This window comes from Ophidiomyces ophidiicola (genome assembly GCF_022830035.1).
Source record: "Ophidiomyces ophidiicola strain CBS 122913 chromosome Unknown scaffold_8, whole genome shotgun sequence".
Taxonomy (NCBI): Eukaryota; Fungi; Ascomycota; class Eurotiomycetes; order Onygenales; family Onygenaceae; genus Ophidiomyces; species Ophidiomyces ophidiicola.
Genome location: NW_026054648.1, coordinates 234 through 134,512, shown reverse-complemented (window position 1 = coordinate 134,512; position 134,279 = coordinate 234). Strand labels below are relative to the sequence as shown.

The 134,279-nt window shown below is 49.1% G+C and overlaps 43 protein-coding genes across 43 annotated transcripts; 20 read left to right on the top strand and 23 right to left on the bottom strand.

Moving 5' to 3' along the window:
- Positions 1-21: 21 nt before the first annotated feature.
- On the bottom strand, positions 22-369 carry LOZ57_002722 (uncharacterized protein; the record flags this gene model as incomplete). The annotated part of the gene is made up of 1 exon (XM_049251785.1): positions 22-369. The coding sequence occupies one exon, from the start codon at positions 367-369 to the stop codon at positions 22-24; it is 348 nt and encodes a 115-aa protein (XP_049109103.1).
- Positions 370-692: 323 nt separating this feature from the next.
- LOZ57_002721 (uncharacterized protein) lies at positions 693-3,194 on the top strand (the record flags this gene model as incomplete). The annotated part of the gene is made up of 1 exon (XM_049251784.1): positions 693-3,194. The coding sequence occupies one exon, from the start codon at positions 693-695 to the stop codon at positions 3,192-3,194; it is 2,502 nt and encodes an 833-aa protein (XP_049109102.1).
- A 461-nt stretch (positions 3,195-3,655) lies between these two features.
- LOZ57_002720 (uncharacterized protein) lies at positions 3,656-4,486 on the bottom strand (the record flags this gene model as incomplete). Its single annotated transcript, XM_049251783.1, has 1 exon — positions 3,656-4,486. The coding sequence occupies one exon, from the start codon at positions 4,484-4,486 to the stop codon at positions 3,656-3,658; it is 831 nt and encodes a 276-aa protein (XP_049109101.1).
- Positions 4,487-6,601: 2,115 nt separating this feature from the next.
- LOZ57_002719 (uncharacterized protein) lies at positions 6,602-7,397 on the bottom strand (the record flags this gene model as incomplete). Its single annotated transcript, XM_049251782.1, has 3 exons — positions 6,602-6,772; positions 6,833-7,189; positions 7,257-7,397. 3 exons carry the CDS (start codon positions 7,395-7,397, stop codon positions 6,602-6,604), a joined length of 669 nt encoding a protein of 222 aa, XP_049109100.1.
- A 1,022-nt stretch (positions 7,398-8,419) lies between these two features.
- SEC7 (guanine nucleotide exchange protein for ADP-robosylation factor) lies at positions 8,420-19,402 on the bottom strand (the record flags this gene model as incomplete). Its single annotated transcript, XM_049251781.1, has 9 exons — positions 8,420-8,578; positions 8,656-10,556; positions 10,625-11,651; positions 13,377-13,605; positions 13,671-14,684; positions 14,736-15,102; positions 15,152-17,442; positions 17,495-17,679; positions 17,735-19,402. 9 exons carry the CDS (start codon positions 19,400-19,402, stop codon positions 8,420-8,422), a joined length of 8,841 nt encoding a protein of 2,946 aa, XP_049109099.1.
- Positions 19,403-19,837: 435 nt separating this feature from the next.
- On the top strand, positions 19,838-21,503 carry LAT1 (pyruvate dehydrogenase complex dihydrolipoamide acetyltransferase component (E2); the record flags this gene model as incomplete). The annotated part of the gene is made up of 4 exons (XM_049251780.1): positions 19,838-19,947; positions 20,009-20,058; positions 20,127-20,350; positions 20,409-21,503. The coding sequence occupies 4 exons, from the start codon at positions 19,838-19,840 to the stop codon at positions 21,501-21,503; spliced, it is 1,479 nt and encodes a 492-aa protein (XP_049109098.1).
- Positions 21,504-22,140: 637 nt separating this feature from the next.
- LOZ57_002716 (uncharacterized protein) lies at positions 22,141-22,744 on the top strand (the record flags this gene model as incomplete). Its single annotated transcript, XM_049251779.1, has 2 exons — positions 22,141-22,191; positions 22,268-22,744. The coding sequence occupies 2 exons, from the start codon at positions 22,141-22,143 to the stop codon at positions 22,742-22,744; spliced, it is 528 nt and encodes a 175-aa protein (XP_049109097.1).
- A 376-nt stretch (positions 22,745-23,120) lies between these two features.
- LOZ57_002715 (uncharacterized protein) lies at positions 23,121-25,042 on the bottom strand (the record flags this gene model as incomplete). Its single annotated transcript, XM_049251778.1, has 6 exons — positions 23,121-23,798; positions 23,858-23,948; positions 24,002-24,277; positions 24,341-24,439; positions 24,817-24,864; positions 24,963-25,042. 6 exons carry the CDS (start codon positions 25,040-25,042, stop codon positions 23,121-23,123), a joined length of 1,272 nt encoding a protein of 423 aa, XP_049109096.1.
- A 2,981-nt stretch (positions 25,043-28,023) lies between these two features.
- LOZ57_002714 (uncharacterized protein) lies at positions 28,024-28,674 on the bottom strand (the record flags this gene model as incomplete). The annotated part of the gene is made up of 1 exon (XM_049251777.1): positions 28,024-28,674. The coding sequence occupies one exon, from the start codon at positions 28,672-28,674 to the stop codon at positions 28,024-28,026; it is 651 nt and encodes a 216-aa protein (XP_049109095.1).
- A 543-nt stretch (positions 28,675-29,217) lies between these two features.
- Positions 29,218-31,785, bottom strand: LOZ57_002713 (uncharacterized protein; the record flags this gene model as incomplete). The annotated part of the gene is made up of 1 exon (XM_049251776.1): positions 29,218-31,785. The coding sequence occupies one exon, from the start codon at positions 31,783-31,785 to the stop codon at positions 29,218-29,220; it is 2,568 nt and encodes an 855-aa protein (XP_049109094.1).
- Positions 31,786-32,825: 1,040 nt separating this feature from the next.
- PRS1_2 (ribose-phosphate pyrophosphokinase 1) lies at positions 32,826-34,545 on the bottom strand (the record flags this gene model as incomplete). The annotated part of the gene is made up of 4 exons (XM_049251775.1): positions 32,826-33,983; positions 34,037-34,163; positions 34,218-34,227; positions 34,287-34,545. The coding sequence occupies 4 exons, from the start codon at positions 34,543-34,545 to the stop codon at positions 32,826-32,828; spliced, it is 1,554 nt and encodes a 517-aa protein (XP_049109093.1).
- Positions 34,546-34,772: 227 nt separating this feature from the next.
- On the top strand, positions 34,773-35,657 carry MET8 (Bifunctional dehydrogenase and ferrochelatase; the record flags this gene model as incomplete). Its single annotated transcript, XM_049251774.1, has 3 exons — positions 34,773-34,868; positions 34,936-35,420; positions 35,483-35,657. 3 exons carry the CDS (start codon positions 34,773-34,775, stop codon positions 35,655-35,657), a joined length of 756 nt encoding a protein of 251 aa, XP_049109092.1.
- Positions 35,658-36,003: 346 nt separating this feature from the next.
- Positions 36,004-37,291, bottom strand: MDH1 (Malate dehydrogenase, cytoplasmic; the record flags this gene model as incomplete). The annotated part of the gene is made up of 6 exons (XM_049251773.1): positions 36,004-36,032; positions 36,094-36,655; positions 36,716-36,810; positions 36,864-37,013; positions 37,070-37,187; positions 37,253-37,291. 6 exons carry the CDS (start codon positions 37,289-37,291, stop codon positions 36,004-36,006), a joined length of 993 nt encoding a protein of 330 aa, XP_049109091.1.
- A 341-nt stretch (positions 37,292-37,632) lies between these two features.
- LOZ57_002709 (uncharacterized protein) lies at positions 37,633-39,039 on the bottom strand (the record flags this gene model as incomplete). Its single annotated transcript, XM_049251772.1, has 1 exon — positions 37,633-39,039. One exon carries the CDS (start codon positions 39,037-39,039, stop codon positions 37,633-37,635), a length of 1,407 nt encoding a protein of 468 aa, XP_049109090.1.
- Positions 39,040-39,613: 574 nt separating this feature from the next.
- On the bottom strand, positions 39,614-40,518 carry BOS1 (protein transport protein bos1; the record flags this gene model as incomplete). Its single annotated transcript, XM_049251771.1, has 4 exons — positions 39,614-40,063; positions 40,125-40,306; positions 40,365-40,464; positions 40,516-40,518. 4 exons carry the CDS (start codon positions 40,516-40,518, stop codon positions 39,614-39,616), a joined length of 735 nt encoding a protein of 244 aa, XP_049109089.1.
- A 351-nt stretch (positions 40,519-40,869) lies between these two features.
- On the bottom strand, positions 40,870-41,841 carry LOZ57_002707 (uncharacterized protein; the record flags this gene model as incomplete). The annotated part of the gene is made up of 1 exon (XM_049251770.1): positions 40,870-41,841. One exon carries the CDS (start codon positions 41,839-41,841, stop codon positions 40,870-40,872), a length of 972 nt encoding a protein of 323 aa, XP_049109088.1.
- A 599-nt stretch (positions 41,842-42,440) lies between these two features.
- Positions 42,441-45,160, top strand: SWI6 (transcriptional regulator swi6; the record flags this gene model as incomplete). The annotated part of the gene is made up of 3 exons (XM_049251769.1): positions 42,441-42,698; positions 42,773-44,429; positions 44,481-45,160. The coding sequence occupies 3 exons, from the start codon at positions 42,441-42,443 to the stop codon at positions 45,158-45,160; spliced, it is 2,595 nt and encodes an 864-aa protein (XP_049109087.1).
- Positions 45,161-45,962: 802 nt separating this feature from the next.
- LOZ57_002705 (uncharacterized protein) lies at positions 45,963-46,769 on the top strand (the record flags this gene model as incomplete). The annotated part of the gene is made up of 3 exons (XM_049251768.1): positions 45,963-46,154; positions 46,219-46,553; positions 46,622-46,769. 3 exons carry the CDS (start codon positions 45,963-45,965, stop codon positions 46,767-46,769), a joined length of 675 nt encoding a protein of 224 aa, XP_049109086.1.
- A 939-nt stretch (positions 46,770-47,708) lies between these two features.
- On the top strand, positions 47,709-48,473 carry LOZ57_002704 (uncharacterized protein; the record flags this gene model as incomplete). Its single annotated transcript, XM_049251767.1, has 2 exons — positions 47,709-48,033; positions 48,133-48,473. 2 exons carry the CDS (start codon positions 47,709-47,711, stop codon positions 48,471-48,473), a joined length of 666 nt encoding a protein of 221 aa, XP_049109085.1.
- A 373-nt stretch (positions 48,474-48,846) lies between these two features.
- On the bottom strand, positions 48,847-49,632 carry LOZ57_002703 (uncharacterized protein; the record flags this gene model as incomplete). The annotated part of the gene is made up of 1 exon (XM_049251766.1): positions 48,847-49,632. One exon carries the CDS (start codon positions 49,630-49,632, stop codon positions 48,847-48,849), a length of 786 nt encoding a protein of 261 aa, XP_049109084.1.
- Positions 49,633-50,798: 1,166 nt separating this feature from the next.
- On the top strand, positions 50,799-51,761 carry LOZ57_002702 (uncharacterized protein; the record flags this gene model as incomplete). The annotated part of the gene is made up of 1 exon (XM_049251765.1): positions 50,799-51,761. The coding sequence occupies one exon, from the start codon at positions 50,799-50,801 to the stop codon at positions 51,759-51,761; it is 963 nt and encodes a 320-aa protein (XP_049109083.1).
- A 2,384-nt stretch (positions 51,762-54,145) lies between these two features.
- On the top strand, positions 54,146-57,452 carry TEF3 (translational elongation factor EF-1 alpha; the record flags this gene model as incomplete). Its single annotated transcript, XM_049251764.1, has 3 exons — positions 54,146-54,309; positions 54,374-57,340; positions 57,410-57,452. 3 exons carry the CDS (start codon positions 54,146-54,148, stop codon positions 57,450-57,452), a joined length of 3,174 nt encoding a protein of 1,057 aa, XP_049109082.1.
- A 674-nt stretch (positions 57,453-58,126) lies between these two features.
- LOZ57_002700 (uncharacterized protein) lies at positions 58,127-61,006 on the top strand (the record flags this gene model as incomplete). Its single annotated transcript, XM_049251763.1, has 1 exon — positions 58,127-61,006. The coding sequence occupies one exon, from the start codon at positions 58,127-58,129 to the stop codon at positions 61,004-61,006; it is 2,880 nt and encodes a 959-aa protein (XP_049109081.1).
- A 124-nt stretch (positions 61,007-61,130) lies between these two features.
- On the bottom strand, positions 61,131-62,054 carry LOZ57_002699 (uncharacterized protein; the record flags this gene model as incomplete). Its single annotated transcript, XM_049251762.1, has 1 exon — positions 61,131-62,054. The coding sequence occupies one exon, from the start codon at positions 62,052-62,054 to the stop codon at positions 61,131-61,133; it is 924 nt and encodes a 307-aa protein (XP_049109080.1).
- A 1,393-nt stretch (positions 62,055-63,447) lies between these two features.
- LOZ57_002698 (uncharacterized protein) lies at positions 63,448-65,174 on the bottom strand (the record flags this gene model as incomplete). The annotated part of the gene is made up of 3 exons (XM_049251761.1): positions 63,448-64,102; positions 64,159-64,896; positions 64,963-65,174. The coding sequence occupies 3 exons, from the start codon at positions 65,172-65,174 to the stop codon at positions 63,448-63,450; spliced, it is 1,605 nt and encodes a 534-aa protein (XP_049109079.1).
- Positions 65,175-66,263: 1,089 nt separating this feature from the next.
- On the top strand, positions 66,264-66,956 carry LOZ57_002697 (uncharacterized protein; the record flags this gene model as incomplete). The annotated part of the gene is made up of 3 exons (XM_049251760.1): positions 66,264-66,608; positions 66,668-66,849; positions 66,911-66,956. The coding sequence occupies 3 exons, from the start codon at positions 66,264-66,266 to the stop codon at positions 66,954-66,956; spliced, it is 573 nt and encodes a 190-aa protein (XP_049109078.1).
- Positions 66,957-67,604: 648 nt separating this feature from the next.
- On the bottom strand, positions 67,605-74,807 carry LOZ57_002696 (uncharacterized protein; the record flags this gene model as incomplete). Its single annotated transcript, XM_049251759.1, has 8 exons — positions 67,605-68,347; positions 68,399-72,330; positions 72,638-72,729; positions 72,791-72,904; positions 72,973-74,001; positions 74,057-74,323; positions 74,388-74,662; positions 74,723-74,807. The coding sequence occupies 8 exons, from the start codon at positions 74,805-74,807 to the stop codon at positions 67,605-67,607; spliced, it is 6,537 nt and encodes a 2,178-aa protein (XP_049109077.1).
- Positions 74,808-75,296: 489 nt separating this feature from the next.
- Positions 75,297-75,896, bottom strand: LOZ57_002695 (uncharacterized protein; the record flags this gene model as incomplete). The annotated part of the gene is made up of 1 exon (XM_049251758.1): positions 75,297-75,896. The coding sequence occupies one exon, from the start codon at positions 75,894-75,896 to the stop codon at positions 75,297-75,299; it is 600 nt and encodes a 199-aa protein (XP_049109076.1).
- A 1,090-nt stretch (positions 75,897-76,986) lies between these two features.
- LOZ57_002694 (uncharacterized protein) lies at positions 76,987-82,457 on the bottom strand (the record flags this gene model as incomplete). Its single annotated transcript, XM_049251757.1, has 10 exons — positions 76,987-77,826; positions 77,878-78,512; positions 78,566-78,706; positions 78,763-79,310; positions 79,362-79,672; positions 79,725-79,953; positions 80,001-80,234; positions 80,296-81,250; positions 81,299-82,260; positions 82,318-82,457. 10 exons carry the CDS (start codon positions 82,455-82,457, stop codon positions 76,987-76,989), a joined length of 4,995 nt encoding a protein of 1,664 aa, XP_049109075.1.
- A 379-nt stretch (positions 82,458-82,836) lies between these two features.
- Positions 82,837-83,519, top strand: TIM23 (Mitochondrial import inner membrane translocase subunit tim23; the record flags this gene model as incomplete). The annotated part of the gene is made up of 2 exons (XM_049251756.1): positions 82,837-83,433; positions 83,493-83,519. 2 exons carry the CDS (start codon positions 82,837-82,839, stop codon positions 83,517-83,519), a joined length of 624 nt encoding a protein of 207 aa, XP_049109074.1.
- A 755-nt stretch (positions 83,520-84,274) lies between these two features.
- On the top strand, positions 84,275-86,383 carry LOZ57_002692 (uncharacterized protein; the record flags this gene model as incomplete). Its single annotated transcript, XM_049251755.1, has 2 exons — positions 84,275-85,781; positions 85,836-86,383. 2 exons carry the CDS (start codon positions 84,275-84,277, stop codon positions 86,381-86,383), a joined length of 2,055 nt encoding a protein of 684 aa, XP_049109073.1.
- A 2,661-nt stretch (positions 86,384-89,044) lies between these two features.
- Positions 89,045-90,568, top strand: LOZ57_002691 (uncharacterized protein; the record flags this gene model as incomplete). Its single annotated transcript, XM_049251754.1, has 4 exons — positions 89,045-89,324; positions 89,377-89,594; positions 89,656-89,890; positions 89,946-90,568. 4 exons carry the CDS (start codon positions 89,045-89,047, stop codon positions 90,566-90,568), a joined length of 1,356 nt encoding a protein of 451 aa, XP_049109072.1.
- A 663-nt stretch (positions 90,569-91,231) lies between these two features.
- Positions 91,232-93,254, top strand: ILV3 (dihydroxy-acid dehydratase ilv3; the record flags this gene model as incomplete). Its single annotated transcript, XM_049251753.1, has 4 exons — positions 91,232-91,293; positions 91,362-92,773; positions 92,833-93,151; positions 93,209-93,254. 4 exons carry the CDS (start codon positions 91,232-91,234, stop codon positions 93,252-93,254), a joined length of 1,839 nt encoding a protein of 612 aa, XP_049109071.1.
- Positions 93,255-93,615: 361 nt separating this feature from the next.
- LOZ57_002689 (uncharacterized protein) lies at positions 93,616-95,569 on the bottom strand (the record flags this gene model as incomplete). Its single annotated transcript, XM_049251752.1, has 3 exons — positions 93,616-94,612; positions 94,671-94,845; positions 94,915-95,569. The coding sequence occupies 3 exons, from the start codon at positions 95,567-95,569 to the stop codon at positions 93,616-93,618; spliced, it is 1,827 nt and encodes a 608-aa protein (XP_049109070.1).
- Positions 95,570-96,761: 1,192 nt separating this feature from the next.
- LOZ57_002688 (uncharacterized protein) lies at positions 96,762-99,555 on the bottom strand (the record flags this gene model as incomplete). Its single annotated transcript, XM_049251751.1, has 4 exons — positions 96,762-98,247; positions 98,305-98,523; positions 98,588-99,264; positions 99,322-99,555. The coding sequence occupies 4 exons, from the start codon at positions 99,553-99,555 to the stop codon at positions 96,762-96,764; spliced, it is 2,616 nt and encodes an 871-aa protein (XP_049109069.1).
- Positions 99,556-99,866: 311 nt separating this feature from the next.
- LOZ57_002687 (uncharacterized protein) lies at positions 99,867-100,767 on the bottom strand (the record flags this gene model as incomplete). Its single annotated transcript, XM_049251750.1, has 2 exons — positions 99,867-100,126; positions 100,185-100,767. The coding sequence occupies 2 exons, from the start codon at positions 100,765-100,767 to the stop codon at positions 99,867-99,869; spliced, it is 843 nt and encodes a 280-aa protein (XP_049109068.1).
- Positions 100,768-101,802: 1,035 nt separating this feature from the next.
- On the top strand, positions 101,803-104,729 carry LOZ57_002686 (uncharacterized protein; the record flags this gene model as incomplete). The annotated part of the gene is made up of 4 exons (XM_049251749.1): positions 101,803-102,201; positions 102,258-102,567; positions 102,658-103,684; positions 103,736-104,729. 4 exons carry the CDS (start codon positions 101,803-101,805, stop codon positions 104,727-104,729), a joined length of 2,730 nt encoding a protein of 909 aa, XP_049109067.1.
- Positions 104,730-117,205: 12,476 nt separating this feature from the next.
- On the top strand, positions 117,206-119,271 carry URA7 (CTP synthase ura7; the record flags this gene model as incomplete). The annotated part of the gene is made up of 6 exons (XM_049251748.1): positions 117,206-117,230; positions 117,290-117,322; positions 117,404-117,471; positions 117,522-117,568; positions 117,619-118,090; positions 118,141-119,271. The coding sequence occupies 6 exons, from the start codon at positions 117,206-117,208 to the stop codon at positions 119,269-119,271; spliced, it is 1,776 nt and encodes a 591-aa protein (XP_049109066.1).
- Positions 119,272-119,673: 402 nt separating this feature from the next.
- Positions 119,674-121,984, bottom strand: CRN1 (Coronin-like protein crn1; the record flags this gene model as incomplete). Its single annotated transcript, XM_049251747.1, has 9 exons — positions 119,674-119,889; positions 119,942-120,665; positions 120,723-121,184; positions 121,249-121,346; positions 121,404-121,452; positions 121,527-121,578; positions 121,650-121,779; positions 121,846-121,874; positions 121,951-121,984. 9 exons carry the CDS (start codon positions 121,982-121,984, stop codon positions 119,674-119,676), a joined length of 1,794 nt encoding a protein of 597 aa, XP_049109065.1.
- A 625-nt stretch (positions 121,985-122,609) lies between these two features.
- Positions 122,610-125,618, top strand: KAR3 (kinesin-like nuclear fusion protein; the record flags this gene model as incomplete). Its single annotated transcript, XM_049251746.1, has 5 exons — positions 122,610-122,636; positions 122,696-122,828; positions 122,893-123,765; positions 123,819-125,383; positions 125,439-125,618. 5 exons carry the CDS (start codon positions 122,610-122,612, stop codon positions 125,616-125,618), a joined length of 2,778 nt encoding a protein of 925 aa, XP_049109064.1.
- A 1,044-nt stretch (positions 125,619-126,662) lies between these two features.
- On the top strand, positions 126,663-127,564 carry LOZ57_002682 (uncharacterized protein; the record flags this gene model as incomplete). Its single annotated transcript, XM_049251745.1, has 4 exons — positions 126,663-126,754; positions 126,808-127,123; positions 127,177-127,467; positions 127,532-127,564. The coding sequence occupies 4 exons, from the start codon at positions 126,663-126,665 to the stop codon at positions 127,562-127,564; spliced, it is 732 nt and encodes a 243-aa protein (XP_049109063.1).
- An 821-nt stretch (positions 127,565-128,385) lies between these two features.
- On the bottom strand, positions 128,386-129,441 carry vps66 (Lysophosphatidic acid:oleoyl-CoA acyltransferase 1; the record flags this gene model as incomplete). The annotated part of the gene is made up of 3 exons (XM_049251744.1): positions 128,386-129,043; positions 129,119-129,356; positions 129,411-129,441. The coding sequence occupies 3 exons, from the start codon at positions 129,439-129,441 to the stop codon at positions 128,386-128,388; spliced, it is 927 nt and encodes a 308-aa protein (XP_049109062.1).
- A 525-nt stretch (positions 129,442-129,966) lies between these two features.
- On the top strand, positions 129,967-131,245 carry LOZ57_002680 (uncharacterized protein; the record flags this gene model as incomplete). Its single annotated transcript, XM_049251743.1, has 3 exons — positions 129,967-130,213; positions 130,280-130,440; positions 130,505-131,245. 3 exons carry the CDS (start codon positions 129,967-129,969, stop codon positions 131,243-131,245), a joined length of 1,149 nt encoding a protein of 382 aa, XP_049109061.1.
- Between the last annotated feature and the right edge of the window lie 3,034 nt (positions 131,246-134,279).

The following is a 134,279-nucleotide window of genomic DNA, read 5'->3' as shown; positions in this document are numbered from 1 at the left end:
ATATAGCCTGAAAAGCACGGTTCAATCTTCCTCATCTTCATCATCAACCACCTCTTCCCCATAATTTTCTTCGTCTTTGCTTTCGTCTTTTCCCCCCACCTTCAGCTGCTGGGCTTTATCCTCCTCCATTCGCGCCGTAAGGTACAAGTTTATTTCGGCCTGTATAGAGACGACGGAATTCCTAAGCTCGGATAGATATGTGGTCTTATTGGTAGTATTGTCTGCGGTGTGTGAGGAGAGTGATGTTGTAAGTCTGTGTTGGGTGGTATGTTGGAGTGGGGTTTCGGGGTGGGATAGCGATGCAGGAGCCCGGTAGACGGCGCTAATAGCAGATGGTTTGTTCGCTGGTGTGTTCAGTGGAGGAGCCATAGTTAATGATAATGACATGCAGTTATGAATGGATTGCTCTACCGTCAGCAATTGGATTCACAGTAACAAGTGCCCCGGAAGAATGAAACACCGACAAGGGGCAGCGGGCGGTGACAGCCGGCACTTCGCGTTAACTGACATCACCTCTTCACTCACGCTCAGTCTTCTCTACAGCTCTTTTCTCACTTCACAATGACAGCATAGCTGCAGCTTGCTGCTCCATGTTATTACTTTGATTCTCTTTCCATTCTACCCTGTGAATTCAGCCTGATTTTCTCCAATAGCCCTACATGAGGAGCAATCGTCTGGGCAAACGCGGAGAAATGGGCTCTGGAGGGCCAGCTTCTCCGGAACACACCAGGCCGGTAGACCAACCTCAGCGCCCTGATTCTTCTGACAGCACTGCCTCTGAATCTTCACTGCTTCCTCCTCTTACTATCCCAAAACGTCCTCTGTACAATGTCAGCCCGCTCCCTAGCCCCGGGGGTCCTCGAACTCCTTCGGCCAGTGTCGCCAGCCCGAATGGAAGCAACGCATCCCTCCCCGGCTTTTTGCGCCCGTCTTCCTCTTTAATGCCTCAGAATGAGCCATCACAGAGAAGGCCCTCCCCATTGACCCTGAACGATTCGCAGAGACACCGTCGTCAGCACTCCCAGGGCTTTTTTGAGCCTAGCCTGCCCACTGCGTCTATGTCCGAGCTCACACCCACGAATACATCGCCAATGTCTGCATCAAGGATTGCCGCTCAAGCCGCTATGCAACATCAGTCTACCTCGCAACAACCCCGTAGCCGGTCTTCAACGATCCCTCCCCACCAAGATGTTAGCCAAACTGCTCAAAAAACATCGCCTGGAGCACCGGCGCCAATACAATACCAGAGTGGAGGTCGTGCTTTTGCAGCTACAACTGCAGCAAATCTTGTTTTCCCTAGAACTCAGGCCATTCTACCAGCCACACCTCCAAACCACGAGACCGCACCTACGAAACCGAAGGCAGAGAAGTCGAAAATGAAATCGTTTCTGAAGCCAAAACATATTGGAATCTCGCGGGATAAGGACAAAGATAAGGATAAAGACAAAGAAAAGGATCACGACCGTCGTGAAAAGCCCACTCCCTCGCCGAGCAAGCTAGTTCCAAGTGGCCTCTCACGTATTGTCAATGTCTCCACTGCTAGCCTGAATGAATCTGTTCTGTCAGGCGGCTCGTCCATGTACACTTTCACAAACTCCTCTGTAGCAACTGTTGTTCCTCCTGACAAGCAAGCGACTAACGAGAAAGAAAAAGAGAAAGACAAAGAGAAGGAAAAGCATCGACACCATTTTCTGTCGCGTCCAAAGTTGAAGCTGAAAGACAAAGACGACCACTTCCATCTCCCTCTCTCATCTGCAAGCAGTAACTCGAGACCTCTTGACCCAAACGCCCCGCAATCCTTATATTCCTTTACCCCATCCTCTCCTTCTTCAACCACTTTCAGCAAATCTGTTAGCGGCCTTGACCTCCGCCACGGCGGTCGAGCCTTGCGTGAAAAGAGAAAAATGGAAGAGAAGTCATCGGCTTCCCATGATGCTACAGTCGCTGATCAGCCTGATTTTTCCGGTAGCCTAGGCACTGGGGTCGCAGCTTGGTCAACATTTATTGGAACCGGTGTTCCTGGAGCGTCGATGCAAAGCAAAGAGGCAGCAATGCGAGAAGCACTCGGAAGTTTTGGTATCGCAAATCTAGCCTTCGAAGACGCGTGGGATTTTTTAAAAGCAAAACTTCTTGTCCTTTTCGAAGGCGAAGAGGTTCGAATCGCAATCGAAGATCTTAACAAGCTTGTGTCCGTTCACATACTCCGAGCATTTCAGCGTCGGGTTCCCAATGTACTTGTAGAGGACCTAAGAGATCTGCTTCAGACCGGCTTCGCTTCTCTTAACCATACCTTAAGCTCGGTCCCAGACGAGAATTTCATGACCCATCTTGTGCAAGTATGGACGTATACCTATGGAACTATTGTTCCTTTTATTCAGGCTGTTTTTTTTCCGTTGGACCTTGAATTCAAAGGCCGTGGTAAAATTATGGAACCTCAAGAAGCCAGAGAATTCTGGGGCACCCTTCCTGACGGCGGCGGTCCTGCTGGTGAGAAATTGAATGTGAACGATATTATTTTACTATCATTCCGTGATAATATCATTCTTAGCCGCTTTGAGACCTTGAAAGCTATGTTCTCCCGGTTTATCATTGATCGAGTCAACACCAATATTGGTGCCTTGGGCACATCCTCAAATAGTGGCGCGAGTCGACCAGGAACGGCCTCAGCCCTTGATGTTGGGAGTTACAACTCTCAGTCTTCCATGATCTTTAATGCTGCTGGTAGCCATCCTTCCGAGTCTCACTTGACCATGTCCCGTGCTCGTGCTGAATCGAACACCTCATCAAACCCTGACCACCCGGTTTTTCAATCTTCTATCGTATCAAAGCCAACAGACGGATCCAATGTCTTTGCAGAAACTGTGGCTCGAGTCCAGCAATGTATTTGTGTTATTGCGGGTGTTTACACTGGAGACAGCGCCCAGGCGCAAATCGACGAGCTTCGCCAATCCCTTAACCTTAATTGGCTGGGCAGGGGCCGTACTGGCCGTGATCGCCGTGGATTTGTGGGAACGCGAGTTCGGCCACCCATGCCAAGTGCGCAAGCAGGTGAGACCCCAACCCGGGGAGAGTTTATGGTGGGCCGTGAGAGGGCTGTGAGGCGCCCAAGCAAGGACTCCACCAGCCTCGTCGAAGAGGAAGAAGGCCCAAAGAACAAAAATGAGGGCCCTCCACCCCTCACTCTCCCAGCTTGACCCTAGGGCCCCTTGAGAAGCGTTTTCTTACGATGCGATGACCTGTCTTGCCTTTGCTATATGTTATGTACGATTATGCTTGGTTTTTCCCCTTTGCTTCCTTTTTCCCTACCCTTTTGTGTTTACATTTTCTTCTAATGCATGCCATGTAGAGCAGGGAGTACGGGATCATTTCACGGAGGCATAGTTGGGAGCCTTATTGCACTTTTTTCTTCCCGCACCACTTTTTCTATATAGAGTATGTCATCAAACGCTATTTCCCGAAATAAATTTCTATTATGCGACACAATTCTTCTTTCCTGGCCGATAAAGTCTGAATTAAAAAGACATGAAAACGCGAGCGTTCAAAAAAAAATAGCAGAATAATGGGATGGCCCGCCCAAAAGCAAAAAGGAAAAAGAGCGCAGCCACCGTGTCTCCAGAATATGTAACTAAAGGCGGAAGACGGTTCAAACGGCTAACTATCTCAATGTTGCTTGGGGCCGGAGGTCCCACGTAAAACCTTCCCAGCCATGTCTATGCCTCCTCCTTCCTCCTCCCCTCCTCCACCCATGAACGAATCCATCATCTGAGTCGAACGGATCGTGGCGATGCCACATTTGACCCAAATCAAAAGAACCGAAGTCCTCTTCCGTGTCCGGCGATTGTTCAATAACGAATTGCATGATTCGACTTGATGGCTGTCTTGACAAAGCAAGATCAATTTGTCCGTCAGAAAGAATAAGTTCTGACAGTTTCCTCGAAGGTAACGAGCTCCAGAGGACGCTCATTCCTTCGTTGAATCTTCTTTTTTCCAACAATTTCACGAAATTCAGCGATACCGCAAGGGGCGCATTTCTGGCTATTCTGGGAAGAACGTCAAGGATGTAGTCTGATAGGTCATCACGGAGCTCTCGAGGCATATTAAGACAGTCTCTGCCCAGTATATTTTGGTAGCATGCGAAGTACTTGAGACTACGTCCCCATGTTTCCTCGACTATCTCCCCCATCAGTCGTGTCATGATATGCGAGGTCACGAAGGGACTCCAGTACAGTTCGCTTAGGCTCTTGAGAAGTCGATCCAAACAGCAACAATAGAGTCTCCACGGAATGACACTGGGTAAATCCGTCTGGCGAATAATTGTTGTCAAGTCAATTGTCGGTGAGCGGCGAGAAGAGATGCGCGGGTCGATCAGATGAAGAATGCTGGGAAGATATCGGACGACCACCTCGTAAGGGAGTTTTGCGCTGAGAGGCACCCCAAAAACAACAAATTTGACGAAATTGTGAGTTTCCCCCAGAGTAAAAGCCATGATTGCAAGAAAATGAAACCAAAATTTGCGTTGTGGTCCCCTGCTTAGGTTTCCTTCATCTGCGTACTCTCCCCGATATATATTTACTCGACCGAGATCAGAAAATGCATAACAACAGTGGCAGCAAGAGAGAGATAGGGCCCCTCGGAGACTCAAATGAATTTATATAGTGCGAGCCATGCATCATTGAAAGCAAACATTCCTCTCTCGGTCATCTGAGGAGAGCTGAGCAAAATTGACACTGTTACTCAATAGGGTATCTTTCTGAGACAACCCCGGAGCAAACAGTATGTTATACCCGGCACCTCACCGTTTAGGAGTAACTCGAATAGCGAAAAAGCGGAGTGATCTAGTTTTGATAGACGTTGCCTCCCCCCAAAATTTTATCGATAAAGACGGCATGATTTTGGCCCAGGAGCAATTACGCTGGCCCCTACAAATAGAAAAACAGGAAGTTTCCTTGAGAATTGCCTGATTAATCTACAACTTCGCCGAACCCGTGATATACTAAGCTTCAGTCTGAGAACGTGTGGATAAGTTTCATTCGGGTCAGATGTGAGTGGTGGAATTAGCGGTACGTGAACCAAAGTCCATTATCCCCAAGTAGGATCCGCATGATTATCCAGGGATTCCAGGCAGAGCAAACATCTCTCAGCTGATGTATGTGTGCAGTGTTACCCGGCTTGTGTGTTTAACAGCCTGACATGCATCTTGTTTGTTAGTTATGTGAGACTCTAAGTGTCAGCCAGTGAATGGACATACCGGTCATAAGTGTCTTTGGCCCAATTTCCTGATGGTGATTATCATTTTGGCAGAGTGGCTAGTACTCGCAGACCTGAGGGCTATAATTTAGGGGCTTATTGATTATAGCAACTCCTCGAGCTCCATGAATGTTCTAGTATTATCCGTATTTAGTCAACTATGAGTAGATCAGGACAACTTTACAATACTCACTTGTTGTAGAGGGGCGCATCTGTTTGAGTCGGCGGAGAACTTACCCTTATTAGCACTGTATAGAAAGCAATGTAAGGGCTGTCAGGAGCTTATCATTTTAACTTAAAAATAATAATGTTCATGCAAGATACAAACATATAACATATATATTGTGGGTATAGCCAGAGAAATTGAACATTTGAATGTAAACACTCATCCATTAGGTCTCGATCGAGTCTAATGTCAACTTAGGCGAGACTTCTGTGTTTCTCGCCCAATATTCAAAGAAGTTCCATTAACAAACGTACTAGGAAATATAATGCTATGGATACTGTGGTATAAGAGCAATTCGTGCGGTTCCATAACTCAGCTATGACCTTTTGTTGGCATTGAAGCTGTAAGATTGGAGCTTTTTATGCAGGCTATGAAACAGGAAGACTGCCGGTATACTTAGGCCTAAGCTGTAGTTGCTTGGTTTAGTATGTCACCCAACAGGTAATGAGCTATGTAAAGGAAAGGGAGTCAAGATAGGGATAAGAAAAAGAATATCTGGGAATCGAAGAACATGTCCTCGCTGTGGAGGAAGAATTACTCAGGCTCAACCCTGTTGCTGACCTTGCCTCCTCAACCATTCTTGTCAGCCAAAAATAGGATGTCACTTATTCATTGAATTCTTTTTCAAGCCCATCGCAACTCAAACTAGAGGCAGCAGCCGAGCGTGCCGAGTCTTGAAACTTCGCTGCGAGGTTCAAAGCTGGCATATCTAAGATACATTTGACCGCGAATCACGAACCACGCTATAGGGGCGCTGCATAGTATGACGGATGAGATTATAAGAAATAACTAAGAAGGGCTTGAATAAATGTTTTCCTGAGAGAAAGGACATCTCGAATCTCAAATGAATGTGGAAAATCTATCGGCCCGAAAGCTATGTTAACTAACTGAACATGATCATCGAAGAAAGGAAACTCGACGAGCCCAATACCATGGTCTTTTGGATTGCTACTACAGAGGACTTGCTATGCTATGTCGTTGAAACTACCTCTTAGCCAAATGACCACAACTCATATGTCCATCCTGGTCCCTCCAATTAACCAGCTAGCCAACCAGAGAACCAATTCCCTCAAAATCACTATGCGACCAAGCTGAAGAAGACCAATCTGTCCAGGACATCCTAAACGCTTAGCCCATTGTTGGCATTGCTTTTTTTTCCATCTCCTTGAACTTCTTTTGAAGAGTGAGCGGCGGGAACTTCTCACCGCTAGCTTGCTCCATGCTGTCGGCGATACGATGCCACTTTTCCGCCTCGAATTTTTCCTCTGCCTCGCGTTTAAACTTGAGCATGAGAGCTTCCTAAACAAGGCTTCATGTTAGCTAAAGATATCCTCTGCTGGTAGTTTATGAAACACGTACGTGATCCTTGGAAAGAACCGCCAAGTTTGCCTTGATGCGCATGTATCGAGTCGAGAGCGTGGTGCCCTTGGTTTCCTCTCCTGTCAATTCATTCCAAGCGTGAGCAATCTCAGTCCATGGCTTGCTTTGCTCATCCCTAAGACGGAGAAGCATTTTGTCCTCCATGCTCGCGGCGTCGAGGGAGGTCGGAATCGGCCGCGGGGTCCTCTTAGCGGGAGACTGCTTCGGCTTTTTGGACGGAGTGACATCCTCTTCGGACTTGATGTTTTCTTCACCACCTGCAGCCTCCTTACTTGCTGCAGGCTTGCGGCCACGCTTGCGCGGGGTAGTCGGCGCTTTGTCTTCGTTGCCCGGCTTCTTGTATTGTTAGCTCAGAGTTGTGCTCAGTACAATGAGTTGAATGGTGACAAAATAAAGCACTTACTTTCTTGCCCTTGGCACCAGTTTTGTTAGTCACTTCAGTGATGGCTTCTGGCTTGACAGAAACACTGGTTTTAGCATCACCACCAGCATTCTCCTTGGCAGTGTCAACTGCAGACTTGTTGATTGGAGTAAAATCTGTCATTTTGTTTGATACAAAAACAACAGTGGATTTTTGAAACAATTTGGAAAATATATTGTTAGAAATGGGCTATGTGAATACACACAGTGCTGAACAGAAGAGGAGGGAAGTAAGATTGAAAGACCTGCTGACGAGCTTGGAACAGGAGTAGAGAGCTGAAATTGCACAGAATTCTGAGAAAGAAAAACTGTTTGTTTAGGAACACGCTCACTATATTGCACGGGCGGACTCGGCAAGAATGCCACGGAATCAAAACAACCCAAGTGATGCCAGTGATTAGTCGTGACTATGCCCGTATGTACATACATACATACTAATAACCTCACAGTGGATGTTGGCTGTTTCCTTCTGGTAATTGGAGAGGTATGCCTTTTGATATTCTGCAAGTTAAAAGTCTAGGGGTCTTTACATGAAATATGCCCTATACCGGCAAATGATATCTCGTTTTCACGTTTACAGGCACATGTATGCAGGTACGGGTAATATTACTACTCGATGTTATGCTTCGAGACAGACTCCCAGTGAAAAAGACTACGAAGTGAATGTGGTTTCTTTAGCCACCCTATCAACTCTCAGCATAAGAAGATCCAGTTGAAGATAAAAGTAGCATAGAAGAATTAAAGAAGAAAAAATCGTTCGCCGTACAATTCCCACCCAGGTTCCCCGTTTCTCCGTTCCATTTCCGATTCTGATCCCAGACAATACAAAGAGCATGGCAAGGAAGAAATCAAGCAAGTAAGGTCAGTAAGTCAGACATGTGTTACGAAATAGAACATCATAGAACGAGAACTGTTTTGCAAAGCAAAGGAGTTAAGAACAGGGCGTATCATTAAGTGAGGAGAGAGCAAATTGGTCATAAAACAATGCAGACAAAATCAAATATTTGGTTGGTGTAGCAAAGAGTAGAAAATGTCCCAAGACTTTCGGTCAATATTTGGACGGTTGAGAGGAGATGTGAGAGGTTAAACCCGTATTATGGTGAGAGAACTTATGGCCCTGAACATCGCACCTCGAGGGAAGGAGACTTAGGTATAACTTCGCATCGCGTCCATATAGCCAGTTCCGCCCTTCAGGTCTTGTTCAAAGGTCTCGGCAACATCGAGAACACGATTGATATGTTCCATCGAAAGGGGAGTATTTTCGTTAATGGCAAGAGCTTGGGCTGTGCGCACGGAGTTTTTAATCTGAAAGTCAATAACCATTAGTTACTGGGTCATTTTCTATGCTTCATTAACCAACGTATAGGGCCGAGATATCTTACCTGTCGACCATTCAAATTATGCCTTGCAAGAACATCATAATCCTTCTCCGTAAATCCTGTAACTTCAAGTCCCTCCTTGTTGCGCACCCTATCAAGGAACATCTTCCAGACAGTACGCTTAGCTTTAGTCGTCAAGTCACCATAGCGTAGGGCAACATGGATACGAGACTGGAAAGCATCGTCAAAAGTCTCTACACGGTTGGTGGTAAGGAAGAGAATTCCCTGGAAATACTCCAGCAATCGAAGGAAGATGCTGACCAGGGCATTTCGGTGAATGTCTTGGATTGTCCGCTTCTCCAAAAATACATCTGCTTCGTCAAGGAGTAGGACAGCACCCCATGAGTGTGCAATATCGAGGATTTTGTTAAGTTCACCCTCGAGTGTGCGAGAGTCAGTTCCAAGTTCCCCAGCACTTACCATGTACAGAGGACGCTTCAGCAGCTCAGCAATACCTTCTGCAGTAAGAGTTTTACCAGTTCCAGGAGGACCATGCAGAACAGCAACAAGACCCTTCCCTTTACCTTGAATTACATCATCGATATTTTCTGCAGCATGGAAGGTGTGGGACTCAACCAAGGCCTTGACAATGGACTTTTGATTGCCGGGAAGAACAAGAGATTCGAAGGCACCGGTGTTCCATTCGATATCCTTGATACCAGAAACAGTGAATTCCAGCCAGAGCTTTTCGCTGAAGGCGAACCCTAAAACCACTGGGCTGGCAATTAGAAGTTCCTCCTCCGTGAAGTCGACGTCATCATTGCTGCTTGCACCGTCTTTAAGTTTGTCAATATCCTCCTTCACAATCTCGTTCCCATTCTCATCGACATCAACTTCGACAATGTGAGGTTTTCCTGCCTTGTCGTGTACGAGCTTTAGCTTTGTTTTTGGGGTATCATACCGATTGGGACGTTCGGATTCAGACGAGGACCCACCACAGCAGCAACCTTCGTCATCGCTGTCGTCGTTAGAGCCGTCAAGATTATCCGCATCCTTCGGTTTAACGGTGCTTATGGGATAGTTTGGATTGATTCGGCGGTGCAAGGCAGGGTCAACCATCACACGACCATTAATATTAACTTTGATGATCGAGCGTCGCTTTTTGAAAAAGGCCATGCCTTGATGGAAACGATAGTTCATGCCTTGGAGAGAGACGAATTTCTTGCCACGTTCCACGAGCTTAAGCTTCAATGCCTCTGCATCACGGTGGTACCGGATGGGGTAGCAAGCAAGGCTGGTGATCTTGCGAGGACCCTTGAAAGCGTCGACTTCACTTGTCATGTTGCCCATTCCAAACGATTTGCCATCGTATTCCAGGTAACGTCCTTCGATAGAGTACCACTGGCCCTTCATGAACGAGCTTTCTTTAGTCGCATATTCGAGTTTGAAAGCACGAGGTTCATCAACAGCCCCATAAGTAGGAGTATAAACAATTGTATTAGGCTTGAACAATGCCCAGAGTAGGTCAAAAGTAATGGTGTTGTTTTCTAGCAATGGATATAGGGTCTTTTTGATATCTGCATAGTCTTTGTCGAGGTATTTTACCAGCATTTTAAGATGTGTTGCTTTTATTTCTACCAGCTTCCTAGCCTTTTTCTTTTCGGTGGCTTTCGCAGCAGCTTTTAGCTCCTTGACATATGCACGGCACTCCTCCAGATAAAGGAAGAGCATATTAGGATCCACGGCTGGGGTATCTGAGACAAGGCTGACGCTCTTGACGCCGTCCATAATGTGAGTGAGGGCTTCTTTGAGGGCCTTGCTTTTGATATCAACCAGGGTCTCGATGTACTTGTTGTCCCAGTCAAATCGACGGCGAACAGTAAAAATATACTGATCCCATTCGTTTGCATCGGGGTCCTTGACAGTTTCCGTCAATTTGTAATTGTGTAGGGTATTGTCCCATACTGGAAATGCCAGTTAAGTTCCTATCGATATATATATATATAGGGAAGATGAAGGTAATAGGACTCACGTTGGTCAATGCGCTTGTATGCTACCTTTGAAGCTCTTTTCTGCTTTTTAGCTTTGGCAGCCGCCTTTTGGAGGGCACGCTGCTGCTGCTGCAACAGAGCTGCCTGCTGTGCTGTCTGTTCTGCAAGAAGGGTTTTGTCGATATAGCCAGACTGCTTGAGCTTCGCCCGGCGCATGCTAGATCGAAGCTGGAGGGCTGCCTTGGCACGATTGGCCCGGGTTTGTGTCTCGCCATCATCGGCTTCGCCGTCATCTTCCGTCTCTGCTTCTTGCAGTTTCTTAGCCTTTCGAGCCTTCTTCTTTGCCCTTAGCCTAGCCTTTTTAGCCTTCTCATCGTCAGAAGAAGCATCGTTGTCGTCGCTGTCGGAGTCAGTTTCCGTTGTGGACGACTCTTCCTTCTTGGCCTTCTTCTTTTGCTTGAGCTTTCTAGCCCGCTCCTTGGCCCTCTTCTTTTTCTTCTTCTTTTTGGATTTCTTATGGGCATCGTAGTCCGAAGAGTCTTCTGAATCGGAATCCGAGCTATCTGACGATGAGGAAGAGCTCGAAGGTGAGGATGAGGAATCGGCGCCACTATCACTGTCTGAAGAGGAAGATTCAGCGGCCTTCTTTTTCTTTTTCTTGCTTGATTTGTCTGCTTTCTGGCCGTGCACTACATTATGCTTCTTGCACAGAGCTTTCTTGGGGGCATTTTCTGTGCCTGACAGTGTGCATGGAGTGGGCTCTGTTTTGGGGGTCAGTGTTTCAGCACCAGCTTCTTGCTTCTTCTCCAGACCATCGGCATTGCCGGTCGATGATGCTGTAGTTTCATCTGGCATGGTGGATGGATGTAGATGCTCGGCGGTATCACTGTTGGGGTGATGGGATGGGGGTGGGGATGCAGTGAACGGCGTTAGAAGAGGGCCAGCTGTGGAATCACGGCTGTCACTGGCTGGTTCAGAGGAAGAGGAAGAGGAGGAGGAGGAGGAGGCGGCAGTGGACAGGGCGGGAGGCAGAGGAGCAGCCGCAGCATCAATGGCAGGGTCTGGCATCTGGTAGCAGTCAGTTAGACAGCTGTTCCGGAACAAACAAGGTGACGCGAGCAGCTTGATCAGACCGAACCATGCGGCAAACAAGCGATGCTAGAGCTTCACGGAGCTGCAGAGAGAAAGGGATGACACACCGCAGCAGGATGGAGAGTGGCAGCGATGCAGACAGTGGGTGAAAAAGTGGGAAAAAAGAGAGAGAGAGAGAGAGAGAGAGAGAGAGAAGAGAAGAGAAGAGAGAGCCAGGTGAGTCACGGGGGGTTTATGTAGGGACGCGAGGAAAAGTGAAGCTGAGGCGGCAGAGGTCCAGAAGCCAATAGCTGTTGCCTGCCGTGCAGCGGCTGCAGGGTTGGCCGCCGGCAGCTAGTTAGTTAACGAGTCGCCGCAAGCTTCGTAACCCCCAACGAACCAGTCAACTGGAAGGCTATGATAGCTAACTAGCTACCTCCAGGCCTGGCGGATCGCCGCCGGGCGCTAAACGAGCCGGCAGCCAGTCTGATTTCGGGCGGACGGGCTGTAACTCCTCCGGCGCACCAGGCGTGACCGCCTGGCAAAGTCGCTGGTACCTAGCGCTCAGCCCGGCCAGCCAATCCCAGCCCCGGCTGCAGGCGCGCTGGCAGGCCCCACGGCCAAAAGTGGGTCGGGGCTGGGTACCCGGTACTTGGCGGCCAGGTAGCGCGTGGTCCCAGCGCCGCCCGCCAGTCACCGCCAGACTCGCCGGCCTGCAGCGCCGCTTGCGAGGCATCGCAGAGGACAGAGTAGGTAACGGAGTACTCTTTACTAGTTACTACGAAGTACGGCCGAGCGATCCTTTTCCATGCCGTTCCTCAAGTCGCGCCAAATCAGAGTGCGACAGCTGCGTGTCTTGCTTGCCGCTGGCTGCGCTGGGAGCCCTTGTTGATAACGCTGTGCACCCCCCTCCCTCCCTTTGCTGCGAGAGAGACCCGGCGGTGCTGTGCGACGCCGCCCGACTCCCATGGCGACACCAACTTCGTTGTCCGCGTCTGATTCGAGCTGCAAGCCGCCGCTGCACCTTGCCTGCCCCCCCCCCCCCCCCCCCCCCCCCCCCCCCCCCCCCCCAAAGCTGCCGGCCGGCCTGAAGCTTGCGACGCCGGACCACCCGTCCTACCTGCTGCCCTCCACACGGGCGTTTATGCGAGCTACGGTGCCATGTCGTGCAGCGTCCCAATGCCGAGCTGCACCAGATGGTCACAATGGTCACAATAAGAGGCCACAAGAAAGAAACACCAGGTTGCTTTTATTAAACTGCATGCCGAATTCAAAGCAGGGAGAGCTGCACAGCCGGCTGCCCCAACAAAAAGCGCCCAGGCAGTCGACACTGCAGCATGCAGATGCAGATGCAGATGCATTTTATATAAAAGGGACCAAGAGCGAAACATATATCCCCCTCCTAATATACACGCTGAAGTCACATGTCCAGAAATGAAAACAGGGCTCCTGACGGAGCATGGAGAATCTCGGTAAAATGCCTGAAGTGTAGACCGAAGCCTACCGTAGAAATCCGAAAGGGGGAAAAAGAAGAGAAACGAAAGGGAAAAAAAGAGGTAGGAGAAGAAAAGAAAACGTACACTGAACTGGCTAGCTTTTTATCGATTTGCCTCTGCCGCGCCGGTAGTGCCCGTTTCCAACTGGGCCCACGGAGACCGACCCCCGCGGGCTGGGTGCGTCGGCTGGTGTGACGGGCCTCATGCCCAGCCGGCATTCACCCACCCGTCGTAGCAGGACTTGCAGTGCTAACCGAATCTCTGTGTTGACGTCGCGGGAAAGGAGCTCGACACAGAGCGGATAGAACGTCTCGATGTGTTTATCGAACGTGTCCCGTGCAAAGCCCGTGTAGCCCTCGACCACGTCCACCACAACCGGGCGCCACGCCGAAATGTTGCGCTGCTGCGTCTCCTCGTCTAGGGTGTTGTACCCTTGGATGATGTCCGCACAAAGTCTGCCGCAGACAGTTAGCGTACGCTACTTCTCCCTCATAACGCGTTAGCTGTTTGTAGAACTTACGGTATAAGCGCTTCCTCCGTCTCCTTGCGGCTGCTTTTCCTCTCATCGCCTTCATCATGGTACATCCGGAACAGAATGCTCACGTATGTTGCCGCGCTTCCGCTTTCTTGCTTTAAAAGATTCGGAGGCTGTTTCATGAATCCTTGTTTCCAGAGTGCAACCCGGAGTTCCTTGGCTTCGTTGAACTTCTTTGCAAACTGGTAGCTTTTCTTTAACAGCAGCATTAGCCGCAGCAACTCGTGGCTTGGGATTTGGTCATATACGGCCTCAAGCGAGAACAGCTCGTTGACCGTCTCAATCATCAGAAGCTGAAGTACGCAGTTCGTTATGATGCGGTTGAAAAACCGCCGACGGCTGGCGCTGATAGCTGGAGGAGCTTGTAGCGGGTTAGAGTGCGAGTCATTGTCCTCCAGCTGAGCGGAGTCTTGATGATCTTTAGCCTTTTCATCATCAGCTGCCGATTCGGGTTTCTGTTCCCCATTGAGAGTCGATTCATCTTCGCCGGTAATGTGCTGATTGATCGATGCAGAGTCGTCTGTTGTGTGATCCTCTGTACTCTTCATAGGTCCTGGCATGGCAGCTGTAAAGAGCTCATAAGCAGTCGTCTTTTCAAAAAGCTCCTCAAACGCTCCCACAATTTTGTCCCAATGGCCCACCTGGAATTTCTGAACGTTTTGGATTATCAACTGTTGTAGACAATTACTACCAATCCGCGCAATAGTGTCATTTTCCTGGCATATGCACAAAGTTAAAAGTCCGAGGAAACGGTCCAGCATGTACTCCAAAGAGTCAAAGTAGTGAGTAAACAAGCCGATCATCTGTCTTAAGGCCTGAATCATGGTTGTCGAGAGCCAGACAGAGAGTTCTTCGTGATTTGGAACTTTCGACATCTCTGACTTGGAGTGTAATACAACGAAAATAGGGTATAACAGTTGCCGCCAAAGCACATCCCAAAAATCGGCTGGGAAGTCACCGCCATAGTTAGTGAGGATCTCGAAGAGATATATAAGTGCCCTATAAACTATTAGTTTCAAGTTTCCATTGCAAACTACTTTCATTGCGTACTTAGACCGAACTTCGAGGTCATCCCCAGTCATTAGAACATCTTGGAATGCAATCAGAATGGGATACCAAAATTGCTCCTCTGCTGTCTGTCTACTCTTTTTTGGTGTCATCGGAGCACCATCGCCCGAGGCGCTTGATGTTGAAGATCGACGTCGGGAAAGAGGGCACTCTGAGGTTCTGAGCATTTTAGGAACCGTTGACTTCAGAGTCTCGATCGCCTGTAAGGATTTTTTCTGGAATTTCAGATTCTTCGAGAACTGAGTTAGGCAAACCATCATGTCAGGGAAAGCGCCCTGTGTGATGACAACTCCGAAGCGAGTATTATATATCTGAGTTACATGCTCAAATGACATATTTACAATGCCCTCTATAGGAGGTGATTAGATTTTGCCTGGTAGGGAGCTTAGACGACTTACCATAGGGTTCCCTTGCAGCCACGGAAAAAACACCAAACATCGTTTTCCAGCCAGATCGAATGTTGTCGCCTCTAGCTTGTATCATCTGGATTAGACATCGCAACACCATGTCTTTAACAGTAACAACGGTGCTATTTGCCATGACATGCTCAAAGGGTTTCAAGAAATCCTTCTGAAATTTGAACCCTGGTAGCTCCTCAATCTCTAAAAATCGCATTGAGAGTTGTCTCAGAGAATCCAGGGCGAAGAAAACGACCGCAGTGTTCGTATGGCAGCCGACTTGGTTGAAATGCTCTCCAAGGACCTCCCAAATCCTACTCCACTCAATCCTAACACGGGTCATGTTGTAATAACTTATTTCCACAAGCTTCTGCAAGCTGTAGGTACGTGGGGACTCGCTTTGGCCAGAGGACTGTATTTCTTGCCAGCTTACATTGCTCAGGGCCCAGACGAAATCCACAATGGCGTCCTGCGACAAATTGGCCGTATTTGTGAAAATTCGGTCTACTCCTCGAACCATCTCCGCAGATCGACTCTCCATCGCAACCTCCGATCCGAACCGCGACAGTCCGTTGATAGACCGAGGTCGCGACTTTCGTGGAACTTGCAGCGATTTGCGTGAGCGGGGGTCAGATGGCGGCACCGCGCGAGAAACGGACATGTCCGGGAGGGCACCTTCATCGACACCATCAGTGAGCAATTGTAAACGGTCTAACTGGCTAATGCATGTAAGGACTTCTCTCCAGGAACTCTTCAAATTGTTTCCTTCGCTAACAGCAACATCAAGAAGTATTTTTAATGCTTCTAGATTTTTCGCCATCATTTCTCGAAGATTTCCAAGGTTGGTAAATTTAGCAAGGCCCGTTACAAACGCAACCCTTGGAGTTTCTAAATCGAATGCGCATGATATCCGAATTGCAAGCCTTATCCCCTCCATACACTGCCGAACGGTATCCAAGTTGTGAGTCTCTTGGACTTGCGCTGACAAACCGGATAGGAATGACATCCAAGTTACATTAAACATGGAGCCGACATGTCGCACAGACGTAGCCGGGATGAATCTAGAGAGAGCTTCCCTGATAGCAGACTTCTTCTGAGCACGGATTAAACTTCGATAGAGCTGCTCTGTTTTGTTGGCGATCTCTTCTGATGCTTGGGCATATCGTTCGCCCTGTATATCTCTCCCAACTGTGGCTAAAACTTGTCCTGCCCTCGAGGCAAGTCCAGGGGCCGGGGCTTGTTGGCCTAAATTCGCAGCATGGGCTCTCTCACTGAACAAAACAATCTCATTATTCGCAATTTCGTCGTATATCCCCCCGAGGTACTCATGCGATACATCCTGGAGATCTCTATTATTCCGAATAAAATCATCCTTGGACATCTTCCGCTTCAGTTTTGAACTGTGCAAATCAGTGTTCAGCATGATAACGGAGTAGGCCAGAACATAGGGATCATCGGCTGTGGCAAAAGCTTTTGGGTTTCCGGTAAGATACCGCTCAGCAAATTTGAGCATAAAACGATCGATCTTTTGAGACTCTCCCGGCAATCTGAAGCTCTGCAGAAACTCGCGAAGAGCATCCACAAAGCCGCGATTGCCAAAGTCCATCAAATCGACAAAAGCATGCATAATGGCAATGTTTTCAGCATCCCCCTCACCAAGAAATTCGCCAAGCGCGGCTTTATCAAGCCGATCATTTCGAAGCAGAAAATTTGCAATATCTGCAGGAGAATCCGAGCGAGTAAACCCTTCAGAAAGGAGCAATTTCATTCCTCTCTTAGGTTTAAAGTTAAATTGTCGGATTGCATTTGTCAATGCGATTTTTCGCTGTTTGACCTTCTCGATTTCTTTAGGATCGTCTTCAACGACAGGTGTTGATTGACCAGTGAGGATTTCTCCGCTATCTAACCGGGGAGAAGACATAGTTAACGTCGGGGCAGTAGTGTCAAGGGATTCTCGAGACATTTCGAGAGAAGCCCGGGAGAATGTTTCGCGAAGCACAGGCTTTGAAACATCTTTATCCTGAGAGGACCAGGTATCAAGAGACCGAAGAATTTCCACGAGACAATCTAGAGCTTTTTGCTTAATTGCGTATTCAGGAGGTATGCTTTGCGTGTTCACTGGTGCTAAGTTGTCGATCCTTGCCGTCGAAAGTGATGGGGGTAATGTCCCCGGCTGGTGCCAATCGTGAGCAGAAGTTGGAGTCTTTGCATGATGTTCCTGATACTGTTGCTGTTGTTGAGCGGTGACGGCCACAGGGACGCTGGACATGCGAGACAACTGCTCTATTATTCTAGAAGATTGTCAGGGCTTTTGAACTAAAGAAAGAAGATGAACTTCCGTACCCCTGAAACATATTTTCTAAAGCGGTACGATCGCAATCATAATTCAGATATAATTCGACCAACGCACGAGGATCGGAGGATAACCTCCCAAGAATATCCATAAAATATTGCTTCTGAAATATCGGCGAATTGCGTTTTTCAAGAATAGCGAGATAAATTTCTTTAAAGAACACCTCTAGTTCTTTCTATTTTATGTTAGATAAGAAAGTGGGTAAGAAAGACAGCAAAACTTTCGCTTACCTTCAGCATGACCCGCATATGTTTTAACATAAGCCAAAATATCTCGCAGCAAACTTCGAACACGCGGGGTACGGCACTGGCTCCGTTCCTACTCAGACTCAGACAAAGATGGGGCCGTATAGCTGGTAGGAGGGTCATAACTTCATTGGTTGTCGAACTGCTTTTGATTGTGGCGAGAGGGGAAATGAATATGGCGACATGGTTGTTAAGAAGGTGTTGCATCAAATGCAAGGAAAGCAATTTAGATCTCATATTTTGAGATTTAAGATCTTGCTGCTGGTCGTGAGATAGAATTTTGTGACTCAGTTTGCATAAAGCCCGGAAAACAAGGAACGCATCTTTCACGTAAATCTCGTCTTCTTCGTCTAATGTGGGATCCAGATCGTCTCCAGGGGTCGCGCGGGAAGTTTTCCGGGCTACCTTTGCCCGAGTCACCATCGTCGGTGCGTTGTCATTAACCATAGCCTCGTCTTTATTTGTCTCAAAACTTTGGAGTGTCATCTTTTCTCTTGGCTCCTTTGCAACAGGGTGGTCCGAGACAGGAGATATCCCGTCTTCAGCGGATTCATCTTGATCATTTGGAGTGCCGTTATCGGGCTGAAATGATGCATCCGAAGCAGCACGTTTGCGATGGATCTCTGCTTCCCGAAGCCTGGATTCCTTGAGGTCTAGACGGATGCGAACTCGGTCGAAAACAGTACCGACCATTTGGGTCAGAGACCCTTGCGCAATATGCTGATTTTCGCTTGACTTTGAGTAAATAAATATATTGTATATTTGCCTCACTGCCTTGAGTAGACCAGCTCCGTGGACAACGATTTTATCATTGAGCACTGCAGCAAGCAGAGACTTGACAATCTGCTGCTGTATCTCTGGAGGAGTGGCTTCATTTTCAAAACAGTCGCATATTGTCTCAATAGCCCGTTCTATCAAAGGTGGCCGATCTGTGGACTCGGACGTAGATTCTTCTGGGGAGGAAGGGAACGCGAAATAGGAGTATGTAATCAGTTTTCCAATGCAATCCAGTGCGGTAATTTGTAAAGGGATGCTGAGCGTCTTGCTAGCAAGCTCCAGGGGTTTGAATATAATTTCGGGGTCGATGGGATGTTGGTCCGACTGCTTGATGTTCGCGAGGGCAGACTTCACAGATTCCTCTAGCTCTTTGCTTCGTCGCGCTTCCTTCGATGCTGCAATTGTATCCAGAGCGGAAGTCACAAAGACCATGGAACTAATCGGCGCAGATCGAGGTGTTCCTTGTGTAGCGACTGTGGATAGGGTGTCGGACCGGGGTCTCCCATTCATTGGTATATCTGGCATGTGATTGGGATGCGGCGATTGGAGTGTTTCTATAGACGGATTGGAGTTGACGATAACCGGGATAGCCTCCCTCTCGGTCCCGAGTTCCTCTTTTTTGTCCGCGGCATCTTCGGATTCCTTTGCAGTCTCTGGGGTAGCAGACTCTGGAGATTCTGTGGTGTCGGGAGTCTCGTCTGGAGGACGCGTATCTGAGGGAGGTTCTGTAGATGTATCGACATTCTCGGTCGCATCCTTCACTGGCGCTGTGTCTACCACTGCATCCTTGCTATGCGCGGTAGACGTGGCGGGCTCCGCGGCGCGGGACATGTCGGCGTGTGTTTCGGTCACGGTATGCTCATCGTGCTGAGCCATTGGCGATGGAGCCGCAACTTCGGAGTAGACGCCACCAGGAAAGCAGCGTGCATTGAAGAATAGACGGGATCGTCAAGACAGCGCAGGAGATGGCGCCGGCAGATGAGCGTTGGACGTCACGTCGAGCCTGCGCCTGAACAGCCGCTTTGCTGCTCCACGAGTCTCCAAAGAGGTGGTACGGCGACGCGCACGACTCGGCAGCGCAGCAAGGCTGCTAGCCCGAATGTGGACTAGCATTCTTGGCGTGACTAAGCTTTGCTCGTTGGGTGGGAGCCCGCGCTGGCGATTTAGCTCAACAAAACGCTCAGTTGAGCAGAGCAAAACTTCGAGATCCCAGGGCGCCGCTCCAGAGCCTTCAATCCCAGCCCGTTGCAATTCCTGTGCCCTCCCCCAGCAGACTACTCATCTTGGTCTCTGGCCTCCGCTTCCTTCACAATGGCTTCTGCTGCCGCCATATCGCGATCCTCAGGGCGCCTGCTTCTCTCAAGGTCGGCCTCTGCTTTACGGGAATCGCGAAATCTATGCAGGCTACGAGATGCCTCGCGGTGAGCCACTGTCACATCCTGCTTATATCAGAACTCGTTGCTTATGTTGTATTTCCATTAGGTCACAAGCACCTATCTTTGCCTCTCTCGCCCGATACTATGCCTCCAAATGTATGTTGTACATGTAGAGCATGATGAGATGAACTTGCCTAGGCAGCTAATGCATCTAATATTTTAAGCATATCCTCCTCATACCGTTATCAGCATGCCGGCGCTCTCACCCACAATGACGGCAGGTAACATCGGAGCGTGGCAGAAGAAGGCCGGGGACACGCTGGCGCCGGGTGACGTTTTGGTGGAGATTGAAACAGACAAAGCGCAAATGGATTTTGAGTTTCAAGAGGAGGGCGTTCTTGCAAAAATTCTTAAGGATGCAGGTGAAAAGGACGTTGCCGTTGGGAATGTGAGTATTTCTGGAAGAGAGAACTCGCCCTGCCTCTGCTTTCTGACGGTTTTCCTAGCCCATTGCTGTGATGGTTGAAGAGGGTACAGATGTCAGCCAATTTGAATCATTCTCCCTCGAAGATGCGGGTGGTGATAAGAAACCTTCGGAGGGTGCGCAGAAAGCCCCGGAGTCATCAAAGGCGCCTGAGCCTGAGACCGAAGCCCAATCTTCTGCGCAAGACGAAGCTGCCCCCGCGGCGCAAGAGCCAGATGTGACTGGCGAACGTTTGCAGCCTGCCATTGATAGGGAGCCCTTCATCAGCCCTGCCGCCAAGGCTCTTGCTCTCGAGCGCGGAGTCTCGATTAAGGGTCTTAAGGGCACAGGCCCCGGAGGGCGAATTACACAGGCGGATATCGAAAAGCAGCAGCCTGCAGCCACGGCCGGCGCTGCTGCTGGCCCTACGTATGAAGATGTTCCCGCCTCTTCGATGCGAAAGGTCATTGCCAATCGCCTCACGCAATCCATGAGAGAGAACCCTCATTACTTTGTCTCCTCGACCTTGTCGGTCACCAAACTTCTCAAGCTTCGACAGGCCATGAACTCCGCCGCCAACGGCAAATACAAACTCTCCGTCAACGATTTCCTAATCAAGGCATGCGCCATCGCCCTGCAGCGAGTCCCCACTGTCAACTCGGCCTGGATTGAGCAGAACGGCCAGGTCGTGATCCGTCAGTACAACACTGTTGATATCAGCGTCGCCGTTGCCACTCCAGTTGGGCTCATCACCCCCATCGTCAAGGGTGTACAGGGCATTGGCTTGGAGAGCATTTCACGCCAAGTGAAAGACCTTGGCAAGCGCGCGCGCGACAACAAATTGAAGCCCGAAGAATTCAACGGAGGCACGTTTACCATCAGCAACATGGGCATGAATCCCGCCATTGAGCGATTCACGGCCGTGATTAATCCTCCCCAGGCCGCTATTCTCGCCGTCGGTACCACGCGAAAGGTCGCCGTGCCTTTGGAGACCGAAGACGGGACTGAAGTGCAATGGGATGACCAGATCGTTGTGACAGGAAGCTTTGATCACAAGGTCGTCGACGGTGCAGTGGGAGCCGAGTTCATGCAGGAGCTGAAGCAAGTGGTTGAGAACCCCCTCGAACTAATGCTATGAACAGCTGTTGCAGTTTCTCTTCCTACTTGTATTTCATCTAGACTTGGCTAGCGATATTGGGCCTGCTGCTACAGACCTTTTCTTTTCCCTCCGATTTCTGCAGCACAGATTCTGTGGCTCAAAATGTATTACTCTATGCATGACTATCCCTTTTTTTTCTCCTATGTGTTACCTATATACAAATGCCAATTAGCCCCGTACACTGTCGGTGTTGCGTTCGTCGGCGAACACCGCCTCGGATCAACTTTATTCCGGTTGGTCTCATGAGCGGCCTTCAAGTCATTATGTAATGCCCGCGATGTGCGTCTTGGCGCAGGGCCTGGAGGTGGCGATGACGTCGATGGGGCGGTAGCTTTCCCTGGCAAGCGACTGCTATATAAGACACATCACGCCCGCGGCTGGTTTCAGAGTCGCTTTGGTCGATTTCCGCTCCGTCTCTCTCTCCCTTCTATTGCTGACTTCAGGGCTCGCCAGTCGTTCTCTCAGGTATGCATGTGTTCGCTCCAGTATCGCTGCGCGGCGATGACCTCATTTGCTCATCGGAATCAGGCCACAGTCTTAGCATCAGGAACCCTTGGCACATTTCGTGGCCAGTTTTGCCCTTTTTCGCACCATTGACGAGTAATTCATGCCCATCATGTCGTATGCGGAAGCAGCTGCGAAAGGCGCAAGCCAGAGCCCCAAAGAAGTAAGAAGCACTCCTCCTGGTCAAGATTCCCTATAGCTAACTTCCCAACGCACAGGCGTGAGTGACTCTCTGCGAGGCTGTCGCAAGTGAACCATCCATCCTGACCATTCCTGACAGTGCTGCCCCCCAACCGCCCCAGGTTGAATTGACCGACACCGAGACGACCACCTCCTCCCTTGTGGACGTGGATTCCCCGCACGTCAACACCGTCCCATCGGGCTACGAATCGCAGTCCGTCAAGACTAACACCCAAGCCGAACGGCTGAAGCGTGAAGAAGGCGAGAAGCGGCGCGCCCACGAGGCCAAAGAAAAAGCGAAAGCCGCCGCGCTGCGCGGCAAGGACAAGGCCAAAGGCACATGTTCGAAACTGAGCCAGAACAAATCCAACCCCGTCCTGGTAACCAATGCGATTCTGTTGACGGTTGCAAGCGCTGCATTGGGGTATGGTGCGTACCAGAAGTATCTCAAGGGCATCTTGACGTGGGAAACCGTGGCGTGGTGGTCTGGCGGCATCGGTGCAGTCGGGCTGATGGATTACTACGTCAGCAAGTGAGTAACCCGTCATCCATTCCACACCCATTTTTCGCTTGGCTCAGACCTGACGAATTGTCCGTGGTGTAGATGGTTCTTCCAAAACAAATACCCGCCAAAATAAATGAAACTCTTTTAGATGAGGAGACAATGCTATGCGAAGTCTTGTCGAGCTACTTTTGGACGCCATCTCTCGCCCCTCGTTATCATCCTGCCTTTTAGTTGTCATTAAGCCGAAACATGAGAGCCTATCTACCTTGTTGTATGTACATACTGTATGTATACTGTTTTGGTAATGAAAATGGAAATTTTACTTATGTTAGAATTGCCACACCTGTTCTTATTTGGAGAATGAATGCACTGTACTGCATTTTCAGTGTTTTGCGGACTATTTTTTACTACCCGCCAATTTTTCTTTTAAACATCCCGCAAAAGCTTTCGAATAAAACTGCATCGAACCCTTTGATCCACCTGATAGTGATACCTACGTTCTCAATGCCAGTTTGCCTGACGTATACCGCGAGCCCCAGGGCGGCCTTGGTTTCGTCAACAGAAACGCTCTCGCTGCCCTGTTCCTGAGACGCCAGGTTGTGCATCTTCCTCCGTGCCTGTCTCGACCATACATTCTCCATCGCGAAGCCAAGGCCTTTGCAAGCATGCTGGTCCCAGCGCCACGATATCCGAAGGGATCCCATTTCATCATTAATCTTGCGGATGAGGAGCGAGATTGGCTCGAACTCCGGCTGCAGGATAAACTCAGCAGGAAACGGGAGCAAGTGCTTGGGGATGCTAGGGATGTTTCTTGCCACTTCCATTGTCGGCCTCAAGTCCTTCCAGGACCACGCGATGGCCCACCTCTTGGTCTTCGATCCCTGAACAAATTGGGTCACGGCCCAGTTCTTATTACCAGCCGCCACGAGCTGTTCAACCAGCGTCGTGACACTGCTCAGCTTACCCAGCATCGAAGTATACCATTGAACCTTGTCGTAGAGTTTGAGGCTTTCTTCAATCATTCTTGATACGAAAGCCGTCTCTCCGCCCGCCGTTACCATTTCGATATCCGCTCCGGTACACGCCTTATTCACCAGGGTATTTTAGCGATTGGTGAGATGACCCGTTCTCTGTTTTAACATACCGAATTTGGAGGCCGTTGCTTTGCTTTTGCTGAAGCCAGGAGCTCCTCGCGTGATTCATAGAACGGGGGGTTGCACATAGTAAAGTCCAGCCTAGACACTGAGTACAGGGGTGATATTGGTTGACAGTCGAAGTACGGACTTACATTTTGGAAGGAGGGATGGCATCCAATTGAATTAAAGGGTCCTCAGGTCGGGTCCTGGTTAGACGTATGCGGGCCTGAAGGCCGTTACGGTCGATATTCCGACGTGCATGGTGGATATTGCTCTCGTCAATGTCTGATTGGAGTATAAGTTGCCGATTGGATTCAACCAAGCAGAGAAAAGCAGGGGGGGGTGGGGGGGTACCGGTAGCTAGGAATGTCCAGGCCGGGCGTTGTGCACAGCCCAGCAGCGGGTAGATGCAGCTGGCGCCAGTGCCTCTGGTGATGGGGCCAGATTAGCACCGCCTCGGGAATGAAGACAGCCGAGAGAGCCACGCATACATATCCAAACCAGCAACTGCCCGTTCGGGATCATAGGAGTCCGTGTAGCGGTTCGCTGTCGAATCGACTAAGTCTTGGAGCCAGAGAATATAGTTGAAGCTAGGGGGGTAAGTCTAATCAGCCCTAGTCCCAACGGTTTACCGTCCAGGATGACATGGCCACACACCGATTTGGGACCTGCATCGAAGGGATTGGAGGGTGAGGGGGCGTTATCAGCTACACCATCCGGTTGCGGACATCGAGGCTAGAAGGACAGGTACGGACCGGGGGGCACAGGCGATCGGCAGGGAGCTCGACGTGCAGGGCAAAATCCCGCTTCAGCAGCGTTTTCGTGAGCTGCCTGAGGGTGGCCGGTCAGCCGGGCTATTTGACGGGTCAGGGAGGGGGGGGGGGCCCTGGCGGGCCCACGGGTCAAGGCTGAAGGGGGCGGCTCTCGTATTGGCGAGCTGGGTAACGAAGGAAGGGCTTCGACATACCGTACGACATCCGGGTTATTGAAATCCAATTGGCCGTTGGGCTTCAGACTAGAGGGCAAGAATTGAGATCAGCCAGGCTGGACGGGAGCGCGGTGGGCGCGCGCGTCGCGTGGTTGGCAGGCCACGGCGGGGGCGGGACGACTTACCATCTGGCAAAATCGGCGTCCTCGAGGGCAAGGGCGCGGAAGTCGAGGTCGTGTCGGTAGAGGTTGCGGGCTGAGTTCATGCTGGCTGGTCGCATTGGAGAGCTGGGGGTTGATGCGCGTGGTGGAGGGCATGTCGTTATGTACTCGTAGCTCGTTAGTTCATGAACTACTCCGTAGTTAGCGGGCTGGCTCCTAAGGACCAACGCCCACAACACGTCACCCGTCGTCTTGCCAGTTCCGCCCGCGGTCCGTCGCGATGCGATTGGAAGGCGGCGAGCGGCGCGAGTTCGTACCCAGCACGATGTATCCCGTATCAGCAGCACGGGCGTTGGATGAGTGTCTACGTACGCAGGTCTCTGAGTCCACCAGGGAACAAGCATGCCGCCAGTGGGGTAGTTAAGCAGTTATGGTACAGGCAGATTAGTTAGTTAGACTAGGTACAGAGACAGAGCAGAAAGCGCGGCAGCGATCGAGCTCCCGGTCGACTAGATACTCCGTACACCACAGAAGAGCAACAGACAACAAGGATCAGAAGAGGCCCGAGCAGCATGGCAATCTAAGAAAAGAGGAGCAGCGGCAAAGACAAAGGAGAGAAGCGGGAGAAGAATGGCGAGGTCGCAATTTTAGTCAATTAGTTATGTATTCCTGACGGGGTACAGGCGGTGCAGGCGGTGCAGGGCCGGGGGGGTTCCCGGGGCCGTGGGCGGGCGCGGCGGCTGCAGGGATGCGGCGCGGGCGGGCTGGGCGGCAGTCAGCGGCGAACGAGCAGCGATGGGAGAGGGAGCAAAGTCACTCACAGCGAACGAACGAGCAGCGCGCGGCGGCAGTTACTTGATATAGCAGGGGTTGCACTTCATGAAGCCGCAGACCTTGCAGCGCCAGATGGCGACGTGCGGGCCGCTGTTGCACTGCGAGCAGCGCCACTGCAGGATGTTGCCGTTGGGGATCTGGGTCTGCACAATCCCCCACTGGTGCGGGCACGACGGGTTGGCCATGGCAGCGGCGGGGAGGGAGGCCGTGGGCGAGGGAGGCGAGGAGGTACGGAGTAGTTCACGAACGGAGGGATGGATGTTAGTTGTGTAGCTCGCTTGACCACACGCCAGCGCGGGCAGGCCCGGGGCTTTAATAGCAGGCGGCGGGCGTGGGAGCTCAGTCGGGGCTCGCACGGCGCACGGAGCGTCAGCAGAGGAACTAACTAACTAACTAACTCATAAGCTCCCTCTGCACGCCCGCCCGCCGGTCTGGAAGGCGGCCTGGGCGTCCCGGGGGCGGTCGTGGCGCGCTGCCGCCGTTGGCAACACGATCATATGTACATAGATAAGTGACATCGATCGGCCCTGCAGCACGCCCGTACCAGGCTTGCCTCTTCGTCACACAGCCTGTCTAACTACGTGAGCGAGTTAACCGGAGCGATCGACACAGCAATCCTGCCGGCCTTTGTTGCGCAACATCGCCTGCAACGGAGTCGTTACCAACGAGTTCTGTTAGTTAGTAGTAACTCCGTAGCTTTATGCTTTCCTGCTGCCCGTTTTCCCAACAACACGGTACCTCAGCCCAGCCGCCCAGCGCCTCAGGACAGCCAGGAACCGCACCCACCGCGGGTCGGCGAGTCGACAACCTGCCTAGCTGGCTGCACATACATAGGACCCTTCCTACACTCTCCCACCGGCGCTGCCGATCTGGGTGTCGTCCGTCTGTCTGCTTGTCGGTGAGACGGCGCCTGGACGCCACCGATTGTTGTTGGGACCGCCGTGCTAACCAACTAGCCCGCAACAGGCAAAAGGCAGCCCATCGCCGCAACAGCCTCAGCAAGCTCCCTCCCAAAACGTCGCCTTGATCGCGCGTCCTGGCGCGGCATCTGGACCGAATCCACCGCCGCGCCAACCCGGCTCCCGCCCACACACGTCGTCCCAGGCCTGCAGTCTCTCGAGGTCCGCCCACTACTCCCTATAATTAGGACTGGCCGGCGGCTGCGTCGGGTTGAGACCTTTCCCTGCTTGGCCCTGCTAAGCACCCGCGCCGCCCACCCACCGGCCAAGACGGTTGACAATCCTCTTGCTCCCACTATATTATTATTATTATTATTCTTATTGCTGTTCATCCTCAACCCATCCAGCCAGAGCTGCTCCACCCCAAGCACCCAAAAAACAAAAATAGATCCGGTGCGGTGGATCGCACGCCTCACCTCTCTCTCTCTCACTTTCCGATACTTTGGATTTCCCGGCCCGCTGAGGACACGTCTCATCACATTATTATTGGAATTCGACCTTATGTGTGACCGTTCAAATAAACCCCATTGGCAATACTCGACATGGTTATCTGTCTATCTGCACTTCGATACATCCAGTAGGTATGTCTGAGCGATTAAAAAAGAGGACACACATTTCTTCCACATCGCCCAGGCCCGTCCCAAATCACAAAACATGAACCGGAGCCAGGCCAGGAAACAAAAAAAGAAAGAAGGAAATGCGACAGAGAAGCGCTGTTCAAGAGAAACAGCGCTCTCTCCTTCCTTGGGCCTCATTTTGATCTTCCAACGCTCCGTTAAGGACGAATCTGTGATGAACAGCCACCAAGAAAACTCAATGCATGTTCGAAGAGTGTCCCTGCGGAACCAAGTGTCCCGCAACGCTGGTTTGGTCATGTTTCTGGGAGATCGTTTCTGTATTGCTTCTTTTATTCATGATTATTGCTATCGGGGGCGGAAGTTGGACGCCTCCCTTCGGCGACAAAAAAGAAAAACACAAAAAAGAAAAGAAAGACAAAGAGACAAAGGGAGGGCAGAGAAGCACATTATTGATCGTTGGTTGTCATCCCAACGCTGCTGGCATCAGCGCACACCAATCGCGAACTCGTGGACAAACAGGACGCGCCAGAGCAGCCGATGCAGCTTCCAGTGCGCGGATGCGAGAGCGGGACAACAGATAACTAACCATGCATCATGCAGGCGGAATCCAGAGAAGGGCGATTCGCCAGATCGAAATGTCGGCCATCGGAGGCCTGCGACTGCCGGCGTTGCGGATGAAGTTGGCCCGCTTGTTTGTGCTTGCTTGTCGACATTTCAATTTTTGCCTGCAGAATTTTCGCGCCGAGCTGTGCTGACTCTGCCACCCCGTGACCCGCTTGGTAAGCGCTGACTCGTCGGAAAGCTCTTCCGCAGCATCTCGAATCGCTCCGCCTGCTGCGCCAGCAAACCGCCATTGCCGTCCAGCACTGGCTCTCCATTGGCAATGGCTGCTATCGCGCCACGGACCACATCGATCCCCAGTCCGATGATCGCCGTGCACTGCTCTCTCCGAAGCGGCTCGTGCTCCTGGCGGTCCTCGATGTCCTTGAAGTACGCCAGGTCGTTGCAGATGCTCACCACGCGTTTGGGAAACTTCGGCACAATCTCCATCGCTTCCTCGTACGACATTTGATACGCCTGGCAAAAGTCCGCCTGGTAGTCTTCCACGTACGGGCACTTGTTCTGGATGCCATACTGGATTGCCCGGGCCTCCGACGCCACGTTCCCGTGCCATTCGATCCCGCACTCGTTCACGTTCATGCCTTTTCGTCGCCGCCGTCGTTGTTCGCATATCGCCAAGTAGAACCGGTTCGATTCTTGCTTGATCTGCTCCACCAGCCCTGCGCACATCGTCTGGCCTACTTTGACCTGCTCCAGAACCTCGCGCGCTCTCTCCTCGTCTGTTGCAGTGTCGTACTGCTCCATCTTCCCGGCTTGCATACTAGTCTTGGCTTTCTCGGCTAGATCTTACCTCTGCCGCCCCAGTCAGTTATTATTGGTATGGAGCAATTGAGGAAAAAAAGGTGGGTGTGTGATTGACAAGAGTTATGATTCCATGCATGCCATTCCCAGCCCCTTCAAATAGTCACTTGCTCCCAGGTTTGCTTCCTGTCTGCACAATGAATTGAGACATCCATTTTCACATTGCTCTACACAATTAAACTATGCGAACAAGCTCGCATGCCCCATCAAAGCCGGAAAAGGAAACTCACATTTTCAAATCAAACACACTATGATAACAGCCCAATCAATGTGGCTGCATTTGCCTATATCGTAACTGCCAACATGAGATCTTGATTTGTTTAATCTCTTTCAACAATACTATATATTATATTCACTGCTACTCTCTCTTATTTTAGCTTTTCTGTTTTTGGCCCTGAACATGACGAACCGAGATACGCCCTTCCTCCAAACTCTCCTGTCACTGATGACAGCCGCCATTCCACCATACATCAACTGTGTGTGTGTTTACCCGGCCATGTGGTCCAGCGAAATCTCCGTGAGACGGTAGTTCTGGCGGACATCACGACGGGAGAGCCTAATGTTCTGCATATTGTTCTGAATAAGCAGGCGGGAGGGTGCTTCTTCATGGCGGATGTGGATCACTTCGCCTCCTTCGCCAGACATCCTGAACGTCCATTTTTGTTCTTTCTGGTTCTCAACGCCCTTAATGTCTAAGTTGAGTTGCTCTCGGCCATTGGCATCCACGTATCGGAACGACGCATATGTGTCGGAGAAGTAGTGGTGCGCAACGCCGGCGGCCAGACTCACGCTCATCTTCCTGGTCACAATATCCATTTCGACTGTCAGGAAACGATGATCGCTGATGCCGTTAAACCCAAAGGTAAATGAATTTCCCAATCCCTCGCCAGGCGAATCCCTGTTGGCCGGGAGGCAATCCGCATACTTCTTCCTGAGGTCTTCACGCTGAGGGCTGGGGAATAGATCGATGGCAAGACAGATATCCACTTTCGCCATGCTCTCTGCCTGCATCATAGCGTAGTAACCACGGAGCGTGGTTGCTGCGGTATCGATCCGCGCCAATAATCCCAAAAACGGGTCATTTTTCAATGACTTGTTCTTCAAGCCGCTCGCGGTTATGTCGAAGTTATTGGACGTTGCCTTTGAATCGATGACACCATCAAAAGATGGCGAAAGACGCACGCGGCTTGGTTCTTTGTGGAATATATGTAGCTGGTAGCCGGGCTCAAACTTCAACTCTCTCTGGCTTATGGTCGCATGTGTTCCTGGAATAGTAACCTTATAAAGCTCCTTGCCGCCTGTATCTTTAATCACCACTTCAGCATAAGTCTGGTCAGGGAAATAAGCGTGTGGGCTCGTTGTAGTGACTTCCACCTTTATGACCCTGTCAGCTTGGTCAATTATCACACTACAGAATTCACTGTCTCCTAGGCCGAGCAAGTTTATTTCTTGTGAGACTATCGATGAAGTTGTCTTGCGAGCATATTTTATGGGTATGGTGTTTGACCCGGGCTTAACAATCATATATTCGAACTTCCTTTCGTACTTGATGTCTCGGCCCGTGGGAAGATGCACTTTGTATACGCCGATGGGGGCGCCACCAGGAATGTTCATTTTCGGGGTAAGAAGGGTCATTTTATGGTTGCGAGCGCCCTCTAAGAAACAGATATCCCCACCGTAAATCTGGCTGAAGTGGTCGATTTCGAACTCAAACGTAACGTCTCCTCTTTGGCCCGTCATCAGCATTTGCTCAACTGTCACCAGGCATATAGGGCTATCCAATTTCAGCTGCTGTTGGGATTTCGCTAAAGTCTCACCCTCCAGAAAACGGTTGAGGGGATACACAGCTTTGGCAGGCCCGTATAGGTTCCGCTGAGCCTGTGTCGGGCTGATATAGCCACCGACGAGCCGCACAAATGCTGTCACATCAATCTGGCGGCCCGAGCTGGCAAAGCTGTCCGATAGCATATCCAACAAGCCAAGCTTACGTCCGACGAAGCCATCTGTATTGCTCATCAAACGATATTGCTGGTTGAAATGGGTGAATGTGTTGTGGCCAGCTTGTTCTATCATCAAAATAAGGAAATATAGTTTTTCACGAAGGCCCCAGGAGTTTACCGCTTTGCCCTGATCAATATATTCATTGATAGTTTTTTCCACGCGGGCTTGGTGGCCGTAGTCGTAGAGCCAGCCTTCTTTAAACTTACGATCGCCTAACATGACGTTCTGATAACAGGCGCCATAAATGTTGTTCCACACCTCTCCCACGGAGAAGTGCTTGTCCTCCATAAAATGTCCTTCATAGCCATGGGCAATTTCATGCAAACAGCCCCAGCTGGTAGCTTCTGGCCTAAGCCAAAAGCTGCTGACAGAGGAAGTCGATTCGGCGGACCAGTTATCACCGTAGTACGCAGCTCCTGCACCGTGCTTGTCGGCCTTGAGAAAATAACGATTGCGCGAATTGAGATCCGTGGGGCGCTGTGGGTTGAACGAGACGCCGGCCATTTCATTATAAAAGGTGAACAATGATCGATAGAAGGTAGCCAAACCTTCGATGCTTTTCGAGCCTGGCATCTTCTTCAGATCGGCCTTGTTCCGGGCAGGGACCAGTATGTTCACATAATAGGTTTGGATCAGCGCAAATTCAGCATTCTGGCTGTCCCAGACGGCGAAAAAGCTTTCTTCATCATTGTCTCCTTCGTGGTAGACCGGTAGGATCTTCGACCCCTTTGGGAACTCGTACTCGATCACAGGCCTTACGCTGCCATATGGCGTGTTGATAAAAGGAACAGACACCGCTGTCGCCTTGACATCGGTCCAGCTACTCCCCACGACGGCAGATACTTCTGTATTTTTATCGTCGTTGAGTAGACGCAAGGAGATTGTGTCTGTAAAAGCAGCGTTGGTTTGGCGTATTCTGAGGATCTTATCCGACGCTAGGATGATCCCCAAGTGCTGGCGATCGTGATTGATTCCTTTGCTCAATCCCGCCTTGTCTAACCAGACTGGCCGCGGCAGGGTGGTGATCCGCTGGCTCTGGATGAAGGTCGACATGTTGGGCCCCAGCCTGAATAGCTAAACGCCGGACTGGACGTATATAGATCAATAGGCAGCGTATGCTTGAGGGTTTGTATGTCTCTAGTTTGAGGAATAGGCTAAAGGCAGATGAAAAGCTGGGAACGACACCTCCTAAGTCAGGCATTGCTGCGTCTTTATATCTTCCACGGCTCTTCCCCTCACCACACGCATGGAGCGAGGACAGATGTTCGATGTTGCCTGCAAGCCGTTGTGGTGGGCTCCCTTGCGTTCCGCCAGTGCTTAGGCAGGTTTAGAACCGGTCGACGATAGACTGTATGGTGAGCAGGCGGGACGAACGCAATGACTAGCATCCAGACGAATGTGTGTTGCCTCGCCCTGGACTGGTGCTCACCGGAACGAGCTGGAAATACAGTCCTCGCGAGTCGAGGGGCGACAACGTAGCTAGAGAGCACAGCAGTCCTTGTTTGGCGTGGATCGTGCTGAGTAGTATGTCGAACAAGAACAACTAGCTGTTGTCAACATTGCTTTCTGGGCTGGAAAGGGAGGCGCTGCCGGCCGCTGGCTACGCGTCGGTTTGTTTGCGAGCTGGGCAGGGCTGGGGGCCGGCCTGGATGTAGACAACGGTCAGGGTTCCGGATGCTGAAGATGGCTCTAGTGCCGATGATCTGGTCATTTGGGGCTGCTGGGATGGTCCAGGGACCAAGGAGCATGCCCAAGGATCAGGCAGAGTGGTGCACTGGATATACGTGTCAAAGCATGAGAGTCACGGCGGAGAGACGAGGAACTGAGCTGGTACCACCCTGCACCAACACGATGCTGATTATTTTTCTAAACATTTGAGGTATATGGCAACGATAAGAAAAAAGCATCAAGACGGCCCACGGCATTGGCCCTGTACATATGTTTGTATATGATGGATAAGAAAGAGAGACCCCCGAACATATAGACCCAGCTAGAAAAGACCCTAGTCCCGTATTTCGAAGAGCGCAGTAATGCTAGGCAGTGTCACTAGTTAGATCTCATCCCCGCATAACTAAGACTGAAGCAGGAAAATCCTACCTTTCTCCATAGTGATGGCGTCGAATACTCTCTGATAAGAGGGCTGCCACATCCAATACCACTAGTTTCCTCATATTCCGGGCCCTCTGGGGGTCGATCGGGAAAGTATTCGTGATCACGATATAGTCAATGCAATCACATTCCTCAAGTTGCTCTAGCGAATTGTCTCCGAACAAGCCATGGGTAGCGATGCAGTAAACCTTTTTGGCGCCGCCCTTTTTGACCACAGTTTCCGCAGCTGCGATCCATGAACCTGCGCGATCGATCATATCGTCAACAATGAAAACCGTCTTATCCCGCACATCGCCAACCAGAGTGATTGTCCGTTCGTGGTTGGAATGTTGCGCCTTCTCATCCTCTTCGTCAGACGATGCTTCGGCGTCAAACGAACCGCCAAGGGCGTGCTCAGGCTGAAACGAAGATATTGTCGAAATAACCGATTCTGCCATAGGGTCGAGTGGAGCCCCATCGTACGCATCTATACGCTCCAGGGAAGCATTCAGGCCGGATACCGAGGCCGAAGTAGAAGACAGATGTGGTGAGGGATAGTCATCATCAACCAAATGGCCTTGCACCAGTCGTCCAGTAATAACTTCCCGAGCACGTTCGTCGGTGTATTCGTTGGCGGGATCGTCCAGCTGCCCATCACCCCCCTGCAAAAGCCGGTTCTCCGATTCACTCTCGCTGCGATCCGGTTCAGCGCACTGGTCCTGGGGCGTCTTGGCTTCCTCTACCAATGGCGTTAGGGGATTCGTGCGGCCTTCGGAGAAAGCGTCAACCAGGGAGGTCGGTTGCTGGCCTACATCGCGAGAGCGGGCACGGCTGGGTAAACTGGCACGATGGGGGGCATTCCGCGGAGGGAACTCAGCGTTTCGGACATTGGCAAGCGTGTGTTCAACCGAGTCGAAAAAGATAGCGCTATCCGTCATGGAATGATGGTTGTACTTCTGTCGCCGCCTGTCAGTCGTCACGATACCAAAATTCAGTTTCAGGGCATCTGCCAGCGAGGTGACCCGCTTGCTGCCACCGGCATTTTTGGTGACAACCACAGCTTCGTGCCAGCGCGGGACGTTTATCCGAATCCACCGTGCAATCAAGGGCTCGGCAAAGAGGTTGTCGACGGGCTTTCCGAAGAAGCCTTGCATTTGCGACGCCTGGAAGAACCGTCGTCAGCATCTAGCTAGTACCGATAACCTGCAGCTATTACCCGTACATGCAGATCCACGGTGATCACATGGTCGACGCCGGCGATGGAGAGCAGATTGGCGAGCATGCGAGCGGTGATGGCTCCCCGGTGGCTCTTCTTCTTCGATTGGCGGGAGTAGGGGAAGTATCTTTAGGGTGTCAGTCCGACCTTATCGAGTATGCACGACATCGACAGAACCTACGGGAGTACGGCTGCAGGAGATCGAGTTAGCACGGCCGGGGTGTCTGGCAGCAGGGACAGGGCGGCTTACCGGTAATGGACTTTGCAGAGCCGCCTTTGCAGGCGGAGATCATGATCAACAGCTCCATGACACTGTCGTTGATCTTGCTGCTGCCGCTCTGCACAATGAAAACATCCTGGTTGCGCACCGAGACGCCGATGTTGACGCAGGTCTCGCCGTTGCTGAACTTGCGCAGCTCGCACTTTGCGGGGAGGGTGCCGAGCCGCTCACAGATGGCCTCTGTGAGGGCGGGGTGGGAGTTGCCGGAGAATATCTGCACGCCACGCATGGTGGGCAGGTCGTCGTTCTCGTCGAGTGTCCAGCTGTTCGGTTGTCTCTCGATGCTGTCTCTGGTCGTCGTCGTCTCTACGGTCTCGCTGGATTTTTCGCCGCAAACAAACTCGACCAATCGCGGCGACCATGTGACGCGCTGCGAAAATCCGCCGTTGAAGACTCTCAATAAAACCCGCCGCGGCCTGCGATGCCACAGACTCTACGAGCTTCGCGCTGCTCCAGATGCCGCCGTCCTTTGCTCCCGTCCAGCCCGGCGGCTCGCTGATGGTCGCCTGGCAGGTCCGCGACAAGCATGTCTTGGTTGTCGGTGGCGGCGAGGTGCGCTCCCGCTCGCATGCCCTTCCTCCAGCTGTAGACTAACTGGCTAACATTCGTGTGCTTTCAGGTGGCCGCGGGCCGAGTGCTGCACGCTCTTAATGCCGATGCCCACGTCACCGTCGTCTGCCCGTCCGCCTGCCTCAACGCTGAGGTCAATTTCCGTATCTCCCGGGGCCAGGTCTCGTATGTCGACCGCAAATTCGAGCCCTCAGATCTTGAAGGTGATATATCCATGGTCTTTGTTGCCATTGACGACCCGGACGCCTCGACGCAGATCTGGAAATTGTGCAAGGAGCGTCGCATCCCTGCCAACATCGCCGACGTGCCCCCTGAATGTGATTTCTACTTCGGCAGCGTCCACCGCGACGGGCCGCTGCAGGTCATGGTAAGCACCAATGGGAATGGGCCAAAGCTCGCCAGCATAGTTCGGAAGGAAATTGCTGCCATGTTGCCGGGAAATACGGGTGCTGCTATTCAGAACGTGGGCGTGCTGAGGAGGAAGCTGCGAGAACGTGCTCCAGCTGCGAAGGAGGGGCCAAAAAGGATGAAATGGTGAGTAGCACATCGCAGAGCTGAGCTGGTTGCTGCGTTCTTACAAGCTGACATTGCAAAAGGATTTCTCGAGTGTGTGAGGTATGGAGCCTGGAAGAACTCGTTGAGATGGATGAGGAAGATATGGATGAGATGCTTGGTTTTTATGCAAAGGACATGGTTCCTACCCTCGAGCAAATTCGCTTAAAGGAGGAGAGCATTGCGCCCTTCGACGGTAGCATGGGCTGGAGTTGTTAGGTCTTGTGGGTGGGATAGATTGTTTGCTATTTTGGCGTCGAGTCTTCTGCGAATACTGTGGAGTATACATGGAACGAATCAATGTGACAAGAGTGAATTTGCGTAATGAAAGGATTCAACGCTTTCTGTCTTTCCTTCCGTCCTTTCTAGAAGGTTGCTAAAAGTACACAAAGTGGAAGAAGTCGCTGGACGCCGTCTAGCTCGCCGCAAACGTCAAACTCAAAAACCCCATAGGAAAAGAAAATGGCAGCGTCATATCCGTAGTGAAACTTGAAATACACGAGCGAAAAGGGATAAAAAGGGGATTATGAGTAAGGGGTGTGGCGATGGTGGCTATAGAGGTATTTCAAGGATTGGCCTTGACGAACTCGATACCTAGGCAAGACGAACAGAGTCAGTTGCTAAAAATCCTTGAATACTGGGATAGGAAGCTTACCCTTGGTGATATTCTTCTTGAGATCCACCAAGCAGGCATCAAGGAGCTTCTGCTCGTACTCAGAGACCTTTCCAACTGGGAGAATCTCCTCAACGCCATTGGCTCCGAGTCTGACGCGGGAAGCGAAGAAATCGATGCCCTGAGATTTGTATAGAGGGCTTTCGACGAAAGTTGGCTCAATGACCTTCTCACCCTCAGAAGCGCGGAGCAAACTCTCGGCAAAGCGAGCGCCAGCCATGGCCATGGAAAGGGTGGCAGATCCCGCACCGGCCTTAGCTTTGACGACCTCATCACCGCCAAATTGGATGCGGTTGACGAGAGCATCGAGAGCCTCGCCAGAGATGTCGGGGTGGTTGGACTGGGAGACCAAGGGAACAATAGTCACCCCAGAGTGTCCACCAATGACTGGGACTTCCTCATTGACGGGGTCGGTCTTTTTGATCTCAGAGATGAAGCGGGAAGCACGGACAACATCAAGAGTGGTGACACCGAAAAGGCGCTTGGGGTTGTAGACGTTCTTGGATTTGAAGACCTCGGCAACGATCGGAACAGTGGAGTTGACCTTGAGAAGCGTTGTCAGACTCTATGGCTCTAGGACCACTTGTGATTGAGATAGACTTACCGGGTTGGAGATAACGAGGATTTTAGCATTGGGAGCAGCGTCGGCAGTCGCCTTGGCCAGATCACGAACAATGGAGGCATTGGTATTGAAGAGGTCTAAGATCGATTAACTTAATAGTTCTCACGTAGGCGGCTTTAAAAGACCATACCATCACGGGTCATGCCAGGCTTGCGGGGAACGCCAGCTGGAATAAGGACGATTTCGGCGTCAGTCAAAGCCTCCTTGAGGCCAGTGGCAGTGGGCTCGTGGCCAGTAACGACGCTGTTGGTGTTGATATGACTCAAGTCGGCAGCAACACCTATGGATCGAAGGCAAATTAGCGGCGTGAAACTCCGTGAGAACGGAGAGCAATACCAGGGCCACCACGGATATCGTAGAGAGCGAGATGGCTAACATGGGGGTTGAGCTTCATCAGAAGAGAGAGGGGCTGGCCAATGCCACCGGCAGCACCGAGAACGGCAACCTTGGAGTTCTACTCGGTTCCACAATCAGCAATGCACCGGCTGGAGCTGTTCTGGGGCTGCGATTGAGCTTTACCTGTTGGGCGGTGGCCGAAAAGGCACGGCGCTGGGCCATGCTGATAGCTCTGCGTGCAGCAAACATGATGGCTGGAGCGGGTCACAAAGAAAGAAGAAACAAGTGGATTGTGAAAAGCAGAGGAGCAATTGGCACTGCTGGTCTCAGTGAGCGTGAAGAGTGAGGAAGAGAGAAGGAGAAGGTGAGGTTGCTGGTGAATGTTAGGTTTTCCAGTCACGGGAACGCCGGCCCGGACAGCCTATGAAGCACAGGGTCGCAGATGTGTTTCAACAGGCATGCCAGGGCCCTCTGTTTATTAAATAACTACAGAGTACGGAGTACCTAGTTAACTAACAACTGTCTAGATCTGCCCAGGAGCCAGCATTGACAGGTCTCCAGAGCTACATGCAGGTCCGCTCACGGACAACAGCCTTGGGTGATGGCTTAAGCACCTCCGAATCAACCCGAAGTCTTTGAAGTGTTTCTTGCGCCGACAATTTCTGGACCACCACACCGTTCTCCTGAAGGCCCAAACCTGCCAATGATGACGGCTGAAGTGGCGGCGGTGATGGGCCCCACGCTGGCTGGGCATCCTCCCCATGTCCCTGCTGCTGCTGCTGCTGCTTCTTCGCTCGCCTCTGTGCTTTGAACCAGCCTACGTACTGATTGATAAGGGACGCGATTAGGACCAGAGCAGCAGACACCACCGGAGACCACTGGCCAACGGAGCTGTAATCTTCTTCTACTGGCAGATTCGGTTTCATCAAATTGAGTTCGTTGAAGACGATATTCGCTATAAAGAGGGGCGGTGTGAGGATGTCGAAAAGTAGGTCTAGGAAAAGCAGTGGGACGACGATTAGCGCGACCAATAGCCTTTTCAAGCCCCCTTTGAACATGGCCCGGCGCATATATTGGAATAGTAGGATATATCCACCGTACCACGTTCGGCAGGCGGTGTTGTATGTGTTCTGGGAGAGGCGCATGTGAAGCGTGCTATTGATATACGCCATGACCATCATAGTGCATACGTACGACGGCGTGTGCGGGCTCAGATTGTATGATACGGACTTATGTGCTGCAACTAAGACAGGCCCAATCAGGATGGCGCCGAGGTTCGCATAGGTCCCGAGAAGCCGTTCGGTGGGGATAACCCTGATCTCGCCGGGCTGGCGCATGGCTGTTTTCGCGGTGAAACATGTGTATGTGCAGTTGAACTGGTTGGAGGCGAGCTCGGCCGCCGTCGTTAAAAGCTCTCCAGCGGCCGACCGACACGCAGGCAGCGCATCCGAATGGATATCTAGCAGCAGTGCTCGACCCACAATGCATGACATTCCAACCAGAACGCCCCATATAACGATAACGATTCGTGCTTCCGACTGTCGGAGAGCAGACGACCAGTGCACTAGACCTGCGAAGGCGAGACAACCCGTTGTAAGCACCGCCCACGCGGCCAGAATGTCAAGGTCAAACACAGGTGTCCGCGACTTGAGCATAGCCAGCATGTGGATTGCTGTAGAACCAGCGTAAGATAACGCAGATGCGAGGGCTCCCATCACCAACCATCGCTGATACCGGCCCAGGATTCCAAGGACGAGGGACGAGTAGTATAAAAAACGCGGGAGTAGCCCATATTGACCGCTGATGGCGTAGACGCAGATCACGGTGTCATTGTGGCCCAGGGGAATATTTGACGGTTCAACGAGATCGCGAGGGACCAAAGTTGAGGGTGTGCTGGTTGGGGTGGGAGTCGCTCCAGTGGTGAGTGCAATGATTGCAATACAGAGAACAAAGGCGGCAGCACGGCTCATCCTTAAAGGCTGAGATCTTGCCTGAAGCTCATCTCACCATGGCAGCGGGCGAGAAAATAGCGGTTTGGCACATTATATATCCCGGCATAGATACTCCGTACCGTGATAGAAACACTGATGTTCCCGCGCCTCGTATTTATGCTTCCAAAGTTGTTTTCAGCCTTACTCTATACAAGAAGGTCCATCACCCTCAAAGCCATTGGATTGGCTTTTACACAAGGTCAAGGATACCGGCAAGCTTCCAACCTGCACTGCCACGCGCGGAACATGCTGGTTTTGCAGCCATGTTGAGATGAAACAGTTTGTAAGTCCTCACACAGATGCACAGAGCTGAAAGCCAAGTCGTGATCTTCAGTAAATCCATGATTTAATTATTTCAGGCAGCTCTACGGTTATCTCCGTAGCCGGTTGCAATTTCTATTGCGTAGGGCGATTCCAGAATAACAAGTGATTGATAGCGAGAACAGAAGCTCGAATCAACACTTTTTATCCCATTCTCACTTATGTGCTGCGCCTGAACTCTGATCAAATGCCAAACGCCAGGCCAAAATCGTGCCACCGTACAAAAGCGTATTCAGCGCAGAAAATGAAGCACAATCCAGCAAAATCCAAAGAAGATTAGAACCCCTGCCCAAAATATCCATTTATCCTGCTTAGCCCTCCTCTCCACCTTTCGAATTGTCTCTCCGCTGATACCCAGTGTATTGGCTACGCTATATAGCCTCTTCTGTGTCCCTTTAAGGATTTCTCGCTGCTGCCCTAAATCTCCCAGCACAGCTCGGCCGCGGTCTAAAAATTCATCCAACTGTGCATTTGTGCTTGACATAAATGACTGCTCCCGTAGCGCATGTTGTTCTCGGTTAAACTCTGAAGGACCTGCGCCAAAGCTTAGGCCTCCGCTAGCCGAGCCCCGTGCAAAGGGTGATTGTGATGCGGGAAGTGAGGACTGGGAATAAGGGTTTTCTGGTGTAGCCGCATGGTGTGGTCGGCGTCCTAGGAGCTCGCTTCGGTTGGTAGTAGTTTGCTATCGTGTAAAATAACGGTTAGAGCCAGTGGTCCTGCAATTTCATGGTCTCGGAGCATACTGCGTCTTCGCGCTCTCTCTTCAAGTTATCGAACTGCGACCTGTACTCGCCCAGTTCTGCCCTGAAAGTTTTTAACCGCTCAAATGCCTTCTGCTGCTTTTCAGGTATAAGTTCTTTTTTCGAAAGTGAGGAATAATCATCAATGGTCCGGGAGAGTGATGCAAGAGAGGCAGATATCTGGCCTAGAAATGTAGTGTGTTAGCCCGAAGGCTATGCAAGTTTGAAATCATGGAAAGTCACCTTGCAGAGCTGCGGGGGATGAGGTAGGGGATTCAGCAAATGTGTCTAAATCACGACGCACGGCAGCCGACTGTTTCAGCACGGCGTTAAAGAGGGAGTTCTGAAAAGATGTTGTTAGTTTGGCAGCAACATCATACATGCGACTACACACCATTATGAAGTTGAGATGCCAGGTAGACTCAGGAATACCGCGAGGAGTAGGTCCGTACCATGCAGCACGGGGATCTTGTTGTCTAGATGGATCCGCCCCTCGATGCCATGGCGAGTGCAAGCTGTCCGGAACTAGCCTTCATCTAAACGTACTGCCACGCCGAGCCGTGTTCTGTGGACGTAACAATAATATTCCGCTCCGAAATACTATTCCGGATTATTATTAGTCCGAATATGCTGCCACCCAAAATAGTTCAGGTTTCGTCGCTACACTGCGACACCTGCTGTTTGTAAATGTCCCGATACATTTATTGCTATCGCTACAAATTGTAGAGGGTGGGCATGGGTACATATGTCATTTTAGCGGGAGTCGCATGCCCGTATTGGGATGGACCCCCTCAAACAATGCCATCGCTTTCTGCGGGTCTAGTTTTTGTGAAGAGCGTTGCTGCGGAAATTCAGCAAACCCCCATTTGATTGACCATGCACACTTTGTTTCATTCCAGGCCATTGTTGGCGTAAGTGTGCACACCGTTTTCCATAGGTTCGCCATGAGCTTCCTGGTGATGTAGTGAGGCCGGCCTTTTTGGTAAGGGGCGAATGTAGAGCCTTTTGGCGGGCCAAACACAATGAACTCGGGGGAAAGCAGGGATTTTGGCTCCAAATCTTTCGGTGCTCTCCTCCTTTTGGGAAGCGTCCAAGGTTCTCTGCCTGAGGCAAGGCCTTGGAGTGTTTTCCATTCCTGGTCCGGTAGCACTGGGAAGACGCTGTTAATCAAGAGTTGGTACCACTTTCTTCGAATGTTCGCACGGCGTTTTACTGGAGTGGACCGGCCCCAGGCGTTTTCCTTGGGTATTGGCGGCTCAAACGCCTTGATATTTCGTTTGAATTTTAACTCGACGATTTGTCGATGCCTACACTGGTCTTTCACTAAGGCCAGGAGGGCACTTGGAGCTTCCCAGTCATCATCGAATGTCTGCTTTTGGGTCGAGGGGGGGATTAAGGGGCTCATCAGTTCTCTTCTTCGTTTCCCCAACCGGCCATATGAAAGAAGGAGCACTCGTTCTAGAGGTCTTAGATAGCCCTCATTGGCGCGGTGCAGGAGAGACAGCAGCTTTCGAAATCGCCGGTGGCGGTGAAACTCCTCAATTGGCTTCAGTCTGTGCCCGCGACCAGCGGAAGCGCTCTCTCGAAAGCCGGACCGAATGTAGCGGCGCATATATTCTGTAGCAATCGGGTCGGGTAGGTAGGTGCATTCGCGCAGTAGTGATCTGTAGAGGTGCTGCCATGGTGTTGACCGGGTGGCCAGCACTGCCTGGGTGGCCATGAGACGCCTGCCGTGTGGCCTCGCCGTGACTCTTCGCGCTCTCCCGCTTGATCAAATGAATCTTCTGGGAGAAGATCCCGCTTAGTCAGCCGACGCGAGGACGCGAAATCCGACTTTCTCGCCTGCCGGGCTGATGCCGGGCCGTGGACACCCTGCGCAAGACCAGCGACACAAGGACGAAGCACGCATTCGACTGCCAACACAGCAGGACTGCTGCATCGCACGCGCTGCCTCGAATTCGCGGAGTCTCGTCTCTCAGGGGTACTTCCCAGCTTGCTCGGCGTTGCGTGGTTCGTGAGTGCTCCAGTGGCTAGGTAACGTGACCACGCGGTTCTCCTCAATCGGGCCGGCGTCGCGACAGAACCAGAGCGAGTCTTATCAGCCACCGCAACGACTCGCATCGTCATGGTGAAGACGCATGTCGCTTTATCACAGCCACACATTCAACAGACTTAGTTGCGGCAACTCCCATTCTCTTTCATCCCCTGCGTCCTCGTGTCTCCAGGCGCCTATGGTGCGCCCTCGGCCAATTACAAGCCTCAATTCCTTTGTCTCGTCGTGACCTTGTCTACTAGGCAGGTCTCTTGCCATACTTCTCCATGTCTGTCTCACAGAGCAGCGTCGCCCATCCTAATGGATCCGCCCTGTCGCAGCCCCAAAGAGCCTCTTTTACTACCTCCCAGCCCGCGCGGTCTGCTCCTGCTAGCTCACCTCCACCTTCGTCCTCGCAACAGTCAATCTCCGCAAGTTTCCCTAAGGCCGGTCCCGGTATCAGGTTGAGGGAAGATCATAGTTTTGGAGTGTTTGGCGACAAAGCTGACTGCGAAGACAACAGCAACAGTCACCAAATTTATACAGTGAGCCTCCTCGCCCACTGCTGTATCACTGGCCGTTATCCTTATAGCATTTATCCTGACAGTTTGATTTTTAGGCTGTCTATTCCAACGTATCAGTGTACGAAATGGAAGTCAATGGCGTTGCCGTAATGCGACGCCGGTCGGACTCTTGGCTTAATGCTACACAAATCCTCAAAGTAGCAGGTGTTGTCAAGGCAAAACGCACAAAGACTCTGGAAAAAGAAGTGATTTCTGGGGAACATGAAAAGGTTCAAGGGGGGTATGGAAAGTATCAAGGTACCTGGGTCAGTTATGAGAGAGGTGTGGAGCTGTGCCGACGATACCGGGTGGAACACCTTTTGCGCCCCTTACTTGAATATGACATGGGCCAGGATGGCATAAGTCAAGCTGGACATGGGGCCATTCACACCCCGACAAAGGAGCAAGCTATGGCCGCTCAAAGAAAGCGACTTTTTTACACAGATAGCCAAAATTCTTCGGCATCACAAGGCACGTTTTTTCAAAGTATCTCCCGCACTGCAGCCAGTGCTGTAAGTGCTATCAACAAGGCACGGTTTGATTCTCCCATGAGTCGGCCGTCGGACAGCCGACAATCTAGCACAATGAGAAAATTATCACAGATGAGTAGCCAGGAAGCTCACGTTCCTTCCAACAATCAGCAGAGCATGTTCAGTGTGGCGTCGGATAGTGGCTTTGCAAGCAACCTCCCCGCCAGCCAAAGAAGTATGATGGAGCATGGAGAAGAGTCCCAGGAGCCCCCGCGGAAGCGTATGCGGTCGTCTTCCACTGTTCAACCCCATTCTTTCAATGCGCCCATGAACGATCCCACCCCAACCGAGCCGAATGAATCATTTTATCAGCCAATCGAAGCACAAGTAGATGGTGCCAGCGACTACGCGCACGGTCTAAGGCCTTTACTGCCACCCACTACACCTGAAAGATACCAAAAAATGAAACTTATAATGACGTTGTTCCTGGACAAACGCACCAGGGATTTCTCAACCCATCCTGCTTTCCTCACGCTAACGAGCGAAGATCTAGAAATCCCACTTGACGAGTATCTTAATAGTGCTTTACACTGGGCTGCCATGCTGGCTCGTTTACCGTTGGTACACGCTCTGGTTACGAAAGGAGTCAGTATATATCGACTTAATGCTGCTGGGGAAACGGCGCTACAAAAGGCAGTTGGTACCAGGAATAATCTTGATTATCGAACTTTTTCAAAATTACTGCAAGTCCTTGCTTCCACCATTGAGATAATGGATCACCATGGAAGAACAGTTCTGCATCATATCGCGATGATGGCGGCGACTGGAGGTGATGGCCATGTCGCTGCAAAACATTACCTAGAATGCCTACTTGAATTTATTGTGCGGCATGGGGGCCCTTCGAATAGCCAACAAACGCAAATCAATGGTAAAAACGCGCTTGCAGATCCTGAGAGGCTTGAGATCATTGGACTGGGGAGGTTCATGTCAGATATGGTAAATATCCAAGATGACCAAGGGGATACGGCACTTAATCTTGCAGGAAGAGCACGTACCATTCTTGTGCCCCAACTACTAGAAGTCGGTGCCAGCCCGCACATACCTAATCATACTGGGCTTAGGCCAGCCGACTATGGGGTTGGCGTTGACATGGTTAACAATGGTGAATCAGGCCAGCAAAATGGGGATTCCAGCGAGTCGTTTAGCAACCATCTAACAAGGACCAGAAAAGAAATTCTCAGCTGTAAGTATTCACAGGCATCTCTAATTGACCACCCTAACTAATTTTCACCAGTCACAATTTCACAGGTAACATCTGCTATAGAACAGTCATTCAATATGGTGGACCGAGATCTTTCCGACGACTTAGATAAGAAGCAAGAAGAATTTGATGGTTGGCACGCTAAGATTCGCGAAAGCGCAAGACTTCGCCAGATTGAGCAAGTCGAACTAGACGAAATCAAGAAAAGAGCCGGTGAACGTGTTGAACTTCAGCGGCAAACACGGAACCTGGAACAATCAGCAGAAGAACTCGATGGTGTAATACGAACAATGCAGGGTACGGGATTAGGAGAAAGCACAGTTAGCGATATCCATGAAAGGCGGGCTTTATTCGACGCAGATAGATTCCACGCATTGTTCCCTGACATACTTGATGCTTCAACCGGCTTCTCAGATGAGCAGACAGCTTATCTTTTGGGGCAACCTTCTGCCAAGAAGTTAGAGTCGCTTCTAAAAGCCTATGAGGGGCAAAATAAGAAAATCACTGAAGAAATCGAGATTCTCAAGTCGAAGAACGTTGTACTGGGCGAACAATACCGCCGCATGGTAATGGCATGTACCGGATGGACCGGTCAGCAAGTCGATGCGGCTGCTGAGGGCTTGACAGAGTGCGTGAAAGACTTGAATCAAGATCCAATGCCAGAGGAAGTGGCACTCGAGATTCTGATGCAGGACCGTGGCCAGGATTGGTGAGGGATCGAATACGGTCTCCCACACTCGTATCATATGCATCACCTACCTAAAGACACGTACTTCATACTACCATATTTTTGATTTGACACGGCTTCCGTGTGAATACTAATGTTCCTGCAAGTGCGGCTTCTATCCACCCTTCTATCTGTGCCCAAAACATGGTTGTTTTCATGATGGCAATGAACATAGTTTTATTTCTTGTTTTATGGCCTTTGAGATGTCAGGTCTCAGTTTTGCTTGGCTTCCATGCACCCACAATGACTGCTTGCATTCTGCGGTGTCGTTTGTCTCAATCACTATGTATGTATCTATATACATAGTTCTTCTCAGTCTCAAAGGTTACTTACATATTCATTTAATCGTTCCATCGCGCTGGGCATGTTTTTGAAACCCGCTGGAGGGGTTTGGATGTAGTTGTTTAACCTATTGGCAAGGAAAAGGTTACTGATTGAAGACTCTGAGTACTCCGTATTTGCCTTTGGAAATGAAGGACCCATCGTAAGCTCGAGTAGTAAGTCAACGACGATTGGCTAACTTGCCGCACTGACTTCCGATATCTCTTGGCGATCCAGGCGGCCGCCAAGTGTGATTATATAAGGCGGGGATGGAGGCTGAAACGCGGGAAAACAGTTACCCCGCGCGTGTCTAATGAGGCATCTTCTTGGTCAACAAGTTCACGTTTGCTTCACCAGAAATTAGGAGCTTCAAGATCTACGCCCAGGAAGTCTTCCCTATTTGTATCAACATCAAAAGGCTTCTATATCTCATACGTCACCCTCCCGTTTCCTCCACTTGAAACAAAATGTCTGGATACTACGGCGGCCCACCGCAAGAAGGCTTCTATGGCGGACAAGCTCAACAGGGCCAATACTATAACTCTCAGTCCCAGGGCTACTCTCAGGATCAACACGGCGGCCAACAGCCTGCCTACGGACAGTACGGACAGCAGCAAAACCATCAACAAGGATATCATGGCCAGCAGGCTCAGCAACAGGTAAGTGTTTCTAAAAACAATAAAAACATTATTCAGCATACTGCTCCTAACGGGAAATCTGCAGTATGGCGGACCACCACTCTCCCAGCAGGGTTATGACAACCGCGGTCAAAATTATGGCGCATATTCCCAACCCCCTCCCCAGCAAGGAGGTGGAGGGGAGAACAGCTCTTACTACGGTGCACAGGGCGGGCAACAGCAGCAATCATACCCCGGTGGCCCGCCAGGACCAGCGGGTGGCCCTGGAGGGCCAGAGGGAGAAAAGGGACTAGGCGCAACCTTAATTGGCGGCGCGGCAGGCGGGTTTGCGGGGCACAAACTTGGCGGAGGCGCTCTGGGAACAGTGGGTGGGATGGTGCTGGGCGCAGTAGGAGCTAATGCCGTTGAAGCGGGAATGAAGTAAGTATCCTGGTGCTTGTTTCGTCTCAAAATAAGTTGAAATGGCATGGTTACTGACGTATGGCCAGGCACGGGAAGAAGGACAAGAAAGACAAGAAAGATAAGAAGAATAAAAAAGACAAGAAGGACAAGAAGGATAAGAAGGACAAGAAGCATAAGAAACATAAGAATCGGGGTGGCTCTGGCAGTTCAAGCTCGAGCAGCGATAGTGACTAGGCGGGTGGCGCAGACAGGCAAGGCTGGAGCTGTGGTGTTTTGTTTTGTTGGGTTGCAGGGCCTCCGTTATCGTTGACTCCGTACATAGCAGTTAGCTATCTCTTAGCTGTACTCCCTACTGCGTGCTTACATGCAACCGAGCAGCCACCGAGCAAAGCCCAGATGAAACGGGCTTCGCGCCCGGCGCCTCGAGTGCAGGCGGTGTGACGGCCGGAAGCAGCTAGCTCCGAAACGAGATCACGGGCTCGCGGCCGCAGCGTCGGGCGTCACCGATCGAAAACCGCGGCGGCGGTCTGGGCGGGCATGCTGCTTGGCGCACCCCGATTGGCCAGCGCGTGTTCGGGGCGGGACTTGGCAGGCGCGGGCCGGCGCGGAAGGCGGAAGGGATCGACGCGGTGGCGGCGCGGATTAAGCTTGTTCCGACGGCGCTGGAAGCCCGCCTTCCGGGCATGGAGTGGGATCCGTGGGCGGCGAGCCAATGCGTGCGCGTGCGCCGGGGCGTGGCGACGGCCTGTGGTGTTGAGACAGTGAGCCGCCCACGTCATTTGTACGACGGCGCAATCGAGGCCGGGCCCGATGCCGCCGGCTGATCGTCGAGATATCGAGGGCTGCGCCCGGCGTGGGCGAATGAGCCGCCAGCGGAGCGGTAGGCCCTTCTCGCCCAGACCTTGGCGGGCGGAGCGGGCGCGAGAAGGCTTCGCCCGCGGGCGTCGACTATTCGCTGGGCACAGTGCGGATCGCGGGATATGCAGTCAATCAGTGAGCGCGAGTAGCCCACGTAACCGCGGGCGCTGAACATTGGGACATCGACCAAACGTCTGCTGGGCTGGTCTTGACGGCGCCGATGATGGGTTGGGATATAAGATTTGGGATGCTCATTCCCCGCCGGCAGGAGCCGGCACTTGTCCATTCTCTAATTCTCATATCAATGCTGAAGAGATGATAGAAAACGGAAACATCACATTTGAGCAGCCGGCTTCCTCGTCGGCCACAGAGAAGCTGTCCGGCGACGTGGAACGCGGGCTCAACAATGCCGTACGGCTGGCCGAGTTGCCCGCGATCTCGGCCTACTCATCCTTCACAGCGGTTGACAAGGCCTCGGCTGTGGAGGACTTCTCGGTCCGGGGCAGGTGTGTGCAGTACTTCGAGGAGGAGGTCGACACTAAACACACGGAAGTGGTCCTGCTGGTGTGCTCGTTCATCTCGGGAGTGGTCGACAGCGCGGCATTCAATGCGTGGGGGAGTTTTGCCAGCATGCAAACAGGTAGGTGTGTCCCTCCTTGACCATGATCAATATCTGACGGATCCAGGTAACATGGTATTTCTTGCCCTCGGAGCGTTCGGACAACCCCCTGAGCCGCAGCTCCGGTGGGCGAAATCATTGATTGCGATCGCGACGTTCATGGTATCAGTGCTGTCCTTTACGTATATGTCGCGCTGGCTGGGGCCGCTGCGACGGTCAACACTGCTGGGATCATTTGGGCTGCAGACGGCGGCAGTGCTGGCGAGCAGCGTGCTGGTGCAGACCGGTGTGGTAGACTCGAGCCTAGCGGCGTCACAGCACGGGATCGACTGGCTATCGATGGTGCCCATCACGCTACTGGCGCTGCAGGCGGCGGGTCAGATCGTGACGTCGCGCATGGTGCAGGTGGAGGAGATCCCAACGGTGGTGCTCACAACGGTACTCGCGGACTTGTTGATTGATCCACGGCTGGCAGCGCCGGGCAATGCGGTGCGTAACCGGCGGGTGGGCACGGTGCTGGCTTTCTTCGGGGGAGCAATGGTGTCGGGCGGGCTGACGAAGGCGACGGGCCTATCGAGCTCGCTGTGGATGGCGACGGGGCTGAAAGCGTTGCTGACGGTGTGCTGGGGGGTTTGGCCGCACAAAACAGGGCGTAAGGGCTGCGGTTGGTGATATCGTTGGTATAGGGGGCGATAGATACATATATAGTGCACTGCTTGGCGCAGGCGGGCTGGGACTACGGCATGGAAGGGCAGGGTCTGGGATACACGGCGGACATCAAGACATAGTTTCAGATATATACAAAGACTAGAAATCGACATGACGAGCATAGCGTTACAGCTTTGCATTGCCCACAAATAGATGGCGGATGCCACCGTCGACCAGCAGCTCAGCACCGGTGGTGAAGGTGGCTTCAAAAGCCAGGAAGAGGACAGCTTTGGCGACCTCGTCAGGGTTACCGCCACGGCCAACCGCGGTTGAGGCCTCGACGGCATGAATGAATGGGTCGGAGATATGCTTAGGGGTGTCAGGAAAACCCAGGGTTGGGGTGTGGATGAGACCGGGGCTGACACAGTTGACACGGATGTCGCGGTCGCGCAGCTCGAGGGCCATGGCCTGGGCGAAGGCGTAGGTGGCGGCCTTGGAGGCGGAGTAGGGGGCGAGCAGCGGGAAGGCCTGGTTGACGGAGACGGAAGTGGTGAAGACGATAGCGGAGCCGCGGGCGAGCAGCGGGACGAGTCGCTGGGCGAGGAAGACAGGGCCGCGGGTGTTGGTGTCGAAGTGACGGGCATAGACTTCGGGGGTCATGGATGTGAAGGGTACGAGGTCGCCGAAGCCGACATTAAGGAATAGCAGGTCGAGGGCGATGTCGTCGGTGTCGCGCGAGCCGAAGAAACGGCGGGCGGCGGCCTCGAGGGCGGCGTGGGCGGGCGGGCTCGTGACGTCGGACTGGATCACGAGGGCCGCCGGGCCCAGCGCGCGCTGGGCAGCCGTCACGTTGTCGGCGCGGCTGCCCGTGACCAGCACACGCGCCCCCCGCGCCTGCAGCAGCCGCGCCGTGGCCAGGCCAATGCCGTGCGTGCCGCCCACCACCACAGCGTGCTTGCCGGCCAGGGTCATGGTCGTGAGAGTAGGAGAAAGGCTAGCAGGGCAGTACAGAGTAGTGTAGGGGCAGAGTAGCAGTTGGTGGAGAGGGGCGTGGTGCTGCACTGCGCGTTTCCCGACCGTTCTTATACCCAGAGAGTCCCCGCTCCCCGGCGAGCTGAGCCCATACGAGCCCACCACGTCGTATAGATGTGATGCAGGGCGGGACGCACAGGGGGGCAGGCCCGTTCGCCGTGCACCGCAGTTAGGAGGCTTGCATGCCGCCATGCGCTGTCAGCCAGTGAATGCCATCGGCCGTGCTGCCACCCTGGCTCCCCGTAGGTCGCGACTGGGGGCTCGGTTGGGTATCTCGACGGTCCAGAACAACTGTCACTCGTGTCGAGCTAGAGTCAAGCTAGGTGAAGCGATGTATCGGTGCATGCTGCTAGCCTTTACTTTGAACAGATCCTAGCCCCGGGCGAGCCACCCATCTGGTTGCGAAGCTGGTATTGTAGCGGCGATGCACCTTGCCATTCACGGAGGCGAGTTGAGCTGCGCTTCATATGCCGTCGCGAGCGTGGTGCTGGGCTGTTTGTGGCCATGTCTTGACTGATCTGGCCTCAACAGAAGGAATTGGAACGAACAGACGTTGACGGAGGCCGGCTTCCCTCACAGGTACTCCGTCCGTACCTATGGAGGTACCCAGTCAACTGTCGTCGCGGCTTATCACGGGGCAAGCCCGTGCCCTAACGGACATGGCGGTGATTGGCCTGCTCCCAGACGCCAAGCTTATTGCTTATATAACTAGCTCACCAGAGAGCTATCTGCTGACTCATCCGTCTTCACCCCTTTGTGACCGCAAAACCACCGCGCAGGCACCGAACTAGATGCCTCAGGAGCCCGTTGAGCGATGCTGGCGATGGGCTGGCGGTCATGCATGCTGGCCAGTGGAAACAGCTGACGCCAGCTCCATCGCCGAGAAGGTCTACTATTGGCTAACTGCCCGGGCGCATGCAGGCTGTGAGCTAGTTAGCGAACACTTGAGCGAACTAAACTGCGGCACATACCGCCAGGCAGACATCAGACCTGCCACTTTCTTTCACCTCCAACACTGCCTGCCCAGCCTGCGAGTGTAGCTAGTAGTCCCTTCTTCTTCTTTACACGATTTCCCGCATTCTCGCTCATCCATCCTCTGATTCCTGATGGCTGTACGCATCCTACCGTCACCCCCTGTGCGTGACACCATCCGCCAGGTCAGCGAGTCGTCCTGGCTGGTGGGTGATTTGCTGCTCCAGCGCTTCCCCGGCCTCTCCATCTCCGCGACCTGGAACGATCCAGCTGCCAACGCTCACTATACTCTGACCGACGCGCCCTCCCCGCCACCCGCCTCAACGGTCGTGCCCGCCGACAGCCCGGTCATTACCAAGATCTACGATGCTGGCGATGCTACAGCCGTGTTCGCCATTGACCACTGCGTCGTGCTTAAGATTAAATGCTACACTCCCAATTTCACCTCTGAAGTCACTACCCTCGACTTTGTCCGTCGCCAGAAACGCCGCTTTGACGTGCCCAACGTCATCCACTATGTCGACCAGTGGAATAACGACCGGATGATCGTCTTCTACCAGCGCCTGCCGGGCCGCACTCTGAATGATGCCTGGCATACTCTTGACGACCATTGGCGCTCTCACTATAAGATGGAGATTTCCCGCGTTTGCCAGGAGCTGGCCAAGCTGACGGGCGACAAGATGGCTGGTGTCGATGGTAGGGAAATTCCTGAATACTTCCTCGCAAACAAAGGGGATGTCACGCCCACCCCCGACCGTTTTGCCCCCGACTGTCTATTTAAATCCTGCCAGGACGCAGGTATCGACTGTTCCAGTCTAGTTTTCTACCATGCCGACCTAGGACCCGTTAACATCATCGTCGAAGCCGAGCCGAACCTAGGTAATGTTGGCATCATCGACTGGGAAATCGCAGGCTTCTTTCCCCGTGGCTGGGTTCGTACTAAGTTCCATCTAAGCTCTGGTATGGATTTCGATAACGATGCAGTCGAGGACCGACATTGCTGGAGGAGAGACGTGGGCTCTTTGCTGGGTGACCTTGGTTTCGAGAGCTACGCTGAGGAGTGGCAAAGCTGGAGGGCTAATTCTCGACAGTGTTGAAATATTGAGTGTAGTATAATATTGAACACACACACGTACACACCTACGGCATAGATAAGTTTAGACATGGTATGATGTGTACAGAGCAATTTTTTCATAGAGTAATTTGATCTCATATTGCTGGCTATCTACTTGTTCAAACGAGTGACTGCAAGTGTCGACAACTTGGAGAAAGAAATTTCGAGAAAAAGGAATAAATAAAATAAGAACGTGTAGATCCTTCCCACTATCCCATCCTGACTATCGTATCTCATCGCAACTCCTATTTCTGGCCCCCTTTCCCTTTTGATGATTCGACTGGTACATGCAACGGGAGCGGGCGGCCACACTTTTGTCCACCCTTCAAGGTTCCCGCGCACCTCAGTAGCCCGGTGACATTGTTGTAGCCACAGAATGAGCAGCGCATGATGAAGTCTGGTTGGAGATGGACTTAGAAACCAGGGAATATCAACTGAGGACAAATACGACATAAGGAAATGAACCACTTACTTGCTTGCACGGGAAGTTTTCGAGCTATGTCTTAGGGGAGTGTTAGGCTTGTAGCTTTGTCTTGCTGTTCTTGATCTTGGATTCTTCTGATCTGAGTGTCATTTGAGAGGGAATTGAGGGGCCTTTTATAAGTTTGCGGGCGCTCACTCCAGCCAGCTCCGATGAAAGAACAATGACAAATTCACTGGAGACAAGAGTGGCACTCCAGGCAACCATGAGGTAATATGGCCCAATCAAGCTGACTGGGTGATGCACTGGTGTGCTAGGATGAAAAATGACGGGTTCGCGGAAAGGCCGCTCAAGGAGCCGGGCGTTTGCTGCAGCTCAAAGGGTCTGTTCTCTTGGGAGCGTGACGTGTTTGTGACTCAATAGCAGTGCTACCTGCATGGGACGTACTATACGATTGGAGGAGGATGCGAACTCCGCCGCCTTCCGGCTAGGCTGTTTCGACCTCACAGAGATTGGCAAGGATATCTCTCTGTCAGTGGCTCCAGAGCAAGGTAGTTTGCAGCAGGGTATGGCGGGCTCCCACAGCTATTGGAGCATGAGGTGTCACCAGACGCCGGTCTTCCTAGAGCCACGTCGAAGTTTGGGGCCAAACAAAGAAACGGCAGCGGCATGCGGTGTTCCGGGCTAGGAGAGAGGAGGGTAGCAACGGCATGGTTGGCAGAATGGACAGGGGGCCAAGCATGCAAGCATGCAAGTGGGCAAGTGGGCAAATAGGAGCTGCGAGGCTGAAAATAGAGGCCGACAAGCGCCGTGCCTAGTTATGGGGTGAACCTGGGGGGTGTTGCCAGTATCCCCATGGCACTTGCTATCGACCTTGCTGCAGGCGGAGTTATGCTCTTCGCCATGCCAGTGTACAGGATGAATAGAGGCAACGGCAGCGCAGTTGCGAGTGATATTCCATATTCCCCGGGGGATCCGGCTGAGGGCTTGTTGAAAGCGAGCTCAGGGATCAGAGGGACTGTTTGGGTAGAATACGATGCGGCGCAGCACGGGTAGTTTGCTGGCCAGCCTATAGACATGCAGCAGGCGAGCCCAGCGAGAGAGCTTCAAAACGCGTGATGTGCGGTTACGCGCCCGTCGTTCTCCGCCGGTCATTGGCTGGGAGGCCGTTGGAGGAGGTTGCGGGCCTCAGGCGCCCAGGCAGCAGCGCCGGAGCAACGTCGGGCCGAGCGGCGTGCAAACAGCGCAAACAGAGCGGAGGTTGGCCGGGGCCAGCAGCTGGGGAACGCCGGGCGGCGGCGGCGGCGGAAGCCAGGATGGGGCCGGTGGTGGGCGGGATGACGGGCACAAGACCCGGATCCGCTGGGAGGGCGAGTCGTGGGCGGCGCTCCACCCTGTTTTGACTGTTTTCGCGGTTTTTGTTGGCATATCGGTTGCGTAGCGCACTTCATTGGCCGGCGCGGCTGAAACCTTCACGTGCCAGCCCTACTCGCTGGCTGCCCCGTCACGTATGGTACGAAATACGCTCGCCACCGCCGCCCGCGCGCGCCCCGCCCGGCTAGAGCGTGGTACGGTACGGTTCGGCCGGCGCTGGGCCAATCATGCCCCGCCGATTAGCCCCCTGGTGGCGGACCCACCCCGGTTTCGATTTTTTTTTTTTTTTTTTTTTTTTTTTCCCTTTCCGCCCGCTTATAAAACCGCCCGCCTCGCCCTTTTTCTCGCTTCTCTCTTCCATCTCCGCCTCTTCTCACTCTCCTCTCCTCTTCTTCCCATCTCTATCTCCACTCTTCCCTTTTTTTTCTCTCTATTCTTTTCTTAAACTGCTGGAAAAAACGGATTCCACCTCTGCTGCTCGCCCCGCTGCTGCTACGCGCGTGGCTCCCACAAAAACCGCCTCCTTTTCCAAAATTCCCCAAAAAAGTTCTTCGTCTTTTTCCTGCGACACCATGCCTACCATCGATTCCACAGAAGCCTCTCAGGCAGTCTCCGTTCTGGAGGAGCTACTTAAGTCGCTCTCCGTCTCGAAAAACGAGGCCGAGACCCGGGATGCTGCCCACAACATCGCCACCCTCCTGAATGGCCCAACCGACGAGCAGGTTCTCCCAGTCAAGTGCGTGTAAATCCCTGTTGAAATTCACCCTAAAACTTCAAACTTGGAACTAACCTATGTTTAGAGCCGTTGAGTCTCTCAAAAAGCAGCTGGCAAACAAAAAGGATGCCTCGTCGCGGGAAAAGGCCCTCGATGCCATCACCGCCATCGCTAACCACTCCACTGTCTCGCCCGCCGTCGAGCCCTACCTCCTCTCCCTGCTTGGCCCCACGCTTGTTGCCGTCAGCGACAAGATGGTCTCCGTCAAGAACCTGGCCCAGGAAGCCGCCGTCGCCATCGTCAAGTCCATCAACGCCAACGCCGTCAAGGCCGCTCTCCCCGCCATCGTCAGCTCGCTTCAGAACGCCCAGAAGTGGCCCGAGAAGATCACCGCTCTTCAGTGCATCGAAGCCCTCGTCGAGTCCGCCCCAGTCCAGCTCGCCTATCGCGTGCCAGACTTGATTCCGGTCGTCTCTGAGTCCATGTGGGACACCAAGCCCGAAGTCAAAAAAGCCGCTTACACCACCATGGAGAAGGTCTGCGGCCTCATTGTTAACAAGGATATTGAGCGCTTCATCCCTGAGTTGATCAAGTGTATCGCCAAGCCGGAGAACGTCCCCGAGACCGTTCACTTGTTGGGTGCCACCACTTTCGTCACTGATGTTCACGAACCCACACTCGCAATCATGGTTCCTCTGCTTGACCGTGGTTTGGCTGAGCGTGAAACTGCCATCAAGCGTAAATCTGCCGTCATCGTCGACAACATGTGTAAGCTCGTCGAGGATCCTCAGATCGTCGCCGCTTTCTTGCCAAAACTTATGCCTGCTCTCAACAAGAACTTCGACACTCTCGCCGACCCCGAAGCTCGTGGCAAGACCAAGCAGGCTCTCGAAACTTTGGTCCGCGTTGGTGATGTCAAAGATGGCAAGATCCCCGAAGTTTCGACTGCTGGCGATATCGCTACTGTCTCCGCTATCTTGAAGCAAATTCTCGAGCCCAAGCACAAGGACTCCATCTCGAAATTCCAAGCTACCATTGACTACATCTCTGCCATCGCCGGTCAGCTCATCGACGAGAAGGTGATTGACGTTGCAGACTGGACTGAAAACACTCTCTCCTATCTCTGCGCCATTGTTGGTGAAAATGAGGCCAAGCCTGTTGCTGAGACTCTCCGCAAGCGGGCCTCTCCCGGCGCCGCTGAGGAAGCTGAGGTTGAAGAGGATGAAGAGGAGGGTGAAGACCTTTGCAACTGCACCTTCAACTTGGCCTACGGTGCTAAGATTCTCCTCAATCAAACTCACCTCCGCCTTAAGCGTGGCCAACGCTATGGTCTTTTGGGCCCCAACGGTTCCGGTAAATCCACTCTCATGCGCGCCATTAACAACGAGCAGGTTGAGGGCTTCCCCAAGAAGGATGAGGTCAAGACTGTCTTCGTTGAGCACGACCTTGATGCCGCCGACACTGAGCAGACTGTCATTGGCTGGACTCAGAAGAAACTCAATGATGTCGGAATCACTACTCCTGCTGACGAGATCGAGGCCAAGTTGCTCGAATTCGGTTTCCTTCAGGAACAATTCAAGAACCCAATCACCTCTCTCTCTGGTGGTTGGAAGATGAAGCTCGCCCTTGCTCGTGCCGTTTTTGAGGAGCCCGATATTCTCTTGCTCGACGAACCCACTAACCATCTTGATGTTAAGAACGTTGCCTGGCTTGAGCAGTACCTCATCAACTCGCCTTGCACTTCCATCATTGTCTCTCACGACAGCGGTTTCTTGAACAATGTCATCCAGCATGTCATCCACTATGAGCGCTTCAAGCTTCGCCGTTATCGTGGTAACCTTACCGAGTTCGTCAAGAAGCTCCCATCTGCTCGCTCTTACTTCGATCTCGATGCCTCTGAGATGGAGTTCAAGTTTCCCGAGCCCGGTTTCCTCGAGGGTGTCAAGACCAAGGCCAAGGCCATCGTCCGTGTCACCAACATGTCTTTCCAGTATCCCGGTACCTCCAAGCCTCAGCTTACCGATATCACCTTCCAGTGCTCCCTCGGTTCGCGTATTGCTGTCATCGGTCCTAACGGTGCCGGTAAATCCACCTTGGTCAACATCTTGACTGGTGAACTTATCCCCACCGCTGGTGATATCTACCAGCACGAGAACATCCGTATTGCCTACATCAAACAGCACGCTTTCGCCCACATTGATAACCACTTGGACAAAACTCCTTCCGAGTACATCCAATGGCGTTTCCAGACTGGTGAGGATCGTGAAACTATGGACCGTGCCAACAAGATCGTCACAGAGGAAGACGAGAAGGCCATGGACAAGATCTATAAGATTGATGGTACCTCGCGCCGTGTCATTGGCATCCACTCTCGTCGCAAGTTCAAGAACTCTTATGAATACGAATGTTCTTTCACCCTCGGTGAGAACATTGGCATGAAGAACGAGAAATGGACTCCTATGATGACTGCTGACAATGCCTGGATTCCCCGTAACGAGATTCTCGCCACCCACTCGAAGATGGTCGCCGAAGTTGATCAGAAGGAAGCCCTTGCCAGCGGTCAGTTCCGCCCTCTTGTCCGCAAGGAAATCGAAGCCCACTGCGCCAACTTTGGTCTCGACGACGAACTGGTTTCTCACTCCCGCATGCGTGGTCTCTCTGGAGGTCAGCGTGTCAAGGTTGTGCTCGCCGCCTGCTCGTGGCAGCGACCCCATTTGATCGTCCTTGACGAGCCTACCAACTATCTCGACCGTGACTCCCTTGGTGCCCTCTCCAAGGCTCTCAAGAGCTTCGAGGGTGGTGTCATTATCATTACTCACTCCAAGGAGTTCACTGAGAACTTGACCAGCGAAGTCTGGGCTTGTATGGACGGAAAGATGACTCCCTCCGGCCACAACTGGGTACAGGGTCAGGGATCCGGTCCCCGTCTCACTGAGAAGGATGACGATGAGGATAAATTTGATGCTATGGGTAACAAGATTGTTGGCGGTCAGAAGAAGAAGAAGCTCACTTCCTCTGAGCTCCGTAAGAAGAAGAAGGACAGGATGGCTCGGTAAGTGTCTTGGCTCTATCTTACTTTACTCCCCTCCCATTCACATTGTGCTAACTTTGTAATGTATAGTCGCAAGCGTGGTGAAGAAGTCTTCTCCGACGAGGACGATTAAATCATTCGCTCGAAAAATGCTTACTATTTCTTCTTTGACGGCCGTTTTCCAGCCCATTTTGACCTTCCTTTAACGACAAGCATTAATATTTTTTTTTCCTTTTGGCCTCAAAATTCCGGTGGCAGACCTAGCCATAGACTATTATCGGATAGAACTTGTCAGACAGGGAAATAAACCCGGCTCATTGTTTTTAGTTTTGATTTTTGATTTCTTCTGGAGGTTTTGGGGTGTCTCTGGAAGGGTATTAATGACCTCAATTGCTGTGTGTTTTGGCGTCAAGGACGGATCATTTCAGTGGTTTAATGTTGTGATGTTTTTTTGCATGATTCCTTTCAAATAACTACTTTTTTCCTAATTCTTTGATAGAGTGGAAATAGACTTACTTTTCTTGATCATCGTTTCCGTACCCCGTACTCCGTAGTCATAATCGTCTGCTCATTGAATTCCGCCTGGCCCTACTCCCCAAGTGGCCTGCAAAGAAGACACCCGTAGAATACTCTATGAACTACTCCGGCTATTTCCCCCGCCTGTTCGACGAGAATCTTACTAAGCGACGTCAATAATTTTCGTTCGCACTTGAACGAGAATGTCGAATATCAATATCAACGTTGGACCCCGCCGGTCGTCCGGTATGTACGTCTCAGGGTAGAAGTGCGTTCTCGACTTGCTTCAAAATGTCGTCTGCCCCAGACCAAATTGCCCTGCCACCATCCCTTGATACCCTCTACACTTCCTACCCCGCAGGTGCCTATGACAGTCTCCGTCTCACTGAAGACCAATGCCTGGGTCTACTAAGATCGCCCCTGGCGGCCAAAGTACTTGGACATCTGGACGAGCCGCAGTCTCTTACTGAAGCCGTTCACGCCGGCAATTTCTCCTATATGAAATATGTCCAGCGCAATGTTGAAGCCGTGCTGGATAGCGCCGACGACCGTGCTGTGACCCGCTCCAGACTGGTGCATGTGGGATACGCTGCGCTGCTGGCGTTCGTGCAAGCCAATGTCACAGGCCCCCCGTTGCGCTTTCACGTTAGCGATGTGGTGATTCCAGCAGCCTTTAGGGGCATCGGTACGCCGAGCGACACATGTACTCTCCAGAGTCTGCAAGACGGCATGATTCGTGCACTCAGCGTCGATGGCGAGGCAGCGTACAGTCTTACGCCCAACGTGGAGCTATTTTCCGCAGCCAAGGCAATTTTGACCAGTTCCTCGCTATTCGAGGGTGAGAATCTGCCCTTCATGCCCATCACGGCAAGATTACGAGTGACATTTCTGCACCAGAAGATGCTTTCTGAGAATACAGATAGCTTGCAGGCTGCTATTTATGATGACCTTGCGACACTAGCAGAGGGTGTCTTGGGTGAAGGCTCGTCTGCCACAGCAGAGGTACGCGCACGGTTTTTGCTGGAGCGGGCAGCTGTGCATACGCACCATGGCGCGGATGCACTGGCCAGAGCAGACTTGGAGAGTGCAGCTAAGGAAAATGGGTTCCAGTTTGCGCTGACAGGACGGCTAGGAAAGAGGACAAAGTTCCAGCAGCATGACATTAGCCAGTTGGTAGTTTTGGCAAAAAGCAAGGCACGACAAGCTGATGATGACGGCGTTGTTGCAGAAGGTGCTGCGCCAAAGAAATTAGACTTAAATGATGATACCCTGCTGGAGGCCATCTCGTTCACAAAGGAAGATACCAAGGCTGAGAAAATGCCTACGGTGCAAGATGAAGCTGCACTGCCAACAGAGTTGGCCAAGCTTGACCCGGCAGAGCAGCCGCAGTTGAACCCGCTAGACTCCATTGTTCTCCTTGCCCTCGCTTCGGCAATTACGAACACAAATCCAGAAGATGGGCTAACAAGAGAGGAGACCCTGCCTTATGCTACTCGTGTCCTGGATGGAGGTAGCTCCAACTGGCAAGTCTACTCACAAGCGCTGCTCGTCCGAAGCAGGATTGAAGGATATCGATCTAGAACCGTGGAACGCGGTGTTTTGCAATTACAGGCGCTGGTAGACCAAGTCATCGCCGATACAACTAGCGAGGCTCCAGTGGCAGAGGGCTCAGGCGAACAGCAACCTTCCACTTTCTTGCCGCGACCTGAGAGCTCAGAGTCAGCGCCTGCAGATGAAAGGCTGCAGTACATCTGGTTACTTAGTTTCGTTACAAGGTGGGACCTGGAAGCAGAGCTCGCGGCTCGATGGGTTAACCTGGGCGGGCTGAGGACGGCATTGGATATCTACGAGCGACTACAGATGTGGGCAGAAGCTGCATTGTGCTACGCTGCAACCGATAGAGAGGATAAAGCCGGGCTGATTGTTCGACGGCAGCTCTTTGAACCATCAGGACGTGAGACCAAGAAAGATGAAGAGGAGAAATTTGATGGGCCGGAGAAGTCGATACTGCCAGTCGATGCGCCGAGACTGTTTTGTATCTTGGGCGACGTCGAGAAAGATCAGACCATGTTCGAACGCGCTTGGAGTGTTTCTAGCCAGAGATATGCTCGTGCACAGCGGGCATTGGCGCGATGTTACCTAGGACTCAAACCACCTAACTATGAGAAGGCAGAGGAAGCGTACCGGTTGAGTCTCAATATCAATCGGTTGAACCATGGGGCCTGGTTCGCGATCGGCTGTATTCAGCTGGAGCTGGAAAAGTGGCAGGATGCGGTGACATCGTTCACGCGAACAGTGCAGATCGAGGAATCAGATGCGGAGGCGTGGAGCAACCTGGCTGCTGCGTTGATGAATATTCCGCCCCCAAAACCCTCGAAGCCGTCAGACGCAGCCCCCGATGAGGAGGCCGATGAGCAGGCTGAGGTTTCTGTGGACGAGTATAAGCCCAAGCGCGATGCTCTTGCGGCTCTGCATCGTGCTGCACGATTCAAACACACGGACTATCGGATCTGGGCAAATATCCTGGCAGTAGGTGCATCAATCCCACCGCCGCAGACTCCGTTCCGAGACGTCATGCAAGCCCAAAAACGCATCATCGAGCTTCGCGGTTCTAAAGACGGCGAGAAATGTATCGACGTTCCGTTCATCACTGTGCTCATCAACGCCCTCTCTGCAGGCTACAACTTTGATGACCCCAACTCCCCATTCTCAGGCTCCAAAACACACCCCCGCCCTGGGACACTCCTGGCGCTCATCTACTCGCTTGTTGACGACTACATCACTCCTCTAATCACACACTCGGCCGCACTCTGGCTCGTTGTGGCAAAATTGGAAAGATGGCGGGACCGTCCTTCACGGGCGCTCTCAGCCCATGAAAAAGCCTGGCGGGCGACAGTAGCCGGGTGCACCAGTGCGGCGTTCCAGATGGGCGACGAGAAGAAGTGGATGGAGATCGTGGGGGCGACGGAGAGGCTGGTGCGAGACGGCTACGCAAGCCTAGGAGGGATGGACCGGGAAGAAGGAAAGGGGGAGATGGTGGCTCGCGATTGGCGGTTCAAAGCCCGGAGCGCAGTGCGAAGCATGCTGTCGAAGGGGGCCGAGGTCTGGGACGGGTCGACAGGGTGGGCGAGATTGAAAATGCTGGCAGAGGAGGTGAGTGGAGGGTCGTGACACAGCTGTTGGATGCATTCTGTACATTATCCCAGGACGGTGGTTGATAGAACAGCACAACAAAAGTATGAATGTACCTCGGGGGCCCCTATTCTACTGGCTATTGGCCACATGCTGGGAACAATCACGACTTGAACATCACAGGCTCTAAGTCTGTGTCCATGCCTTTGGGCACGGGGAAGTCGATGTTCTCGCCCTGGCCTTCGATCCACGGCCGACAGGCCTCCCATAGGCTTCTAAACTCGCCGTTCTTCTCGATATCCATCAGCCTCTCGAAATCGGCGCGGTCCATGCGATAATACCAGCCAAACCACGCGGCGAGTAGCAGGTCGGCATAGCCGGGCTGGTCGCCTTCGAAGAAGGGGCCGCTCTTCTTGTCTACGCCATCCACGCCGCGCAACATTTCGGCCAGCAGGCCGAATTCCTTCCCCAAGTCGGCCCAGACCCGGTCCAGCTCGGGCCCCTGTGCGGCCAGGGCGGCCAAGGACGGGGTGCTGAAGCGAATGCTGCGCACTCGATCGAAGTACTCAGCACACTCCGGTTCGAGGCAGTTGAGCACCTTGGGGATGTGCAAGGAGACGCCGCCGTAGAGGGCGTTGATGATGATGTTCTGCACGGCCACGGCGAGCGGGTAGCTGGCTGGGGTGGGGAAGATGGAGGGATAGCCGGGGGCGGGGAACGCGCGCTCGAGATGGAGGGCAATGGGCCAGCTGTCGTTCAGGGCATGGGTGGTGGGCGCGGCGGGGATGGACGGGGCGTGGAGGATGGCGGGCAGGGTGTAGGGCATGGGCCCGTTGGTGAGCGGCGGCAGACGCAGGGCGCGCAGGACGGGCGCGACGGCGGGGAAGGGCAGGTAGGTCTGCGTGTAGGGGATGCGCTTGAAGTTGAGCACCAGGCGGGTACGCAGGGTGTTGGGCGACCAGGACTTGTTCGGGCCTACTCGAGGGTATGTATTAGCATCGATTGCGAAGAGAGAGCGGTGGGGGTTACCGGGCGTGGCGCTGGTGAGGTCGAAGAAGTGGACTTTGTCGAGCCCGGGGGCGGCCATGGTGCAGAGCAGAGGCCGAGGGCGAGGAGAGACGGAGACGCGAGGGGAAAGAGAGTGAGAGGAGAAGAGAGGAGAGAACGAGAATGAGAATGAGAATGAGAATGAGAGAAGAGAAGAGAAGAGAAGAGAAGAAGCGAAGACGCGAAGAGAAGGAGAATGAGAATGACGGGCGGGCAGCCGCGGCTAAGCGGCGGTGCCTGGGGCGGCGCCCGGGAACGGGGAGTGAGCCCCGGAGTCTAGGCGTCGGCGCCCCTGGGACCCCCCGGAAGCCCCCGGAAGCGGTCGCGAGCGTGGCGGGCGGGCGCCGGCGGCTTCGCGCATTCACGGCGATGTGAAGAAGAATGAACGAGTGAATGGATCAGCATCACTGCTTGCGGCCATAAAGCACGGCCTCGTCTGCGCAGTCCTCCAGCCGGCGTTGCTCGCCAACACGCACACGATGGACCGCCCTCCGCCTGCCCCCCGCCCGGCATCGTCGCTGTACTCGCGCCCGCCGCTGCAGCGCGTGTCGTCGATCACCTCGTTCGGCGGGCTCGCGCAGCGCTTCGACCGCGATCCCCCCGGCGCCGCAGCCCCCGCAGCCCCCGCAAGCCCAACGCCTACGGCGCCGCCGCAGCCCAAGCCAGCCCCCGCCCCCCCGGCACGCTCGCCCAAGCCGGATCCGCGCGGCGAGTGTCTCTGCGACCGCTGCGAGCGGCGCTGGCGCTGGTTCACGCGCGTCTTCGTCGCCGCCAGCCTCGTCGTCGTCGCTGTGCTGGTGCTCGTCGTCTGCCTCGCCCAGGGCCTGTTCGCCCCCCCGGACGCCGCCAGCAGCCGCATCTCGACCTCCTCGACCTCCTCGAAGTCCCTGACATCCCCGGCATCCCCGACGAACTCGACCGCATCGACAGAATCAACGGCCTCAACGTCCTCCTCAGAGCCCACCGCCCTGCCGCCACCGCCCACCACGACCTCCTCCTCCTCCACCACCGCCGTGTCGACTCTCACCCTCGTCCTCTCGCCCAACACACGCACCTCCACGAAAAGACCCGTCACGGCGCTCTTCCCGCCCCACGAGTACTGACCGCCGATCCGGCGGAGCGACGTTGCGGGGACAAGGCCGCTTGACAAAGGATGTGGAATGCCATGCATGCTTTACGTGGACCGGACGGACAGATTGTATGACTAGCGTTCGCAGCCGGCGAGTCTCTGGTAACTAGCAAATAGAAGTATTATTTCCAGGCCCCTATGTAACTGTACATGCACGCGCCGTGATCTTTAAACGCGAGAGAAAATGGCTCTGTAATCTAACGCCAGCCCATGAACAGCCAAAGGAAAAGGGTAGTTGGTGATACATAACAATGACATCGACCGCAGGGCGAGGTAAATAAAGGCCCGAACCGCCCATTCCGCCTCAGTCGCGCGCCGTCCTCGCCGGCAGCTCCACCGGCTGCACAGCCCCGGGGACGCTGCGACGACCATCAAGCTCGCGCGGAGCCTGCGAGATCGACGGTCGCGGCGCGTACCCGCGGGCGTTCTCCTCCAGTTCAACCCGAGGCGTGTCAGCCTTGGTCCGGGCTTGATTTCTCCGTTGCATGAAGCAAAAGAAGATCAGCCAGCCGAGGCAAGACACCGCGACCGTCACCCCAATGGTAATGCCAACAATCACGCCGCTCGAGATTTTGCGGCGGGATCCTGAGCCGGCGCCCGTCTTCGCCGTCGAATCAGGCGCGCTGGGCTCGCGGCAGAAATCGCTGTTGACATGGTTGCTGCTGTCGATGGCCACTAGGTCTTGTCGCGCTGTGGGGCTCGCTGACCAGAGTGTGAACTGCCCAGCATCTTGGTTGACCATCACGTATGCGCTGGACAGGAATTGCCGCCCGATTCGGGGCAGCGTTCCTTTTTTCCCATTCTCTATCAGCGGATCGAGTAGCACTTCCATACGCGAAGCATTCGCCATCAGGGCACCGGTCATGTTGTCAATCGTCAGGTCTGGAACGACGAGCTGATCGCTGGGGATGCGGATGGCGACTTCAGAATTCAATGTGATCGTGATATCGCCCGTGTATCTGCCAAGGGCTTCTCAGTAAATGCCAGAACGCAAGGGATGGGAACAGGCACGTACATTTGGGATTCGGGGTTATCATAGATCATACCGTAGTAGTAAATCCCGTGCGATCGCCCGAGGTATGGTGCGCGCGTCAGGTTTTGGAATCTCCTGAACGTTGGCTCATATGGCATTGTCATTAACACCGGCGCATCCGGAACTATGCAGGCAGAAAATGGGAGAGATTCAGTCCCATCGAACATGCTAACTGCCGAGCCATTCGCAAAATTTAAAGTCATGGCGGATACGGTCACCAACATCGAAGTTGGGCACTCTGCATTCGAGTTGTCAAGGTTGTACGTGTAATTCTGCCCAGACACTTTTGCTCGGTCATAACCTCCCAACACAACACCCCCGTCAAGTTGACTGCCTTTCGTCGCCCCTGTTCTGCCCCAAAACATCCCCCATGACCGCGAGGCGATTCTACCGGCCGACTTGAGGCTTCTTAACATTGTTGAATTGGCGCCTAACCCCATAGCAGCTTGGTGATGGTACCCTTGGTTTCCCCAGCCACTCAGCGCAACACCGACGGGAAATTTTTCAAGAGCCACTGTCTTCCCCAGCGTAACATTCTCAGAGACCCAGCTCAGTTCTGGGTATGGAGGTGCATCATTCGGCGTCAACCCCGGGCTTACCCGCCCAGCCGTTTGGGATGCAAACTGGTCATACCGCCCGCCGCGGTACGTTTCACAGGCCACGCTCGAATATCCGTTACAAAAGCCATTTGTTCCGTAAACAAATGTATGGTTCAGGGACCTGCAAGAGGGTCGCATTAGCCACAGCATCACAAAATAAAGCGGGGACACTTGAAATCCCACGAACCATTGGGGAAGAAAGGCAAGAGATTGCTGTGGACTCCCGATGGAAATATCTAAGCCTCGAATTACCTTCTGGTTAGAAATCGTCACATTCCCCAGGCTGATGGCGATTGGTCGAGGCGCGCAGTCTGCCGACACGACCGCACAGAGCGCCATGCCTGTGAAGATAGATCGCTGGAGGGCAGGGCCTCGCCGTCGACTCCCGGACGAAGACATGGCAGGCCGCTAGGAGGAGACCAACCCTATCGTACCATTATGGTGCAAGAGCGAAACACGACTCCCGCACTGGGAAAACTGCCATCTAGTTGGGCTTGAGCGGCTAAGCGCCCATCCAGGGGGTATATTTCCACCATGAGGTTGGGAGATACATCCACGCGCGGAGTGCTGGTCTGGAGCTCCATGGCAGGCGACATCAAAATCCCAGTTATGCTAGGGTATTTGCCAGCGCTCATTGGCGCGGAAGGACTCCGTATACAGCCAGCAGCTCACGGCTGAGTGGCCGAAGTTTAACGACCATAATTAAATAGCCCTGGGTCGTCGTCGTGTTTGAAGCAAATCAAACGGCGCGTAAAGCGTTGGCTGCGGCTCGGGACGGAAGAACGCGGGCCGGCTTACCTCATCAACTGCGCACGGGCATCGCTGATATAATCAGTCGTAACACGGAGTACTGATAGTCCGATCCGATCACGCGCCCTTGGCAGAGAGAGTTTGTATCGGCAGTGTCGGGAATCCGTGACTGTCCTGTGCTGCGAAGGATGCGACCGACACTCCGATTGCCAGCCGATCAGTGGGTGCGCTGTGGCGTCGCTGGAACACCACGGATGGCGCAGGATTTCGGAACGAGATTTGTTTGATACCTTGGTAAATGCGGTGTCGCGCGGGCGGCCGCCATTGGCCGGGGGCCTCTTGTTTCGGGCTAGCTCGGTCACATGCCCCACGTGTACTCCGTCACTCAACTATCTATATGGTGTTTTAATGTTTATGGCGATCAACCAGTCTTTGCACCTCATGCTGAAGCGCCACCGCCAGATGGCCAATGTGCTGCCTAATGCTACTGGCTACTGGATAGGAATGCCATGCCTACCGGCTCCCTTTTTCATATAACTACATGCCAAACAAAATCAAGGTTGCCGAAAATTGGTCCGAGGCGCTCTTTTAAACCTATTCCATCGGGAGTGCGATTCCTGTTATACTAGAAGGAGTATGGCGGTATAAAGAGACTGTCACCTTCCGAGCTGAACCGAGTAACAGTTGTGATCAGGACTCAGCACTGTTTATCTGGCAGCACTTTGAGCTTCTCCAAATATGAAATTCCCCACTGTTTCCTACCTAGTGTTGCTTGCAACTAGTGTCATTGCTCATGAAATTGGAGAGCATGATGACCACAGTAACCTTCAGTTCCACGACATCTTGGAACGAAGCACTGTCCCAACAGCACCTCACCGTCGAAATACCATCGAATTCCCTCCACCGCAATACCCAGAAGTTGGTCTCTGCAAACAAACGGCTGCGGATGGTGCAAAGCTAGCAGTCCAGTTCCACCCTGGCAAAATCAGAGAAATCGGCTGTTATCGAAATTGTACATGCCCTGGCACCAGTGACCATTGCTGCGGCCTGGCGGTAGACCTGATGTGTACCACAGGCCTTAACGTAAGTATAGGCCTGTTTTTAAAATAGTCTGCAAAGCCTCGGCCTCACATTTAGTCCAGGTTAGGGATAGAGATGACTATGGTCGCGCTATCGGGGAATGGGCTGTAAAATATAGATTCGCCCTAAATTTGAAATATGTCATCTGGGGCCGGAAGATCTGGAACCCTACCCTTGACCCACCAAGTGGATGGGAAGGCTGGCGCCTAATGGAAGATCGGGGGTCAGACACGCAAAACCACTGGTGAGATTGCATTTGGAATCAGCAATTGAAAAGAAAGGCATCCTAATATTCTCGTTCGTAGGGACCATGTCCATATCAGTTTTAATGAAGCTCGCCCTGTATTCTGAAAGGTTGGCCGCACTTGGACATTTTCGTGGATGCACGAGTTTTGATAAATCTTCAAACCGCCTCATATTACAGTACAATATGACTGCTGCTAGGATAAGAGATTTAAAGGACATAATTGTTTTAGCATTTCTTTAAAGCTGCTTTCGTACACAATATCCAAAGCATTATGTTTCAGGTGCTTGTCGGCGAACGCCGGCGGCTCATATACCCCATTAAAGTTATGTGAACGGCAAAAATAGTGTCTCTAGTTTGGTTAATGCTATTAAATGTATTTACATAAGAAATGGTGCTTTGAAAAGGGCAAGACAGCAATAAACAAAATTTCACATGCTCACACAAAGGATAACATTGAAAAGCAAGGGTTTTGGGGGAAGTGAACGAAATCAAAGAAAAACCAAGGCATCCCAAACACCAGTATTTCTAAACATCAAAGACATCTCTGTTTTATCTTTTATATTCAATCCTTGTTTTTTTGCAATAGAGCACAAAGCGTGCTGATGTGGCATCCAGCTGCGATACCGTAGCTAACCCTTAGAAGCCTTGGAGGAAGCACCAAAACAAGACAGAGAAACAGAGAAACTATGGAAGGCAGACACAGTCATTGGGAGCTTTAATGTCTAATAAGAATGCATATGTTCAATGTGTCCTTAGCTTGACTCGTCAACATGCAGCTCTACCACTGGTAAAACATCATCGTCTGCTTCTTCGTCCATGCCAAATATACTAACCGGTCCATGGGCATTGAAGCCCATAGCGGAAAGTCCCTGTTCTGGCCCCATAGAGCTGCCTAGAGGCTGGGTCTGGGTATCGGAATCGCTGTCTCCGCCGCCAACTGCCTTCATGCTCAAATTGTCGTCATCCTCGTCATCGTTGCCATAAACAGAGTCGTGTGGCACTCGGTCAAAAGACCATTCTTGTTGTTTAAAAAGCGAAGTTTGCTGGGGGCCATATCCATAAGCATACGAGTCGATATCCATACCTTCAGGGCCAGCCCCGTGTGGTAGAATAGTTGTTCCGTTGCCTATTGTATCTGAGTATCGTGGTAACCCATCATCATCATCGTCGTCATCATTATCGTCATAATCGTTATTCCGGTGGAGAAATTCGCCCTGCAAACCACCATCTCCCGCTCGGTGAATTGCTGCGGCTTCGGCCAAAGCGCTCAACGACCCATTGCGGGAGGAGTCGTCGAGGCGCTTGCCTTCCCCCGGATTTCCGTCAGAGTCTTCTGGAGAGTCAGAGTCTGCTCGGTGCTTTTGGTTGACCGAATCTGTAACACCAGCTAGATACGATCCGCCTAAAGGGTGATCCGAACGGCGACGATAAAAGAGGAGGTACCCGGCGTTTGTAACAACACTTTGAGCATTCGGTTTCTTCAATACGCGGGAATCTATACGGATCAGCCTCTAGACCCTCTTAGAAACAAAATAGGGGTATTTACCATTGAATTCATACCAATTTCCATCAACAAAGCTTTTGGCATAAGCAGTATAGTGGCCACCACCGAGCCCACCGTAATGGTTATCAACAGCAATGAGATCGTACATCATGCTTTTGCCATCATCAGGGGCCTGGGCTCTTCCAGTCATATCCAACTCAAGAGGATAATCAACATAAACATCAAGCTTGTCTCTAAAATTACGATTTGCGCTGAATCTTTTCAGATGCATGACTAAGATATCTGGTACAGTCCATAGCTCGAACCTCTTACTTGCACGTCGATGCTCCTTGCATCTAGGACAGTACCAAGCGTCATTCTCTGAGAGAATTTCCTCTCTGCCGAATTCGTCTAGACACTCATTTAATGTAACACCTGAACGTTTTTTACTCTGGCGTAGCTGACGTTTCCTCGATAATTCGGGATCCGGAAGGCCTCGGACATCTTCCCAGGTAGGGGTACCGCGGAGAGATTGCTTGTCCCTAATATCTCCACCAAAAAGAGAATCGTGGGCGGACTCGTTCCAGTCAAGTACGATAGCTTCGCCAGGGCGAATATACGGGAGGCTAGCTGGGAATCCACGTTTGGGTACGGCAGCCTTGCGCTTGTGTCCCTTTTCCTTCCTTCGAATAGGATGGGTAACGGGAGAGAGGTCTGAATCGGTATCAGACGCGCTATCACGTTTCGTTTCTTCGGAGCTCGAGTAGTTAGACAAACTCTCCTTGAGCTTGGTTCGATTGGTCTGCATGGAGAAAATTGGGCGAGTAAGCTCATCTTCGCTACTAACAGGGCTAGTATTTGAGCGAGCTACGGGAATGGTTTTCAACTTTGGTCCCGTGCGTTTCGCTGCCTTTTTTGACCGAACTCTCTTTCTCATCGAGGGCAAATCTTTGGACTCATCTGTAAATGAGCCAATACCCGCCGGATCATGAGTTTTTAAGAATTTAATTTCAAACAAGTTTTGAAGTGCGGGGGGAATGAAACTTCCGGGCCGAAGAGCTTTAGGGAGACACGCTCCGTCGTCTGCCGCATCCCACATGGACACATCGACTAGGCCGTCATCGCCCTCCACGAAGTCCATTTTTATTTTTGAGTCGTTCGAGTTGGCGTCATCATCATTCATAACAACAGTATCAGAGTCATCAGCAGAGTTTGAGCGCATTGTCATGCCATCGTCTTCCGCAAGGATATCTTGCGTTGTGAGAGTGCTAACTTGAGCCAAAATCTTACGCTGGATAGCATCATAATCCATTGCTTCTTCGCGAGTGATTACCACAAACCTTGGGTTACCAAAGAGCGACCATTGAGTAGTATATTTAGAGGATTTGAGGACACGGTTAATTATGGGAACAAGGATGCGATCTGCTTTCTCGGAATCAAACGAGGCCACTTCAGCATCCTCGTCGTCACGCAAGTTCGCATAGAGCATGCTAAACCCTTGTTTTTCAGGTCTGTTGGCATCGTAGCTTGTTGGCACTTGTTCCAGTTCGTACATCGCAATTTCGTCTGACTCTCCAATTTTCGTGTCACAAATGGATGAAGTATTCGGGAACAGTCGATGAATTCTGTTTAAATAAACCTCAGCCATTATCAGCCGTCGAGCGTCAGTATGGGCCTTTTTCGCCACTAGTTCCTTCAACGACTTTATGCTAGCGTTTTTATCAATGTCCACATCAACCAAGTAGGGCCTTTCGTGAACTGGATAAAAATGTATTTTCTTGCTCCATACAGTTTCAATGGGTATCTGAAGAGTGAGATTGCTGAAAGGATCGAATATGATGCTTACTTTGCCACAGACCGGGCAAACAACCGTGGATTTATACATCCCAGCAAATAGGTCAGTGATTACCGAGTCGTTTCGGGCTTTATAAATTTCCCAATTCCGATCGGCAAACCTCGCTAAAGCAGCTTTGTCGTGAACCATGTCGTCTGTTGAATCTGGCTTCTCGATATACGGCTTTTTATGTATCCTATTGAGGTCTTCCTGCAACCCATCAAGGAGAAACAGGACAAACTCCTGTGAGTCTTGTTGGCCGTATCCGGAAAACGACGGCCCGTATCGTCCAACAGTCAGTTTAAAATTCCGAGGCGACACGGACTCGCTCCCGTTTTCATCAAACATTTGATGGAGAAGACTGGCATATGCTTTGGCTACGTCGCCATTATGGGATAGTGGGTTGCTAGGGTTGAGATCCTTTTTGTATTCATTGGCCAGAAAGTACTGGGTGAGCTCCTCGACGCTTCGAACACACTGCAGGGCGGAGTTCATATAGCATGTGTTTCCAAGGTTGCTCAAGCCAGTAACACCGCGAGTTTTGCCATCCTTCCGTTTTCTTCCCCGAGTAACTGTAGTAGGGGCTGGGGAGCTACGACCGTTTGAGGTGGCCGCATTAGCCTTAGGTTTGGATTGTGCGGCTCCTTTCCCGGTAGTTGTCAAAGCTGTCAGTCGGCTGGGGCCATACTTTGCGGTATCAGAAACCCACTCCCCACCACCAGCACCGCCGATTTGCTCCTCAAGAACGATGACATTGTCGCTACTAAGACCGACTAGATGCAATGTGCTTTTGCCATTATACTTCTCATTGCCTGTCTGATCTGGCATGTCAACAAGCTCGCGCTGAGAGCCATCGCTTAATGCCACGAACTTATTGATGTCAAGAACCAGATTACTTCCGGCATTGGCAATAAGGGTAGAGCCCGGTGCGGGAGATGCACTTCGAGATAGAGCTGGAGTGGCATTTCCAGAATTTACCAACCCTTCAAGAATTCTCCAAACGCGGACTTTCGTAGTGGGCTCGATCGAAGCAATTTTCTTAATACTCCTGAGCCACTGTTGGAAAGGAGTGTGACTGCTAGCGAGAACCTTGACGGGAGGCTCAGTCTTACCGGAGGGGGGTTTCGCCGCCGTCGGGCACGACAGTTTCAAAATTGTAAATATGGGGGGATTCAATTCAAACTGAATGTTCTCGGTATCGCCAGGGCTCGTGTTATGGGCGTATCGAGCAATAATGGGAGTATCTTTGGCGAGACCATACCACTTTACAATTAACTCCCAGGCCTCTTGCGGTAGGATCTCAAAATCATCTCCAATCTGTAGGCCAGTGCGAAGGGGTACAAAGGTCTCGCCAGCTTCATCCTTGAATTGGTTGCTAGCGTCGGCGGTGAGTACGAGGTCTGAATTATCGACAGGGCCGATGGCACCACTAGTTGCAGCCTTATCGGTCTTTTCCCGCTTTGGGCCGCTGGTACTCCTCGCGAGAGCCCTTCGGAGCCAGGTACAGGAGACCACATATCCCCGTTGTCCCTCCTTTGCTGGCTGCATGGTCATCTGCATGACGGTCGCCACCTGCTCGTCGATGGACGGGGAATCCGGGGAGGAGACACTCGAGTGGCTGGAGGGCGGCGGCCGCGAGCTATCGTAGCTGGACACGGTGTCGGTCGAGGCTGTGGATGACGTGGGAAGCATGCCCGTGCCCTGGCCTTCGGAATGGCTAGTGTCGTCCACGTCGAGAGAGGAGGCGGAGCGGACCAGGCGATCATTCTTCTTTTTGGGCTTTGCGCTATCCAGCAAGTCTGGGGCGGCAGCGGCAGAGTCGCCGCCCGAGTCGTTTGACCGGGGCTCATCAGCGCCCATCTCAGCAGCAGGCCGCTTGACAGCCGGCGAGGCAGCGCGGCAGCTCGAGTCGAGGGTCTCGTGCGGCTGGTCGGGGGGTTCGGGCGAGGCCATGGCGGCGGCGGAGGAGCAGAGGAGGTGGCAGGCAGAGGAGTCCGGCGAGAGGCAGCAGGATGGAGAGCCGGTGAGGCGTTTTAGCGCGCGCGAGGGTCTCGCAGAGGCGGGCGGGCGCGGGAAGTGGAAGCCGGTGCGGGCTCCAGCTCTGCGTAGCTCAGCGGCAACCTTGCGTCGCTTGGAAGAAGACGTGGTGAAGGAGAGCCGGCTACGCCAGCTCCAGCAGTAGCAGCAGCACAGCGACGGCAAGCAGATGAAGCGTGGTGAAGAGAGCGTGGGGGGGTGCTGGTGCTGCAGATTTTTCGTGGTGGGAGAGAATGAAGACGAGAAGACGAGGTGAGAGGTTGAGTTTTGACGGTTTGGCTGGGCTCGAACTAGTTACCTAGTTAGTTAAGTTAGTTAACTACCTACCTATGTAACTACATCCCGATAAGGCATACAGCACTACACATACAGTATACTCCGTACAGCATAAGCATACATCAGTATTAACCTCCACTGCTCTGTCTTCTCACCGCACCACGACCTTGTCCACCTCGTCCTTCGCCTCCGTCCACGTCTCCAGGTTCTTGCGCGCCCAGTCGAGGTGGCACCGTGCGTACGCCACCTGCCCGCCCCTACCCGTTAGCCGCCGTCCTGCCCACCGCGAGCGATAGGGAGATACTGACCATGTAGCGCCGTAGATCGTCCTCCTTTTCCTTCTGGAACCGCTTGAGGTCCTGCAGCACGCCCGCGCTTGCGTCCTGCACGTCCTGCTCCGATACCTCCAGCGCCTGCTCCAGCTGCTCGCCACCCGCCACCCGTCAGCTGCCTGCCTCTCGCGCTACCCATAGTCGAGGAGCTCACTTACCTGTGTTAGGCTTTCCCTAGTCTTGCTGATCTGGTCCCGTCGCGTCCGCTCCGGGTCGACGTCCACAAACCCGTGCACCGCGTGGCTTATCCTCCCAAACAGCTTGTTCGCCATGAAGCTGCCGCTCGAGCTGTGCTTGTGTCCCGGCGACGTCGCCGTCGACGGATCCGCTGGTCGCTGGGGAAGGCCCTGCGCCGCAGACGGCCGCGGTTCGCCGTGCGTTGGGGGGAAGTCCGAGTCGATCGACGCCGTGTCCTCCGGGCTGCCCTCACGAGCCGCCTCAGTACTGCTGGGGGCGGCTGCGTCCGAGAGCGAGCGCTTTGGTTTGGTCGCAGGGGGCCCAGTTTTGTTCAGGTATTGCTCGATTCGTTTGGCCTCTAGCTCACTCCGCTCCAACGACTCCAGTAGGACCTTCTTCTTGGCTAGCTCGTCTCTAGTCATCTCTTCCTGTATTCTTTTGAGCACCCGGTAGCGAAGCACGGACCGTACCACCCCAGCAAACTGCGCGCTTTCCCGCATAGGCTCGGCAAAGGTCGCGTTCAGCGAGTTTGAAAGCTCCTCTGTTTCAATGTAGGAGTTATCGGCCGCCTGGCCCACGCGTTCAATGGCCGCAGCTACTGTCGGGGACGTCTCTGACAGCGAAAATCCATTATACCGCGCGCCTAATTCCATCAAGTCTGTAGCGAGCGAGGACAGGTGGGTCAACATTCGCCGGTTCACCTTCTCAATGTTTCCCTGCAGTAGCAGCTCGAGCTCCCTTGTGGATGCTTCGAAATTCATAAAATACGGGTCTAGCTCAGACTCGTTCATGTTCCGCGATGATGGGGGGAAACGATTTAAAAAGCCGGGAACGGTTCCCGGTGCGCTCGAGTCTGGAGCTGCACCTTGGCCCGCCGTCTTCAATTTGGCCGATGAGGCAGGTACTGGGAGCCAGTTGTGTGCAGGTTTGGGATTGGCTGGGTCTAGTGGGGGTGCTTTCAGGTTATTCTTTGGGACCGAGGCAGCAGGATGGGATTGAAGGACTTCACTCTATCTCAGCCAGGTTAGTTCGTTTTTGTAGAGTAACACGCTAGGGTCCACGAACCCAGCTTGCATTTGGGTCAAGAAAGCGCCACCAGACTCCATCTTCCCGAATCTCGTCCATTTTCCGGCACCTGTTTAGAAACACGCCGAGCATGCGCTTTCGTAGCTCAATGATAGAGGCATCCTCTTTGGCTTTGGTCGGTTTTGCGGCATAGTCGGCCATGCTATGCTTCTCGGGGATGGGGGGAACAATGAGAGTCGGATGAAGGTTCACGAGAGTTGCGCGAAGGGAATTGAATTCGGAGTATCGGCGTCGTACCTCGAGGTCCTAGCCAATGCAGAGAGGTCAGATCAAGGCAGCCACGGCACGACGGAATATCATATCCACCTACACCTGTGCGGATGGTATATACGATGAAGCCACCGCCACCCTCGTGGTTCTTGCCGGCGTGCGTGATGAGAATGGGGATCTCCGGGTTCTGGGCGAGAATCTGCTGCACACGGCTCTCGTAGGCGTCCTGTTGGCGTAAATGGGATCGAGTGCCGGCGTAGCCGGCAGCAGCTGGCTGTGCAGATTCGGGCTCCTTGTCGTCGTCATCGTCTTCGTGGTCACTGGGGGTGCCCGGCCTGTCGAGGATGGGCGAGGCGGGCTCCTGGTATGCTGCTGCTGTAGCAGCCGGGGTCAGCTCTGGCAGCGGGGGCAGGCGGGCGACAGACAGCGGCTTACCGGCGGGCAATGCAGCGGGATGGCTCCCAGGAGGCGGATGACGGTCGAACGCACCGTACGGGTTGTTGTCCTCGTCGTTCCACATCGCAGCGATGGGTTGGCTCGTGGTTTGCGGTCGATGCGAGCTTGCCGGCGATGAGATCATCTCGCGACTAACTACCTCCTAGTTAACTCACTGCCTAGTTGGATAAATATGTAACTAACGTTAGTTAATTGGCACCTGCCGCCCGCTCCATAGAATCCCGAATCTTCTCATTACTATCGGAATACTGATTTTCCGAGCCGTTATGCAACAACAGCAAACCCATCTCAGTTGTTTCAACGTTTAGCTAAAATAGGTGTTTTGACTACTACATAGATAGAAGGAGCTTACTCTGTTGAATTTACTATATAGTAATATCAACATTTGTAAATCTAATATGGAAATGACCAGCAGGTGAAAATCTTTCATTCATCTTTTTCAACCTTTTCTACAGTAGGAGACCACACGCCTGCCTGTTGGACATCTCGTGCCGTATGCTCCGCACACTCAGCGCTCTATTTTGCTAGCCATTGTATGTATATACCTACATACTTATTGGCTTCTTCCGTGGTCTGCAGGACCTGATATATCTCCAACAGTGGCAATAACACTCCTCGAGTACTTTGAAGAGCCTCCATCAGCCTCTACTCGTTGTCTTCCTTTCCGAACTTTTGGGGTTGTCCTCCCGCCGCTGATCATATGCCTTGGCTTGCCTCTGGGGCCCTGTTTGCTAGAGCGCTGGCGCGTTTCATTTCCGTGGGTCTTCAGGCTCTTACTAGCTCTACATTTCCCTTCCTGGCCTCGGGAACGCGCCCGTTTTTTAGATTTTGCCTTGGTGCGTGGCTCTTCAGCATCGGGAGCAAAGCTACTATCGGCTTTTAGCGGCTCTGGACCTTCTTCTAGTCGGTGTTTCTTGAGACTCTGGCTTTTGTGCCGTTGAAGCGCCTTTGTCTTTTCCGCAGAGTCCCGAACACTCTCCTTTGCTCTTTTGTATGAAAAGAACCACACCCCTAATGCGAACAGGAAAAGAAAAAGGAGTATTGACGCAGCTAGAACTCCCCCTTGATGCTCAGGCGGCCAGGAGTTCCAGTCTACTGTTGTCCGAGGGTTGATAAGAAGGCTGTATCCAGCGAGCTGGGACATTGGGGCCATCTTAAGACCGAGTACTGGCACCTTAGATAGTCGCACTATGCGGGGTTAAAGTATATACCTGGGAATCTATGAATATTGCCATTAGCTCGTCTTTATATTTTCGTATAGGGTTCTTAATATGATGGACAAACTTGTTTGAGTAGAGGGTATAATACCAATGTAGTGACTACTCTGTATTTCATCTGACTAGTCCTAAGATATGGAGTCACATAAGAAATAAAATCACAACAGAAAAAAGATAAAGGAAAAGGAAAAGGAAGAACAAGGTCAAGTTAGCTTGAACATTTATCCTGTTATGGATTGTGCAACAACTTTCATAATCACCGCACATGATGCTCAAGGCTACAAACACAAATAAGGCCCTGATGTCCGTTTTCCACTAATGAATTGTTTTAGTGCCTCCAGGTTCCAGCGCAAAGCTAGCTTATTGGCCATTGCTGCCATCTGGCCCAACCTGAGATGGTTGCTAGTGTTCAATATTCTTAGCATTCTTCACTTCTCCTAAAGCAATCAAGACACTCACTTGCGCAGCTGTAGCTTCCTCCAATTTGCGTATTTCCTGCTCATGCCTCCTTAATTGAAAGCTATGGGCTAGAGCTTGTGAGACATGTGAACTCCCTTTCCATACCGCAAATAAAATGAGGGGGACAATGAGGAGAACTATCAGCACGGTGTAGTTTGGGTTCATTGCAACTGTATAAGTATTCAAATATTAGTTAATCAATTATATTTTGTAGCATGAGATGGCAGTTAGTTGAGCATACTTTAAATCTGCTGTATGACTCAATAGAGTGGGTGTTCTTAAATTGGCAGGAATTCTCCTCTTATCAGTAAAAGTATATCTGTACATGCGCTCCAGGCTGGAAAATCAGATATGAGAGATTGATGTAAGTATCACAGGAAAGAGGCAGCACTACTGTAAGAGCAAAAATCCTTATTGAGAGGTGCATACAAGCCACCTACAAGCTGCTATGGCATTAGAAGTGCTGAGGCCTACAGGTCAAACACGCTCCAATAAGCAACAAAACTAGCAAGCAGGTTGCTGGGGCCACCGCACCACTGGTTTCGGGATTTGTGAGGGGCCCGCCCCTCAGGGAGGTGCCGCAGAGGCGCTACCAGCACAAGCCATTGGGTTAATTGTCCATGGATTGTTGGATTCCAGCGCAAATTTTGCTCCTGCAACCCAAGGCTCATATCCTCCAGCACCTTTGCCAATATCGTGTATTTTCTGAAGATTTTTACGAAGTGCTTCTGTATTGATATCAGCACATCCAAAAGCCTTGGTTAGAAGGAGAACCTTTGCGGCATAAAACAGCCGCATGCTGATCACAATGGCATCGGGGTTGCAAATCCAGCTCAATATTCCGATCTCGTTATTTTCCTGAAGGATCTTGCAAAAAGAGTCTAAGTTAGTAGATATCCATGAGCAGAACTGTTGCATATGCTCTGTCGCTTGACTCTTGTAGTCCAGTCGCGCAAGAACAGCGGACCAAATTTCTATCTCGCGATGTTCATCCATATATAAGTTTTGTTTTTCCTTCACAAATAGGACAGTATTTCTTTCCCGAAACTCAGCAAAATGTTCGGAGATAGGTCGGAATGTCACAGTGCTAGGGCGAGTCCCCATGAAACGAATAATTGCGGCCCTAAAAACATCCGGAGATGTTGAAAAGTGTTTGGGGAGTAGATTTGCGACGGTGGTAGCTGTCAAGAGCGGCAAGGTGGGCGTCAAGAATTCGGCTTCGAAAACCAGTGGCGCGATATGGGCTGCAGCGATTCTCAACTCTTCCTCATCATCATTCAACATGTCGTAAAGTATAAAATAAATGTCGACGAGAAGAGGGGAGTGGGATATAGTGACACCAATTCGCCGAAGCCCTAGTACGAAGCATTTTAGGGAGGCTATAGCGGCGAGTCTCGTGGTGAACTCCTGTAGCACATAAGAAACTGGGTGTTTATAGACAAGCATGAATAAACTCACTGTCTCTTCGGTCATTGCAAAAAAAAGTCCTTGCATATATCTTCGAAATTTTGGTCGCATCGTGCTGGTCTTTTCCATAGGTCCCACAGATTCCAGCTGAAGAGGGAACAGACAGCCCTCCAGGTAAAGATAGGCATTCGCTCTTTCACGATCCCAAAGAATACTATCCTCATCTATAATATTGAAGTCTTTTAACCTAGCCCAATCCCTCAAATATTCAAAATCAGACGAATCGTGGTCTGCTTGCTCATAAATGTGTCCCAAAGTCTCGGCCAAGCTGATCATTGCAACTGTTTTCAACTCTGACAATAGTGTCGTCTCAATCAAGCGAGTAAATAGATAGCTTGCTCCGAATTGAGTGTCACGATAAGACCCGAAAGTTTGATAAAACCGCTGTACTAGCCAGCACGCACCATTCACGTCAAAAACGGATACATGCTCTGCCAAGAGCAAGACCTCCTCTGATGTTCCGTTTCTCAGGAACTTTAGGACAATGATAATAAAACTAAGGTTTCTAATCAACAGGGCAGACGACCTGGAGACTGAAGAGCCGGATATAGATTTTAGAAGGCTATGAAGAAGTTGCTCGAATGCGTAAGTTTCGGCCAATCCTTCATAGCGATGGAGAATGGTGTCTTTTCTAAATTAGTAATTGTAGCCATAGATGATTCGGCTTGAGTCGCCCTACCTTCTTGTCGGCATTTGATTGAAGCCACTAACGTCTCAACTAGTATTTCAAAAAGACAAGATTTTGTATAGGGTGCTAGGTGTACGGAGTAGTAATTTGTGAAATTTTTTTCCACAACTGACATTAAAATACTTACGTTATCTAAGGTAACGTTAATTCAGAAGTAATTGGAAGGGTGTAGATAATGCCATACGTACCACGCCAGTATCCCGATGGTAAATCCCACAACTTTTGTAACAAGTACTTCAAACATAGCATTAATCCATGTACTTGGTTTTGGGAGTACGGTATTTTATTAGCTAGGGATAGCTTCTGTGCAGCTTCCAAAAGAGCTGGTCGTTTTACCAATGAAACATATGTCCTTGCTGCATGATCTCTTATCGCCCAAACTGAGTTTGACAGTTGACAAAATGCCAATTCCATCAAGGTCTCATCATTTTTAGAGGAACGAGAGGGTGTTTTGTTTCCAATTAGTTCCAGTGCGGGAAAAATGCGTTCAGTAAGTATTGAAAGATCCCATTTGCCTGATGAAATTTGTTCATGATTCGGTGCGACTACTAGAGACCTGGTATCCAGCAGGCCTGATAACAATGGCACCAGCCCTTGATACTTTTCGAAAGGAACACTATGAGTGGAGTCATACCCAGGGATTGAAAAAGTACAACGACGTGATTCCGGGGTGGGCTGGCTCATTCGGTTAATCAGCGCCCGGAAAAGCATTAGGCCGCAATTGCGAATTGCCCAACTATGGATATTAGAATTATAGTGATAAGTGGTGGGCATCTTATATACTTACATATTTGACCCTAAACAGTCAGCTGATATACGCAGGGCAGGCATTATATACGGCTCTGTCCTAGGAGCAAGGCAGGTGTTCGAAAATATATCCTTTAGACAGTTTAAGGCATGAACTTGCGGCAACTCTACTATCGGTCCCTCCGCAGCGGTGGCAAGTCTTATACGCGCAATATCCTGAAGTTCGTTCATTATTTCTCGAAATAAGGCACCGTTTGGCTGGGAAGAGGCAATTCCGGTTACAATAGCGGGAATTCCAGCAGATCTTCTAGTTAACTTAGAGCCTTGTTCGTGAATGATTCGTACAGCATCCTAACAAATTTAGCTAGGTCATTCCACAGGTAAAAAGAGCAATAATGCATACCTGATACCATATGGTAGGTAGGGCGTTTACTGAATCAACATTAGACTCGACACAGCGTTGGCAGCAGGACATAAATGTATGAGAGACGGTAGAAAAAGCACCCCGATGCCTCAGTTCGGCTAATTGATCGAAGCTCAAGGACCCTACCCTCGAAAGAATATCATATCCGATGCCCCCGGAGGCACTTGGAGCGAAGGTAGGATTTGACAGAATAGCATTCAGCAAAAGGCTGGTACCTGGTTAGTGATACTCTGTAGGATAGTGTGGGGACTTCACCTTGATTCACGCAGTGCCCGCCATGAAAAAGATAAAATATCCTTAGGGCCGACCAGGTCTTCCTGTAGACTTTCGTGCTCCCGTTCTGGTGAATCAGCACAGAGGACATCATGAACTCCAAACCATATACTCCAGCAAACTGAAAGCATTCGTTCCAAGAAAGATAACCAAGATGGGTTTGGATCGTCGCTCGAGGACACCACCTCATGAAAATCGGGTGTTGTAGAAATATATCTTGTGGTAATTAGCAATAAATTATTGAAGGAATATACAGAAGTATATGTTTCAGATGTACCTTAGTGCAGATACGTATCCTTGAAGGGGTGTATTGTGCAGAGCAGTATAAAATGCCGCTGGGGAGCATGAAATACTTTGCTCCAAATTCTCCAGTAAGCCGTCGACAATATCATGAGGGGTTAAGGCCTCGTTTGATCGCAACAAAGCTTTTTCGTCAGAGAAGGTCGCAGAAAGGCTAAAGCGAAGGTGGTACAGGCGAGCAACAGTGTCCGAGTGATCAGCCCTGCTTGTCATTCCCGCCATATCTTCTGCTCTTGGGATAGCTGTACATATCTGGCTGTATAGACCTGGGCCGAGAATGTCTGATCTAGGCATTAAAAGCCGCTTAGGGCATAAACGCAGAAGAGTTAAGGAGGTTTCTCGAACGTCATCAAAAGGGTCAGACAGAAGATCCGCAATGACCCTTAGTAAACTCGGGGCGTACACATCCATGTTGAAACGCCATTTCTGCTCTCCTTGGCCAAGCCTAGAAAGGTGTTCAGAGTTAACTCCCGCATCAATTCCGGACTGTATCAGCAAAAGTAAAATTTTCAATGCAAGAATATGTCTCTGGTATGATGCAGTAGGGCGAAGTTCACTTTCAAGAAATCCAAAGTACCAATGGAGAAAGCCCTTAGTATCTATAGTTGCGTCAGATATTGCCTCTTCTACCCTTGAATTGGTTGCTGGAAGCGAATTGGAGCTGCCTCGAAGCCTGATAACAAATTTTCGAAAGAGTCCTAAAAGCCGACTGCGGATGTGGGAATCGGTTTCTGCCTGGATGTAGGGGAGGGAATCCATTAGAACGCGAAGTGCAGCTGGTGCGAATGGTTTTGCAGTAGCCAGGTCTGTGATTAGTAGAGACAATGCAGGAATCCGAATATTTTGCTCTGCGTGAAGCAAGAATTGTCGGTAATATACGGGTTCAAGAATGATGGAAAATTCGGCGACTGATGGGCTCAGACTCCCAGGTGCTTGGATTGTTCAGAACTGCCCACAGACTGGGATGAAAAATCACTCACCTGACTGATCATGAACAAGCCCTAGCCCCTTACCTAACTCGAGAATGGAAAACAGGAGGGCATACTCCTCATTAGAAGCCGTAGTGTATACGTTCGAGTGAAGACCTTTAATTGGCAATGTTGCTACAAAGAGATTAAAATCTTTTGGTTGCATTTTGAATAACGGTAGAAGGATGTGGTTGGCTACTGGATCTAAGCAATCTAGATTCAGTAGAGAGATGTGCCTTAACGGTGTTACCCAGAAAGGACGCCCGTTTTCGTAATACGTGAAGTCACTGAGAGGAGACACTTCTTTGAGTTTGTAGCACAATTGAGAAAATAGCATTCCGGCCGGTAACGAAACATCTCGGTTTTGCATATTGAGCAAGAGAGTAATGCAGAGCAGGCGGGAGGTGTTTAAAAGAATTTCTCGCGGCGGTAGCTCCTTTCTCTCGTTTTCATCCGCAAGGCGGCTGAAGGGAAGAGTGACACTAGCACAATGCTCTACAAAAAGCGGCATCCACTGAGAACAGTGAGTCCATAGCCATTCCTGCACGAGTAAGACGAAATCGAGCACATCAATAACCCTTTTGCGAACAAGTAGTTCTAAAGTCACTAGGCTGACTTTGAGTCGGGATCTGGGCTCAAACTTAAAAAGAATTGGAATAAAAGATCTCCCTATGTTGCTGGATAGCGACTTAGAAGTGTTTACATCCATGTGTTTTATTAACAAGACGAGGAGTGTGGCGAGAACTTGTTTCATGGGCTTCGGCCTTCCGTATTGATAACGGTCTAGATATATTTCAAAGACCGACATCCATGTTTCTTCAGACAATACGTATTTGTGTAGTTGACTATTGTCCGACTTGACGGCTGACTCCAAGAACCCGCTTATAGCATTGCAGATGGCAGTGTTATGAGGGCCTGGAAGATTAGCAGCTGAAAATGTATGAAGAAGACATTTCCAAACCCAAAATATTTTTCTGGGAACTATCATTAATCATTTAGAATTATATATTGGCGCATGGCAAATGGCTCACTGGATATCCTGGGATTCAAGTATGAATGTTCGCAATGGGCCCCTTGTGATTTCTTTGAGAACATCCTCGGGCACAATAAACATGTTTTCTGTTAGGAAAAAAAGGTCCATATTCACGGACCCTGCTTCAGAAGTACTCATTTTGAGAAGGAGAAAAAACCAACCCCACCCCAAAAAAAGCCTGAAAGATAGGAACAGTATGGAGTATGAGGCAGCCAGCGTCAAAATTGCCGAGCTATTTCCAGATTGGTCTAGCGCCCATTGTCAATGAATGGAAGTTAACTTAACTAGTTAACCTACGGAGGTAGTTAATTAGTTAACTAACTAACTAACTAACTATAGATGGCTAATCAGAATGCCCGGAGCACACAAACAAAGCAAACCAGTGCGTGATTCGACTTTTTTTCGCAAGTCGTTTCGATACTGCCGGCAAGACAACCAGTTATCCAGCGGACTATTTACAGCCGCGCGAACCACGAAGCATCTGCTTGTGAGCGCCCTTCACTCCCTCCGATTCATCATGTCGATCTGGGACACGCTTTCAGGCCGGAAACCCACCACGCCTCCTGGCCCTTCGCCCTTTGATGCCGCCTCTCACGATGTGTCTTCGTTTCTCTCAAGCGCTGCCATTCCCGATCCCTCAGAATTGCATCCCCTTGCCGGACTAAAACAAGAAACTCTGGACTACCTTACTCTTGAAGATTCTGCCTTAAACGAATTGCCTGGCTCTCAATCCGCCCTCCCGTCCCGAGGCTGGTCCGACGACTTGAGTTATGGCACTGGAACTACCTACCTCACAGCCTTAAGCATCGGCGGTTTGTGGGGCCTTACGGAGGGCCTCAAGAAAACACCACCTACTGCTCCCCCGAAATTGCGATTAAATGCGGTTCTTAACTCCGTGACGAGGCGTGGTCCGTTTCTGGGCAATTCAGCGGGCGTTATGGCGATGGTCTACAATGGTATCAACTCAACGCTGGGTTATGCTCGTGGTAAGCATGACGCGGTAAATAGCATCGTTGCTGGTGCTCTCAGTGGAATGTTGTTTAAGAGCACCAGAGGCCTGAGGCCCATGGTGATATCTGGGGGAATTGTTGCTAGTATTGCGGCTGCTTGGACGGTATGGCTACCTATTTTGGTTATATTGACAATTTGTTTCTGACTTTCTTGGATACGTAGGTGACTCGGCGAGCCTTCTTTTCATAGACGCCATAAAAGTCTCAGACTTCCTCCTATGCTCTCCTATTGTTCCTGAGAGCCGGAACATGAATTGATTGTGTTCCAAATTCCGAAAAACGGGAAAATCGCCAGGGTGAAATAGCCCAGCTACCTTGTTCACTTCCTACCTCCGTCATACCCAAGGATGCATTCTGCTCTGGCGCATATTCGTGAGGTATTCTTCCTTGATTAGCATTTCGCAGAAGTTGAGCTCGTCGGGTATGAAATGGCAGCCAATTTCTTTTTAATGTGTACATATAGAGGGCTTTTGGCTGGTCGATGTTTTGTACCTTTTATTTATTTGTCTTATTAGCATTATATTATTGTCATGAAGCATCCTGTGCTCGATAGCTCCTCCTTAATTTAATCCATCGGCAATCCTTGGCTGAAGGATCTTAGTCACCAGTGGCGAAAGCAGCGTCACTTCCCGCCCAGACGGGTGCGGACGGCAACAATGCGACTCCAACGTTATTTGTTGCATCTTAACTACATGGCATCGCTTCGCATTCTCCCGATCAGATTTTCGTTCTCCGGCCATGAATTTGGCGTGCATTAGGATGACTTGAGTGCTGTGCTCTTGTTGCATCATCATTATCGCCATGACTAGGATCCCCCGCCTATAGGCTTCGCTTTCTTGAAACCTATTCTTAGATTGCGAGGGAAAATATTCCGTCCAACCTGACTACTTGTCCTTCCGCCGCATCTTTCGCTACGTCTCGAGAGACTCGCCCGCCCCTTTCTCGATGGTAGAACGCAACTCATATCAGACGGATCCCGAATCACTCTTGTTGTTAAGTGGCTTAGATACACCACCTCCATCGTCGTCAGCGACGACGATCTCGACAGACAATCCCGCCTTGCACGATGCACCGCCTCGTCTCGTCCACGATTCGGTTCTGTCGCAGCCACAATGTTCTCGACAAGATGCCGCGGCCAACTATCCGACAGAGAAGGTCTCTACCAACCCCAAATGGAATGCTACAGCTATTATAACTACTTCCCCTCAGCTGTCTGATCCAACGCAATGGACTCCCACCCTTAGCATTCGTACCGATTTCGGAAGCGAGCAAGTGATGACTCCCAGCGGCCACACGGACCATGATGTCTCTCTACGGCCCAGCCTCTCATCAACGAGCTTGCCTCGTAGAACGTCAAGTATACGCGCGGCTCTCACCGCTGCACAGTCCAGCGCGGGATCGGTCTCTCCCGGCTCGGTATTCTCATCACCGCAACTTGCCGCATTGACAGACATCACCCCTTTACCATCTCCAACCCATGGCAATTCTCCATGGCGGTCCAGCAGCTCCAACTCTCTTCCAAGGTCGCCATCGATGACATCGCATCGCGGCTCGACTTTCAGTTTAAAGTCCCTAGATCCAAACAGACCGCCGGGGTCGTCTTCTAGCCAGCGTCGTGGATTTGATCTGACTCGAGCACCAAGCCAGGAACACATACATGCTCCAAAACGGGATAATTTGCATATACAGGTTCCACGAAACGGCCATTCTCGAAACCGGAGTCTTAGTGAATATGTTCCTCCTGTTTTATTGGCCCCTGGTATCATAAGGCCCTCGTTTGGCAGCCCTAGCTGCGTTTCACCCCCTGCACCACATACTGTGCAGAGTAAACTCCATCGCGAGGAGTATCTAGCCGTCCAACGGGGCATAGCATTACCCCATGCGCATCCCCCTACGCCTCCAAGCACACGTAGAGGTGAGGATAGCATTGGTGGCGATCTTTCTGTGACTGTACCTGGGAGGAAGCTATCTTCTACCGAAGTATATCATGTCACTTCGATAAGAACGCTCCAGCCCCGAACTTACCGAATGATTCGTCAGCTTGGACAAGGAACGTTCAGTCAAGTATCTCTTGCTGTCCGAGATGAATCTCCAAACGAGACTGGCATTTCATCGCTGGCACAACCGCGTCTTTGCGCCGTTAAGGTAGTTCAGTATGGTCCCGCTGGTGGGGCTGACGAAGAACGAGTCGAAGTCTCGTTAAAACGGGAAGTTGACATTCTAAAATCTATCAACCATCCATCCATTGTCCAATTAAAGGCATTTGGAAGTGACGAGAAACGGGCGCTTCTCGTCTTGGATTATTGCCCTGGTGGCGATTTATTCGAATTTGCCAGTGGAGGGCAATACTCTTTATCACCTCCGGTGATCAGGCGCATATTTGCAGAACTGGTAGCTGCTGTTCTATATCTACACAGGAACTTGATTGTGCATCGAGATATTAAGCTGGAGAGTAAGTGGCTGGGTTATCCTGATGACCACGCGTGAAGCACTAATGTTTTTCAAGATGTTCTTGTGAATATTCCTGGCTCTGTAATGCAAACCATCACTGATTGGCGAACCTACCCTCGCGCACTAGTCACATTAACAGACCTTGGACTGTCTAGGAGAATCCCACAGCCACCAGAAAACCCACTTCTTCATACACGCTGCGGGTCGGAAGACTATGCCGCACCGGAGATCCTCATGGGCCAGCCGTATGACGGTCGCTCTACCGACGGCTGGGCTCTTGGTGTTCTACTATTTGCGATGATTGAGAACAGACTTCCGTTTGATCCTCTGCCAGGGACCCGAGGAGACACCGCAAAACTGCGGGCGCGCACGCCTCACCGCATCGCCCGCTGTGAGTGGAGCTGGTATCGGTATGGCAACGAGGATGGAGAGTGGGACCCTAACAAGGGTGCAGCGTTCAATGGTGCGCAGCTCTGTGTTCAAGGCTTGTTGAGGAGGAGTAGTCGGCGAATAGGGCTTGATGAGGTTGAGAAGATGGAGTGGGTGAAGGAGGCGATCGACGTGCCAGACGGTCTGAAGAGAGGCGATATCGAGGTGCCATGACCCCCTCTGTCCTTCCTTCTTTCGTTTTTCCTTTTTTTATTCAAACTTCTACTTTTACCCCCCCCCCTTTTCATTTTGTATTTATGACATTGTATTGTGACATCCGATGTTTGCTGGGCCTTATCCTGATGTTTGTTTGTCCTTTCGGGTTCCGGGGTTAGTTGCTTACTCCATACTTTAGCAATGTTTACGTGGCGGGTGACGACGTTTGTGGTTAATGCCAGCCCTTGTGGCTATAACTTACTCCGTACGTTCTAGGAACTGTAAAGGGAAATCTCTGTTTGATCCTCACACACCATGTGCCTGATATTGACATTGGGAATCACCCAGACTGCTGTAACCGCACTCTAACCTGAGTTCTGCAGCTCTATGTGCCTTTCAATGAAATATTCACGACATAGACAATTGACAAGAAGATAGGGTGCTAGATAAGTACGGAGTACTGAATACTGCATGATCCATCCAACCGAAGAGTGATGCAGTGAACAAAAAAGACAGCCAAAACGAAACCTGGTCACTTTGGGCTAGGCGCTGTTGGAGTGTCGCCTTGATGTGGTGTAAATAACTTGAAAAGGTTGTTGGCGTTGCAAAAGGTAAGCTTTTTGGCAGGGTTCGAATCCCCCACTCTCGCCGGAGCAGCTGGCCTGCGGGTCTAGTTGGCGAATTAGAAATAATGATTTCGCAGAGCCCGAGCTGGAAAGCCTCGGATACTCCCGTGAAGGCAGTGTGCAGGCAGAAGGTCGCAGAAGGGGAGTGTTGTAAAAGAGCGTTGATACCCTCTTCTTAATAATTAACTAGGTCGAGAAGAGCGTCTGAAGGCTAGTGCGAGTATCCGTCCCAATCGGCAAATTATCACTGTTGGGCAGTCGATGGTGACAGCACTAAAGATTGGCGGTGATCGTGCACTTGTGGATTCAACAACAATGACTAATGTTCCGTAATGTGGCGACGATCCGGCTAAGCAGAAGGTGCTTAACTTAGTAGTTGCATAGAATGGGGGTTGCGTGGCAGGTCACCAGGGTGCCAAGCATGCGACACGGCAGAGTCGATGACTGCAGGCATCCCTTGAGCAGCGCATCGCCCGGGCGCGGGGGGAGTTGCATGCCATCGTGAGGGTTCTTCAGTGGGCGTCAGACTCGGCGCAGCGGGGAGCACGCGGAGTCCTCCGTACGTACGGAGTACCTACTATTACTTGTTCTCCGCGCGGGGCCAGGCGCCAGCGGCTGATCGCTTAACTAACTAACTAACGAAATCAGGCGCCAGCCGAGACCTGGTTGGCGGCGACACGCACTAGTCCCGGCCGGGCGCCCCGGCACCACCGCCGCTGACTCAGCCGAACGTCCTCTCGTCCTGGTCGGCTGTTTGCCAGCAGTATTAGTGCTGGTATTAATAATTATTCCCGACCCGTCGCTGGCAGGCCGCCCGGCTTCTTGCCCCCCTCTTGGGCTGGGAAGGCCCTGTGGCCGCAAACTCTCCTTTCATCCCAGTATTCCTCGGTCTTTTCACCGCTTGACCAAGACGAAACCAAACACCGGTTCCCCCTTGGACGCTCGGCACTCAGCGCTGCGCCATCCTGGCTCCCTCCCCTCTCTCTGTCTTCCGGTGCCTGAACAACCGCATTATTGACAAACCATCCCACTAATCATACTGCCAAGAACAGGGTTGTTGTTCTCTATCGTACATGTTTCGCCCGCTCTGCTTCTAACCGGATAAGCTCCGCCCTAGACAACGCAGGTCTAATAAATAATCAACCTTGAGTGCTCGCGAGAGACTTAGCGTTGCAACCTCATCATTGATTATTATTATTATTATATTGTTCAATCTTTGGGTTCACATGGCGGACGGCCTTTGTCTCCTTCTCTTCGATCGCAACCTCAGGCCTGCTGCCAACCAAACCGTGGCGGGTTACTGCTGCTCCAGACAACCCAGACTCTGCCCAATCAACGCTTAATTTGACTTGGCTTCCTCCACTTTGCCCTTCTGTGTGGAACCCGCCCCTCTGCACCCAAAACCATTTATTTATTCTGTTTCCCTGCCATGCACACCCCGCGATCCCCAGATTATTACAGATACGCCAGGGTGGGTAAGCGGTCGATCTCCATCTCCATGGCCAATGTAACTTCGCTGGCGCGTTGCGAGACTTGTGCTTCATTCTCAGCCACTCGTTGACCAGAAGAGTATGGTTTTTTCCAGTCCCGACTGATACTTCCTGAATCTTGGCCGAGTCTGCAAAGTATAACTACCCAAGGTGGTTGAGAGCCCGTCACTGTTTTGGTAGTTGATACTAAAGGAACCATAATAATGATTCCCATATTAGTCTGGCTTGTATCTTTTGATGCCGAGGGGCGGATGATCCAACTTCCCAATAATTTCCTGCGGAACCCACACTTGCCTGCCAATGCGCCCTGTTAGCACCTTGCCTGTCCCATGGATCCTCTCGTGATGTAATTTCACTTCGATACGGGCCGTTGTCCCCTAGTCTGTCTTGTTCACCTTCATCTGATGATACCGATTCAAATGTCACTATGTCGCATGGCACCGGAGGGGGGAGGTATAAGAAGTCGCCAGCTTCCCCCGATTAGGTCTAAAATGAGATTTGCTGGTCCAATCCTTTCTTCATTGCCACCCTTTGCTTAACCAAGCGGTTGTATACATTTAGCCATGAAGACCTTTTCCTCCCTCCTCTTGCTGGCCTCCGCCGGCCTAGCTAATGCTGCCGGCCCCGAACTCATGAGCGAATTGATGTCGTTGAAACTTCGAGACCATGAATCCATGGTGAAAAAGGGGTACTTCCGGCCTGAAAGATATCGCACAACTGACGGCGTGACAAAATGTGTCAATGGTAAGGCTGGCGAATATAGTTGCAAGAATGTCGACATGTATGGGTTCATTCCCCACGGCAACCTTGGCAGCAAAACTCGAGTTGGAAATGATGTCTGGGGTATGTACATTTTTTGCATATCTTCGGTTATAGTATTAAGCGTATTATTCAGGCTGGACGTCTCCGGACGGACGAGAGTTTGGAGCCGTTGGACAATCCGACGGCACCGCTTTTGTGGAAGTTAAGAAGGATGGTAGCTTGGTGTATCTGGGTAGACTTGCAACTCAAACCACCAATATTACGTGGCGTGACATGAAGATTATCGACGGCTACTGCTACATCGGCGCCGAATCTCCTGGGCATGGCCTTCAAGTTTTTGATATGAGAAAGGTAATCAATGCTTTATTCATTCTGCCTTTATGACTCTAGGATGCTGACAATTATCGTCTAGTTGCTCAATATTACAACACCGCGAGAGTTCAGCAAGGAGACGGATATGACAGCGTGGTTCAGTGGATTTGGAAGCTCTCATAATGTCGTATCAAATGAGGACACGAAGATGATCTACGTTGTGGGAACTGCAAGAAATTTGACCTGCAAGGGAGGTCTCTGGATGCTTGATGTGAGAGATCCTTCCAGACCTAAGTCTCTTGGCTGCGCCCACCAAGATGGATATGTACATGATGGTAAGCTTCAATTATCGCGGATTATTTTTCAGGTTAGTTCTAACCCAAACTCAAGCCCAGTGCGTAATTTACAAGGGCCCTGATTTCAAATATCTCGGCCATGAGATTTGCTTCAATTACAACGAAGATACTCTCACTATCATGGACGTCACAAACAAAGAAAAGCCAGTTATCATTTCAAAGACCCCTTATATGGGCGCTTCATACACTCACCAGGGTTGGTTGACCGACGAAGACAATATGGAATACCTCCTTTTAGACGATGAGCTTGATGAGATGCGAAAGAATGGCACTGCCGCAAACGGACACACTACCACATATATTTTCGATATCAAAAACCTGGCAAAACCCAAGAACACCGGAGCTTACCAGTCACCTGCCAAAGCTATTGACCACAATCAATATGTTGTAGACGGTCTTACGTACCAGTCTAACTATGGTAGCGGCCTGCGAATTGTGGATATTAGTTCCGTAAAAAAGGATCCAACAGGAAAGTGGTTCAAGGAAACAGGGTACTTCGACTGCCATCCAGAAGATGATGCTCAGGGTGGCGCCGTTGCCTTCACTGGTACCTGGAGTAACTACCCATACTTCTCTAGTGGATACATCCTTCTCAATAGCATTGAAAGGGGTATCTACTCTCTGAAGTACACAGGGCCTAAACGGCATCATCACTGATGGCCCACCAGGCTGCTATGAAATGACGAACGCATATATATTCCAAAAATTCGATATTCTTCGATATTGTACATATTTTTCCATATCTACGAGCGTTTCAAAATTGTTCTCTTGTTCATCTTCCTCAAGCCTCACAACAGGAAATTGGACTGCTTTTTATTGTAAAGTTGGTCATACAATCAAGACCAGAAGCCAGATGACGCACCTCCAAGCTGTTCATGCTTATTGTCTGTAACTAAATACGTATCCGCACATACTGCATCTGCATGCGTGTAAATGCAGGTGTCTCCGAGTTTGGAGATGTTTTCCGTAGGATGCTTAAGCAAAAGCGGGCGGCCAATGAGCGATCCAGCATAGAGAGCGACCAAAAAAAAAAAAAAAACGCGCTTATTCTGCTCCGGCGACAAATGCGGTGCGTGTGATTGGCCCGAGTACCGCGGCCGCAGCGACATCGGATCGCGTCAAATCCCTTTGTGACTCGATAAAGCTACGGCTGAGCTGCTGCTAGTTGTGCAGGCTTAACACTGTTAGCTGTGCTCCAACCCCCCCCGAGCTTACTTTGGCGATTTCTGGTTCTTTTCGGACTCAATTGCTCAATTGGCCTGTTGGGAATTATTTTATCAAGCTACGCGGCACCCCTGCCCGAGCGTAACCCTGGTCACAATGCTCCGATTCCAGCCTCGAGGGCAATTGCCCACGAGCAAATGGTTTAATTCCATATCTTTGTAAGTCAGAGAGTGTTTGGCACTAGGCCATTTCTATTTATGCTAAAACTAAGTGTTTGCGGCCATAGCTTTTCTTCAGCATCTGCGCCCCGACAAAACCCCCCTTCAAACAACCGTACAGGGGCAAAAACGCCATTAAATACCGTATCAAGTCATATCACACAACCAATATCACAAGGAGCTTCCCAGGCCATGTTATATGCCACTGGGCTTTCCACGGAAGATCTTTCCAAAGCCCAAGTTGGTATTTCCAGCGTCTGGTACAATGGAAATCCCTGCAATATGCACCTTCTAGATCTAAGCAATATCGTACGGGAAGGTGTTCGAAAGGCAGGGCTGATTGGCTATCAATTCAATACCATCGGTGTTAGCGACGGCATAAGTATGGGAACGAAGGGTATGAGGTTTAGTTTGCAAAGCCGTGATTTGATTGCAGATTCTATAGAGACAGTTATGGGTGGCCAGTGGTATGATGCCAACATCAGTCTCCCCGGATGTGACAAAAATATGCCGGGTGTCATAATGGCCATGGGCCGGGTGAACCGCCCTAGTTTAATGGTTTATGGCGGCACAATCCGTCCTGGTTGTGCGTCAACGCAAAACAATGCAGATATCGACATTGTCTCCGCATTTCAAGCATATGGCCAATTCCTGACTGGCGAGATCACAGAAGAACAGCGTTTCGACATCATACGTCATGCTTGCCCTGGCGGTGGTGCATGTGGTGGGATGTACACTGCAAACACCATGGCTTCGGCTATTGAAGTCATGGGAATGACTTTACCGGGATCATCCTCTAACCCTGCCGAATCCAAGGCGAAAAAGGTTGAATGTATGGCAGCAGGTGAAGCTATTAAAAGGCTTCTGGTCGAGGACATTCGACCTTCAGATATCCTAACCAGGACGGCGTTTGAGAACGCCATGATCTTGGTCAACATCACTGGCGGCTCAACGAACGCCGTCCTTCATCTTATTGCTATTGCAGACTCTGTGGGTATTAGGCTTACAATTGACGATTTCCAGGCCGTTAGTGATCGCACCCCATTCCTCGCAGACCTCAAACCGTCTGGAAAATACGTTATGGCCGATTTACATACTATTGGTGGTACTCCATCATTGATTAAATTCCTTTTGAAGGAAGGGATTCTAGACGGCTCAGGAATGACTGTAACTGGCAAAACTTTAGCAAAAAATGTAGAGAATGTGCCAGATTTCCCATCCGACCAGAAAATCATTCGCCCACTGAATAATCCTATAAAAAAGACCGGCCATCTTCAAATTCTTCGAGGTAGCCTTGCTCCGGAAGGAAGCGTTGGAAAGATCACCGGTAAAGAAGGAACTAGCTTCACAGGTCAGGCACGGGTATATGACGATGAAGACGACTTCATTGCTTCTCTGGAGAAAAACGAAATCAAAAAAGATGAGAAAACGGTTGTCGTTATTCGATACACTGGACCCAAGGGTGGGCCAGGAATGCCAGGTACGCTTCCTTTTTTCGCAACAGAGTAGATTTCGCTGTTTAATCATTTTCCGATGCAGAAATGCTTAAGCCTTCCTCCGCCTTAATGGGAGCCGGGCTTGGTTCTTCTGTCGCCTTGATTACGGATGGTCGCTTTAGCGGCGGTTCTCACGGCTTTTTAATAGGACACATTGTTCCCGAGGCTGCAGTGGGAGGCCCAATAGCGCTTGTCGAGGATGGTGATATCATTACAATTGACGCGGAGCGGAGAATCCTAAACCTTGAAGTAGCCGACGACGTTCTTGCACAAAGAAGGCAGAGATGGCAAGAAAAACAGGACGCCGGCCTTGGCCGTGCAACAGGGTTGTCTATGCGGGGAACTCTAGGTAAATATGCGAGGTAAGTGGTGAAATCCGTCGACATGCCATCTACCAACTCGACTAACTTCAAACGAAGAGCTGTAACTGATGCTAGTCATGGTTGTATCACGGATGCTATATGATTAGGAGCTTATAAAGTCAACACATCTATCCCCTCATTGACTTCAGTCTATTCATTTTTTTCAGAGAAAATACACCCATGTATGTATGTATGTATGTATGTATGTATGTATGTATGTACGTATAGACTCCCAGCAGAGCATCGGGTCCATAGTGAGTGAGCCAATAGTTAATTTACTAAAAAAAGGGGGCCATGGGATGTATAGACGTACGCGGCAACACCAGGGGAAAGAGTTAGGATTAGGGTGGATGGTTAATAATCAAATAACGTCCGGCGAAGAGATCAATCATAGGAACGTTGATAGGTGGCACCACTCCGGATCCGAGAATCGGACCAGTATACTCCGTACTTGCCTAAGGATACTAGGCTCTAGATCCATGCTCCAATTTCACTTGCGCTGCCTCCGCAGCAAGAATTTCGACACGTTTTTGGTACAGCGTCATTGAATGCATTTTCACGTCACCAAAAACAACGCTCGCCAATTCCTCATTTGTTGTCAGGTGAGCCTGTGCAGTTTCTTTCCCGCTCTTACTTGTACTTCCACGTAGCAGAACCAGCCTTCCTGGCAGTGAAAGTGTTGGTGCTGGCTTGCACCAGGAGCCAGACGTTGATTTGTTAATATTAGATTTCTCCTGGTCCCTGGAGCTGAAGATTTTAAGTTTACGCAAGACGAAGTTGTTCGTACGTATTGCAGGAATGGGTGCTCTGTAAAGGCTGATTAAAGAGTGGATATAAGATCTCTCAGCTAGGGTGACAGGGTCCCCTTCATTCGCAATACTGAAAAACAGGCAATTCTCAAAGCTCCTCGCAGTTGGCTTGTGTAGCGGCTGACTGGAGACCGGTGGTGCACCAAAGCTGATGCAGTGTATTCGATCGAAAACCTGTCGAATAGCTGTAAGCTCGGATTTGATGGTCCGAGAAAGCATATGTAGGTACAGGAGACTAGCTATTGCGCCTCCAGTGGAGTGGCCTGTAATGATTAGGGAAGCTGCCGAAAGAGAAGGGTTTTCTTTAAGAATTTGTTGTAAGCGGAGAGCAACGGGCTTGACCATATGCCGAGCCATGCCTAGAAAGCCTGGGTGACAAAGGGTCTCAGGATCATCAAGAAATCCCATCGGTGATTCCAATTCCAGAGTCATCTCACTAGCCCACTGTTTAAAAACAGTATAATTCGTTCCTCTGATTGAGAGAACGATTAGGTCCATATGCTCGAGGACAACGGATTTGATAACCATGGCATTGGTCCCGCCGCGGACCTCGGCTTCGACAAAAGTTTCTTTTTCTGCTTCCGATGGCATGTTGTAGGCGCGCTGGGAAAATTGCGCGGCCAGGTAAAGCATTGGCCATATGGAAAACGTACTAAAGTGAAGACAAATTAAAAATTGATTACATGGTAGGGAATAGTTGGGTTGCCTACACGCGTAAAGGCAAAATATCGGACGGTAGTCGAGAGTTCTCGTAGTTATACACAGTTGAGGAGAAATTGATTTGGTGTGTTTTTGTAGGTAAGCCAGCGTGTTTTGATAGTTTATCCTTTGAGAAAAAATACTGTTTAGAGGGGGACGGCCTTTTTTGCGTATGGATATTCATCACTATATCAATCAGGTAAGCAATTAACAGTACGGATATTGGTTTGGTCTAAAAGAATAGTCAAGTCACACCTAAGTCATTTTCCCTGCCACTAAATGACTGTCGGTCTATAGCGTTGATTAGCCCTTCAAAACGGTCGAGTATTTGACATGAGGGGTTTAAAGATGAGTCTGGAATGGAGCTTGTAAAGTCATTGTTACTAATGACAGCTGCCGATAGATTTGGCGATAGTGGTAGACTAGATCTCGATAATCTGCTCGGTCGGATCGCGGGACGCTGCGGCGGTGGAGGTGCGAACGCTGTTGGAAGTGAAGAGCGTTTCAGAGATATCGCCGTCGAGGCCGGCGATACCCAGGAGGTAGATGGGTGGCGGGTATGAGTGGATTGAATCGACACGGTAGATGACGCTGGCACGTAGGGTGTGGTGATAGTCGTCGACGGAGAAAGCCATTCCTCGAGCGAGATGCGCGGGGCGTGGAGAGCGCATGGTTTCCGAAGATCATGGGCTGCCCGCTGTATACGAAGTGGAACTTCTTGGGAGAGATGCGAAAGAGATGTCCTTGTGTCGCATTCCTTTGGAGACTGCGACGACGACGACAGGCGGGTAGGTGGAGGGACGGCGCAGCGTGACGAGGCAATCAGCGAAGTACTCGGGGATGGTTCTTTCACACACGTAGAGATGTTGAGACCAGAATGGTCTCGATTCAAGGCGTCGTGTGCATACATGATAAATGGTGATGGCACAAGGACAGGGCCAGGAGGATGCGTTGCAGTCGAAGCATACGTGCGATCAACATACGATCGATCGTCCCGATCACCCGAGAACGGAATGGTAGCTGGGACAGGACGCCTTTCGGGACAAATTGGGGAGGCTGATCGGACCCCAGATGTTCCACAGTTCGTGAGTTACCAGTAACTAGTGGGAGTCGTGCGAGGGTGAGATCTGCTGGTATCCCGTAGAGGGCCGGCCGCCATAGAATATGAGTGCATGCACATAGGCACACCCAATGTGGACATCCATGGCCAAAGATGATATCGGTCACGACCAGAGCGTTGGCCAGCAGCATACGGAGTCCCATCGAGGACCTAGCCGGAGGGTATTCTACCATGGAGCGTTGGGCGAAGGCTGGAGCCACGATGACAAGTCGAGTTCGAGCAAAGTGCGGCACGACGTGGCGGCCGGGTGACTCGACAGACGAGTGATGTCGTCGGTTGTCGAAAGCTCACAGCACAGGGAGCGTGATTGGGCAATCAAGCACATCTCGAGCCAGTGATCACCAGCTTGGCGTGTTTTTGCTTTCTAGAATGATAGAGCAAGAATGGGCTTCTGTGAAGGCGGGTGTACTTGTGTATGGAGTACTTCACATCGTCCAGCACTGCGTGCACAGCTTGCGGTGACTGTCAGGTTGAACCCTGGTTCTCTGTTATATGGTTAGTTAGTTGGTTAACTATGCTAGGGGAACAGCGCCGTGTAATCCGTAACTACTCCGTACAAAAGTAACCCTTGACAGAACGGAGTGCCAAAACCCAGGATCGAGGGTGACAAAGCTAGTCTGATGGTAATCTAGTCCGACACTCAGGCGGTTCTCAGAAGACATCGTACTCTGTGCTCAACTGCTGAGATTGAGGTCGGGCCGTTGATATGGTTGACTGTTCAGACTACTGGTTAGTTGGCGGAATTTCAATCGGAATACCGATTTTCCGAACTGTTATCGATTTTATCGCTGGCTTACTATAGAATGAGTCTACTATACTCCGTACATTACATCTACTGCATAGTAATATATGGTAATATCAAAAAAAGAAGCGTACGGCGTATATTGGATCATATGTCCCCATAACTATATTGATATTATTACATGAACACACAGAAAAGTAATGAGGATATCTAGGACTTGATCAAAACACAATATGTTATTTACAATTCGACCAAGGATCCAAATTCTACTTCTTGAAACATACTGCCTCTCATTTGCACAAGTGCTGTAAGCTCAAGGACGAAATCATATAATATCACAATATTTGTCAAGACATGTCCCAAGGTCACATCTTGCAGATCTACCCCAGCTTCAACCGAGTCAGGGTCAAAAGCTAGCGTACTAGGGCTAGTGACTTCCGAGGACCGACAAAGCTCTGTGGAGAACAGACCAGCAAGCCGTTCATGGAGATTGGTTAAGCTGCCCGGAACGGCGGCCCGCGAACACGGCAACGCCGGAGCGAGATGAGCGGAAGAAGCACGGGTGGAAGAGCCGGAATCTTGTGAGAGGGAGCGCGACTTGGCCCCGCTGGATGGGTAGTTATCATCCCACCCTCGTATCCGAACCGAATTGCGGCCTCTGGAAGTCTTTTCGCGACGATCGCCAACAGCCCGAGCAGTCTGGCTGGATTCTGCTTCACGTGTCTCCGGCTCCGAAAGGGACAACAGGGCTCTACGGCCTGCGACCAAGTTGTCAAAATCCGATATTGATTTGCGCCAACTTTGTATGCGGCGCACGAGTGAATTTAGGACGGATGTCAGAGTAGGGGTATCGCCGCCGGACCAGGACGGTTGTTGATATGCAAGGGATCCATCACAAGATTGTTGACTCGGGGACAGCGCAGTTTTAGTCGGTTGCTTGCACCCGTTGTTGGGTAGATGGTATTTCTTGGGCGGAACAAGGAGCCAGCCGTCTAAGGAAATTAGGTTCGAGGTGGCCAACGCTGCAACTGCGCTGGTCAGGGCAAGATTCGTAGTAACGCCGTTGACAAAGAAACGTCGCAGAAGGTCTAGAAGGCCCTTGAATATACTGCCATCGTTGTGCAATAGTGAGCTAGGGCGTGGAATCGCCTGATTCAACGGTATCATCGTAGATCGCGAAGCTAGCGCAGCTAACGCACTGGCGACGTAGGTGGAGTACGATTGGTCTAATATGGGGCGGCCGTCAATCGCGGCTGCAAGACCGAGGAGACCTTGTAACTCTGCATTAAGGGCACCATGTGACCTCTGGAGGGACTCTGCTTCTGATTTCTCTCTTGTTTTGAGAAGAAATTTGGTAAAGTGCTGGTGGCGCTCCATGATAACCGTCATGAGTCGCAATGTGGCCACAAGAGTTTGAATATTATTAGACTTGATACCCATAGAAACCAGATCGACCAAGTTAAATAAGGTGGGAGATGGTATCGCTGCGGCTTCTGCAAACACAGCTAAGATATCTAATGACTTGCGGCGACTAACCGACATTTTCGGTTTCTCGACCTGCTTGATGGCTTGAGAGTCATGTTGCGAAGGAGATGCTAGTAAGAAATGGAGGATACGATGTATTAACTCGGGCTGATCAATTGACTCCAAGATCCGAGATAAATAGGTTGTGACAGCAGGTGTTGATCCTCCATCGACGTCGGATGACTCAAGTAAAGACGGGTATCTGTGAGGTGATTGTCAGCTGATGTCAAGGAAGAGATAGCGGATATCAAATTCGTACAGCAATTGTTCGAGAAACAAGACCTGAAAATGATCTAGAAGGGTATCATTCAGCTCAGTGGACCGGCAGTGGTCAACGGCGTCTTGCCAGAACAATAAATATGAGAGGAATGAATCCATGTTGTGGCCAAGATCATGACAAAAGAAGACTTTTGGGTGAGTATCGTCAGACAGAGAAATGATCGGAGGGATCTCAATGTCATGAATGGAAGGTAATACCCTGTGCGAAACTATTATCAGTCTGACCAGTTCCACATTGAGTGCAAAACCTTAGGTCACAATACCTGCTGAGTTGGCTGTACAAACCTCCTAGGCCGGTAGCCATCAGCGTAGCCAAGTCACTTTCAATCAACCACCGCTCCAGATTCTTAGCCTTGGATGCTGTTTCGATGATGTAGAGCAGGCCGGTCCGGGCAAAATCACCCTGTCTTCCAGAACAATGCACGTATTCTAGTAGCAGATAAAAAAGAGGGAAGTCATCCTTTCGTGTCGCTCCCGCAAACAGCTGTCCGGCTTCTCTCGCATCTGCCTCTGTTACAGGCTCCTTGGGGAAAAACCACGCCGGTAAGATGGCGGGCTGTAGGCGGATATTGTTTGCAACGCCGAACATCAACTCAACCAATTTGCTTTCGCATTCTTCTCCAGTGCAGCTTGCCCTGCGTACTAGATCTACTAAGGCTCTCGAAAAGGCGGTGCTGTCCACGACGCCCTCGACCTCGGCGTCTATGAGCACAGTAAAGAACACGGTGGTTGCGGCGACGATGTGAGGATCGTATGTCGACAATGCCAGCTTGGCAATGGTTAAATAGACCTGTGGCGTGGCAGCGAAGCTGAGGCATGGATGTGGCGCCGGGCCTCTGGACTCGTCGGCTAGGACTGCATTGAGGCGGTCGAGACAGTTGCGAATACGTGGGATAGACGGGGACTCGGGGGTTAAAGAGGGGGAATTGCGCCATATTTGCTAGCGGGGATAGTTAGTGATAAGCCGGCAACGAACCAGGAGGATCGATGGCTATACGTAGAGGGTGTTGTAGACGTGCTTGAATGCCGTGTGCCGTTCAGCAACGGCGTTGCCACGCGGGTGTCTGGAGGAGGGCGAGGGAGCGGCTCCGATCAGACGAGACCACTGTGAGGCGCATATTAGCAAGATGTCGGCAGCATATCCACAAGCAGGGCTAGGGTACAAAGTCCATTCTTTATATTCCATGCGCGTACCATCGGTGAGGCGAGTGCAGCCCGGCATGGAGAGCATGATGGTGATGGGGGAAGTTAACTAGGCATGACGTGAAACGATCACGCTTGAGGCGCAACCCAGCCGCGATTCTCTTCATCGCGACAAAAACTAGTTTACAGGGCCCGGTCTAATGCTATAGGACACTTTATGGCTGCGCCGGGGAGCTTGAGCTGTGCGATCTCTAAATGCACAGTGCACGCAAGCACCGAAGTTGTGAAGGTCGTAGAGTACAAAAAAAAGCTAAAACACACAATATGTAAAATGTAAAACCACCAACGCCGGATCTCCTGGCAGGGCTTTTCATAAAACGACGCATCAGAAACAGACAATCATTCGTCAGAATCGTCTTTTTTGCGTCGGCCCCCTCCTTTCTTCTTCCGGCCCTCGTCGGGGTCGCTCCCGTCGTCGTCTTTTTTGGAGGCGGGCTGGTCGGGAACTTTGGAAATAATGTCCGCGAGGAAATCGAGGACCTCATCCTGGGCTATAGCCTCCTTCAGATGGGTTGCGGTAACTCGTTTGGAGGAGCGATCCTTGGCCTGCTGGGCGGCTTTTGTCACGAGAGTGATCATGAAGAGCTCCAGGGCCTTGGCTGGAGACGGGAAGCTGGTCAGCAAGGGTGCCGACGGGCTGGAGCGTGCTAGACTTACCAACAGCGATGGGTGTGACTTGGGCCACCTTGCCCACGTCCTCATCTGCCTGCATGATGCGCTTGATCCTCGCGACAGGAAACTTGGTTTTGATTTCAATGCCCAACGACGGGCCGGCACCGGGCTCCTGGTCCATTTTCTGGGTCGTGGGCAAGCCCACGCGCGGCGGAATCCGGCCTGGCGGCGGCTGGGCGAGTCGAGAGGCCGGAAGAGAGGGCTGCCGCTGCTGCGGGGCGGAGAGGTCTGACTGCGGGTCGTATTGGGCAGGCGGAGGTGGTGTCTGTTGGGGCTGTTGCTGGTGCTGGAGGAGGGATCGCGAGCGGGTCTGGGGTGGCATGTCAGCGAAGCTGGCGGGGGGAAAGGGCGGCTGGGGAGGGTAGGCGGCGGCGGAGGGCCGCGGGACGTGCGGGTTGAAGAAAGGCGAGGCGTCGTAGGAGGCCTGGGGGGTCAGCTGCGGCGGATAGGCGGCATAGGGAGGCGCGTGCGGGTGGTGCTGGGGAGTGTATGGCTCGGGGGGCAGGTCGGCGGCGAAGGTCGAGAAGTCGGGGGACCGCGGTCTGTACGGGCTGTCCTGATCGGGCATTGCTGGCGGCAAGGAGTCACAGGTCAGCAGCAAACAAGTAGGTGGGTGGATGGGCTCACATCGATGGGTGGGGGTCGCGGACGGACGCGTTACGAAGCGGAAGACGGCGAGAGAGCGCGAGAGCAATTCGCGAGGTTGACAGAAGATCGAGCGGGAGCGGCAGAACGACGAGGCGGCCGATAAGCCCGGGCCGGCACGTGGAGATAACCAGTTAACTAACACGGCGGCCATCGCGCGCCCAGCCCAAAACTACCGAATCCGGTAAGGAGCGAGACGCCCTCACTCCTCGACTCCCTCGACACGACATGCTCGAGACGGACGCCCGCGACAACCCGCCCTCTAGTTAGTTAGCCAATGGCTGCGGAGTAGCCACCCGCTCTCGTAAGTTGAGCTCTTCCCTTGTTCCACCGCTGCTCCCGGCCGCCCCCCCTCGCTGTGATGATAGAGCTACGCCGGATTCGCTGTCGCGGGTGGCCGCACGCTGCTGGGCCGAGACCGCCACGGTATCACCTCCAGCGGCCGCCGCTGAGCGCCAGTGCTTCGTGACGACCGTTTTAACTTGATCTAATCTGAGCGAGATGCTGCCCGCTGTCTTTCTCTCGCACGCGTCGTCGCCGTTCTCCTGTCCGGTCCGGAATAACATTCTCCCAGCCCAGACTCTTCACCATCCTCGTCTTGCCTTCGCTGCCGTCAATGCCAGCCGCGCACCGCTATCCGACTTGCCCTGCCCGCCTGAGCTGCAGCATGTCCTTGCCGCTCCCGCTGCTGTCTCGCTGTTGACTTCCCCGTCGCCGCCATGGCTGCCCTCGAGCTCTCGTCCCCCCTCATGGACATCGCCAGGTATGCATCCCGCCGGGCCCTCATTCTTTCAAACATTGATCGATTGGCGCCCAGTTCGCTGTCCCAAGACGACATCCCTTTTAAGCTGCGATGCGCCATCTGCAACAGGCTCGCGATCAACGCCTTTCGCCTACCCTGCTGCGACCAAGCCATCTGCCAGCCCTGTAGGTCCAGCCTGGTCCGGTAAACGCCACGATGACGGCTAACCCGTATGATTTCCTTTCTCCAGGTCAGAGCTCCCTGCCAGAGAGCTGTCCCGTGTGTGCCCATGTGCCACTCGCCGCCGATTTGTGTAAACCTAATAAGGCTTTACGAACAACGCTGAAAGCCTTTCTCCGGACCGAGGAGAAGAAGCGGGAAAAAGATCGTCCAGCTGCCGCCTCAGCTACTGAGACCGCTGCTTCGCCTACTTCTGTCCTTGATGGCCCGTATCAAAGTGGAACCGGTGAACCTGTGCCTCAAGACCCACAAGGACCGACCGGTGCTCCCGCAAACGTAGCTCCCAACCTCGAAACAACACCGCCATTTCCCGATACCAATCGCTCGTCTAATGCAGATGCTATTGCTGCCGATACCGATACTCTCCCGGGCACAGTGAGTCACCCTTTTCTTCCCACCTTACGAACTGATCAAGTAACATTTCATCACAGAATCAGTGTCTAGACATGCCTGTCGAGCTAGCTGACGCTTCCCTGGATAATAAACCAACATCATTTCAAGTATCTGCTATAGCTACTGTAAATCAGTGCTCTAACCCCGAAAACGACGAGAATACCGCCCGGGAACCACTGCAAACCAGCCAAACGGAAGACAATGGCATTGGAATGGGGATGAGCGATCCTCAGGGATACCAGTCGATGGGATGGCAAGGTGCGCCCATGAATTTTAATCAAATGGTGCCATCATTCATACCCAATGCTATGCACGCTGGGAGTATGGTTCCATTTCCAAACGCGATGAGTGAGTCGTTTGTTCCGCAGTACTCAAAACCCGCCCCACCCCCGTTGTTTGCCCAGAAATAACCTACTAACCAGTTATCCTTGCGCTTAGGTGCTGCTGGCATGCCTGGAATGGGAATCGATCCGGTGGCTGCTTCTCAGGGAATGTTTGCGGACTACGGAATGAATATGAATGGCATGGGAGATATGAGCATGGGAATGATGTTCAATACAAGTCAGGCAATGTATGGAACCTGGGATATTCAAAACAATTTGTGGAATGGAGGCCCAGATAAATTCAATGCAAATGCATTCGCTCACGACTTTGGCCCTTCTTCTGGTTATGTTGGGTATAATATGTCACAACTACAGGGAGGCCATCCCCACATGAATCAGCAACAGAAATACCCTAGCAATGATTTTAATGGATCATATGGCCCGTATAGCCGGGGTGTCGGTCGTGGACGACCCTTTGTTGCCGGTGGGCGAGGTCGCGGTACCTACCCATCCAGTATGCCTGATTCCTATCATTTTTCTAACCCAGCATTTCAAAATAACTTCGGAGGCCATCCGCAGGACAGTAAGGGTGTTACTGCACCATCGGACACAGTGGGACCAGCAGATAATTCTCAGAGCAAATTTGAGGATGAGCTCTGCCCTGGCGGCCAAGATGATACTCCCGATCTTGCACCGTCAACGTCTGAAACTGCCGACCCCTCCCCAGAGACGGCAGCTCCTAATGTGAAGACAGGCTCGGACAATGCTAACCCTCTTTCTTCTGGAATATCTGCTATTACGCAAATAGTCACAGAAAAGGCTTCTCCAGATGCACCAGAAACTAAAGCCAACCATCCCCCGAATAACAGTATTCCCGTTATAAGTGAGAGCGTCCACTTGAACTACAGCCAGAATTCTTCCACTCACGGTGTACCGAGTTTTCCAGCAATGCAGGCTCCAGGAAACGAAAAACAGGCCTTTCAAGGAGAGTCCCGAGGACTAGGAGTTGCGGGCGCCCCGGCTGCACCACGAGCAATGAGAGAGGGGCTGCCAAATACTAGTATGCGTAATGCTAGAGGATTTTCGATTTTAGGACGTGCTAGTAACGTAGTTTCAGCACTAGGAAGCGTAGATAAACAGAGGTTTGTGGCTTCTCGCCATTACTATAGGAATCCTGTCTGACTATTTTATAGCATCGCGACGTCCAAGGGCGGCAACGAAGAGACATCGAGCCGACGGCAGAGGTCCCGTTCGAGATCAGCATCGCCATCCCGAGGCCGGCGTTCTCACAGACACCGAAGCCGATCGCGTCCGCGTAGCCATTCACGGTCTCGATCTGCGGACAAAGCCGACGGCAGAAGCTATCGGCGTCGACAGAGCAAGAGGCGTTATACAGACACGAACCGGGAACGAGACGTAAGTGATTATTCGAGGTCTCCTTCGGTCTACAATTCACATCGAACATCCCGTCGCAGCCGCCGTGAGAAAGATCGACGAGCAGAGGATAAAGGGGCGAGCTCACGTCGACATCGAAGCCCTGGACGAAGAGAAGCTGTCGAGGAGTCCAGTTTGAAAGCTTCCTCTAAAATCGCGCAAGCTATGGATGACAGCGAGAGCCGTCGGTCGGCGCGGACGAAAGACATAGACGATAGGCACCGTCGACGTGAACGGGACCGGGAGCGGGATCGCGAAAAGCATCGAGACCGAGAAAAAGAGAGGGATCGGGAGAAGGAAAGGGACAAGGATAGGGGCCGCGACAGGGATCGTGGACAAAAACGTCGACGAGAGAGATCGGAGTCGCATTCGGACAGTGAATACTCGCGCCGGCACGCGCGGCGAACTCGGCACGACGCTAATGCTGAACAGCAGTTGGTGGGTAGCGAGAGCAAAAAAGCGGCGGATAGGTCCCGTTCCAATGGCACGTCCACGGTCCCTGCTTCCGAGCAGAAAGACCCCCATACGCTAGAGCGCGAAGCTAGGAACCGCGAACGACTGCTTAAGGAGCAACAACGGCGAGACGCGATGAATGCGGACCGCGACAGCAGAGGCACGCGCCGCCGGGACAACAAACTTGACAGGCCTATGGCTGGGTCAAGGCGCTTAAGTTACAAGTACGAGGATGAAGCAAGTGACCAGGTGAGGGCCGCGCAGGTGGAAGAGGAGCGAGAAGCTGCGCGATGGGAATAGCCGGTCGAGTGGCTGCAGTATCGCACCATGTACTTTTAAGGCTGTTTTTACATGTCTCTGGCCCGACATTCTAGTATGATAGAAATGCGGGTGAAGAGCGAGGGCGACATGACAGTGTACACACATCCATGCACCCGTAATCCAGTGCGAGTACTAGTGGTTATACGGGGGTAAATTAGTGTGTGTTATAACCTGCGTTACTATGTAAGTTATGCCAAGGTGCCGTCTAACTTTAGTGGGGCAAGTTATCATACTAGGCCCAAGATAGACTAGCTGTGAATGTTACACCATCATATGACTTGTCATGCATGATGATGACTTCATCAAGCAGTCCCCTTGTCATTTTGCATTGTACAGAACAGTATATAATCTTCATGCTCTAGAAATATGACATCTACACACTGAGAAGATTCAGCAGCTCTACAAAAGAAGCTATAAGTAACTCTAAATGTTAAGCTGTTTCAGAATATTAAGAAGACACTGAATAAGATCTGTATAAATTAATCAAAGATCACACAGAAAGCATACAGTGCAAAGCAGCAGAAATAAAAAGTGAGTGAATCTTTACTTACTACTATGCAGCTCTGTTAAACTGTGAAATTGCTTACTAATGATCTGACTCTCATACAGCATGCAGAAATGATGTACTGAGAAGAGATATGAAAATGAAAAGATGATTATAGAAGTAAAGACAATATTATTTCTGTAAGAAAAAATCATTAACTGAGAGATTCAGCTCTGTTGTTATAAGAGAGAGTATATAAATAGAGATGACAATGAAATCATACAGATTCTGAAAAAGAGTTCTGTTAAGATCTACTGTGCAGCTCTTATAAATCTCTAATAATATTAAATAAGTGCTGAATTCAACAATCATTCTACTTCTCATGAAATCATATTATCTTCAATTGTTCATATCCATTTCACTAGAGAGCACAGACAAAAGTAAGAGCAGTATATAAATTATGAAGTCAATACTTTACAGAATAAATATATCACTGAGATCTTCATATTAATGATTTAATACTGCTAAACAGCTAGAAGTCTAAAAATAGACTAAATAAAGTGCTATCTTTATATGACAGCTGATCTTCTAATAAGTCACAGTCTTTTTTTGTAAAGAGAGAGCTGCTGTATGACACAGATAACTAATCTGTTTATAATTTCTCTGAGAAATGAGAGATCAACATCTTGCAATTTCTTGATTCTTATTATGAATAATGAAAAAATTAATTCTTTTAAACAACTGAAGTACTGTGCAGTTATACAGCACAAAGAGTCTCTACTTTACATCATAAGTGTATTGACATTCTACTTTTTCATATGATGAAATATATTGAAAGAGCTCATTTTAAACTTTTAGTATTGAGAGTTTTGATATGACAATTACATTCTGAAGAGTATAAATCTCACTGCTTCTCTCTCATATAATTTTCACTGTCACTAAATTATCAAGATCTTCAAGACAATAAATCTTCTTTTTTTAAAAAAAACACATGCTGAATAATCTTAAGAAGCAAAGTATGCTGAGCTTACTGATGTCAGTGAGACATAAATTCATTAAGCTGATCAGTGAAATAGTGATGCACTTATTAATTACTATCTCAGTCACATTTTCTGAAAGTTCATATAAGTAATGACAGACTTTCATTCAGAGAAGCAGAAAAGCTACTATTTGTTTCATATAAAGATTAAATCTTCATTAGAACTGAAGAAGACACTCTGATCATGAATGAATGAGTGAATGACTTAATTTAATTTCTTTAAGAAGACATTGCAGTCTACTTTCTCATCATCTTCTGTATAATATAATGAAAAAGAGAGAGATCAGAATGATCTGACTGCACAGAGATGTTTAAAACTACTGAATACACTGTGTACAGTTATTCTACAGAACTCTGTGATTCTACAGCATAAATTTTCTGCACATATGATCTGAAGTGATCTCATTTTTATCAGATCAGACTATACTGAGTTCTCACAGTAAGTGCAAGCATCTCTGTTCAATGTTAAGAATTCAGAGAAGATTTAAATTCATCATATAATGTCAGTCATTGTCTTTCATCTTCAAATAATTGAGCAGTCAATATCTTATGCTGTGACAGTGACATAAAGACAAAGTGTCACAATTTTATAATGAATAGATAATAATCTGATGAATCTGCTTAATGATACAATAATCTTCACTGTACAGATAAATAAAAAAATGTTCAACACTGCTTCAGAGCTGTATGAAGACTTCTCTTTCTTCATAGTATCAGATGAAATTGACTGAGATGCTTTCACTACTATCACTGCTGTATAGAGTGAAATGAATGTTGAGAAGACTCAGAATTCAGCAGTCTTCTTTTTCACTTCTGTGAAATACAAACTCTCATGAAATATAGAAACAGTGTCAGATTTATGATGTGAATGAATAATAGACTTGAGAGAAGAATCATTCATACAAAGCTTAAAGAAGAAGAGCTCAAGCTGATGTAAATATAATGCAATGATGTTCAGTTAGAGAAAAACAATCATTAATAAAATTGTATGCTGTCAGAAGCAGAGCTGTAGTATAGTAGCAGCTGTGAAGCAGATAGAGCTCATCTGAATAAGATAGAAACTTACTCTTCATGATCTTACTATCTTTCTTAAAAAGACACATCACTTATAAAGAGAGCTTTGAATGTTTGATGTTCAATTATATATATATATTATAATGGCTAGCTAATAAACTGCTTCATACACTTTTCAGAAGACAAAGTAATTAAATAATCTGTACAGACTTTTAAAAGTAGATTATGTAGATGTTATATATATCTGTCTCTTTCTAATTGAATTAGATTCAATGTGAGCATTTGTAAGACTCTGTGCTGCAGCCTTCTTACATTCATCTCATCATCTAAAAGAGATTTGTAAAACCTTCTTGATGCTTAGATGATCATGCTCCATGGCATCTGGAGTTTGTAAATTCCATGACTGATCACATGATCACACTAGCAAAGCTGAACACACAAAATCTGTCACAGACACTTCTTTATGAAGATCAGTGGCAACATATCTAAAGACTCTAGATACTGTTGTAGTAATAGAAGTTATCTCTCTCTCTTTCATGCTTAGATCTCTTCATAATCACTTCTCACTCAATCTAATCTCATTTACAAAGGCTGTAAGTCATTGCCACATTATCTGCAACCTCCCAATCCTCACAGTTTGCCACTTAAATAAGCAGATGACCCAACAATGATTTTCATAAGACAGAACAACTGAGACCAAACTGAATCCTCAACTCTTTTCTCAGTATCAGAGTTAGCTGAGACATCAAGTGTGACAATAAATCTGGATGAAAGCATAATTCAGACTGAGAAATCATCTTCAGAGAACACAGAATCTCTTAAGAACTTAAGAGAGTGAATACATCTCATGAAAATAATTTAAGAACTACAGCAGAGTTTACAAATTCTGAATAGAAAGCATGAATGAACAGAATCACTTGATGTTCTGATCTCTAATTTAAATTCTTCAAAGAAGAGTTCAGTCATCAAGTCTTCACAATATAAGATCAACTATCAGATCAAGAACTATGCAGTCTACTGACAGTTTATCTTTCAAATAGAATCCATCTGAGATGCTAGTGATCTGAATGACAATGAAATTCTGAAGTATGCAGTCACAGAGTTGAACTATAATGAGAAAGATCTTTGAGAATCATACTCAGCTCAGAACTCTATTCTGAACATCTGAACTGAACTTAAACAATTTCTACTTTTATGACTAGATGATTCTGAAAACTGAACTCAATTGGTCTGAAGAAATCTTTTCCACCTTTGTAAAAGAGATGATGAATCAGACTTTGACTGATTGCAATGATTCCAACAACATTTGCAACAAGTGAATGAAGAGACACAGAGTGTGAATAAGTTCATCAAACATCTTTTTCTATGGCAATATGACAAATCTATGCACAACAAGCTGGATGAACAGAAGAACCTTTCAGAGAAACTAAATGAGATTCAGACAGTTGTGATGCAATTACAATCTAGTGTCAAGAGCTTCACTCTCAACCCAAAGTCACAATCCATCTCAGAGACAAATATCAACCATGGTGGAACACCATTCTATTCAAATTGAGTCTGTGGATCATGAGGTCAGAATTATAGAAACAAGATCTGAATCTCATTATGACAGAGAGAAAACCAACATCAGAGAACCTCCAATTCTCAGTTTACAAACTCAAAGTGAGATGAAAAGTTAGATAAAAATGCTTGCTACAATTGTAGTGAGACTAATCACTATGTGGATAAGTGCATTAAGTTAAAGAAGAAATAGGAATTTGGAGAGCAGTCTGTAGATAGAATGAATATTAAGCAATTGAAGTTGTCTGAGCTATAAGCTGTTTTCTCAATCACATTGTCTGTCAGAGTTTGTAACTCTGAGGTAGAAAAAGAAGTTAAATGAACTGCTGTGACAGACTCACTATGTTTCTTTCTGATCATAAGTCTGAAGCTTGCAGTAAGACTGAGTCTGAAGATTTGTAAGATGAATGTTGAGATGGAGACTGCAGAAAAGAATTATTCAAAGTTAGTATCTGAAGAAATTATGAACATTTTCTTTAAGACACAAGATACTATGGATAATTGACAGATGTTTAATGAGCAAGCATTGATTGCTGATATATCTGAGAACATGATGTTAGATCTCTTCTAACTACACTGTCATAATTCTGTTGTTTCATTTGAAAATCTGTCACTTAAGTTTCATAAGCAGAGTGGATTAGACTCTATGACAAAAATCAAGTCAGTTTCTCTAAATGAACTTGTTGATGGTGGTAAATCCTTCTATGTAATGAGAGTTCATAAAAGTGAACAAGTCACCATCATGAATGTGAATCTGCAGATATCAGACAGTTATAAAGATTTGATTGATGCATTCAGTGATGCAAAAGATGCTTTCTTGCCCCCTCACTGAGAGAATGATCTAGACATTGAGTTGTTGCCAGGGGCAGTGCCAAAGTTTGGCCTCATTTATCAGCTTTCAGAAACAGAGATAGAGACTTTACAAAAGTATGTCAACTCCATCTTGTCAAGTGAATTCATCAGATCTTTCAGATCATCAGCTGAATCATCCATTCTGTTTACAAAGAAGAAGAATGGGGGGTTACAAATGTGTGTGAATTATTGGAACTTGAATTCAAAGACAGTAAAGAACTGATATCCACTTTCACTGATTGAAGACATTCTGAATTGAATTGGGAAAGCTAAGATCTATATCCAGCTGGATGTGAAGAATGTGTATCATTGTTTACAAATAAAAAAGAGAGATGAATGGAAAACAGCTTTTCAGACTTCATTGAGAATGTTTGAATACCAGATGATTCCATTTGAACTTATAAATGCACCAGTGGCATTTCAGTCATACATTAACAAGACACTGAGAGAGTACTTAGATGTCTTTGTGGTGATGTATCTGGATGATGTTGTGATGTACTCTGAAAATGAGAAAGAACACACTGAACATGTTTGTAAAGTGCTCAAGACACTGAAAGAGACTGAACTCTATTGCAAGAGATTTAAGTGCCAGTTCAGTGTTATAGAGATAGACTTTCTGAAGTATGTGATATTATCAGAAGATGTCTCAATGGAAAAAGCCCAGATGAACATGATCATTTCTTGATCAGAGTTTAAGAATCACTGAAATATTCAAATCTTTCTGAAATTTGCTAACTTCTACTGATGGTTCATTTCCAAGTTCTCCAAGCTCATGCTTGATTTAACTAGCATGTTAAAGAGCAGAAAGTCAGAGAAGAAGCAATTCAGAAAGAAAAGAAGAAGAAGTGAAGAAGTGAGCAGTTCACTCAGCTTTCTCACAGAAGAGACTTGTAAATTCTTCTATGACTTAAAGAAGACATTTATGAAGCAAGTGGTGGTATATCACTTTGATTCAAAGAAGAAAATCAAACTGAAAACAGATGCATCTGGATTTGCTGTGTGTGGAATTCTCTTCCAGCTACAGAAGAATGACATGTGGAGACCAGTGGAATTCTATTCAAGAAAGATGATTTCAGCTGAGTACAACTATAATATTCATGATCAAGAATTACTGACCATAGTTGAGTCATTTCATCAATGAAGATGCTGACTGAAGAAGTCAATTCAACCCATTTCTGTTCTGACTGATCATGACAGTCTCAGACATTTTGAAACCATGCAAGAGTTGTTAAGATGACAAGTGTGGTGGGCCCAGAAGTTGTCAGCTTTCTGGTTTAAGATTGATTATGTGAAAGAATCAAAGAATCTAGCAGATGATCCTTTGTGAAGATCAGACTATGCTGAAGCATTGAAATATGAGAATATTCAAGAGTGTGAAGCAGCTGAACAGCTTCATTTCATGCTGATCTATTCTGGTCAGTAAGCTGAGAAGAAAGACTCAGAACATGTCTTGCCTAACAGAAATGCACACTCTGTGAACAGAAAGACATGTTATAAATCAGAGCAGACTTGCACAAAGCTGCTTCTGAGTGATACTCACAGTATTTAAAGATTTGAGAATAAGTTACAAGATGTCAAGTAGCTCATTCTCAGTGATGCTCTGAATGAAACAGACTCATAAGAGACTGCATCTCTGAATCTAATGACAATGTTATCTGAGATGCTTGCTGATGATGACCATGCAATAGAGATTAGAAAGAGTCTTCAGTCAGATTCAATTAAGTTTGTGAACTGAACAGAGAAGAAAGACTGCCTCTTTATGAAAAAGTGTCTCTATATACCCATGAGTGAAGCTCTGTGAATTGAATTGATTAAAAGACACCATGATTTATCTCTGATGGGTCACTTCATAAGTGAAAGAACTTATGAACTGCTAGCATGCAGATTCTATTGGTCAAGAATGAAGAAGCTTATGAAAGAATGTGTTGATGTCTGTGATGTTTGCTTGAACTTCAGACAGATTCAGATGAAATCACAAGAAGAGATGTCTTCTTTGCCAATTTCTGAAAAGTCTTAGAAACACATCACAATGAATGTGATTACAGATCTTTCATTAAGTCAGAATTTTGAGAGAGTGAAATTCAACTGTATTCTGATCATTGTGAATTGATTTATGAAGATGTCTCACTTTGTTCCAGTCAGAAAAGAGCTGACATCTGAACAACTTGCTGAATTGATTATGCATGAGCTAGTCAGATTGCATGGACTTTTCTCAAGCATAGTCTCTGACTGTGGGTCAATATTCATAAATGAGTTCTGGGGAGATCTGTTATATCTTCTCAAAGTTGATAGAAGAATGAGCACAGCATTTCATTCTCAAACAGATGATCAGACTGAAAGACTGAATAGTACTCTTGAACAGTACTTACAAAGCTTCATCAATTATGAACAAGATGACTGAGTTGGAAAATTGTCTTATGCAGAGTTTGCTTACAACAACTCTAGACAATTCTCAACAGAGAAGAGTCTCTTTGAGCTTTTGACAGCAAGCCATCTGTGAATGGATTTTCTGAAAGCAGAAATATCAGCATCAGTCACAACTGAGTTTTGTAAACTGACAGATCAGTTGAAAGAGCTGCATAAGATGGCTTGGGAGAGTCTTATGAAGATGCAAGTCTATCAAAAGAGCTACTATGACAAGAAACATACTGTGATATCATTTTATGAAGATGATCAGATGTGATTAGATCTTTGTAACATTAGAACAGTGTGTTCTAGCAAGAAATTGGATGTTCTCTGGCATGAATCATGCTGAATTGTGGAAAAATTGAAACTCCAAATCTATTAATTGAAACTATCATCAGAGCTGAAAGTACACAATGTGTTTCATGTGTCTTTCTTAATCAGACACAAGAAACAGAAGAAAGTGGATAGTCAATCATATCACTCAATTTGTGAGACATTCTCTGTGAAGCAAGAGTATCAGATACAGAAGATTGTTGACTTCTGTAAGAATGACTGAGTGATTGAATATCTTATGTGGTGGCAGAGATATGAGGAAAGAACTTGGAAGTCTTCAAAGAATGTGAGACATTTAGATAAGAAGCTGTTTGAGTTTCATAGAAAGCATTCAGACAAGTCTGATCTACATCATATTCTGAGAATGTGCACTTAGAGAGGTCTTGTTAGATTCATAAAGATATTTATAAAGCAGTTAGAGATTGATTCATGAAGCAGAAGAACAGTGATCTGAGTAGTGAATTAATTTAGAAGAAAACTCAGTCTGTAAAAGCATTTACAACTGTTAAGAAGTAGTTCATGAAGCAAAAGTAGTGAATTTACTCTAAAATAAAAGAAAGAACTAGACTATTAGTGGTCAAAGCCCACAGTAACAAAAGAAAGAAAACAAGAGGGCAACTCTAAGAATTGAAAGAATAAGTTTTGTGTGTCTGATAGATGCAGTTATTACATCTGTCTCTACCAAGAGAACTTGTGACACACTGCCCCAATGAAGAATTTAAGTTATCTCAGCATGCTGTACATGACTGCTGAGAATAATTATCTGTTATGATGATCAGAACTTCTTTCTGAAGCTTGGCTCTATCTCTCAGCTGAACAGAGTCTGTTGGATCAGTAAGAGTTGTGAACTGAAGAGAGAGAAAAGCAAGAAGTTGTCTCTCATGATCAGATGAATTCTGATCTGAAATTAAGAGTGAAAGATGACTCATAGTAATCAGTGTCCTGACTGATAAGTTAACAGCTGGGGCAGGAGCTGAGGGAGCAGAAGCAGAAGCAGAAGCAGACACAGCAGACAGAGAAGAAGTTGATGAGACTGACTTCTAGAGAAAGAAAAAGCATTAGCTGGGACTCTCAATATCACTTTGTAAATGAGTTTATGAAGCAGAAACTGTTTTATAAGTCATGTTATGAAGCAACTCAACATATCTTGAGTGCATTGGAGACAGAACCAATGCTTGAGAATGGGTGCAGCATAGAAAAGAGCACAGACTGAGAATGTGAATGTGATAGAAATGAATCAGACTGAGAAAAACAGAGTGATGCATTATCAACAAGAGTTTCAGATTTGAAAGATGAGTGATCACTCTCTCTCAAGATCTGATCAACTGAGACAACAGAGCTAGTAGTTGAAAAAGAATCATTACTAAACATAGTAGACATCATTGAGTGTTTTCATCAAGCTTGAATATTAGTGCTCTGGATATGCCATCAGCCATGCACACAGAAAAGAGGATTATGGAGTGAGAAAACACTTTGTAAAGAATATTTCAGACTTCATAAAAGCAATTACAAAGCATTAAAAGAAGAAGAAATGGAAGAATATCACTTACACCATCATAATCAGAATCAGACTGACTAGACTGTGACATCTAAGAAGAGATCTCAAAGTCTTCAGAGACATAACTCTCTGTTGCATAAATGAAAACTGACAGCAATGATGCCTCTCCACTTTAATTTTCTTGAGAAATGACAGTAGTTGAGAACTCTGCTTCAGATGAAGCAGAAGATTCTGAAGACATCTCTCACATTGCTTCTGAAGAGAATTTTGAACAACAACTGATTGAGATTTTACTTTCAAACTTGTTGAGTCATTGTTGCTCACATTTCAACATCTTAATTTAAATGAAAGAGAGACACAGTAAATTATCTCTCTGCATAATGTGTTAGCACTGAGAAAAGTCTTTACAAAGTCTCTCAAGATTCATAATCATCAAAAAGAAAATGCTTGTCTAGAACTCTTATCAAAATAAAGAAGAATGTTGTTGAAAAAGAAAAAGAAAGAGAGAGAGAGAGAAGATCAAGAAAGAGATATTTATATTCAAGAGATTGCTGAGTATCACTAAATGAATTATGAGAAATGACAGTCACTACAGCAACTACATTACAATCACAGAGAAGCTGTCACTCTTACTATGATCTTACTGTCACATCTACATCTAGAAACTGAGATTGAATTAAGACTCTGCACTGCAGTCTTCTTACATTCATCACATCAAAAAAAGATTTTGTACAAAATTGTTACAATCACAGTGGAGCTGTCACTCTCACTGTAATCTTGATCACATCAACATCTTGAGAATCAAGACTTGTGAAAGGGAAGAAATCTGTAAGATTTCATGCTGCAGTCTTCTTACATTCATTTCATCATTTAAAAGAGATTCATAAAATCTTCTTGATGCTTAGATGATCATGCTTCATGACATCTGAGATTCATAAATTCTGTGACTGATCACATGATCATACTAGTAAAGCTGAACACATAAAATCTGCCACAGACACTTCTTTACAAAGATCAGTGACAACATATCTAGAGACTCTAGATACTGTTGTAGCAATAGAAGTTATCTCTCTTTCTCTCATGCTTAGATCTCTTCATAACCACTTCTCACTCAATCTAACCTCATTTATAAAGGCTGTAAGCCATTGCCACATTATCTGCAACCTCCCAATTCTCACAGCATTTGATTATATTGTCTACTCATGTGTTGTGAAGCTCTCTCTTCTCTTCTCTTCTTCTAAGCATTATATGTCAGTAAGTGACTCTCTTCTCTCTGCTGCTTCAACTCTCATACAAGCTTAAGAAGACTGCTAATTGCTTCATACATATTCTCTTGATTCATTTAATCAGTTATTAATTAATGAGTCTTTCTGCTATCTGCTTGTTAAATTGCAAAGCTGATATATGCAGTCAGAATCATAATAAATAAGCTTCTCTTCTTCTTTCACTGATATTCTCATCCACACACTTGCAAGATGAATATACATACAAGTTCAAGATGTGATCTGCTCAGATTTTGTATGCACACTTGCACATGATCTGTCTCTGAGTAAGCAAGTAAGTTCAGACTTCATATGCATGCTTGTGCATGGTCTGTCTCTGAGTAAGTAAGTAAGTCCAGACTTCATATGCATGCTCACACATAATCTACTTCTGAGTAAGCAAGCAAGCACAGACTTCATATGTGTGCTCATGCATGATCTGTCTCTGAGCAAGTAAGCAAGCTCAGACTTCATACATGCACTCACACATGAATTGATGCAGTACATACATACAGTCAGTTAATAGAATTACAGTATTACAATGACAATTCTTGTCTCTGTTCTCATCTGTCATTCACAATGTAAGTACTCTCTGTATATATTATATGATGTGATATATACATACTGATTGTTGTAGAACTCTGATTTTATATGATCTGACTGTTACTGTGCTAAAATTACTACATGCACAACTCACAAGAGTTGACAATCTCAGTCTGTATGAAATTATACTTACATTCTTGTCACACTTTAGTCAGTTCTGTCACAGTCTGCAGAGTCACATTCTGCTCACATTGTCAGACTATGATGTTGAGTTCATATATGAACAGTTAAATCTTCATCAGATTACATTTCATTAACTCTCATATATCAATGAGATTCTGATCAACTCTTGTGAAAGAAAGTTACAGATTGTCTGCAATTTATATATAATCAGAGCTTTTGATCTCATATTTTTTTTTCAGTGCTGTTGTACAACAGAGCACTTTAACAGAGCATGTGATAATTATAAGTGATATGATCATATAAGTCACTGTTCTGTATGAGAACTATTAAATGAACTTTTAATATATGATTTAACAGAGATCTGACTTTCTGTGTCTTCTGACACAGCTCTCTCTTTCTCTTTCTTTTCTTCAGCTACTGATTCTTAACTTCAGCTTTCAGCTTCTGATGTGACTGCTGACAATTTCATCATACTTAACTAGTCTCATATGATTTAGATTGTATCTAGTCTCATACAATTATAGCTGCAGTAAGTTAGTGTTCTTTTCTTTCTGTGTTCTGCTTTCTACTTTTATGAAAGTTTAAGTTGACTTACAGCATTTTCTCTATTCTTATTTTCTTTGTTTAGATGATGTACAGCATTATTGGCATAATTTATTTGATTTTTTTTGATTTATCTAGCTGTACAGACTCTGTGTGCAGCATTCAGATAAAGAACTGCATCTCTACATGATGTCTGAAATTAGTAGCAGTTGGATGTATGTTGTATATTCAGCAGTGAAGCTAAGCAGATCTATCATACAGATAATCAACTGCATATCATACACATCATCATTATTTAAGTCTAGCAATTTTTACACATCTGTCAATCATCATATGAGAGTCTCATATAACACAAACTCCAACTCATGCTGTCAAGCTGGCTGATAACCAAGTTATACTGAATGAGTTTGTTAGGGGAGGCACTGTGATAACTGGGTTATCAGGGCTTGGCAAGTTATAACTTTGTAACGCGGGTCGGTGATAACTCCATATATCATGAGAAGCTGAGGCTTAATAGCTGCCCCTATCAAAGATGTAGACGCAAACTAGCCGAATCCGGTAAGGCAGCCATGGCTCTCTTTAGGGCAAGGGCAAGGGCTCGCCCGGTCCAGTGACGCGAAAAAGTTTCATGGGATCGCGATCGACTCGACAGCTTCATCTTCTTTCTCCCCCCTCCCCCCCTGGCAGCAGCCAGGAACGGCCCCCATACGTTTGTCCAGCCCCGTTTTACGCGTCAAAATGAAGTACGTTTTAGTATCTGGAGGTATGAATACTATTTTCCTGTGACTGGGGTGGTCCCATCGCTGACAACTTGCCTCACAGGCGTCATCAGCGGCATTGGGAAGGGCGTGATCGGTTGGTTTTTGCCCGTAGCTCCATGTCGCTTGGGTAACCACCTCGTATAAATATGTGCTAATGACAAATACCGATGTGCAGCCTCTTCGACGGGCCTGCTATTGAAGACGATTGGGCTTAAGATGAGTCGCACTACTCCTACTGACGCGGTTTTTGCCTGTTGTACCGCTAACTCCCTCTTTACGTTACCTCGATTAAGGTGGATCCTTATATGAATGTTGATGCGGGAACAATGGCACCCACTGAGTGTGTCTTCCCACCCTCGTTGCAATACAGCACTGCTAACAAAGCCGAAGACACGGCGAAGTGTTTGTTCTGGATGATGGTGGGGAAGTAGACCTTGATCTCGGAAATTACGAACGATACCTTAACATCACGTTGACTCGAGAAAATAATATAACCACCGGCAAGATTTACAAACATGTGATTGAGAAGGAGCGGCGGGGGGACTATCTTGGCCGCACCGTTCAAGTGGTGCCTCACTTGACGGATGCCATTCAAGACTGGATTCAACGCGTTGCAAAAATACCTGTTGATGATACAAACGAAATGCCGGATGTGTGTATAATTGAACTTGGTGGCACAGTAGGCGATATTGAAAGTGCTCCTTTCATCGAGGCGATGCGCCAATTACGGAGACGCGCCGGAAAGGACAACTTCGTGAATATCCATGTTTCCCTCGTTCCAGTGATTCACGGAGAGCAGAAAACAAAACCTACTCAGCAGGCAATCCGTGATGTTCGATCTGCTGGACTAAGTCCTGATTTGGTGAGTGCCCATTGTTAATTGGCCCTAGAGCTTACTTGCTGATGGTATAGATTGCATGTCGATGCTCTATGGCCTTAGAAAAGGCAACTATCGATAAAATCGCGATGTTTTGCCAGGTCGAGCCCGAGCAGGTTTTTGGCGTACATGATGTTTCAAGTACTTATCATGTCCCTCTTCTGCTCGAGAAACAAGGCCTCGTGTCCGTCCTCCGCGATACTCTAAGAATAGGCGACGTCTTGCCCCATCCAAAGCTTGTCTCTCAAGGCCAAGCAACATGGCAACGATGGAAGACGCTTACCACGTCGCAAGAACGGCTTTTTGAAACGGTGACCATTGCACTGGTCGGAAAATATATCAGCTTACATGATTCGTACCTTTCTGTTGTTAAGTCTCTTGAACACTCAGCGATGGCTTGTGGAAGGCAGTTGAATCTTGTTTGGGTTGACGCGTCTTACTTGGAGAAATCGACAGCGACAGAATCCCCAGAATTATACCATAAAGCCTGGCATGAGGTGTGCACTGCTGATGGTATTCTAGTCCCGGGAGGTTTTGGGACAAGAGGTACTGAAGGGATGATCGCCGCGGCAAACTGGGCTAGGACTAAGCCTAAGCCGTATCTGGGCGTCTGTCTTGGTATGCAAATTGCGGTGATTGAGTACGCAAGAAACGTTTGCAAGCTCTCAGGTGCAGGATCGATTGAGCTAAGTGGCGAAGGAACTGAAGACCCTGTTGTCATCTATATGCCCGAGATTGACAAAGTGAACTTGGGTGGTACCATGCGACTTGGTCTGCGTCCAACGATTTTTCAACAAAACACGGAATGGTCTAAACTTAGATCTCTCTACGGGTTGTCCAATGACTCGATTGATGAGCGCCATCGCCACCGTTATGAAGTCAATCCCGATTATGTGGAGCGTCTTACCGACGCTGGACTTAACTTCATTGGAAAAGATGACAAGGGCGAAAGAATGGAGGTTCTAGAGCTCAAGGACCACCCTTGGTTTGTTGGCGTACAGTTTCACCCGGAATATCTTTCACGTGTACTCTGTCCCAGTAAACCTTATCTTGGGTTTGTTGCTGCCAGTGCTGGCGTACTGGACGAAGTAACGAAAAACCTGCACGCAAACGAGTATCTTGTCAGTGGTGTTCTTGCTAGCGGGGTTCAGAGAATTGGGTTCTGACAGAACCAATCAGACTGAATTTGGCCTCCTGATTTTTTCACTAATTGATACTGCTGAATTATCAATTGGACCTAGATGTTATTGGCTGAGAGGTTTTCACTCGAATCATGAGTACACCCTTGACCTAAGAACATTGATTGCGTGATCCTTATTAGTTGACCTTTGGGTACGCCAGAGATGGAACATAACCAGGAAACATAATTAATAGAGGATTACGGGCCACTGACGGCATCGCTGTTTAGTAACTACCGGGCATGCTTCATCTAACAGCATTCTACGCTCGAAGAAAAACTCAAGGGCATGATTAACGCATTCGATGTCAAATCAAAATGTACATTCCAAGAATTTACGTCAATGCAACATGTAGTGCGTTGTAAAATCAATAAACATGATCATCTAAAATTAACCTAGCTTTTGCTTGAGATCATCAATCTCACTGGTCAATATAGTGATTTGCTTGGCCTGAGCAGCAATGGCCTTCGTCTGGTCGGCAATCAGAGTTTTAATTTTCTCCATTTCTCTTAAAATGGAGGACTGAGAATTCGTTGGAAAATCGTCAAGGGTTGGAGTTTCGACGCCGGGTGTAACAACTGGCAGATTTGGGATGTTCTCAGGAGTCTGCAGCCAATTTAATATATGGTTGGAATGTTTGCAGATTAACTAGACTTACCTTTTCTATTGATGGAACCTTTTTTATATCCGAAGATTTTGCTCTCCATAAACCGGGGGGCGAAGAAACTGTTTCAGGTTCTGCGTGGGAAACAGAGATAGATGGATGGGGTTCTTCCAATTTGGGAATTTCTTCAAAACTGTACTTTTCATCTGCATCATCCGTTCTATCACTAGCATCGGCATACTTCGAGACCATTGCGGCCATTGATGCAGTTTGCTCTTTCATAGTACCTTGATTTGCTGCCATGATTACTGGATGGGTTTGCGGTGCGGCTTCTTGCAATGTTTCGGTCACTTTAACCGCTGGTTTCTGCGGCTCTGTTGTCACAGTACTTGTTACCGGAGTGGGTCGAGGTGTAGAGCTTGCATCGGGAGATATCTCCTTAAGACCTTCTCCTTCGTACAAGCTTGCCATGTCGATTTTAGGTGGTAGGCCATCTTTCCCCACAAACCAATCGCTGGAGCTCACGGCAGCCTTAAGACCAGTCGTAGGCGGATAAATATCATCCTGAAAAACCTCTGCTCGGCGAGGTACAATGAAGGAAATGGGTTCAATATAAGTATCGTTTACAGTCTTGAAGGCGCGAACAACCTCATTATCATGCATGTTAACACCACGTTTCGGCATGAAACCGACTCCACGCTGAGGATCTCCGGATTTGTATTCTGACAGATACTCAAATTTGTCGTTTTCGTATTCAAAATAACGGATGTTACCATCTCTATGGGACTAATCAGAGCCGGATATGTAAAATTTGTGGGTTGACATCTTAGCTTACCCTTTTCCAGCGAGATACAAACATTGGGTGCCGTCATCCCAGTGAGGTATGCAGACTCCAGAAATGGAATCGAGAACCCGAAAACCATTAATCGGCTCCCTCGGAGCCCTAACGTCCCATAAAGCCATCTGTCTATCACTCATTCTTGAAAACCCAGTTGTAGCAATACGGTCATGTTCTCCCATCCATACTGCACGGCTGTTTTTAGCGCCAGAGTGGCTCTGGCTTTCATGGATAGCTCTTTCTTGGCGTACGTCCCACAACCGTAGCTTTTTATCACGAGAAGTCGTAACCAAGAGTGAGCCGTTAGCACTCCAGGACAGCGATTGAACGACATCTCCGAGTTTGAGAGTAAGTTTCGAAGATCCGGTTTCGATATCCCAAATTTTAACGGAAAAGTCGCCGGAAGCAGAGGCTAGAACATTTTCAGCCGCAGGATTGAAAAGAACGTGCCCAACTTTCCTAAATTAAACACATCAGCTATTGTCAGCTTGCTGCACTGATTTGGCATGGGGCTTATTGATACCGTGGGTGGCCGCTTAACTTCCCTACAGGTGCAATGTCCGACACGGAATCTGCATCACTGTGCAGGGTGAAGCCGTCTGGAACCCTCCAAAGGAAAATCTGGTGACTATTGAGTACGTATCAATACTAACGGGTTTGTGTTATGTATGTATATACCTTTCCATCCTCGGAGCTAGATGTGATTAGGGAGTCATTGAATGGGTTCCTGACAAAGCGTTAGGCCTAGTAAAGACTGATATGTTAAGCTTGGGCATTGAACCAATCTGTATCTAGCACTACAGCTGTGTGTCCACGAAAAAGAGGAAATCGTTCAGGAAGCTTTCCAGTTTCGCTGAGAGGGATCACAGCAAAGGCACCGCCTCCAGCCGTTTCCCAATTTACAGAGAGATATTGCGGGTTCACCTGTTGATTCGATTAGCCCAGGCAAGGGTGAAAGGTATACTGGAGTTTGAACTGCTGCCGAGAGCGCTACCTTGACAAGATTGGTGTCCCAGGCATTCGTGGAAATGCGAAGGTTGTCATAGCATTGCTCCTAGAGTAAGAGCACAGTAAGCTGATGTGATCTAAGCACTGACAGGCAGCCTAGGTGACGGAATACCTTGCGTGTAGAGCGCCCGAAAACATGGCCTGGAAATCATAAATGAGAGAGTCAGATAGAGTGAAAAGGGGGGCAATAACGGTTCTAATGTGATGAATTACACACGGTATTTAGATGAGCGTACGAAGCGGCCAGCCATGTCGCTACTGGTTCAAGCTTCCAGCTGCAAACTTGAAGGCTACGGAAACGGATAGAAAGCAGGGAAGTAGAGATTGCGGGAATAGTAGCGTTTTCAGCAAGGAAGGGCACACGACACAGGAGAGTCCGTGGATTTTCACAGCAATTGGAGGCGGTTGTGAAATTGAAAATCGGCTGTGGCAGCACTTCAGGAAACAAAATTGCGGCAGGGATCGGTGCTCAAACGTTCGGACGGGATGCGAGCTCCTTTTCTTCGTTGTTGACGTCGCTGGCGAGCTGGCCTGCGTCGCCGCGTTTGAGCGCCCATGACGCCAAGCCACCAGATCATGACTAAGCTGCTCGAGGGACCAGTTTATGTAAGCGGAGGAAAACCGGGTCCCCCTGTTTTGTTTGTTTGCACTCTCGCCAGCTCCATTCTGCCCCAGAGACAAAAATAACAAACACAACCTCAGCTCCATCAACAACAAACTATTCTAGACCGTTGAGATTCAGACCCCGTCGACAAACCCTACCCTGCCTTGCTAAGGGATGGACTGAAATTACTTTCACTACGCTATTTGATTTGAACTCTGGCCGTTCATGGCCCTGCGCACCTAGTACTACCGGCTGAGGCTCGCGTCGGAACTATGGACGCAGAGGAAAATGCGGGCCGAGTACGCCCTCCACCTTTATATTACGCCTTTCGCAGTGTGCCACTGCTGATACCTTACAGTCATCTGCCATACCCCGTCTGACAAGAAGCCAGACAAGAGGGACGTTCAAAGATATTACAACCGCGACTATTAACACTGCTGGCCAAGTGCCCCGTCCCAATGGCTTTCTAAAACGCAAGGGTGACTCTACGTGTAAGCCTCACTTTGATGTCGCCTTGGCAATCGAACATGTACAGAAAACTGAATCCAATCCTAGCCACAGATGTAACATCTAAACGGAAACCAACACCCTCAAAGGCGAGACCTCTTCATTGCAGCTCCAAATCAGTGGGTTCCGCAACAGTTACGTCCCCTCATTCCCGAACGATTTCTTCCTCCGCATCGATCCGAAGCACTGTACGATCATCCCATTATGTTACACGCAGTAACGCCATATCTGCCGCCGCCCCGTGTCCTAGAGACCGGGCTCGCCCGAAAACCTCCTTTGGATATACATCCATGTCGAAAGCCTCCCAGGCTCGATCGGTAACAGCGATGGACACGGCTCCGGTGAATAAATCCATCGTGGATGCTGGAAAACGAAAGGGTGCGAATCCTTCTTCCCCTGTCCACTCTTCCAATCCTCCACAGCCCATGACACCCACGAATCAAGAAAGTCATTACTGCCACATGAGTTTCAAGCCAAATCGGATGAGCTCTCTGGCAACAAAGATTGTTGAGACTCACGAGGGCTGCATATCATGCTTTGATTCATTGTGCGAGATTGTTAGGGGTCTGACTATAGAGTCCGATAAGCCCCCTGGTGTGTCGCTGTTAGATATTCAACGGCCACTATCAGTGGCATCGAGACTTCCCTGTCGTACTTCCCCTTCAAAGTTTCTTTCCTCTTGTACTCCCATTTCTCCCTCACCTTCTCTTGCTTCGTCCATCAAATCCTCAAGGCATTCACGTCGCGCTCCTTCAAAGGTCAATCGATATCTGACACGTTACTCTCATGTTCAAGGTTGGGACCAAGACGAGAAAGAAGAAACACTTGAGGCAATGTTTGGCCGATTCATGCATCAATTCAAGCACTCCACCTCTCATAGCACTGGGCTTCAGGAGGCTATAGACCTTTACAAATATCAGGGTATGTATTCCACCCGCTGGTTCATTAGAATTACATCTGATACATGTTTCTAGTACGGGAGCTTGAGCAGCAAAAGATAGCTCTCACAGATTTGAACGTAAGCCTGCGTGTAGAGATCGATTCAATTAAGCTACGCCTTCAGGCGACGGAGTCCAAGTGGAGGGATGATATTCGTCTACATGAAACTACCGTGGGCAATTTAGATAGCCAACGTCGACATGATATCCAGGCCGAACGACAGGAAGCGAAAGCTAATTTCGATCTTCTCGGCGAAAAACACCAAAGAGAATTATTTGATTTACAACACCGCCTGGAGTCGCGATTCGAGGAAGAAAGGGCCGCTCATGTACGAGAACTGGACCAAATTAATGTTGGATCTGCGCTGCAAAGGCAACGCGAGCAAAGAGACATGGAAAACAAAAAACGTGAGGTTGACTTATTACAAGTGAAAATAGATAAACTACATCGTGATTTGGATAGGGAGGTGATGGTGAACAAAGAGCTGCAAGCAAATTTGGCAACAGCTAACGGGAATACGCTTACCTTGGAGTCGTCTATCCGCGCTCTAAAGGCCAGAATTGAATTTCTTGAGTCCGGAAATAAGGAGCAGTCGGACGCTTTTGCACGGCTTGACCAAGAGCTCAATGATGCTATAACGGAGACAAAGGCAGCCAAGGAGAAGCTACGAAAAGAGGAGACATTACGAAGGAAACTGCATAACCAGGTGCAAGAGCTAAAGGGCAATATCAGGGTTTTCTGTCGAGTTAGGCCGCTGCTAGAAACAGAGCCAAAGGAGGAGAGTGCAAACATTCAGTTTCCTGACTGCAACATGGAGGCTAAGCAAATCACTGTACAAGGGCCCCAGGAAAAAAGTAGCAGAGGCAGTATTACGGCAAAGAATCACGGCTTTTCCTTCGATCATGTCTTTGGGCCTCGATCACAAAACTCCGATGTTTTCGAGGAGCTTAGTCAGGTGGTTCAAAGCGCATTAGATGGCTACAATGTCTGCATATTTTGTTATGGTCAAACAGGCAGTGGAAAAACACACACGATGTCCTCAGAGGATGGAATGATTCCCAAGGCTGTTGCTCAGATATATGAAACCGCGGCTGACCTGGAAGAACGGGGGTGGAAATACACAATGGAAGGCAGTTTCGTTGAAGTCTATAACGAAAGCCTCAACGACTTGCTTGGGAACGCCGAAGACTTTGATAAAAAGCGACACGAGATTCGACATGATATCCAAAAATCTCAAACTACCATCACGAACACCACTATTGTGACTCTGGATTCCCCCGCCACCGTCGAATTAATACTTCGTCAAGCTGCTGCCAACAGATCTGTGGCCTCCACAAAAGCAAACTGGCGATCGTCTAGGTCACACTCTGTTTTCATACTGAAGTTAATCGGTGAGAATGCCATTACCGAAGAGCGTAGTGAAAGCACCCTCAATCTTGTGGATCTCGCCGGAAGCGAGCGCCTGACCCATAGTGGAGCAACTGGCGATAGACTGAAAGAGACGCAAAACATCAATCGCAGCTTGAGTTGTCTTGGCGACGTTATTGGGGCGCTTGGCCAAGGCAAGGAGGGGGGCCATATTCCATATCGCAACAGCAAAGTAAGTAAAAATGTCAAACCAAGGTATCTTCTTTAAGCTAAGTTTGCCCGAGCAGCTCACATACCTTTTACAATTCTCCCTTGGCGGAAATTCAAAAACCCTGATGCTAGTAATGATCAGTCCACGGCAAGAACATTTAAGTGAAACTTTGACGAGTCTTCGGTTTGCGACCAAAGTCCAAAATACTCATATTGGGACTGCGAAGAAACAGACCCGGGTGATTCGAGATTCATGAAGGGCTGGCTGCCCTACATAAAATGCCCTATTTGGTCTTTTAGCGAGAGTACTTATGTTTTTGCTGTCTTCAACCCTTCATGAATTGTGAATAGCTTTTTTTTTGGCTTCTTTTTTACCACTTCCATGTTCCCATGTTTCCAATGACCTCAATGTGGAACTGTTTCTCAATTACTGTGTGCTGACCAACCTTTCAACAGACGTATAATGTTGATTTACTATCGAACTATTCCGTAAGATTATCTTCATTTGCTTTTCATGTAGGCATTTAAACCGGCCCATAGTACGGAGTAAGGCATATCCGGCTCTGTGCACCTCCTACATAGACCATGGAATATGCGACCATGTTCACTCACATTGCACTTAATACCTCGATGATCAAGAGCTCTTGAGCTAGTTAGGTGTTGACTGCTCGAAGAAGGAGTTCTGAAGTTGAATATACGTCCATACATTCATTGAAATCATTCGTCTTGCCCTCTTTAGGTTTTATATATAGTTATAGGAGATAGCTTAGGACATCATCTGCGTTCATGATTGTGAAACATGGATTAGGTCTATTGTAAGGCTTCGGCCAATTGAGAGTAAGATTCAGAATGGAGAGGTGAGATTCAGAATGGAGAGGTGCAACAGATGCACGATGATGGCTCTCCTAATAATCAAATGGTAAGTTGATCTCTCAATTTTGTGCTATGTAGCACAGAGATGCTGCTGATGATGTATATGCGGCCACAAAGGACTGTAGAATTTCTCAAAAAGAGCATTAGGTAGAGCCTCTGGTTTATTTCCCTAAACTTTACTTCGATCTTCATACTAGAAAATGGCCATTATATCCAAACTGGGTATGGGAGAAACCCCAAAGGAGAGTTTGAATTGGAAGTTGGGCGTCGCCGTTCTCTGTTTTGGGTTGCTGGGAGCAAGTAGAGGTGAGTCAATTCCTGCTTGATATAGTGATGAGGGGTTTTAGCGACTGGCCGGCCTATTAAGACATATTCCGGGAATTGATGAGGGTTTAATCGGTGGAACAGTGCAGCAAAAATCCTTCATTATGAGATATGGGTTGGGTCCATCAGAACGAGCGGATAGGCTTGGCAACATCACTTCCATGGTACAAATAGGGAGTATTGGAGGCGCTTTAATGTATGTGGGTTTCAATTGCAGCTCAAATCGTGGATACTAATTTTCTACCATAGAGCATTCTACATAACGGATCACATTGGTAGAATTTGGGCTACCTGGCAACTCTGTTTGGGGTGGATGGCTGGAATTGCAATTTATGAGTGCAAATGGCAGGCTCGGTCAGGTATACGTGAGACGGTTTGTTGCGGGAATAGGAGTAGGTCAAACAACAGTTATTGGGCCAACATACCTTGCGGAGATCTCGCCTCCAGCAATCCGCAGTCTTTGCACTTGCGCCTTTTCAGGAGCGGTATACTTAGCCATCGTGGTGGCGTATTTCGCCAACTGGAGGAGCTCCTTGCATTCGGTGACGGGTCGGAAAATGAATGGGTAAGCTGATGGTGATGATACTTTGATACTTCTTAATTTACAGAATGCTGTAGCTTATTCCAAACTTCTATTATATCATTTTTGCCGGCCTGATCTTACTACTTTCATTGGTAATCAAGGAATCTCCCCGGTATCTGATCAAAGTTGGAAAGGACGCCATGGTGGCAATACGAAATTTACCGGCAGAGCACTCTTATATCCAGACCGAGATGCGCGAAATTTATGAACAGCTGAAGCGTGAGCAAGAGGTAGTGATAGGCACTACGTGGTTCAGTACACTTAGGGAGCTATTGTTGGTGCCCTCGAATCGGTACTGTATCATGCTTGGATTGATGCCCCAAGTAGTAAGTCAATGGTCCGGGGCAACAAGCATCACAATCTATGCACCCGAATTTTTTGCAATGCTAGGGACCACTGGCCAGTCAGAAATATTATTCGTAACTGCAATGTTTGGAATAGTGAAGCTGGTGGCTTCTTTGGTCTGTGCTCTTTTCCTTGTCGACTCTTTAGGGAGGAAACGCGCGTTATCCTACGGCATAACGTTGCAGCTTCTAAGGATGCTTTATGTGGCGATTTATCTGGCAGTCATCCCGTCCATCAGGAGTAGGCCAAAGCTAAGTCGTGCTTCCAAGAGTGCAGGAACCGCAGCAATAGTGTCTATATATGTATCCGGCGTGGGTTGGGCGCTTGGCTGGAATAGTGTCCAGTATTTGATTGGCGCAGAGATATTCCCGCTGCGTGTAAGAGCTTCAGCTGTTTCACTGATTATGTGTTTTCATTCCGTCAATCAATAGTAGGTGCTGTATGAGCTTGAATATTGGTGCGCAATTGCTAACCCTCGCCTTGGCAGTGGTCTAAATAGGGCACTTCCAAACTTACTTCTAAAAACGTCAATACAGCCCCACGGCACATTCTTTTTTTTTGCGGCTGTAACTCTGCTTGGCCTATTTTGGATGTTAATTTTTCTGCCAGAAACAGCTGGAAAATCCCTGGAGGAAATGGATACTCTTTTCAGGCTCCCATGGTACAAAATTGGGCGGGGCCGGGGGCTCCAGGTTTCGGTATCCAGGGAGCTGCGGGAAGCTGGAGGTTCAGATAGGGTGCGACCGCCGAGAGACGGTATAATGAAAAATGCAAAGTAGTGAGAATTTTTTTACTGACTGTTTCTTTTGATGATACGACCCACCTTCCTGGAAGGAAACGGAATAATCATTGACAGACTTGAACAGTAACGTCCAGCAAGAGTCGCACAAACTAATTGCTTATATGTCAACAACTTTCTTTTTCTCAAACCATATGCTCAGGAACTCTTGCTTTTCTTTCACGCCTAAGCCCACACGTTTGATACGGCCCAGCGTTGCAAGCGTATCGCCAACAAGGTTAAGAATGACTTTTGGTTGAACAACAGTGTTATTAGGACTGCATTGATCAATAGTGATGGGTTCTGCGATTCTAACTCGAATGCAATGGGTTGCTTGGCTGAGGAGATTCCATATAAAACTTAAGTAGGACCTTGGAATCGGAGTAGTTATGTCGGCAGGGGTGTAGCGGAGGTTGACAGCGAATATCTTTGTATGACGAGGCGCCGAAGCAATACAAGGGCTAAGTTCGAGGATACCTTGCCCATTTGTGGTAGTGCATTCAGGGAAGACAACAACGCAGCGGTTTGGATTTTGTTGTAGGAGTGATGGTAGATCTGTCAGATTTGAAGTGGAAGAACCCGTTTCAGGAAAGGAAAATGCATAAGTAATGGCTTGAAGAAGTGAAATACGACGTATTTTGGGGGTTGAGGGGTATGCGACAGTAAAAACCGGATCAAACACAGCAGCGAGGTATAGCGAATCGATTGGGGACGTGAATGACGAGGCGATAATGGTGCCTGGGTGTGGAAGCCGAGTGGGATGCTCACAAGCGAGAGACCTGGCCATGGTATGTTAGGAACCGCAATTTTTCTGTGTAGTTGGTCGGCAGGCAGCAAGTTTGTTATAGTTATACCCTTTCTTTACGCCATCAATATGCAAATCAATCCACCAAACACCCCCAATGGCCGCAATGGCCCACAAGCAGAACTTTTTACCCAGGGTACCGATTGGCAGCCATTGCCCGAAGCCGAAATAGGCCGAACACAGGAAAAGCATGAGGGGGAGTCGGATGACAAAGACAGTGGCTCTGATAGCAAGGCTTAGGGGTTGTAGGGAGGAGGACACGGGAAGAAACGGTGCAATGCCAGAGCCTGTAAAAGTAGTCAGTGAGTAATCTAACAAATGGAGGAGAGGAGTTTGCAGACCTCGATCGCGAAATTGCGAGTATTTTTCCATGGCTGAAGCGGGGCCTGGGAGTTGATTTGGTATTTACTTCGTACTCCGTAGAGATAGAGCTCAATGCAGGGCAGAACACTGGACAAGAGCCCAGCAACAACAAATGAGGCTGGAATACGGAGTAGTTATGGAGTACTCCGTCTTCTACCAAGCGTCAGAATTAATTGAAAAAGTAGGTTAATCCGTTTGGCGAGTTATAATACGGTAACATACACCATCGATACTAATGACATGACCTAGTTAATAACGCGGACCGGTGACAACTTCCCACCCGACTTCTAGTTACATCTCACCTCGCGTCGCCCGCCGCAACTTGCACTCACCTACGAAACAACAGGAATTATTTTGCCATATCATTGACTGTTCACCACAGTACTCTGTATCAAACGGCGCTCCGTCCTGATATCTATCAATTGTCTCCAGTACATTACCTTTCTCTGCTATTTTTTGAAGATCGCTTTGGTTTCTGTTACTGTGGCAATCACACCCTTCCCTGAGAATTTTCATCTCCGCTATATTATCGTCATGACTACTAGAGTCGAGGATGACAAAATTGGGCCCGGAGTGGAACTCCGGGATCCCGTCCGCTTGCAGCTACTCAAAAACTTGCAAGACATTGTGGGCCAAGTCCCGCAGAAAGCCCAGGCGACATTTCTCCTGTGTGATATTCAGTATCTACAAGAGTTATGCGAATCTTTCGTCAATCGTGTTGCGTTCGACACTTTTCAGCAAGCCTTTTCCAGCTCAAGAGTGGATGAAATTGTGACCAAATGTTAGTTTGTGACATTCTCTTTCTTAGTAGCTGCCATGGTTGACATATCCATTTTATTTCTGGCAGGGTGTCAATTATCCCGTCAGCGTTCCACTCCCTCCATTAGCCAATCAATCCCGCTATCAGAACAGGCTGCAGAAGCTCAAACTTCTAACCAAAAACGGAAAAGGTCTGACACTCAAAGCTCCGTATACCGTCAAAGACGATTGAAAAATGTTAGTGATGAGGTCAGTTCACCTTGTTACTCTGTATTATCCCAAATTATATTCCATTTCTGACAACATGCCGTAGTGTAAGAACCGAGACTCTCACAGATGCGTTATCACCAAACTGGCAGGGCCAATAGACGCTGCGCATATCATTCCTTTTTCTCTGAACCAACAGGACCGGCGAGCAAGCTTTTTCAACTTGCTTAAAGTTTTATGGTCACAACGGATCGAGAAATGGGAAACGATGCTTTGTAATGGCACTGAATTTCTTGAGAATATGATCTCCTTTACGCCAACACTCCACCGATGCCACTCAGCTGGACTGTTTGGCCTTCAACCTATTGAAGCCTCTTCGGATCGTAAATCACTCAAACTTAAGTTTTACTGGCTCCCGAAACGCGAAAGCCTCGGCAATACAATGACTGATATCACAGATATACCAACCCTTCCTGATGATGTTGAGTTGGAAGATATGAAAATATTCAACGGCAGGGATGGGCACAGGATCAAGTCCGGTGAAGTAATAGAACTTACAACATTAGATCCTGAAAGATGGCCACTGCCAAATTGGGAACTACTGGAAATGCAATGGGTACTACAACGTCTGACAGCATTGAGGGGAGCGGCAGGTTTGCCTGATATGGTTTTTCATGATGAGTTTGAAAGCTCATCAAGTCTTGAGTGTTCTGACTATGGAATGAAAAATAGGAATCTTTTTGCTATGAATTTGGATCATTACGTACCGGATGAAAAGTCTGATATGAATAGTAGCATTAACAAGTGGCTTGATGCACAGGCAGCAGCACAGCAGATTGAGTTCTAGTTTGCAGAGTTTGAAATTGTTGTATAATTATAGTTATGTATTTATTAAGTGAATACTTTATTATTATTATTGCTAATCAGTATGATCAGCTTGATAATTTAATAAGTTCTTTGATTGAACTTCTCACTGTAAGACTCCACACTGCAGCCTTCTTACATTCATCCCATCATTCAAAAGAGGTTTATAAGACCTTCTTAATGCTTAGATGATCATACTTCATGTCATTTGAGATTCATAAACTTCATGACTGATTACATAATCTCACTAATATAGCTGAACACACAAAATCTGTCATGAATGCTTCTTTATGAAGATCAGTGACAACATATCTAGAGACTCTAGATATTGTTGTAGTAATATAAATTATCTCTCTCTCTCTTATGCTTAATTTCTTTATAATCATCTCTCACTCAATCTAATCTCACTTATAAAGACTGTAAATCATTATCACATTATCTGCACCACTTAATTCTCACAGTTTGTGTGAGCAAGTCAATGTGCAGTAGAAGCTCATACAACAAAAGCTTAGTTAGTAGAATATACTTACTGATAACTATATAAATATATATAAATATATAAGTATATAGTTATATATAAGGTTTTGGTGAATGAGTAGGGTGAGAACAGTGATAATAGAGTTCAGAAAACAATAGTATAGAAGAAGTAGTTAATGAATATTCAAAGAAGTTGTTAAATTGTTCAGTTAATTACATTTTGCAGTGGGGATTTTGGTCTTATTTATAGACTGTGAGTTTAGAGTTTGAGTTATGTAAGTTATGGCATATTTGTCTTGATTTATAAGTGTTATGTCATGTGTGATGTAATGTATGATGCAGTATGATGCAGTATATTGTGCAATATTTGCAATAGTTTTGTAAAAAGTAGTTATACTTTTTAGAAAACTGAATTATTATATGAGGCATTTTATAAATTCTGGTTTCAGTGGCTGATACTTTCTATAAACCAGAATATCTATGATGTAGATTTATAGAAAGTTGATATAACTGATTATAAAACTTGTTAAAGTTGAATATAATGTGCAATAGTTTATTAATCTTGAAAATAAACTATGCAACATTGAATTTTATGATGTTATTGATGATGTCACATATGATGACATTTCATATGATGTAATATCATATTATGATGTAATTTGCCATCTCAATTTATTATTCTTTTCTTGATTAATAATTTATACAAGCAATACTATGGTGGTAACTGTGAGGATTGAGAGGTTGCAGGTAACATGACAATGGCTTACAGCTCTTGTAAATGAGCTTAGATCTGGTGAGAGATGGTTATGAAGGGATCCAAGTCTGAGAGAGAGAGAGAGAGATAACTTATATTGCTACAACAGTATCTAGAGTCTCTAGATATGTTGCCACTGATCTTCATAAAAAAGTATCTGTGATAGATTTTGTGTGTTCAGCTTTGCTAGTGAAATCATGTAATCAGTCACAGAGTTTACAAACTTCAGATAACATGAAGCATGATCATCTAAGCATCAAGAAGATTTTACAAATCTCTTTTAGATAATGAGATGAATGTAAGAAGACTGCAACACAGAGTCTTACAGATTTCTCTCTCTTCACAAGTCTTAATTCTCAAGACATTGATGTGATCAAAATCACAGTGAGAGTGACAGCTTCACTGTGATTGTAATGATTTCTTACAAAATCTCTTTTTGATGTGAAGAATGTAAGAAGATCACAACATAAAGTCTTAATTTAATTTCAGTTTCTAGATGTAGATGTGACAGTAAGATCACAGCAAGAGTGACAGCTTCTCTGTGATCATAATGTAGTTGCTGTAGTGACTGTCATTTCTTATAATTCATCTAGTGATACTTAACAATCTCTTGAATATAAATATCTCTTTCTTGATCTTCTCTCTCTCTCTCTTTCTTTTTCTTTTTCAACAACATTCTTCTTTATTTCAGTAAGAGCTCCAGACAAGTATTCTCTTCTTAATAATTATAAATCTTGAAAGACTTCATAAATGACTTTTCTCAGTGCTAACACATTATACAGAGAGATAATTTTGCTGTGTCTTTCTTCTGTTTAAAATTAAGATGTCAAAACATGAGCAACAATAACTCAGCAGATTTAAAGATAAAATTTCAATCAGTTATCATTCAAGACTCTTTTTAGAAATAATGAGAGAAATGTCTTCAGAATCTTCTGCTTCATCTGAAGCAGAATTCTCAATCACTGTCATTTCTTCAGAAAATTAAAGTGAAGAGACATCATTGCTGTCAGTCTTCATTTACACAACAGAGAGTTATGTCTCTGAAGACTATAAGATCTCTTTTTAGACATCATGATTCAGTTAGTCTGATTCTGATTATGATGATGTAAGTGATTTCTCTCTGTTTCTTCTTCTCTTAGTGCTTTGTAATCACTTTTACAAAGTCAGAAATGTTATTTATGAAGTGTTTTCTCACTTCATAATTCTCTTTCTGTGTGCATGGCTGATGACTTATTCAGAGTGCTAATATCTGAACTTAATGAGAACACTCAATGATGTCTACTGTGTTTAGTAACAATTCTTTTTCAACTACTAGTTTTATTGTCTCAGTTGATCAGATCTTGAGAGATAGTGATCATTCATCTTTCAGATCTGAAATTCTTGTTGATAATGCATCATCTCATTTTTCTTAGTCTGATTCATTTCTATCACATTCTCATTCTCAGTCTGTGCTCTATTCTATACTGCATTTATTCTCAAGCATTGATTCTGTCTCTGATGCACTTAAGATATGTTGAGTTGCTTTGTAACATAACTTATGTGACAGTTTCTGCTTCATAAATTCATTTATGAAGTGATATTAAGAGTCTTAGCTAATGCTTTTCTTTCTCTAGAAATCAGTTTCATTAAATTCTTCTCTGTCTGCTGTGTCTGCTTCTTCTTCTGCTTCTGCTTTCTCAGCCTCTGCCCCAGCTGTTAACTTACTGACCAGAACATCAGTTACTATGAGCTATCTTTTACTCTTAATTTCAGATAAGAATTCATCTGATCATGAAAGATGACTTCT